This window comes from Rousettus aegyptiacus, unplaced genomic scaffold (genome assembly GCF_014176215.1).
Source record: "Rousettus aegyptiacus isolate mRouAeg1 unplaced genomic scaffold, mRouAeg1.p scaffold_m13_p_7, whole genome shotgun sequence".
NCBI lineage: Eukaryota > Metazoa > Chordata > Mammalia > Chiroptera > Pteropodidae > Rousettus > Rousettus aegyptiacus.
Genome location: NW_023416310.1, coordinates 56607280 through 56723261, shown reverse-complemented (window position 1 = coordinate 56723261; position 115982 = coordinate 56607280). Strand labels below are relative to the sequence as shown.

Below are 115982 nucleotides of genomic sequence, written 5' to 3'. Positions count from 1 at the left end.
AAGCTACTGCACACAGGACGTGATAGTCAGCTCTGAGCAGTTGTCCCTAACCTTTCAGACAATAGCATTGACTGTCAACATCTTAAGAGAGTGTGAAGACCATTTGTGCAAAAGACAGAAACAGAGAACACAGGCTTAGCACGATGCCATATGCTCAATGAACATTAATAATTGACTCCTAAGTGCCAAGCATTTCCTTAGGGCTGGGTACAAAAGAAATAGTTCCTGTTTGTCTTTTTGGAACTTAAGAGTCTAATTAGAAAGACAGACATTAATCATAGAATCACAGAAAAAAAATGGAATATTTTAGTGTGATAAGTGCTTTCAATTAGAGATATACATGATACTGAGTAGGTATGTGAGGTCAGAGAAGTAAAGAGCAAGAATTAAAAGGGAAAGAGAGAGCATCCCTAGCAGAGGAAGCAGATGGCACAAAAGCCTTGTGTCGTCCTGTGGTACATCTGAACAACAAGGTCAGTGAGCCTAGGATCGAGGACAAGAAGAAACTTCCTGAGAGGTGAGGCTAGAGAGGCTCAGGATTAGTCTTTATCCTACGAGCGAAAGTAGTGTCTTCAGCAGGGGATCACAGTGTGGGGAAGAAGTGTTTTTGTTAGATTTGTGTTTTAAAAGATTATTCTGGCTAAAGTATAAATGAATTAAAGGGAGGGGACAGGGGAATATGGCAATACTTGCTAGGAGACCACTGTAATAAGAAACTGACAATAGTTTAGACCAAAACGATAGTGGCAGAGGGCCTGTGCAGAAGTCACATTGATCTTGGAGAATGATGTCAGGCAACCATAAACTTAATCAGATGGTGACTCCAGTTGAAGCTATTTTCCCAGATGTAGTACAGCAGAGCCCCTGGCACTCGGCATGCAGCTAAGGCCTTTTTTTCCAGACCAATTTATAAAGATCACTGGAAGTAGTTTGCCTCTACCTGGCATGGCCAGCAGTATATCTTCACAGTGTCACTTCAGAACAATGTCAGTTCTCCCATTCTTTACTGTAATATAGTCCAAAGGTCCCCAACCCCCAGGGCACGGACCAGTACCAGTCCATCACCTGTTAGGAACTGGGCTGCACAGCAGGAGGTGAGCGGTGGGCCAGTGAGCAAAGCTTCATCACTATTTGCAGGGGCTCCCCAGCATTAGCATCCCCACCTCAGCTCCACCTCAGATCATCAATTAGATTCTCATAGGAGCACCGGTCCCTGATGCCAAAAAGGTTGGGGACCGCTACTATAGTCCACAGACATCTTGATCATCTTGACAGATCCCAAAGCATCAGTCTACCACATTGATTACATTCTGATTGGATCCAATGAGCCGAAAGTACCAAGTACTTTAGATGCCTTAATAAGACAAGCAAACAAGAGGGTAAAATTTAACCCTCTGCCCCCCAAAATTCAGGGGTTTTCCACCTCAGAGAGGGTTTTGGGTTAGCGTGGTGGTGGGGGGGTCATCAATGGTCTAGAGTGCGTCAAAATATCCCCTTCTACATTGAAAGACAACTGTACCTAACAAACACCCCACCACCACCATTACCCTGCTACCACCTGCTCAGGCAGGTTTAAAAAAATTTAAAAGACACAATATTTGGTAGGGTTTTTTGATTACTGAAGACAACATATACCACATTTGAGTGTGCTGCTTTGACCGACCTACAAACTCACAGCTGTAAAGCTGCTAGATTCAAGGTGAGACCAGGACAAGAGTATGTTCAGCAGTAAGTTTAGGCTGCTCTACTACTTAGGCCTTATACTCCAGGAGATCCAATTATATTTTGAAGTGTCCACGTCCAACAGGAATGCTGTATAGAGTCCATGGCCAGGACCAATAAGAGAATCATATTGCAGGATTTTAGAGCAAGTCTATGCCCTTTTCTTCTGCAGATACCTATTCTCCTTTTGAGAAACAGCTTCTGGCTAGCTACTGGTCCACGGTAGGGACGGAACACCTAACCATGGGACATCAGGTGACCATGCAGCCTGAACCTCCCCTCATAAACTAGCAGCTTCTGACCCAAATAGCCATAATGTTGGGCACATGCAGCTACAATCTACAAAGTGGAACTAGTACACGAGACCAAGCTCAGGCAGGTCCAAAGGGCACAAGTTACGTGAGCAGGCGGCTCATGTTCATTTGACACCAGTTCCTGTTGCATTGTCTACTGGGGGGTTCCTTAAGACCAGTGGACCAAGGAAGACAAAACACAAGCCTGCTTTAGAGATGGATTTGTACGATATGCTGGTACAACCTGCAAGTGGACAGTCGCAGCACTTCATCCCTACTCAAAGTGATGTTGAAGGACAGTTAGTGAAGGAAAATCCTCTAGTGGGCATAACTTTAACCAGTGTATTTTGTTGTTAACTATATTTGAAGTGCGAGATGGCCAGAAGTACAAATCTAGACTAATTCATGGGCAGTTGCCAATGGTTTGACTGACGGTCAGGGATTCAGAAGAAACAGGATTACAAGACCAGTGAAAAGGAAGTCTGGGAAAGAGGTATATGGATGGACTCCTTGAATGAGTATATACTATGAAATATTTGTATTCCGTGTGAATGCCCACCAAAAGGCATCCATTGCAGAGGACTCTTAATAACTAGGAATACACCAGTGACATGCTCTGTAGATGTCAGCCAGCAGCCTTTCTCTAGCCTCCAGTGCTTGCTCAGTCAGTTTGTGAGCCATGGTTGCAGGGATGGAGGCTATGCATGGGCTCAACGGCATGGACTTCCGTTTTCCCTGACCTCGGTAGTGCTTCTGCTGGCATCTATCTAATGTGCCAACAGCAAATATTAACACTGAGTCTCCAATATGGCACCATTCCTTGTGGGGAATGGCAACCTACGTGGTGCCAGGCTGATTACCATCTGCTATTATAGAGGGTGCAGAGAACTGTCCTCAGAGGAATAGACATATATTCTGGATATGGATTTGCCTTCCCTGCCCATAATCTTCCCTGACCAACACTAGCATCTATGGACTCTGAATGCCTTATCACCACCAAGGCATTACACACAGTATTGCATCTGATCAAGGAACTCTTCACAGCAAAGCAAGTGCAGCAGTAGGCTCAGGTCCATAGATTTAACCGGTCTTACCACACATACCACCATCTGAAAGCAGCTAGCCTAATAGAATGGTGGAATGAATTACTAAAAACTCTAGCAGTACCACTTGATATTGTTTTACAGGATGCAGTTTACTTTGAATAACAGACCATTGTATGATACTCTTGCCCCCATAACCTATATTGGAGTGACTGCTCTATCACACCTCATAATCTTGCAGAATCTTTGTTTCCTGTGCCAGCAACTTAAAGCTCTGCTAGTTTATAGCTCTTAGTTCCCAAGGGAGGAATGCTTCCACCAGAAGACACAATGGTTCCATTGAGTTGGAAGATGAGACTACCACCTGGACATTTTTGGGCTCCTCATACCACTGACCCAACGGGCAAAAAAAAAAAAAAAAAAGCAAAGTGGGAAAGTGTAATCTACCTGTGTGACTATTGTGTGACTACACCTGATTACCAAGGGGAAATTGGGTACTCCTACACAATGCAGGCAAGATGGCGTACATCCAATAGTAAAGATTAATGGAAAACTACAGCAACTAAAAGGTGGAAGCACGATAATTAAGGATTCAGGCCCTTAGAGACTGAACATTTGGGGCCCTTTACCAGGTAAAGCACCCCGAGCTGATGTTTGAGCTTCGGGCAGAGCAAACATGGAAGGGATAGTGAAAGAATACGTATGTTACAGTGTTGTGACCAATTACAGAAATGAGGGCTGTGACTTTATTTTTCCATTTGCTTGTTGTACGTACATAATTTTTGTATGCTAACCATTTTTTCTCTTACCATTTTTATGTAAAATTGTTGGAAATTAACTTTGTAACTTAGTCTTTATGTAACAAAACATTTAGTGGGGCTGTGGCTGGATTTGAGGTGTAACCAAAAGAGCCATCAGCGGAAAAATGTTTCTTGGAACTGCACATCTCATTTTGGACGCTTGAAAACTGGTTCACTTATAAAAAGGGTAGCTGTTTCTGTTAGGCAGAAATAGAGTTTTGTTGTTTGGAAGTTCAGTGTGTACAAATGAGTGCCTATGGAAGCTGAGTCATCAAAGGGTAGACTGTGCCAATTACCAATTCAGGGCCTCTCAGCTCCAAATTCACCCCTTTTTGCATGCTCTGTGAAGGTGAATTTGGGCCTTTAGACTTTTCCTTGCCAGCTGCCATTGAAACTTTGTCAGAGGGTGCTGGAGACATGGTGCAGGAAGAAAGGGCTCTGCCTTCCAGTTCTAGTGTGCTCACTTGAACGTAACACGTGCAGCTTTCTCCTGCACCATGCTGCCGCAGTGTTCGCAGATTCCCCTGTGCCTGGCTCCTGCAGTGCACAGCAGGCAGCAGCACCCAGAACCCAGCAGCTTCACTGGGCACTCCCCTCCTCTCCGAGCAGTTTAGTATCAAAGTGAGATGCTGTCCCGTAGATAGCTTTTCCTAACACACTAGAGAGCTTATCTCTGACAGATTCCAGGGGGGAAGATTTTTAGCAAGGTGTTAATCTCAGCCTTGGACACTATGTCAGCCGTAGGAGTAGTAGCTATTCCTTTTATCTGCTATTCCTACATTCTTTAAAATTTTCTTATTACTAGCCAATCTCTGGTTACGCCAATCCCATCATAGTTAATAATTCTTGAAGTTATATTTTTCTTAATCGAATTATTGTACGGTTTCTCTCTCCTGATTAGACTTGGATTAACCCGACACTAGCTTAGACTAGACAGTTGCAGAGAATGAAAAGTGGGAAAATTCAAGAAACAGAAAGTAAAATTGACAGGACTTGGTAACAGATTAGACGAGGGAAGTGAGAGTGGGGGAAAGATAAATGTTCAGCTTATGTAACTGGATGAATGGTGGAACCTACACAGAAACCATTGGAAAGGGGCCATGTGTGAGGGGAAAACTCACCAGCTTGGTTTTGAACAATGTTGAGTTTGAGTTGACTTTGAAGACACTCAAAATATATCACGTAGGCAGCTGGCTCTAAATTCTCAAATTCAGAGAAGTCTGGGATTAAGATTGGAGCTACCTCCCTTAAAGTGATAAGTGAAGTTACAGGCATAGTTGAAATGGCCCAGAGAAAAAGTAAATAGTGACAAAGAGGGCCTAGCTTGAGGAATGCCAACTTTTAATAGCTGGATAAAGGAAGATGAGCCTGCAAAGGAAATATTGAAACTGTGAGAGAAGTAGAGAGAAATAAGGACAGTACTGTGTCCCAGAAGTAAAGGGTGGCAGCCAGAGGTGCACGGCTCCACCTCCCTTTAAGAGAATTTGCTGTAGTTGACTGCCTGCCGTGAGCTGTTGTATCTTCAGCTCTCCCACATCTTCAGATCAACCACAGTGCTCAGGCCAAGGTCACACTTCTCCAGGCTGCTCCTAATCAATGACTGAGCTTGACAAAAGCCATTTCTGTTTGATTCTTCTGACAGGCAATCTTTGCTCTGGGCTCCCCACCAGACTGGCTGAGACCCTCAGAATTGCATGCGACAGTCAGATACTCTTCCTATCATCCTTCCTTCCCTCCCCCTTCACACGGCCCTGCACTAGAAGCTGAAACCTCCCACCTCCAGACTTCTTAGTAAGTACCACTGTTATTTATTACCTTTAATCAGATTATTTTGTTAGAGACAAATACATCCTAACTGACATACCAAGCAGACAGGAAGACACAAGCACGGTATCTACCAGATAACAGATTGTAAACAGTTTGTGAGGCTGGTTTAAAAACAGAAAAATATTTAATTCAATTCCAAGAAAACATTAGGAAATGAAGAGAACCACAGGAAAACTATCTACCTATGATGGAAGAAGGATGTTACTGGTTTCATATTCTTATTCCTGAGGCTCTGATGCTCACAAGAAATTATCTTGTCTTTTGGATACTCCCAGCTGCTCAGAAATGAAATACACACATCTGTAAAAGAATTCTGGGCCTCTGCTAAAGCTACAGGGGAGCTAGACAGGAAGGAAAAAGGAACATCAATCTACAATAAACTGATCAAAGAACAGCTGAGTGACCGCACAGAGCCATCCTAGGGTGGGCCCTCTTATGCTCTGCTGTGAACCCAAACCCATAAAAACTAGGCTGGTCCAAGAGATGTGCTAGTCAGCCTATGTTAAGTTACAGCTTCAGTATTCTTATTTATATCTTCAGCCAAAGCCTTGCCAAGCAAAGCCCTAGACTCCTCCTTCAAGCCCCCTGCTGGTTGGTTTCATCATTATCTCGCCTCTTCCAAATCTGTAAGAAATTAATACAATAGATATTTAGGAGATGGGAATCTACAAATATTTATCAAATATCTATTCTAACCTAGGTAATGGACAGCATGTTGCTCCATTTATATTATTTACTAAGTCCCCTGAAACTAATCTTTCAGGAAATTCCCTTTCATTCAATTTTCACTTCTCCACCCATCTCCATCTTTCTTACTTCCCATTCTAAACTCTCTTTCTAAAAAAACCCTTATTGTCAAGCCTATGACCTTCAACAAAGTTGCTAAGTAAAGAGTTATCTCCAAGATGAGAAGGGTCTCCCTTTTTTTTCACAAAGCTATGGCTTTTTCTTAGTCTCAGTCTTCCTTCTTTGCCAGGTACAAGGGCAGCTATAAAGAGAACACAGAGACACTCTGGTCCGCCAGCTCTCAATCAAATAGAGAAGACAGTTAAAATAATACTATTATTGGCACTCCGATAAGGATGTGTAGAAAATGGTACAGGATCACGAAGAGTGCTAACTTTGCCTAGAAAACTGAGAAAAGTTTCAGAGCCGACTCCTAGCTGGTGTCCTGATAATTCCAGGTTCTTCCTCCTTAAACGAGATCACATATCTCTGCAAAACTAACCTGGTCATACACATAACCTCCTTGCTCACTCATAAATCGTCCATACTTCCCTACTCGTCTCTTCTCTGAAAATCGCTCCTGCACTTTCAAGGCCAGAAAATCTCACTCCTCAGTGTATCTTAACAGGCACCCAGCCTAACCAAGGCTCTGACTCAATCCCACTTCCTGCCTCCACACACACCATTGCTCTCACTGACCCCATAACCCATCTACTTGGTACTGACCAGGTCTGTGGTCAACCCACCTGAATGTACGCTTCCGACAGCGTGATCATCTGGGGAAGGATGTCAGTCACCTGGAGGTCTTGTAATTCATACCACTTGCCCGTCCCCTGAAAAAAAGTATGAAGGGCTGGGTTAGTCTGCTCCCTAAAACCAAAAGGGTAATACAAGGAAGGGATTACAGTCAGAAGTAAGGAAATCAGAAGAGCCACTAGACTGTCACTCAACAAGAGTCATAAGTAAGAGGGTGCATGACGTCTGCTAGGCATCACTCAATTCCAAGAGTTTTTGGGGCGTTGATACTGGCAAACACAATTCCTTCTGAGGGTTCCTGTAAGTAAAATAGAGTCCAACCACTCTCTATCTTTTAAAATTTAGGCAGACAATAAAGAGAAAAAAGAAAAAATCCTCTCCTCACCTAAGAGATCTCCTGGCTGCTCAGAACCGACAGACTGTATACAATCACCTCAGAGGCACAGTGTTAACTATTAGACTAAAAGTGGACATTCCTACTCCCCCACCCTAGAGAATACAACGACATTCAGTCAAGAAAAAGTGTCCTTAGTGGACACTGTCCTTCGTACTACTCACTCTCTTTGGCCTACAAATCCAGTCCAGCAAAATCTACCTCACTTCATGTTTCCATAAACAAGAGGAAAAGAGGTTTCTGGATTACGGTAGAGGCACTTCCAGAACCTCACCTGCCTCATCCATCCAAACTTCTAAAGAATGCCAAAGACAGACACTACAGAACATACACAGTCCAGATACTCTAATAGTTCAGAATATAGGAAACATAACAAAAGCTCAGGATCACATAATCAAGTCCCTGTTCCCAGTTCAAGGACTGATTTAGAACATGGTGAAACCAAATCTCTGGGTTCAAATCCCAATTCTACTGACTTCAGTAGATAAATTACTCAAATTCGGCCTAAGTTTCCTCATTTGTAAAATGATGGTACTAACACCTATGTTGAAGTTGTGTTTTAAGGATATGGATGAGACGAACACACATTAAACACTTGGTGTACTTTCCAGTGCACAGTACAGTGTTGGGTAAACAGAAGCTAGTTATTAAACCCAAAGTCCCAGATGACTAATCAAATTAGAACAATCTATGCTAAGAAACTGTGCAATACCAAATATACCTTAAGTACATGTTTCATCCTTTTCTAGCTTGAGACAAATTCACAAATTTTTTAGCTAAAAGGGAACTTCCAGACCAATACTCTGTAAACTTTAACTTCATATCAGAAGGTCTATTAAATGCAGCTTCCGATTCGGAGATCTGGGTGGAACATTTCTAATAATGTTCTCATGATGTCAGTGCTGCTGGTCTGAGGATGCCACTTTCAGTGTAAGGCTCCAGTCTAGGACAGTGGAATCTCCTGGGGAACTTTAAAACATTAGTGATATTTCTTTCCCATCCCCAGATAATCTAATGCGGTCTCTTAACCCTGACTGACATTTTAGGCCAGATGATTCTGTTATGCGGGCTGCCTATGCATTATTGTAGGATATTTATCAGCATCCCTGGCCTCTACCACAGTTGAAAACCACCAGGCACAAATTAAATGGTTCTAATGTAACCAGCCTCGGGCGGTGTCCAGATATCAGGATTTTAAAATCTCCCCAGGCTCCAATGTGCAGCCAAAATTGAGAACCACTACCTTAAAATAACCACTTGATAGCTCTATTACTTGCAGAATCCCAAAGTCAAGGTAAAGAAAAAGCAAACTGAAGAGAGCTGCCCTTTGAAATGTCAAATAAACAACACTTGTTTTTGCCAGTCTGTGCCACGGGATGTCAGCACCACTCACATGATGAAGCACATGGATCCTGTAAGAGCCCTCGGAGGGCTTGCCGTCATGTACGATGTTGGCGATCAGGTCGTAGGTAGTGTGCTTATGCACCGCTTGTACTTCCTCAGACAAGTACTCTCTCAGATCCACATTTCTGGTGATGATGAAAATAAATCCAGAAGATCAGACAAAGGCTGCCAAGTTAGGGAAACTGTCCTACACAAATGGACCACAAAGCTATTGTACCCTATTTTAAGACTTTGGATCAAGGTAGGCCTGCAGACCCAAGGAAGTCTATGTTTGTGGAAATTCATGTAATCTGACATAAAAATGAGTCAAACTAGAAAGACTGGATCTATGGGGAAAGCACATTTTAAAAGTATGTCTAGCAGTCAAAAGTGCAAGGCCTCATCATTTAAACTTGAACTAGAATCAGGGCTCAGCCACTTCAGAGCTGTGTGTGAGTTTAAGCAGGTTACTCAGCCTAAGGCTCTTCTATGCTATGAGAGTAAGAGTGACCATCTCTAAGAAGGTGAGGAGTGAGATAACAGGTGGAACTGCCACACCCTCTGCCAGGCCTGGGAATCAGCCGCAGCAGTGGTGCTCAGGCAACACCCGGTCTCCAGCCTTAGACTGTGGAAGGCCTGACCACGTGACTGTGTACACTGCCACTGTGTATAATCACAGTAACAACTTCAATATGGTGAACCAGGCAGGTCATTCCAATTTATTTTTTTCTTCAATTTTCTAGAGCCTCGCTTCTTTTTTGATTGTATTTCTTTTAGCCAAGTAGAATAGTTACAAGTAACAGAAACCAACCCAAGGTAGCTTAAGTACAAAAGAGGAATTTATTCAAGGTTTTCAGACTAGGTAATGCAGCTGGAACCAGGCACAAGAAAAGAAACAGGACCTAAGATAGCTACTTGCTCTCTTCCTTGCTTTTGACATCAGCTTTATTCTTCTCCCTCCTTTTGTACACCGGCTTTCCCTTTTTTATGTGACCCACGCTAGCTACCCCACAGCTTCCACATTTTTCAGTTCTAGTTGTCAAAAGAAATTACTGACTAGGCTCCTTCAATTGGGACTTAGAAACATCAAATTTATTTTAAATTTCTGAACATTCACTTCCAAACAGAAAGGCATTCTTGCTGTACCTAAAATAAAATCTCTTTTTGTGTTTTATTTGTTGAACTCTATCCATCAGTTGAAGTATTAAATGTTTACCGGTCACTGGAGAAGAAAGTGCTATAATAAATGCTGTGAAGATCATGCAAAGATGGTTATTAAGAACTTTCAAACAGTTTAAGAGAAAAATAAGCTGACAATTACTGTGACTATTAAGAGAATATGTTAACTATATAATTTTAGGAAAAATACATCCTTTTGTAGCCTACAAATAGTTATAAAAATTTAAATAACATTAGGTGGAATAAGAGACTATCATATTTCTAATTTCTGTAAACTGTCTGATGTGCTACCACTCATAACATGACACATAATAATGTCATCCCTGGAAGGATTCACAAGAAATGCTAACAGAGGATACATCCACTGGTCACTTCTAGATATTTATCTCCCTTTGAATTTTAGACTGAATATATTACCTCTCTAAAAATACAAATGTTTTCAATGTAAACCCTGTAACAAATAATCCAATTATAAAATGGGATAAGTTATGAATAGTCATTTCACCGAAGAGGACAAAAATATGCCAAAAAGCACATAAAAAGATGTTCAATATCTTTAGGATAAGAGAAATATAAACAAATATGTAACTTTTTTCTAATTATATTACGTAGCTTTCTATGAGTTATAACAGCTATTCTATTTCTATAAAATGACAGTGTGCCATATAGACTGCAGTACATATTCACTGTTAAAGATGATTGAGATATGAGCCTTAAGAAATCTATGTGAGCTCTAAATAACCGAACTGCCTGCTGGCTGCTAAGAGCTGGCTTTCCATGTTCTCATCTCCTCTGCTTCAACAACAGCTACTGGGACCTGTTTAAATGAGTTCCTTGAGAAATCTTCAGGAGTCTTTACACTCAAGATCTTTTGCCGAACCAAAACTATTTAAGTGACAAAAGGGAATGAATATACATTACATCATTTTGTTTCAGATAACAGCGGGAATAAATATACATTACATCATTTTGTTTCAGATAACAGCCAAGGGAGCAAACCATAGTCATCTCCCAATCAGAACAGTCTAATTTAGAGAACAATTAGCCGGAACTGAAACTTTAAACCTGTGCTCCAAAAACCGTATCTCCAAATGAACAAAAGGCATCTAATGACTGCAAGTCTGATAAATCTCTGGTAAAAACAAGATGTGTTATGAATAAAATACAGGAGAAGAATTAGGTATGAAAAGGGTCCTTTTCAAAAATGAGGACTTTGCTACTCTAAAATCAATTATTCTAAAAATAATTACAGTACATACAGTAAAGTGCAGCTTTCCAGAATTAGTCACACAATTTGATGTTCTCTAAAAGGCTGACTAGTCATGAAGTACAAGACGACCCTTGAACAATGGGGAGGTTAGGCATGCTGATCCCCTGCACAACTAAAAATCCACGTAAAATTTTTTGACTCCCCAAAAACTTAAACATAATCATCCCTTGGTATCTACGGGGGACTGGTTCCCTCCTGCAGACACCAAAATCCGGGGATGCCAAGTCCTTTATATAAAATGGCCTAGAACAATGCATGCAGTAAACCCTCTGCATCCTTGGATTTTCAACCATGGAGTGAAAATACTATTTTCAATCCAAGGTTCATTAACTCCCAGATGCAAAACTCTGGGATGCAGACAGCAGATTGTATATTTGTTAAAAAAAAAAAAAAAAAAAAAAAAATCCATGCGTAAGTAGACCTGCGCAGTTCAAATCCATGTTGTTTAAAGAGCACCTGTAATCTTTTTCTCAACTTCTCCAAGGTAAGCTTTCTGAATATTGTCCAGGCCCAATATAAAAGAAACCAATGGGGTAAGCAAATTTCTGTGGTGACTGAGCAGGAACTACTACCCATACACAATCCTCTGTCCTCTGTTGCTGCCCTGGAGACCAAAGTACCCTTTCCTACTAGGAACAGACTGGAAACTGCGGCAATTCACAACAGTCCAGATCTAAAATAAAACTCTGATATGCAGACTTTCAAAGAAATCTCCTCTGTGGTCCCACTAAAGGTAACAGAAAGCTGGCCTCCATGTCCCCAATTTAATTCTACTTGTCACACAAACAAGATGATAGTGAAGAATAGAAAGAAAAGTGTGGGGAAAGAGAAAAAGAAATTCTGTATTTCTAACTACAGAAGTTTTCTATTCTTACCCCTCGCTGTTCTCAGATTCTTGGTAATCATGAAATCATAAATCACAAAATGTTATATCTGAAAGAACCCCTAGCGCTTATCTAGCTCAAGCCTCTCATTTTATCCATGAGACAATACGTCCATAAGGTATGCAAATAACCTGGCCAAGGTCACACAGCCAGGACAGCCCAAAACTCAAACCTCTTTAAGTTTAGTTACTACCCTCTTAAACACTACACAGAGTTAAGAACTGTAACTGTTTCCAAAGGAGAAAACTGGCAGTCCTGGTATAGTTTGGGCAACCAGGTAATGGAAGAGGATAGAGGGAGAAAGAAAAGAGATCAGCATTGGTCCACTACAGCTTCCAAACTACTCTGTAAAGTTTCAAAAAAAAACCTACTGAGCTAAACACCATGTTAATCCTATCATATATCCATTCAAATCCTAAGAAACTGTCTTAGGGCTCTGCTCTTACGTTAGCTAAAGGCCAACACACAGAGACCCACACTTCTTCTTGCCAACCGTGCCACCAGGTTTCTCCATGTTCTGAGATGGCTTCTACAGAGTGTGAAAAAGATACTCTAAAGAGTGTCTCTTTAGAACTTAAAGCCAACTGCCTACCCTGAAAAGGGTCTTGCAGGAACTTTCTGAATTAGAAGGTGGCAAAGTAAAAGCACCTGGTACAACACCTCCCACTTTCCCTTAAAATACTAATAAATGTCCATTAAAGAAAAACAACTGTATGGTAAACATAAAATAAGACCATACATCAAAATTCATAACTTTCTCACTTTTAGGAAGAAATTGGACATATTCCAGACTTTACCCTCTGGAGAAAAAATAAGACAGAAGGACTCCATGATGAGAAAATAAATCAGTGGCATCATCCCCACTGTTTATTCCTAACTACAGTGTGCAAGAAGATGTGAGGACCAGCAAATAGACAGACTCTAACTGCTCAGGATTATCTTCAAAGCCAGACAGAATCCCACCTGTCCTATCCTACTTTTTAATCAACCATTTTTCCCTACTACCTGTCCTACCCTATCTTTATCAATTGTTTTTCCCTACATTAAAAGACTACAATTCCCAAGAGAAAAGGTAAAAGAAGGATTGCCTCCTTGAGGACCCTGATATATTTGTAGCCTTCCAATAGAAACCCTTATGTATTATAGATAGGCTCTGTTCCTTGCAATCTCCAACTAAGTAGTCCAAAATTAATAGTGGTATAAAATATAAAAAGAAATTCAGGCTCACTCCCAAGAGGAAGATAGGGAGGAAGGAAGAGTAATACTCACGTAATAGGGAAGTTGACAATAGTTGGATTCTTCTCCACAAAAAAATTGTTCTTAGTGAATCTCTTAATACAGAATATTAAATATGGAGGCAGCTTGGTAAGCTGGAAGCGCTTCAGAAAGTTCTCCTTATAAGTCTTATATTCCTAGAAATACAAAATGATCAAATTAGTGCTGGAGTATTGGAGCAAGGGCATGAGTTTTTGTTTTTGTTTTTTTAATATAATTTTGACTTACACTTAGAACTCACAAGACACCTAATCCCAGAAACCACATACAAGGCAGGAACAGTACTTTGGCTAAGGCTAAAATCCTCAACTGTGGGCTGTGTTTCAATCAGCACATGATCATACTATTGAACTCTAACCACAGTAATGTGGTGTCCATTTCTACAAAGAAAACGAAACTGTCAAGTGAAAAAGAGGATTTGTTAAAAGCTGTAGAATTAAAACCAAGAAAGTCTCACTCAATTCCAAATAAGGAAGAATTTCTGACCATTAGATGTGTGCACCCACGGAACAGGTACTTTTGAAGCAGTGAGAAACCCTCATCATTGAGTGTATTCCAGCAGAGGCATCAAAGCACAGCTCACATTCCTTCCTCTTCAAAGGTCCCAAGAATTGTGGGTCAAGTGCAAGATATCAAGCAACTTTACTGAGGACTCACTCAGCATGTTCGAGGAGATGGAGTGATAGAGGACCCAGGACATCCTCCCAAGCCCAAAAGGTTTAAACTAGTGCACATAAATTTATTTTTCCTTAACACAATACAATTTAGTACAGCAAAAGTGAAAAACTAATCATAACCAGAGAATAAACGCCAATGAGAACATCTCTCTCTGGAGTAGCTGAGTTCTGGAGGTAACAAGAGATCTCTTTAGGGACTCTCAAGTTTCCCAGGAAAATATTTTAATTTAAAACTAAGATACCAAAAAAAAAAATTTACGATACACATACTCCAAAACCACCTGAATGATGACTTTCTAAAATATCAAGAGTTTCACTTCCAGGATTACAGCATGAGGCGCTCCAAAGAACCGCTCACCAATAAAACTGGTAAAAATTATTTTAAAAAACCACCACCATCACCACCACCATTTAAATTCTCTTGAAATAGTCCTAAATGCATAAAGCAAAGAAACATTTACTAAAGAAAATGTTTTTAATTTTTTTTTCTAAAATGTAGTAAATCTAATTCAATAAGAAATATGAGAGTCTTTGGTATCTGAACCAAGGCCTGTCCCTTCCTCTCTCTCCTAACTCAGTGAGAGGGAAATTCTCTGCAGACTGGTATAGCTGACATACAGGGCTCCCTTCCCTTGGCTCCCAGAGGATTACCTTCCCAAAAGAGGCAGGATGTCAGCATTTTTCATTCCGTACCTGGCTACCTGTTGCTGAGACTAAGTTTCCAATGTGTGCCCAAAATACATGAAGCAAAGGGAGGTTCAAGAAGGCGGCAGCATAGGAGGACGCCGAACAAGCCTCCTTGCATCAATGAATTCAAATATACATGTATATTGAGAACAATTACTTCTGGAGACAACCAAGGACTGAATGAACAGCTCCTGAACAAACAAGAGAAAAGAGACCTAAGAGGGACAGCTGAAAAACCATGGGAGTCCTTCAGAATCTGTGGGAACTCTCTAGGCTGGAGGAGCTGGTGAGCACCACTGTTTATGGCCCCTACACTTCGATGGGGTGGCTGAGAGCTCTCTGGGTACTTTGACCAACCTGCAAGATTATGCAATGTGTTCTCAACTATATTGCCCAGAGCCTTTTGCCTCCGAACAAAGGGAGCAACCAGGAATAACAAGGCCTCGTGCACCTGACATCCCTACTGGAAGCTGCTCCAGCCCAGCAGGCTAGTGTCCCAGGAACTATAAGTGCCTGCCCCAAATCTATCCAGCACATAAAGCCTACAGACTGAGGTCACTTCTTCACAATACCACCTGGGAGATATAGCTATTTTGTCTAATTCATATAAACAAACATAAATAGTCAAACAAAAGAATCTCTCTCAAATGAAGGAACAAGAAAAATCTTCTGAAAAAGACCCTAAGTAAACAAAAATAATTTGCCTCATAATGAGTTCAAAAAAATGGGCATAGGATGCTCACCAAAGTTGAGAATGGAATAGAGAAACTTAGGAAGAAAATATAATAGAATCAAGTAGACATGAAGAACAACTGAAATTAAAAAAAACAAAAACAAACAAAAAAAACACTTTAGAAAGAGTCAACAGATAAGGTAACACAGAAGAACAGATGAGCTACCTGGAAAACAGGCTAGTGGAAATCAACCAAACAGAACAGCAAAAAATAAGAATAATAATAATTTTTAAAAACACGATAATTTACAAGGGATCTCTGGGATAACATCAAGCACTCAAACATTTGCATTGCAAGGAAGAAACAGGGAAAGGAAACAGACATCCAAGTCCAGGAAGCACAAAAAGTTCCAAATAAGATGAAACCAAAGAGACCCACACCAAGACATACTGTATTCAAAACAGTAAAAGTTAAAGATAAAAAGACAATCTTGAAGGAAGCAAGGAGAAAACAACAAATTATAGACAAAAGAAACCCAATAAGGCTATCAGTTGATTTCTCAGCAGCAACTTTACAGGACAGAAGGGAGTGTAGGACATCTTTAAGTGTTGAAAAGAAAGGAACCTAGAATAATTTACCCAGCAAGGTTATCATTCGGAATTGAAGGAGAGTCTCCCAGACAAGCAAAAACTAAAAAATTCATCACCACTAAACCAGTTTTACCGAAAATATTAAAGGGTCTCCTTTAAGTAGATAAAGAAAGCCCATTACTGGAAATAAGAAAATATGAGAAAGGAAAAGAACTCACAGGTAAAGCCAAATATTTAATAAATACACTAAATTTGACATTTACAAAGCTATTGCAAAGGTCAAAAGAAAAAATATCAAACTTGAACTATAAGTAGTTAAGAGATACACTATACAAAAAGGTGTAAAACATGACATCAATAACAAAGCATGGAGGGAGAAGTAAAAATGTAGTCTTTATAGAATATATTATAACTCAAATGCCTGTCAGCTTAAAATAGACTGCTACAGATATAGAATGATATATATCCACCTCGTGGTAACAACAAACCAAAAACCTCCGAAAGATATACAAAGAATAAAGAGAAAAGAACAAAGGTAAAATTCTAAGGAAACCCAGCAAACCACAAGAAATCAAGAGAAGAAAGGAACAGAAGGGAACTGAAAAAATAACCAAAAAAAAAAAAAAATCAACAAAAATGGCAATTAGTATATACTTAACATGTAAATGGGTTAAATATTCCAATAAAAAGACACAGCGTGGCTGAATGGATTAAAAATCATGACCCATCTATATAGTGCTTACTAGAGACTCACCCTAAATCAAGATATAGAGATTGAAAATAGAGTGATGGAAAAAGATAGTCCATTCAAATAGAAACAAAAAGAAAGCTAGGGTAGCAATACTCACATCAGGCAAAATAAACTTTAAAAACAAAAAATGTAAAAAAAAGACAAGAATACTACATAACTATAAAGGGCCAATCCAAGAGGATATATAAATTGCAAACATCTACACATCCAGCCATAGGAGCACCTAAATATTTAAAGTAATTATTAATGGACGTAAAGGAAGAAATGTACAGTAATACGATAATACTAAGGAAGTTTAATACCATACTCACACCAAGGGATAAATCATCCAGACAGAAAATTAATATGGAAATAATGGCCTTAAATGTCACATTAGACCAGATCGACTTAATAGACATTTATAGAACATTCATCCAAAAACTACAGAATACACATTTTTTCCCTAAGTGCACATGGAACATTTTCCAGGACAGATCACATATTAGGCCACAAAACAAGCTTCAGTAAATTCAAGAAGATTGAAATCATATCAAGCATCCTTTCCAACCAGAGGGTATGAAGCTAGAAATCAACTACAGAAAGACAAATGGAAAAAATATAAATACGTGGAGACTAAACAACACGTTACTAAACCACCAATGGCACAAAGAAGTCAAACAGAAAATCAAAAACTATTTTGAAACAAATGAAAACACAACTTTTCAAAATTTATGAGATATAGCAAAAACAGTTCTCAGAAGGAAGTTCATAGCTATACAGGTGTATCTCATGAAACAAGAAAAATCACAAATAAACAATCTAACTCTATATCTAAAGGAACTAGAAAAAGGGCAAACAAACCCAAAGTAAACAGAAGGAAGGAAATAAGTTCAGGGCAGAAATAAACAAAATAGAACTTTAAAAAGCAGAAAAGATCAATGACACTAAGAGCTGGTTCTTTGAAAAGCAAACAAAAATTACAAACCTTTAGCCAAACTCAAGAAAAAAAAGAGCGCCCAAATAAAATCATAAATGAAAGAAAAGTTACAACCATCACGGAAATACAAGAATCATTAAAGAATACTACAACTATTATACACCAACAAATTCAAGAATCTAGAAGAAACGAATTGAAGCAGTAATCAAAAAATTCCCAACGAATAAAAGTCCAGGACCAGACTGCTTCACAGATGAATTCTACCAAACTTTCAAAGAAGAATACTTATCCTTACACTATTTCAAAAAAATTAAAGAGAAACACTTCCAAAAATCCTTCTATAAAGCCAGCATTATCCTGATACCAAAACCAGACAAAAATATTACAAAAAAAGAAAATTCCAGGCCAATTTCCCTGATGAACATAGACACAAAGACTCTCAACATGATATCAGCAAAATGAATTTGACAATACAGTAAAAGGATTACATACCATGACCAAGTGAGATTCATCCCAGAGAGGCAAAGACAGCCCAACATCCACAAATCAATCAATGATCCACATCACGTTCACAAAATAAAAGATTAAAAAATTACACGGTCATCTCAACAGGTGCACAAAATTCAACCTCCTTTAATGGTTAAATACTCTCGACAAAGTGGGTATAGAAGGAATATCTCAATGTAATAAAGTATATGACAAACTCACCACTAATGTACTCAATTAGTGAAAAGTTGAAAGTTTTTCCTTTAATATCAGGAAAAAGATAAGATGACCATTATCACTTCTATTCAACATAAAATTGGAAGTGCTAGCCACAGCAATTAGACAAGAAAAAGCATCCAAATCAGAAAGAAAGAAAAGTGTCATTACTTGCAGGTGACATGATACTATATAAAACCCTAAAGACTCCATCAAAAAACTATCAGAAAACTATTAGAATAAATAAATTCAGTAAAGTTGCAAGATATAGAATCAATATACAAAAATTTGTTGAGTTTCTATACACTGACAGCAATTAGGAGAAATTATGAAAATAATCCCATTTACAACTACATCAAAAAGCATAAACTAGGAATAAACTTTACCAAAGAAGTGAAAGACCTGTACTCTGAAAACTATAAGACACTGAAGAAAGAAAATGAAGAAGATACAAATAGATGGAAAGATATACCTTGGCGCATGTATTGGAAGGGTAAATACTGTTAAAATGCCTTTATTACCTAAAAATAGTATATACAAATTCAATGCAATTCCCTATTAAAATACCAATGGCATTCATCTCAGAATTGGAACTAATCCTAAAATTTATATGGAACCACAAGACCACAAATAGTGGAAGGAGTTTTCAAAAAAAACAAAGTAAGAGGTATCACACTCCCTGATAAACTATTCTATCCTGATAAACTATACTATAAAGCTACATGATCAAAAAACGATGGTACTGGCATAAAAAGTTATATAGATCAATGGAAAAGAGCACCCAGAAATAAATCTTCGCTTCTATGGTCAATTAATCTATGACAAACGAGGCAAGGATAGATAATGGGGTTAAGACAATCTCTTCAGTAAGTGCTGATAGAAAAACTGACAGATAAAGGCAAAAAAATGAAATTAGACAACTTTCTTACACCATACACACAAACCAAAAAAAACTCAAAATGGCTTAAACACTTAAATGTTAAGACCTGGAACTACAGGTGAATATGTGTGTCTCTTTCTTACCCCCTTCTTATGTCATATTCATGACTCCAGCAGCATGTACCATGTGAGTCCTGCCCGTGTGTCACCATGTTTGCACCTGCATGACTCCACAACTTCGTGCCCATGATTCCCCGCCGCACAAGTCCATCCCCTACATTTGTATGTGGGTGACTCCAACAGTTTGTGCCTTTGCTGGTGAGTAAACTGTGAATACAACTCAGCAAATACCGACTGGACCCACTGAGGCACAGTGGCCAGAGCAAGGCCACAGCCTGAGGGACATGGACAGGATCATATGCTCCCAAGACCACGAGATCCAGTACCAAGACATGAAATTGAGGCAAGCAGCTCAGGAGCTGGGATGGCAGAACTCCTGGCCATCGAGGCCGCCCAGAGCTCAGAGCTGGGTGAAGCCTGGACACCTGAGGATCAGTTCAAGGACCAGCAGTTATGGCTGGAGGCCCACGAGAAAGAGCTGACAAAGACAGTGCTCGGGAGTGTGGTGACCTCAGCGGCGTCCTGGGAAACAGACCAACCCCTGCAGTGACCACGTGGCCCGCAGGCGTGGAGCCCCAGGAAAGACCCCGAAGCAGAAGGACACAGAGGCCGGGGATATCAAGAAGCCACAGAAATGCGAGAACTGCGACCACTAGGCGCTCACGCTACACCACCAGGCGACACACACTGGGAAGAAACTATTTTGTCTGCCCAAAGTGCAGCCGAGCCTTCGGCCAGCGCGTGCGCACAAATAGCCACACACCTATGCTAAGCGCGGTAAGGCCTTCTGCCCGGGCTCAGAGCTCATGCTGCACCGGCACACACACACCTGGGTGTGCCCGTACATGTGCCCCGAGTACAACAAGGCCTTCCACAACCATGCCTACCTGATCCAGCACCACATCATGCACAGTGGGGAACAGTCCTACAAATGCAGCAGCAGCGGCATGGCCTTCAGCTTCTCCTCCACCCTCATTTGGCACCAGATGGTTGACAAAATGCCCGACAAACAATGTGGCCCGTGCGGGGGCACCCGTGTCCGGCTGACACATCTGACCTGATACCTGAGGTCATACTGGGAGGAGTCGTCTTTTAATCCCTCTGCTGCCCCAAAAGGGAACCAGGGCTCAGAGAAGCTCCAAGGTCACCCTTGCCCAAAGTCACACAGGGAGAAAGTTACTGGCTGGGGACTGCACCCCACATCCGCTGGACTACCCACCATCACCTCCCTGATCTAAAATTATAAATGTGACCCACCAAAGTAGACCCAAAGAAGTATCTGAGAGGCTCCCGCTGGCCTTGTAATAATTGATTTTATGATTGAGCAGGCATTTGTTCAATAAATTAAATTGGATTAAAAAAAAAAAAAGACCTGGAACCACAAAACAACAAGAAGAAAACACAATAAACTCTCTGACATCACTCTTAGCAACACTTATTTGGATATATCTCCTCAGGCAAGGGAAACAAAAGAAAAAAATAAATAGGAGTATACCAAATTAAAAAGTTTTTATATAGTGAAGGAAACCATCGACAAAACAAAAGACAACCTACTGAATGGGAGAAAATATTTGCCAATGATATATTTGATAAGGGGTTAATATCCAAAATATATAAGGAACTCATATAACTTACCACCAAAAAAGATAAATAATCCAACTAAAAAATGGGCAGACGACCTGAACAGACATTTCCCCAAAGAGGACATACAGATAGCCAAAAGACACGTGAAAAGATGCTCAACATCACTAATCATCAGAGAAATGAAAATTAAAACCACAATGAGAAATCACCTCATCCCTGTCAGAATGGCTACTATCAATAAATCGAAAAATAATAAGTGCTGGTGATGATGTAGTAAAAAGGGAACCCTTGTACACTGTTGGTGGAATTGTAAATTAGTGTAGCCACTATGGAAAACAGAATGGAGATTCCTCAAAAAATTAAAAATTGAGTTGCCAATTCCACTTCTTGGTATTAATCTGAGGAAAAGAAAAACATTAATTCAAAAACATATATGCGGCTCTATGTTCACTGCAGCATTACTAGTAATAGCTGAGAAATGGAAGTAAACTACATGTCCATCAATAGATGATGCGGTGTGTACACACACACACACACACACACACACACGCACGCACACACACAGGAATATTATTCAGCAATAAGAAAATGAAATCTTGCCATTTGCGACAACATGGATGGACCTAGAGGATATTATACTAAGTGATATGTGTGGCATCTAAAAACAAAACAAAGCAAAAATGAATAAACAAAAAAAAACCAGAAACAGACAAATACAGAGAACATGCTGACAGTTGCCGAAGGGGAAATAATATAGGAATGACACTGAAAAAAAAAAAATACATGAAACAAAAACTGACAGAAACAAGAAGAAAGCAGAAAGTTCAACAATAATGGCTGGAGACTTTAATATCTCACTTTTAACAGTGGATGGAACAACTAGGCAGAAGATCAACAAAGAAAGGAAATTACAATATTATTACAACATTATAATCAACAAGATCCAACAGTAACACTCTACCAGCAACAGCTAAATGTACATTCTTCCCAAGTACATGTGGAACACTTTCCAGGACAGACCATATGCTAGCCCATAAAACAAACCTCAATAAATTTAGAAGAGAAATAATGAAGTACATTCTCTATGAAATTAGAAACCAAAAACAGAAAGAAAATTGGGAAACCAACAAATCTGAGGAAATTAAATAACCAATGAATCAAAGAAGAAATCGAGAGAAATTACAAAATAATTTGAGATTAATTAAACAAAGCATACGTATAAAAACTTACGGGATGCAGTTAAAGCAGTAGTTAAGAGGGAAATTTAAAGCTCTAAATGCCTATACTGAAAAAGATCTTAAATCAATAACATTCTACCTAAAACAGAAAAAATAGCAAACTAAACCTAAGGCAAGCAGAAAATAGAAACAAAAAATATTAGAGCAGGAATTAATGAAATAGAGAATAGAAAAACAATATTTAAGAGATCAATGAAACCAAAAGCCAGTCCTTTAAAGAGACAAACCTTTAGCTAGACTGACCAAAGAAAAAAAGAAAATACTCAACAAGTAAATGAAAAGATGCTTAATATCATTAGTCATCAGGGAACTACAAATGAAAATCATAATGAGATATCACTTCACTCCTACTAGGAAACCTATAATCCATAAAACAAATAATAACAAGTAATGGTGAAGATGTAAAGAAACTGGAACACACACACTGCTGGTGGAAATATAAAATAGTGCAAGCACTTTGGAAAAGTCTGGCAGCTCCTCAAATAGCTAAATGTAAGAGTTACCATATGACTCAGCAACTCTACTCCTTAATGTCCACACAAGAGAAGTGAAAACACAGCCATACAAAACTCACAGACTAATGTTTACAGCAGCATTATTCATAATAGCCAAAAGCTGGAAACATTCCCCAAATGCTCATCAACTGATGAACAGATAAAATATGATGTATTCAAACAATGAGATATTATGCTACAAAAAGGAATGAAGCACTGATATATGCTACGACACAGATGAAACTTCAAAAACATAACACTAAGTGAAAGAAGTCAGTCACAACAAGACTACATAGTATATGATTCCATTTATATGAAATATCTGGAACAGGCAAATCTATAGAGACAGAAAGTAGATTAGTAGTTCCCTAGGGTTGGGGGAGCTAATGGAATTGGTATGATAACTAAAGGGTAATAAAAAATGTTGATGATGAAAATGTTCTAAAACTGACTGTGGTGATGGTTGCACCTGTCTATGAATACAGTAAAAACTACTGAATTGTAAACTTTAAATTGGTTAATTGTATATGATATGTGAATCATCTCTCACTAAAGCTGTTACTTTTTAAAAATCAAGTACCCCTGCCACATGATGAGTAAGCTGAGAGCATTAAGCTGAGAGATATAAAAGTTTTCCATCTCTAGTATATACCATGGCCATACCTTCTTACAGGTAAATTTCTTATCATCTAAAGGTATAAGCACTGCTGGAAAAAAAAATGTCTGTGTTTTTATGAAGTAACTCATCTCTGTGTGGCTGAGATAAAATACTGTATTAAATGAAAAAAAAAAGTCAAGTAAATGCCAAGAGACTTCACTGCCCACATTTGTATCTATACACAAATAGACATTAGGAAGTACAATTTTTAATTATCTCAGACTAGTGAAGGATAGACACATTTTAACACCTAAATGATGTCACAGTTTAACTTACAATGGTTTCTCAGGAATTCATGAAAAAACATGGGATGGTAGCAAGAATTTCACCATGGACATCAGTACCATATTCACAGAACAAGAAGCAATTTGGTTTTAGCTAAACAACACATTGTAACAACACTATTAATCACTTTTATTGATTTCAAAGTTTTGTTTGCATATAACTTTATACTTGCTTAAAAGTTGTAGGTATAGGAGTTTATATAGGTTTACATTTATATTAATTTAAGTAATACTATAGTGAGAATAAATTTAAATCCAATAGTGAGAGTCCATGGGAATCTTAGTATCATTAAGTTTGAACAAAGAGTGGTGATAGGAATCAAATGGCACAGTTGAAAAGTCAGATGAGTTTAGATCCCCAGGTCTGTCACTTCAAACCAGAAAAATAAAGAAACTGAGCTACATAAGTCCTAAGGTCTCTCTTTCACCTTTCAAAAATAAAAGGAGTCTACGAAACAGGTTATTTATTCTAGGTATCATTCTTACCTATCTCTGTGCTTGTGTGTGTGCACACATGTGTGTGTAATATAGGTAGCTGCAACTGTACTTATTTTTGCTTATTACGCTTGCTAACAGTTCCTGACAACTAACTTAGATGTTAGATGGAAAGAGTAATGGGGGTTAGGAAAGGTGTGTTTTAGAGACTTCTTTGGGTAGCTGCCTAGCTCATAATTCTCCCTTCTCAAGGCGAGCTCCCTATTCACAGAGTCCTTATGCAGAGAGGACACCTGATCCAAGCAGATCTTTCAACTCCCTCCTGGGAACCTGGAGCAGAGTGGCAGAAGCTGGAGAGTGGAACAGCTGAGATCAGGTTAATGGCAGCCTTAAAAGGGGCAGTCAACAGAATACCACTTCTGGGAACCCCTCTCTCTAGTTCCCATCCTTCCCAAGTCCTGCTCAGTTCAAGTCTAAGATCCTAAGAGTTGCTTTCCAATACAGTTCCTCTTTTACTTTAGTCTTTTGTTGGTATTTAATATCTGAAAACAAGAGCCCTGGTTAATAAAAAGAACAGAAAAGGTTTGGAATGAGGAGTCAAGGTTAAAAAAAAAATTCTTCCAGTAAAGAATCAAAAAGGATAATCTGTCTAGGATGTAGAAGGGACTTAAACCAAGAAACAGTTAACTCAGCAGATAAAAGGAAACATTTAACTTGATACAGTAAAAATAATTTCACTTTATTTAAATATTAGTTGGTTTTTCCACTTTAATACTGATATTACATTTTTTAAAAGAGGCGAGTTTTCCCAACTTTTGTGAGTTTCCACTATTCTAAATATCCCTTCTTCCTCCATCTAACCAGAGGCAGAAGGTTTAAAGGATCATGTAAGAGGTGCAAGAGAGGCCGCTGTAATTCAAGCTAAGAGTTGAGGTTGATCAGCTAGAAAAAGCATGGAGTCTGGGAGGCTCACTAAAGACAATACATTTTATAATAAATTCATTACATACATGTGGCAATTTCCAAGTATAAAAAGAAAATGAAAAAGTCAAGGGAGAGAAATATTAGCAGAGCAGGTATACAAATGGGCTACCTTTTCAGTGATGCCATTGAACTTGGCCAGGATATTGAAGAGCGGCACCTGGGGAATGATGAGCTGCTCCTTCTCATCCTTGTAGAGTGGGGCAGTAGGAAGGTCCAGTGTCAGGTACATAAAGGTGGATTCCACCATTGTCTCCTGGTACTCATCATTATGGAGCAGCTGCTCTTTTTCCTCCGCTGGCTAAAAATGAGTGAAAAGAAAAAGGAGGGTTGGGGAAAGGAGTGTGAGCAGCAAGAAACCACCACAGATAGAAACAATGTTTTTACTTACATCTGCTTTCTTTCATATTGAAGTGGAGTCAACAGATTGGGCAGTAGTGCCACCTGATTAGATTAGTACCAAGGACAGATGAGCTTCCATCTTCGGAGAGATTTTACTTAAATACCAAGCTATTTTAAAAGCTTTTAAGGGGCTTCTGGTCAAAATGGCAGAGTCGATAAATGCTGTGCTGACTTCTTCTCACAACCACATCAAAATTACAACTAAACTACATAGAGAACAGCCATCATTGAGAGTTGCCTGAAGTCTAGCTGAACAGAAGTCCTACAACTGGGGACATATAAAAGAAGCCCCCTTGAGAACAACATGGATGGGCCTAGAAGGAATAAGTCAGACAGAAAAGGACAAATGCCATATGATTTCATTTACATGTGGAATCTAAAGAACAAAATAAACAAAACAGGAACAAACTCATACAGAGAACATTTTGATGGTTGACAGATGGGAGGGGGATTGGGGAAGGCGGGTAAAAAGGGGAAAGGGATTAAGAAGTACAAATTGGTAGTTACAAAATAGTCATGGGGAAGTAAAGTACAACATAGGGAGTAGTCAAGAACATTGTAACGACTATGTATGGTACCAGATTTATTGGAGTAATCACTTCGTAATATATATAAGTGTGTAATCACCACGTGGTACACCTGAAACTAATATAATACTGTATTCCAACTGTAATTGAAACATTTTTTTAACTGTTTGATAAATAAATAAAAGCTTTTAGATGATCTAGAAAGCCTATCTGAACTTGTGCAAAAAACACACCAGCACCACCCAGTGGCCAGGCCACTTAAACCGGCAAATCCTACCCAACTACTAACTCCCCAACTTAAGCACACACTGATGTACTAGGAACCTGAGGGAACTACCACTTGGCAGTTGTTTTGTAGACCCTATTCCTGGGGCAAGAGGACTTTCTAAGCATCTCTTTGTCAACCCTACGTCCCCCTAGGCAATATAAATCAGTCTGAAACTCAGATTCAACCCACTTACCAGATCAGGATGAGGCAGCTTTTTAGTGAAGATCCTCATGGACCCCTGGAAAACATCAGTCACAATAGCTGTACAAACAGAAATCAGAATGTTCTGTCAGGCTGGAAAGCATTTCCAAAATATAGTCCTAACTTTTGAACTTCTGTAATAAACCAGCAGCTTCCAGCATAAGACCCAAAACTGTCACTAAACACAGTTTGTAATGTATACTATATGTATAAATAATTTTATGCCCATCTTCTCCAAAAAAGGCCCTTTGACCCTCTAGCATAAGGCCTGGCCCTTAAGAGAAAAGAGAAAATTTAAGTGCATTTGAAATAAATGATTTACAGAGCCTTAAGATTTATGAATGACAAAAAATTCACAAGCAAAATCCTTGAACAACATGGGTTTAAACTGCATGGGTCCATTATATGCAGATGTTTTTAAATAAACATGTAAACATATTTTATGATTGTCTTAATAATATTTTCTTTTCTCTAGCTTCTTTCATGGTAAGAATACAAAATATAATACACATAACATACAAACTATGTGTTAATCAACTGTATATATTATTGGCAAGGCTTGCAGTTAACAGCAGGCAATTAGTAGTTGAGGGAGACAAAATTACAGATTTTCAACTCCCCATGTTGGTTCAAGGGTCAACTACACATCAAAGGACCCTCCCATGACCACATGCTGCTTGCAAAGGGAGACAATGTTTATCATGCATTGGACATAAAAGGAAAATGGCAAGAAAGAAGCAGAATAGAACCAAAGAACTGAGACAAAAAGTACAAGAGGGTTCTAGAAACCCCACAGAACACAAGTCAGAGAACTCAGAGGGTGTGCACAGGCTGAAAACACATGGTTGAAGTGCAGGACCACCTAGTAGAAAGGGCACCAGGCCATACTTTCACATTAAGAAAACATCGAGCACATCAGAACACAGAAAGAAGACAGGAAGAAAACTGCATTAGGTCTCCAAAATTATTCACCTAGCTCAGCAGTCTCTGAACTAATGGACATTCATGAAAAATGTCTAACTACTGCTAAGCCAACATGGATGCTAAGGGACATAGGGACTTAAGGTCTGAGAATCTGTGTGGGAAGCCAGCCTCACTTCTCCAAGTACAGGCTGGGGCAAGAAACTAGCTTTTTAGTATGTATTAACAGTCAACTTGTAAGTCAGGCAAGCCATCTACTGAGTCCTCTTCATATTAACTCTTACACGGCCAGAAGATTAGAAGTCTATAACATGCTGCCCAATCCTGGCGTTTGAAACTAGGTCAGGGTTTCTAAAGCACAGTTAAATCCATTTCTACTTATTAAAAATGCCACTGGCTATAACCATAGACTGATAAAGAAAAATGAAGAGGAGCCTATTCAGGAATAAAATTTAGCCCATGTATCCACAGGTATCACCATAACACAAAAAGACACACTGTAAATTAGAAAAAGATGGGAAATACAAACTGTTCTTAAAAGAAAGCAAACAAAAAAGAGCTCCCTTTCACAAAATGATATGACTTACTCTTCTTTTTCTTCTTTGTGCCCCCCAGAGCTGAATGCAGAGCATTCAGAAACCAGGACAGAAAATCGACTCCATCCCCTGGAAAAGAAGGGGGGGACGTGTTGAAGCTGGGAGGCAGTATGATAAACCAAACCACACACTGGCTGGCTTGACTCCATGTTTGTGATTGCCTCCTTCCTCCAGGGCCATGCCATCCCATCCCCTAGGTATCTCCCCTATCCAGCCTTTAAATGCTGGCGCTCCTCAAGGTCAAGCGCTCCACTCTCTCCTGAGGTTCTCTGATCTGACCAGGACCTTCAATTATCATCTCTCCAAACCTGTATCTCATCAACCAATAAAAGCCATTATTAAACTTCCCCTCTAAGTCACTCAGCCAGAGTGTTTTTAAACATAACTCTGAAGTCATATCTCTGCTTAAAAGCCTTCATTGACCCCCCATTGTTGTCCTCTCTACCTGGAATGCCCCCAACCTGTTTTCCCCTCTACCTAAAGCTCCCTGCTCCATGCTCCCTCCCATAGCATACTTTGCTTCCTCTATCACAGCACTTAACACCCTATAATCACCTTTTTACATAACTATCTTCTCCACTAGTATGGGGGCTCCTGGAAGAGAAAATTTGTGATTCTTATCCCTGCAGCTCTAAAGCCTGCACAACCATGAATAAATGGCCAATAAACTGATAGAGATGCTAGAGGATAAGACATCCAGGTACAGAGAGCTATAAAGTGTCCACTTCACTCATGTAGTAATAACTAACTGGGTTTGGAAAGATAAAAACATCAAAATAGTTCATCAGAATAGTCTGCTACATGACAAAATAAGTAGCAAAGGTGGCAGGTGCTTAATAAGGGTTGATGTCTTTCCTAGTTTCCTGGTTTTCACCTGAACCACACAGATTAGTTTACCAAGTAAGACAGACGTTGTAGCCACCTGAAATCTCTTGAGAATCTGAGCAGCACAGGCTGATGAAAAAAGAATGAGGAACCTAACCCCACTATCCTTTGGACGGACACTCTGGTTACTCTAAGGCTCAGCATAAAGTGGAAGTAAATTTGTTCATCGAACTAGTTTTATTTCACTGAAGTCAAAAAACATAAATGACTTGCTCCTTACCTTGCTTGGTGATCTGAAAAGTCTTCTTGCTGCAAAGGACAACAGCCTGAAGCATCTCATGAGGAGAGACATGCGCCTTGAAATTTCGAGGGTTCCAGAGCTTTCTCATCAGCTCTCCAAAACGCTGGACCAACAAGAACATGATATCCCCTGGAGGACGCTTGATGTTCTTATAATTATCTTCTTCGAGAAAGTAGTTCCGAAGAGGAGGAACATTAGACAGAGCCTAGAAGTCAAACATTCCGATTAATCTAAAGCCCCTCTGCAGGACCTCTGGGAACCAAGCTCTTCCAACTAAAGTTCTAATAGAACTGTGCCTGTGACGGCCTTAAAGAGTCAGAAGTAAACACTCATATTTAGAGTTCATGTTACAACAACATCCCTCCTACAGAGTCTCATACAAAGTCCAGTTCTGCAGACACTTTGTTGACTTGGATGTGACAAAGGAGTTTTGAAAAAAGGTATTCAAATCCCTATTGACCGACTAGCTTATTTAATAATTTTCTTTGTTTACTCTAATTAAGCCTGTGACTATGTTTGGATTCATAAGGAACTGAAGGCTATAAACCCAAATGCTCTTTATCATCCATTTGGCATAGGCAGAAGATAACTATCCAGACAGCACAGTTTGCCCCTCTCTCAACTACACATTAAAATATGAAAATCATCTTAATAAAATTTGGTGTTTCCCCAAATGTGGTATTGAGAGAGTAATAATAAAACCACACAACTGTATATAAAAACGAAAGTACTCTTTTATGATGGAAAATGATCAAAAGGTTTAGAAAATAAGTTTTAGCTCATTAAGCAAAAAGATACAGACCAGCCATGTTAGTTCAGGAGGGACTACACGCTCATTAGTATGGGCTACAAAACTTGGGGGGAGGAGAGAGGACCACAGAACAGATTCTAAATAAATGTATTCTTCCCCCAAGTCCCTCCTGACAGGTTCATGAGTCTTCGCCAGTGCTGGGCTTCCTAGGAGCAAAACTTCCTTTGGTAAAGTAATCTATTTAAGGGCTTCTGCTAAATACAATAAATCCAGGTGTCTCTAAGGAAAACAACTCAGGATGCAGAAAGCACCATAACCTTAGAAGTGATGAGGAAAGCCCCTACAAGCTTAGCTTAGCCAAAGAAACAAGAACTTCCCGCTTAAGAGAGTAATTACTAAAAAAAAAAAAAAAAAAAAAAAAAGACAGAAAAAAAAGAGAGACAGAGAGAGTTGCTCTCAAAAGAAGCTGAGTATGGATGAAGTTTACCGTAATTCTCAGTTACCCATGTTCTGGCTTAAGCAACAATACAAGTTAACAATAGATGTCCTCAAAGAGAAATTATCCAGTCTCCAGGTCTATTCAATCCTATTTTAGTGGAACTCCATCACAGAGGATTTGTTCATCTACTTTATAAAGAAAACTTCCTATGAAAACTAAAGCCCATCACAAAACCAAGACTAACCAACCTGACCATGTTCAAATCCTATCTGTCCATCTGTAACAGTCTTCACAAAGCCCTGAGAGACTGTAAGAGGGACAGTCTGCAGTATCTCTTCCCCTAACAACCTGACCTTTCCAGGTACTAGACATAACACCAATGGCAAACACCAAAACTAGCAGATTTACTTTTATAATGTTATACAGAGTTCTTTGTGCAAAAATACCATCAACAAAGTTTAAAAGTCAATTTCCTTACTAGTAGGAAATATCTGCAACATACACAATACAAAAAGGCTAACATTTCTTAACGCTCAGTAAAATGAATCAGTAAAAAAGTGAGCACATAAAGCTCAACAACTCATGAAAAAAATATAACTAATCAACCACAGAAGTAAATTTAAAAAGGTAGCTTAAAATGGAGATACCTATCAAAATGGAAAAAAATTTTTCCAGTGGTTACAGTGACAGTGAAAAATAATGAACACTCTTTATCTGGTGGGTTTATAACTTGCTATAAAATCCCCTACAGCCTAGAATCTAGGTCCTGGATGGATTAATACATGTGAAGGCTAAATAAATTATAACTCATCAACAAAATGGATTAACATGTAATCATTAAGGATGCTGCACAAAAATAGCTATTAATTTCACATTGTAACATATAAAAATACAAAGATACTATGTACTTTACAGATTAAAAACATATGAGTATTTTTAAAATCCAGGAAGGAAATATTACAAAATGTAACTGTCACAAAAGTGCAAGTCTGTAAATAGAAGGATACTCACTATAACACTGGTAATAGAAAAAAAAAAATATGAGACAAGCCAAATTTTACCTATCAATTAGAGAACAGTCAAACAAATCATGACATTGCCACATGACAATATTATTCATGTGTGTAAATGTATTTAGAAAAAGTTCTGAAAGTCTATATCCTGTTAATTGCCCCAGGATAGAGATTAAGAAAGAAATTAAGCTTTCGATTTATACTTTCCACATTTTATTCTCCTCTACGATAAGTGTTTAAGTTTATAATTTTTTAATCAATTTTTTTTTTTTTGGTGAAGCAAGATTACTGTTAATTTTCATATACTTACCAACATTTTCTAATTTGTCTAAAATGTGCATGTTACTCATATAATTTTTTTAAATAAGAAAACTTAACTGCAAATAGGACAACTTTGGATTTCTACCTTTCTCACTTTGGAGCTTAAGCACAGGGGCAACACCAAGACATCTGAAAGCAAGCACAATGAATGTTTGCACCATAAAAATATGTTATCACCTAGCATGTATGTTTCCTATTGGATGTAGCCAGGCCACACACACATACCCTATCCCTCATTCCCTGACAGCTCCAGAAGCTATAAAATGTGTTATCATTCGGCAGTAACATCTTGAGCAAAGATATGAATGTTATGCGTGGTGCAGAACAAATATCCAAGCAGAGTCCTCAGTAAGACTAGGGGTCTGGGGACATTTGACTGCACTCTACCAGAAGGCAGTCATTTCTTGGCTCACCCTTATAGTGTTCTGGGTTACCCCTCTCCCTCACTGTTCCCATCTTGATCCTACCTGAAGGACAGCATTGGCATAGTCGTTGGCCTTTATGTTATTCAGGCCCACAATACCTGGCAGGTAAGTGGTGCCATCATATGCCCGGGATAATTTGGCTTGCTTGTCCAAGTTTGCAATCTGCTGCTTTGTGAAAGTGGGCTTCAACACATACTGCAAAGCAAAAGAAAATTCTAAGTTGTTTTAGGGCTATCTACAGAGTGCACAAGATGTATTTGGAACAGCAAGTTCTGCCAAAAACAAAAAGCACTTTGGTCATTATTAATGTCTCACACACCCAAAAAGCTCCCAACAATCGGTATAAAGACTGAATAACATGGAATAGGCCCTCTCCACATTACTAATATAGAAGGAGTTCTCTGTGTTTAACCCAAAATTAGTGAATCCCAGGTTTTCCCTCAAACCTCAGGTCCAGCCAATCCCATGATAAATGACTGCCAGAAATTGCAGAACATTCATGTCTCTGCAGGCAGCAAGGGTCCAAGTCTTATATGGGACCTCGCACCAGGCCAGTACATGAAGGCATACCAGGAGCGGAGAGCCTCCACCCTCATGTGCAGGACTGAGACCTCATGACTCCTTGTGGTTGGAGGGACAGGATCAAAACCTTCCCAGTCCTAAAGCTACATGGGTCATGTCAAAGGTGGAACAGAGGTCGCCACTAACTCTCTTTGAAACCTTGAACTTATTTGTTTCTCCCTTTGTAAATACTGTCCACAAACACTTTAACTTCAACTATTAAGGTGTCTATAAAAGTTATAAAAACAGAGCATTCAGCACAATAAACATGTAGTTACTTGCTGAAAAGGAAATAATCAAAAGTTCCATCACTAATCAAAGCCCAGAGAGCAAGGACTTCCCATGCTCTCTGCTAAAGTACAGTGACTCCTGGCACAGGTCACAAACCAGAGCCCAGGGATGGGACATGTTAGTCATTCTGGCCACATCATGTCAAAAGTAGCTAGGGGATGAAATGCAGCTTGATATCCACAGTCCTAAGCCAGGCCCAATTCACATCCCTACTCCAAGTGTGGAAGGATAATTTATTTCATAAAATGCTTTCACCCCAATTACTAAGTAGCCATATTTTCTCAACCCTCAACATTAAAAGCATAAATGATGGCTACATTGCAAACCATAAGCCATAATATGAATCCTGACCTACTTACTTGGTTTCCCTGGTTCCTCTCAAAGACCAAGGGACTAAGCTTCTTCCCTAGGTGGGGCATATCCCAGGATCCCTGGGATGGCTATCGGGAGAACTGGTTTCAAACCAGCACCCTGGGACACAAACCGTGATATCCTCCAGGGAGGAATCGATGATCTCATAGTTGTCCGGAAGGCAGTAAAACTTGAGAGTGTGGAGGTTGAGGAAGACATGGTGGCTAAACTGGACACTGTGAATGTAGGCATGAGACTTCAAACCCCGGCCTGTAGGGAAGGACAGAAGGCTGTAGAGAAGAGCAGATTCCAGAAAGGCACAGATCAAGTTTGATTTTCCTTTCATTATTTTGTACTATGCCATCCATGAAACGAATCTCTCATATGAACCTTTCTCATCACAAAAGTCAGCAAAAAAGAATAGCACAATACCTACTTTATTTCCTAGATGGCACAAGACATTGGTTGGGGAAATTAATTTCATATGCATAAATATGAAATACATGTGTGTACATGTAAATATACATATGAGCTAATTTCATATTTCACCAGAAATATCTATGTATTACATATAATACATGCACATGTGACAGATATGCACATGCACATACATACATATCCTGTGATAGTCCCTCATCACTCAGTCCTGATTTTCCAATCGCTTGCATGCGGGACAATCCTGCGCCTAACATTCCTTTGATCACTGTTGCCATTCCTTTCTAAAACCTCTCTCCCTTAACCAATTCAAACCCTATATGTCCTGCCAGTTCAAGTCCCATCTCCACCTCCTCCATGAACTCAACAAAACACTCCAGCTAACAATGATCTTTGCATACTTCAACTCCTATTGTCCTTATTTATAAGCAGTGCCAAACAGTCTAGCAGTAATCTGCACAGTCTTACAGAGTTTGTTGACTGTTTTATGTGTTAATCTTGACTATTCATAAGATCCTTGGAAGAGCAAGGAATGTAGTTTACATCTCTTTTGAATCTTCCACGATACTGTATACATATCATTTGTTTGGTCTGAATGAATTAATAAACTTCCAGAAAAATCTGAAAAAGTCCTTAGAGCAAAAGGATTCTCAGAAAAAGATGTAAGTATAGAAAACATGAGATTCAAAAACCCAATATCTTTGAGATCTCCTACACAGTCTTTCACAGGACAAATTCTTTCTCCCTTTCATATGTATTCAGGTTCTGACCAATTAGAAAACCTATTGATTTGCTAAGAGTATTATAATTTGCTGGGAACAAAGACAGGGATTAGACATGACTCCTGAGAGCAGCTTAGTTTCTTAAAAAATATATATATGTATCTCCAGAGCAGACCTGTGGCTAGCACTGGAAACTTAGCAAGTGTATAATACAAACATTTATTTACCCTGAAAGTACTTGCCGCACACCAGACAGGCATATGCATTGATGTGGGAAAGGGAGATGGAACACAGTTTCTCAAAGTCAAAGTCCAGCACACTCCTAAGAGAACCAAAATAAAACAAAAGCAATGAACAAGGATGAAATTCTAGGAAAGCACCCAAGTGAACCAGTGTTGGCTCCATGTTCCACGATGTCACATAGCATCCTGCAGAGAATGGTTCAATAACCACGTATAAACCATGGGTAACTTAACTAATCCTCACCTAGACAATTCATATGGCGCCTTCACTGCCAAGTCTAAAAGCAGTGTCAAGGTATCCCCACCAGACACACAATGTCACTGATTCTTTTCTTTTTAGTATTTACACCCAGCTGAGACTATTCCATTGCAATCACTTTCTCTAGAGGGAAAGCCACAATAGGAGCAAAGTAACAGGACCCCAATAGCATTCCAAGTTAAAAGACTAGGGGTTGAAAGACGTAAAAAGGTGAATAAATCCTTTTATAAAAGAAAAACTTATTTCTGTCTATAAAAACCAATGTGAAGCCTGAAGGATTTTAGGGAAATACCCACAAATAGATCTGTTCGAAAACATAGTAATGGTATATGAGTACTGGGAAGGTAAAAGAAAAAAAACTTTACCTCCATTGAATCCAAAAGTGACAAAAAAATTTTTCTCAAATATTAACTCTAATTAATTGGTAACGACCCTGGTAAAGCTTCACAATCCATTAAGGGAACCACTACCCACACGTGACTATTGGCATTGAAATTTAAAATAATTAAAATTAAATAAAATTTAAAACTTAGTTCCTCAAGCCACATTTCAAATGCTCAACAGCCACAAGTGGCTTGTGCCTCTAGAGTGTAAACTGAAAAACATCCTAAGACATCATCTGGGATTAGAAAAATGAAAAAGAGTACCAAGACATATTTTTGGGGTTTCTCTACTAAATTTCAGGCATCTAGAATTGTACCTAGCAGCACATAGTAGGTGCTCAATAAATATTGCTATTGACACTATGTATCCCGTTGTTTCATCACATGAATTCAAAATGAGCTACAACATGCCCTCTGACATTTTAAATTGAAGCACAAAGATTAGTAAACACAGCAAGAAGCACATATTTGAAAATGTTGTTCAAAGAACTTAGAGCTTCCTGAATAGATTCCGCTGTTCTTTCACTGCCCTCAGCATCCCTGTGCTACTGACCTGTTAATGGTATCCAGGTATGGGCAGTGCCGACTCCTCCGGTCCTCGGAATCCACACGACCATTCTTTGCTGAAAGGTAAATCACCAGAGGCTGTGAAAATGGGCAACCCACACTCAGGGTCAACTACCAATACAAAGAAACACAGAAATGGGAAACATTAATTAGGGTAACCACTGATACAAGTGGCCTGGCAACACCCAAAAAAAAAGCCCACTAGTGGAACAAGTCACAAACTGAGATTATATATGAATTACAAATGATTTGTTTGTAGATAACATAAAGAACTCTAGTGAAACAATTAAAAAAAAAAAGTAATCCAACAGAAAATGAGGAATAGTCACAAACATACAAAAAGATACTTAACCTCATCAACAATCAAGAAAATGTTAATCTTGTACAACAATATACATTAACACCCACCAGAGTAAAATATAAAATCAGAAAATTCCACATGTTGGCAAATATGTGGAGCAATGAGAAATGGTCATGTACTGGTGGTGGAAGTGAGAACTGTTACAACCTCTTGGAAAACAGTACAACAAAATCAGAGCTGAAAATATGCAGATCCTTTGACACAGCAATCTATTTGTATACCCTAGAGAAGTTTTTGCACACATATGCCAGGAGTACTTTACTCAAAAATGTTTACAGCATCAATATTTAAAAGAGCCCAAGCTGGAAACAACCCAAATGTCTAGGACAAATAAAGAAACATATTTTGGCATATCATTAATGGAACACTAAGCAGCCATGAACATCTACCTGGATGAGCATCAAAAATACGGCCATCAGGGGTAGGGGGGTGGCAAATGGGAAGACTACATATAGTATGATTCCATTTACATCAAATACAAAATAAAACAGGGTACCACTTTAGGGATACATATGAGATAAAACTATAAATAAAAGCAGAATTAGGAAAATATTCAGAATAGTGATTACCTAAGCAAGGAAGCAAGGTAGATACAACTGGAAAGGGGCCTATGGCAGCTTCTAAGGTACTGGTTATGTACTATTTCTTAAGCTGAACAGTGTTAGGAAACGATTCTCCATTGGTCTCTCATGCGTCTGCACATATTGTGACCAGAGACACTAACTGCATCCAGACTGTCTTGTCAAGAATGTCTGTAAACTGAACAACCTCGTAAGTTAGAGATAGTATCTCCCTACAGAGCAAAGGAGAGGCAAGCTCACAGCCCATTATAAAAGATTCGGATTAAGTTCAGAGTATCTTTTCTGTAGGGCTACCCACTGGGTCCAATGGGTTCCCTTCATATTGCACTATGTGAACTGACTTGGGGAAATGACTTGGGAAACTAATACTAATGCTACTTTCTAGCTACTGTTACTGCTATAATAAACTGTCAAGCCCAACAGCCCCATGTCTTCCTTCAGCATCCATGAAATTGCAGCAAGCTAACTGGGTAACTTGCAAGTAGAGTAAAATCTCAAACCCTTCACAATTCTTGACAAGTGGCAGATTTAAGGATGTACACCCACACTCTTTACTCTGTATTTCTGCATTATATTCAGTCCATCTTAGTACCTGTGATCTGATTCATGATAAAAATAAAAGGAAAAAAGACAAGACAGTAAGAGCAACTAGGATCCTAGTGTGTCCCAGAGAAAACAATTTCCATACCACTATGCAAAATATCTAAGAAATAATTTCTCTTCCAAAGAAAAGGAAAAACTGAGTCTGACAGTGTTTAAGTAAATTGGAGAATACCCTGAAATTATTAACTCAATTATGCAAAAAAATATTTATCAAGCACTTTCTATGAGTAAGGTGCTATTCTGGAACCTATGTGTAATGCAAAAAAATAAATCAAACACAGGACAAGAAATTTAAAAGTTAAGAGTATAATCATATACAGATGACAAGGACGAGGCAGAAGTACAAAGTCTTGGAGAATAAGGAACACTTCTCCCCCAAATCCTGCCCCTAACATGTAGCCTAGTTATATGTTCACCTTCTTATTCAATAGGGACCTACTAATTCACCAAAAAGAAAGTATATAGGATCATGTTCAATTCAGGAGTTCCAAGAAACAAAAGATAAAATTGAGGTAAACAGGAAAAGCTTCAGAAGTGGTGAAACCTATTTAATAATTGAAAAGATATCAACAAGTTGGAAATTAGGAGTCGAATGAGTGCAGCAGAGAGAGGCAAAATGTGCAGTCATTGGGAGAAAAGGACAGACCTCGCTAGCAGTTGCTCGGATTCTTAAAGGTCATGGGTTCCAGGTCTAAGACCACCAACTTACAGAAGGACGAGCACGTGAAACTCGCTTTCCCAAACCACAGTGACTCAGTCTCACAGGCAGGATTAGAATCCTTATCTCCTGGCTGCTACAGCAGGGGATAACGGGGTAAGATGGTGCAAGTGCCCAGGAAGTTCAGGCTCTCAACGCTCGTCTAATTCCGGAAATTATAGCAAGGCTCAATCCTCAGGTGTCTTGTAAAAATTGAAGGAAATCATAGCACAACGCCGGGCCCGCGTTAGGCATTCAGTGAAGAAAAGCTGCTGCCATGAATGCTGTTAGAAATCTTTTAACTATGGTTACTATCAAGGCTAGTACTATCCTCATTAAGACGCAATCGAGTCGGGTCGCGGACACCGGTGAAGTGTGGATTTCTTTCCCACTCCGAGAAGGGAAAACTACAAAAAGAAAAACGAGAACGCTCGAGTAGAGCCCGCACCTACCCCGGAGCCCCCGCCTACCCCGGCCCCCGCGCACCTCGCACCTCCCGCTCAGGCTCGGAGTCTTCGTCCGCCTCGCGCTCCCGCTTCACCCGCACCGCCGGCAGGAAAGAAACAGCGGCCTCGCGCGCGCTCGCCGGCTCGACCTCTCGCTTCACGCGCACTGGGCTGCCCCGGGAGCTCGGCGCCTCGGTCTCCCGCTCCCGATCTCGCTCCCGCTTGACGCGAGCCGAGTTGACCCGTGACTCGGACTCGCGCTTCCCACGGGTAGAAGCACGAGACTCCCGCTTGGACCGACCGGACATCGCCACTACCAGCCGGATCGTCCAGCGGAGGAGCTAGAAACGCTGAAGCTCGCGGCAAGCAGCCAATCAGAAATGGGCTGTTACGGAGCCCAAAGCTCTCTACGAGTCGTCGACGAGGACAAATTACGCCGCAGGAAACCGGGAAGTACTATGTTTCTTGTGGCCTCTGCGATTGCGTGCGCACCTGAGGACGATCTGCGGGCCTACGGCCTACATACCCGAAATTTCCTTTTTAAAGAGGCAGGAACCTTTTACTGACTGCGGAATTTCTGGATAAAAGCAGCTGTCATGGGCCCCCAGGTATCTTCAAGATACTTTGTGCCCCCCCCGGGGGGGGGGGGCGTCTCCGCAGCCTCCGTGCTACGGAAACCGACTCTCCTGCACAAGAGAACTAGGCGACATCCCCAAATCATCACCTTCCTGCAACAACCTGGAGTCTCTAATTCCACGTTTAGCAGATTGTTCTTGTTTTCACAGGAAAACCCAAACGTTGAACAAAGGGGATTTATAATGATGCTAATAAAACCGAGGCTTCAGGGTCTGTGACTTTCGCGACACCTCTTACGACCCAGGACTACTATGTACGGTTTTGCTGAGGTGTTTAAAAATAAACCGCATGTTTAAAGTGTCAATACTGCCGAATGGATGTATATACACTGGGACTATCACCAGGATCAAGATAATGAACCTACCAACCAGGCCCAAAAGTGCCTGCTTTGTCATTACTGGTTAGTTTGCGTGTTCTAAAGTTTTATATACAGGGACGCACATAGAGTGTCCTTTTTGGCACAGCCGTTTTCCCTCGGCGTTCTTAAGGTTCGTCCATGCCGTATGAACAGCGCGTCCCTTTGGACTGCTCCTCAATATTCCATTCTTTGTGCACCACAGTTTGTCCCTATTCTAATCACGAACTCCTAATTTTGTCTATTTTTTTAAGGCGGACTCGAAAATGGCGCATGCTCAGAACCCCTAAAAGCCCTGGGTCCTCCCGCGGAGGCAGTTAAGACATCAGGGCCGGTGATGGCAGAGCTCGGGCACTGGGCAGGCAGTGCGGGGAGCTATGCAGCCGAGGCACGGCTGTGTGCTCTGCCAGAGCACTCGCCTCCTCACAACTCCTAAGGTAAGGGCTCTCCGAGTCTCCCTTTACAAATGAGGAAACTGCGGGTTCAGTAGTCACGCGACTGATGATGGAGTTTCACAGCACCCTCCCTATTCCCAGAGAAAGGACAGGAATGCTTCACGTCGAACGCTGAGTGGTGTCGTGGGTGCCCGAATTGTCTGACGTATCAGCAGTAAGCCTAAATTCTCGTTTCTTCTCCATTATGTCACAAAGAAAAGCCCCGCCCGGGGCGTGGAAGTCACGCACGCCCCACCCCTTACCCGCCCCGGGAACTCAGCGCGCTGAGCCGCTCGGCCCCGCGGCCTTTTCGGGGCGGAAGGTCAGGCCTCTAGGCCGGAAGGCGAGCGGGGGGCGGTACCGAGCTCTCTGGGCTGGTGGGCGGCTGTTGAGGCCGTTGGGGCGGAAGCGGATCCGCGCCCAGGGCTCCAGATGGAAGCGGCCCCCAATCTCGGGCCAGGGCTCTGCTGCAAGCCTGGCGGGCGGCTGGACATGAGCCACGGCTTCGTGCACCACATCCGACGGAACCAACTCGCCCGGTACCGCCCTGCCCCCGCTGTCCCCCAACCCCTCGCCTAGTCCGGCCTGGTTGTCCCTGATTACCGCTCGGCTCCCCGCAGGGACGACTACGACAAGAAGGTGAAGCAGGCAGCTAAGGAAAAGGGGAGGAGGCGGCACACGCCCGCGCCAACGAGGCCCCGCAAGCCCGATCGGCAAGTGTATCTGCCGCGACGCCGAGGTGAGGCCGCCCGCCCCGCCTGCCTTCAAGCCCGCGTCCCGGGCCCTGTGCCTCAACGCAGTCCCCTTCTCTATACGGGAAAAAAACCACTTTCTATTCCCTAAGGTTTAGTTCATCTTGTCCCTCTCTGGATCTTCCACCTCGACGCTTCCTAGTCTCCGCTCAGTGATTCTTTCTAGAGAACATGGAGGGCTCGTGGCCCCCAGTTAAACATCACTATTACAGAACATACCTGGGAGTCGGCAAGAAGTTGTCTGCCGATTTGCCCCATCATACTGTATATTCGTATTGCCACTACCTAACAGAAGAGGCCTGGCAGAGCTATAGGCGACAGGAACATAATGTAGAATGAAGCCCAAACTCAAAGCCCTTTTTCCCCAATTTTTTCCCTGAGGCCTAGAGATCATAATATTTAACATGTGATGCTAGATTTGTTGATCATTACATAAAGTGCTTTTAGGTCATTTGTATATTGTACTGTTTTCATAGGACTCTATAAGATAGGAACTGCTATGGTTTCTGTTTCAGTGAGTAAAAACAGTCGCAGAGAGATTAAGTAACTTGCCCCAAATCTCAGAGCTAGTAAACGACAGAGACTGGATTTGAACCCAGGCAGAGCTTTATCTATCTTTCCACTATCTTCCAACCCTATTAACTAGACAAATGTGCATTGTATACCTACTGTGTGACAAGACTGCTGGCCCTGGAGCAGGGATACAAAGGTAAATAAAACTCCTGACTGGCAGCACATTTCACACAGATATACACACACATGCACATGCGTGCACACGTATAAAAAGATTGGGGATTTTTATCTCTTTGAGCAGGGGCTCCAGCAGCCTTCTCCTTTTCCCTCTTACTCTGGTTCATCCTTCCAGATGGCTCTATCCACCCAAGCAACCCAGACTGTGAGGAGTCCGGTGAAAGCAGCAGTAGTGGTGGCTCCGAGCCAGAGCCTTCTGGCCATCAGCTCTTCTGCTTAGAATATGAGGCAGACAGCGGAGAAGTCACATCAGTTATCGTGTATCAGGTACGCCTGGTGGAAACAGCTACAGCCTGAAGGTCCTGGGACATGGTAGAAATCACTGCCAGACCCTGAGCCACTATTTTCATCAGGGTCAGTGGGAAGTATCTGCTCCACATGAGAGCATAGACTGCTAGGCAATGCTTTTGAGCACAACTCCACTCTTGTCACACAGTGATTCTCAGCGGGCAGCAGGGAGGTATCATGGCCTTCAGTTGAAAATCACTATGACAGGGGATACTTGGGAAATGACAGACATTGGCAAGAATTGTGAGTCAGAGTTCTTTAAGAGTGTTGTCTAGGGACAGGGCAGGTCGCCTTTCCAGAAGAGGCCAGGCCCTGAGCTTCCTGACTCTTCCTCCACGTAGGACGATGATCCAGGAAGGGTGAGTGAGGAGGTGTCAGCACACACGCCTCTGGATCCACCCATGCGAGAGGCCCTCAAGTTGCGCGTCCAGGAGGAGATTGCAAAGCGCCAGAGCCAACACTGACCAGGCTGAAAGCATTCCCTCCTGGCTGGATTCACTGCCCCGGGAGTTCACCCCTAGTTTGGGGATGCCAGGACCAGTCTGGGCTGATCTTGAGACACACACATTTACATCCCAGGGTTGCCACATCCACAGGAAAAAAGTATTACAGAGACTGCCTGGCCACTTCCTTTGTAGCCATTCTTTCTTGTATATTGGCCCATTTTACCAGTCTAATATTTTGGAATTTTGAAGAATTTTTTTTTTTGGCTGGCTTGATATTCTGAAAGCAGAGACTCCAGAGAAATCCAAGGTCTTCAATGAAGTCTTGTGCCAATGTGCTGCTTTCTCACTGAGTTCATATGCCCTGGGACACCAGGCCACTGCTGCTCCAATCAGCTATGTGAGCCATGTTTGTTATTTTCATTCATTTTTTCCAAGATCTTTTTTTCAGCACTTTTTCTTTGGTTTTTTCTGGTTTTTGTTTTTGTTTTTGTATCAGTCTAATCAGATCCATCCCACTCCCTACCTCCCAGTGTGACTTTGCACCTCCAGCTGCTCAGGACTCTTGAGGTATGGGGTTCTGGGGATCTGCCTTTCTAACAAGCTCTCCCAGTAATTCTGATACCAATAAAGTGGGAGATCTTCATTTTTAAGGCTGACTTGCAAGCATGTCTCCCCCTTCCATGGCTTTTTCAAGTTTCTGTCATGCCCTACTAATTTGCACTGTTTAGATAAGGAGACCTAGGAAGATGATGCAGAACCAAATTGTAAGGATTTCTTGCAGCAAAACCTGTTTTGGTTAGGACTATGGAATTCCAGCTTTCAACTTCATCCCTAAAGGGGAATTATCAAATCAAGCTTGAAATTACCTCTCCAAATATGATTTAACAGTCCTGAACGAACATACAAAGAGAAATTCAACATTAGCAATAACTGCCAGTTTTAACCCTAGTTGCAAAGAAAAAAAAAGGTTCAAAACAATGCCCCAGGAGTAACGAAAGCCTCTCATCTGCTCTTTCCCTGCCCCATGCTTTCTTTTCTACCTCCCAAGAGTATTTAAACTTTAGAATAAAATCCCAAGAATATCACTGCTTTCACCCAGGTGAGCACTTTTCCTAATACAGGATTAGGCTAAGGCTTGAGAAATCCACAAGGTATCCTGTGTACTGTAGTTCCAAGCCACTTCATTCTTCCAGCACATAGGCCTAACCTCAGTGACTTGAAATTTGGAGTTTATTTGAGCCTGTGAGCACTGAGACTTCTTGAAACAAAAGTCCCCTGCCCCAGGGGTTTCTCCATATCAGGGTCTCAAGATCAGTCTGGGGTCTGTCTCAGCAGCTTTTCTCTTAAAGGATACCTGAGGGCACTCTTAAACTACATCATTAAAATGCCACAAGCCACAACAAGTGACAGTGGAATGCAGGGAGAGTGAGCGAGGTAGACAAGTTTAGAAGGGCCTGATTGTGAAGGCAGCCAGGGACCAGAGGGCTCCTGACCCACAGAGCTGGCCCAAGGTTAAATGCCTTCAACATGCCAAACCTGGGCTCAGTTCTACTTTTAAAGGAGAAAGTCTGCCCTTTATTTAGGTGGGCTCAAAGTGCCTTTTGACTTAAAATGTTAACTACCCTCCAGAGCCTCCTGGATCTAGGAGGCTGTGCCATCCCAATCTCCCTGAAGCTCAGAGGGACCAGTCATTTTAGTCTTCCAGCTCTTCAACTCATCTTCTGACTTGGATATAGGATTTCACTGGAATTCTTAGGCTTCCCAGTCTGGAAATACTTTTGGGGGCCATCTTCTCACAGCTGGATGGCCTCCTTCCTGGATTTACTGCAGATTTTAGAAACAAGACCAGAAGAGGAAGTTGGGGGCATAGCACCTGAAATTTTAGCCTCCATTCCGGTTTTGTGAAAAGGGAAACATGTACCTATTGTCTTGATGTTTGTCATGTAATCTTCATACACTCAGGTAAGAAACTTATGGGAACTCCTTGCACGTAAACTTTTTCTTGAGGTACTTTATCAGGTGCATATATTCTCCACCCAAGAAAGCATTCTAAGTTTTAGCTAATTTATGCAGTACAACTACATAAAGCCTGGTATTTAAATGAGAAGTTGTCCTTCAGAGAAGGCCTATTGGTGGTGAGGCTGCTGTGGTTCCAGAAATGCCTGAAATGTTTCTCTGGTGATGGCCCTCAGCCAGTTGACCACCTTTTGGCTCAGGCTCATTGCTATTGCCACTCCTCATCTGGGGTCCAAAATGGTACTATCCAGTTTATCCACCAGACTTGCCTCCACATCTCTCAGCTGTTTTCAAAAATCAGTGCTTTGCCATCAAAGACCATGTCCAGAGCATTTCCCACAGGCTCTAGAGATGTCCCAAAGAGGACTGTCCCGTGCTGTGTGGTGCAGTGGCAAGTGTTGGACTAGCTGGAGCTTTCCATCAGGCTGCTTCAGATTCAACACTCATTTGACTATTCTTGGCTGTCTAAAAAAAAATCTGGTAGCTGGATAGGCATATCTCATGCTCATCCAAAATTAAGTGTTCTTCACTCATTGAGGGTAAGCCTTGGGTTTTAAGGTTTTGTGTTTCCTGGGCCACAATGGGTGATGTTACAAATAGAAAGAAACTGGGTTTGCTGGGGCTTTGGACTGTGCAAGAATAAACATGAAAGCTTGAGTTCCAGCCAATTGGCAAGCATGGAAATTTTTGACGAACTAAAAGCAAAAAGAAAAAAGAATATAAAGCCTTTTGTATTGAGAGTAGGAGCCTATGGAGCCTGGCCATCCAGTAGAAAGGACCAGCATGAGCAATACCAAAGCTTCTACCAATGGATGAGCCTCTGAAAGGGACATTCCATCTCCATAGTTCACCCTGAGGGGCACTGCCTACTAAAGATTAGCCTGTGGAGCTGGAAGAAACCCTTTGGGGTAGTGTATATCCAACCTGCTGTGCATTTGGTGCGATCTGTGGATAGTCAGGCAGTGGATCCCCAGTTGGTTCACAAATGTTAAATGAGGCCTTTACATATAGAAAAGGAAATAAGAACAGATTGTCTTCTTACCTCAGAGCCTTTTGGGAGATTCATCATGGAATGTTGACAGTTACTTGAAACATTTATTTTAAGCTCCCTCCTTGAATTTCTGTCCTGTCCCTAAGGAATAGATAGCCAAGAAGCCATAGGCATCCACCCCAAATTTCCCCAGTAATTGGAGTGTTGCTAGAAGTGAAAATCTGAGTGAATGGCTCCTCTGCCTTCTCAGAGCCACCAGAATGACAGATCTGTTGCACTGGCTATGTTGTGGTAAATGTATAAAAAGCCATACATTCTTCTGTTTTCTCATTTCAATGTTTCTTCTGTGTGGATGAATAAAGTGAAGTATGCTAATTATTTGAATATCCTGGAAGGAGGATACTTTTCAAAGACAGTATTCTTTTTAAGCAATAAACTTACTATTTTTACAGCACTGTTTTTGCCAAGAGTTATGAATCACTTGTGTACATAAGGGAAGTGAAGATTAAATGCCTGCCCCAAAGTCATCCAGCACCACAGAACCAGCACTTGAAACCTCATCTCTTGCTTTGCCTGACTATTTTAGGAACTGTCCCAGTGGGAGCATAACATCTAGACTTATGCAGCTTTAGAGCTGGAAGGGACTTTTAAAGACATCTGGTCCTACTTGTCTGATACACAGTTCTCTACCAACTACTCATGAAGAACCCTTCTGTCACAGGGAGCTATATCTTGGGGTAATTCTGTTTTAGGGACTACTCAGATTGTCATATTAAGCCAAAACCTGCCTCCTTGTCACATCTCTGGAGCACCTATCTACCCACTTTATGTTAAAACAGCCAGTTTAGAACCAGAGTAGTCCTCTCAGGCCTACCCATGATAAAGGTTGGACATGAATGCAAACCCGGATCAAATGAGTTAAGAATTACAATACTAATGAGGCAGGATTTGCTGAGGGTTCACAGCAAAATTCGGCAGTTGAGAAAAGGTAGCCCAGTCCAATGGGAGGACACCTGTGCAGGAAGATGGTGCCTTTCGGAATTAGAAAGAGGGACCCATTTGTCCTAGGGCACAGAGCATGGCCCATTCAGCCAAATGTACAGTGATTGCTCTGCACAGCCATACTTCTTGGCCTTGCTTTAACTTGTCCTGATATGATCTGGAGAAGGGCTCTCCAACAGTTTTCCTCTTTCTGCTTTTTACCTGCTGCTGGATTCAAAAATATTTCTTGCCAAGCCATTGTCCAGCTTATCTGCTCCATCTCCCCAACAAGACTGGGCCCTGTTTTACCTTTGCCTCACCAATGCTGTGGAACTTCAGCTCCCTACCTCTAGGCAGCCTGGGCCCCTTCAGGTATGCTGGTGCCAAAAGCCCCCAACGGATGTTGGGCTGTCTTTTAAAGTGCCAGGCACTCCTCTGATAGGTGCAAGGAAGTATTCCATCCTTTTAATCAGGAAAGGAACTAGGAGGGTACTCGACCTGTAAGTTTGGGTGAAGCTGGTGGGTAATTCATTCACACACTATCCTGTTTCCTTTTCCCAAATTCGCGGTCTCTCGACTCCCTCTGGCCTACCAACATCTGGCCACGTGTGTCTCCTTAGAATGGATATCCACTGGTCTCTGAGGCATTGTTTAAGTGTTGAGCAGTCAGAAAACATGTTTTGGACAATTACTTCTGGACAGCACTCTGTACCTGTATCCTTGAAAGTGTATCCATGAAAGCATCCTCCAGAGTTTGCTGAGTCGAGGTTAGCATAAGCCAAGTCCGGGGCGCTTGAATTTAAGGAACAGCCAAGGCTTCCTAAGGACCCATCTCGCCTTGGACAGAGGCAGGCACACGCTGCCACGTTGAGAGAGAGAACTCGAAGAGATAACCCGAAGTCTCACTGTCGGCCCGACCAGGTGCAGAAGGTGTCAGCGGTGGAAGGAGTCTTCCTCCAGCCACGTGCACGACGATAATCAGTGTTGGAAGACCGTGCAGCCCCCGAGCTTCCCGTCTCCCGAAGCTTCCACCGCAGAAACTGGGGCAAAGGAACTAACTACTAGACATCTCAGAGTCAGAACCACCACCAGAGTCTCACGCCTCGGCCCTCGCGCCTAAGTCCCCGAAGCTGGGGCACCACCTCCGCTGCACCGGGACGCCGCGCGGGACCCCGGGACTTGTAGTCCTAGACAGGGCGCGGGCGCTGGGATTTAGGCGCCGCGGACTCCAGGTCCCAGCGGGCTGCGCGCCGCAGCCTGGGGCGCGGGGCGGGGCTGCCGGCCTTTTAAACCTACAGGGCCGCTCGGAGGGCTGCAGCCGGGACGGCGCCACGCGGGGGCCTTTTAGTATTCGGCGGCGGCGGCGGCGGCAGTGGCGGCGGCGGCGGCGGCGGCGGGGCGCTCCTGGGCGGTGCGTACTGGACCCCTTTCTTTCCCTGAAGAGGCTTGTATCATGGACCCAGGGGCTTGCCGGCTGCGGGCTCCAGGCACCCACGCAGGAGGGGGCCGGGCTGAACTACCCGCAAGAGCTCGCCCTTCACTGGGGCGCGGTAGTCGCGTGCCTGTCTGTGTGCAGCCGCCCCAACACCGGGCCCCGACTCTCTCCTCTACCCCCAGCCTTCTTTGGTGTGGCCCCTCCATCGACCTAACTGCGGCATGACTGCTAGCCCAGCTCCCTCAGGCAAGGGAGGTGACTTTCTGTCCAGACCTTATGACCCTTCCATGAGTTCCTGAGCAGGCCCGCGGCATTTGGGTGGGACACAGAGCCCCGGGGTGAATGCCAGAGGGTGGCCGGCCACGTTCTGGTGTGGGCTCAGGCCAAGGTGTGGGTGCTCCGAGCCCTGGTGGGAGCTTGCAATCAGGCGGTGACCACCTTCCTTTACCCGCCTCCCCCTCCCCCACCCCTGAACAACCCGGCTTTGGCCACTCACTGGACCCTAGACTTTGACCTGTCTCTCCCAACCAGGCCGGGGCAGTTGATGATTTTGGCGAAGTATCTTAAGGTAGCTGGACCGCCCCCTCTTCCCCACATACCTCTGTTGTCCCCCCACACCACCACCACCCTGGCTCCCCTTCCTCATGACCGCCTGGATCCTCCTTCCTGTCAGCCTGGCAGCATTCGCCATCACTGGCCTATGGACTGTGTGAGTAAAGAGAGAGGGGTAAGACAACTAGGGAGCAAAATGGGCCCAGGCTGAGGAAGAACAGGACCCAGCTAGGACCCAACAGGAACTTGATGGCACACGCAAAGTCTCTTGTCCTGTTGCAGGCCCCAGGGTGATACCAGGGTCACTCTGGCTGTCTCCAAAGGCTGGCCTGGTGCCTGGGCACACAGCCCCTTAGGACAAGCTGGCACCACTGCTGTCCAACAGGTCAGCCCTGACAGACATACTTCAAGCCACAGCAACTTCCAGAGGTCTCCTAGTTTAGGGCCATTGCTGTGGGTTCTGGCATAGCGTCAGGCCTCAGGGCCACCCCAAGTTGAATCCCTAGCAAAGATAGTAAAGCTGAATGGGGCCAGAATCAAGGGAGAAGAGAAGAATCAGTTAGAGGCTTGGCTGGGAAGGTCATGGGTGTGGAGTGACAGTTCTGCTCCCACAGGTATGCCATGGCCGTGATGAACCACCACGTGTGCCCCGTGGAGAACTGGTATGGCGCACTCTGCAGACAGCTTCACTCTAAAGCTCCCTTCATCTCTGTTCCCTCTTGGGCCGGGGCTGCTGCAAGACAGACGGAGACCCTGGGCCTCACTGCTCTTCTCTGACATAAGCACGCCTGCCTCTCCCCAGGCATGGCTTTGTGCCCACTTACCTGCTTACACCATTCCTTTGCCCCTTTGGCTTCTGTCTCAGGCAGGCTCTAGGAAGTGGTCTCTTCTGCCCCTGATAAGGGAGGTCTGGGAGAGTGGTCTCTGAGAGGCCTGAGGTACAGGCCAAAGGGGTTAGGGGAACCCCTTTCTCCTAGTCTACACTCTGTCCTGCCCACCAGGTCCTACAACGATTCCTGCTCTCCTGACCCTCCTGGGCAAGGGGGCTCCAAGACCTGCTGCACCCTGGATGATGTCCCCCTCATCAGGTAAGGCCTGGAAACGAGGCAGATCAGAGATACCCAAGGCCCTGATAAACTCCCAGCCAAGCTCCTCAAGTAAAGGTCTGTCGCAAAGGGTCTCACAAGAATAATAATTATATTGGGATCACTTAATAACAGTACTAGTTGCCAATTAGTATGTGCCGGGCACTGCACTGAACATGCATAACTTCATTCAATCCTCCCAGCATTGAGGAAGCTATTGTTTTCACCATTTTATAGGCAAGGAAACTAAGACTGAGTTATGTCATTCATTCAGGTTACACAGCTATTAAGTGGAGACACCTGGATTTAAGCTCAGGCCCTCTGATCGCCCAGCCCAGGTTCTGGCCCAAAGAAAGCTAGACCGGCTACAGACCTTGACAGTCGCAGGGAGTCCAAGGAGTCTCAGAGTCTGCCAAGCAATCCTGGGCACTCCCTAACCTGTCACACGCATGAGCTCTGCTTTAGTGCTAGGGGGAAGGTGGGGGAGGGGCACCAGCCTAGGGCCAGTTGTTTGTGAGAGACACTGGCCCTTCTCATAAATCAGTGGCTTAAATCAGGCACAAATAATGCAAGAAAGCAAGTGGGCCAGAGTAGGGGCCCTCTGGTGCTCCTGACCTCTCTCATTCTGTCCTTGTCCCCCTCCCCTCAGCAAGTGCGGCACATATCCCCCAGAGAGTTGCCTCTTCAGCCTCATTGGCAATGTGGGTGCTTTCATGGGTGAGTTGTATGCTTAGCCTCCCTAGCTAGTCCAGTCCAGCCCACCCCTCTAGAAAGCCCAGGAAGCTCTTATCACAGCCCACCCTACGAAAGGCAAGAGGGGCCACTTCTCTCTCTGTTCCTTGAAAGCCAAAGGCTGATTCCCATACAGCCACCCTGCTGGCCAAAGCCTAATGAAACCATTCACTACCCACCTATCTATTTCCCTCTGGCCCTCAGTGTCTGGGGGCGGTGGGAGCTGGCATGTTCCTGGACTGGGCTGGGCCAAAGGAAGGCACCAGTGCTGGCCCCACCAATGCTCTCCTCCCCTCAGTGGCTCTGATCTGCCTCCTGCTCTACGGGCAGCTCATGGAGCAGAGTCGTCATTCCTGGATTAACACCACAACATTCATCACAGGCTGCACTAATGCTGCAGGCCTTGTGGTGGTCGGAAATTTCCAGGTATGCCCACCTACCCATCTCTTGAACTTCCCCTAACAAGGCCTGGCTCTCCTAAGACTTGACCCAAGCTGCAGGGGCACTCCCTCAAGGTTGTGGGTGGAGGAAGGAGGGCCTGGGATTGAAAGGGGGGTAAAGAAAAGAGAAAGAACAGAGAGGAAGTATGAAGTTGGGGTGGAGGGGTAGGGCTGCTTCACTGATCAGCCCTTCTCTCTGGGCCCAGGTGGATCATGCTAAGTCTCTGCACTACATCGGAGCTTGTGTGGCCTTACCTGCCGGGCTGCTGTTTGTCTGCCTATACTGTGTCCTCTCCTACCATGGTGCCACCGCCCCCCAGGACCTGGCTATGGCCTACCTGCGGATTGTGCTGGCAGCCATCGCCTTTGTCACCCTGATCCTCAGTATCCTTCCAGGATAGGACAGCCAGGAATTCATCCTCTAGCCTAACCCTTCTCTCACCCAAGATGGGGAAGGGTGGGGGTCACTTTCTAGATAACACTGCCCAGTGCGACCTGCTCCCATTTGCCAGAGGTGAGGCCTGGTCCTTTGCCCCAGCTTAGTTCTGTATCTGAGAAGGCAAAAGGGGTGTCGCCAGGCTCCCACCCATCCTACTTGAACATTTCCTTAGCCGTATTCCAGGTGGGATCTTCTTCATCCATGAGAGTCCTCAGCTGCAGCACGGGGCAGCCCTGTGCGAATGGGTGTTTGTCATCGACCTCCTCATTTTCTATGGCACCTTCTGCTATGAGTTTGGGGCAGTCTCCTCAGAGACACTGGTGGCTGCACTGCAGCCTGCCCCTGGCAGGGCTTGCAAGTCCTCCGGGAGCAGTAGCACCTCCACTCACCTCAACTGTGCCCCTGAGAGCATTGCCATGATCTGAGGTCTGGGAAAGGTGGTTGGCCCGGCCTCCACTGCTCCCCACCCCATGTCTCCTTTGCATTTATTTTGTACCAAAAATTTTTTTGAAAGATGTTCTGTTGGGATATTGGCTTCCTCGCTCCTGGAGCAGTGGCCATCCCACACCCACCTGTGCCATGGAGGAACAGGCCTTGGCAGCTGCCTGAGCTGCACATGCCCTGCTCCCCACTCTGCAGTGTTATTAATGTTTAGAGGTCACGTAGCCAGCCCTTCAGGTGCCTTTTATTCCCCAGTGCCATGGCCAGGCCACTGGGGTTTCCTGCTGCAGGAATTAGGGGCTGGGAACAGCAAGAGGGATAGATGGGGTGAGCACTCCTTAGTCTGTGGAAGGCCCACTTTTGGGCTTACTGAACTGCACTGGGATTCTTCACTCTGCCTCTTACGTTCTTTAGGGCGAATAACACAGCAGACCCACATGGGTATTTTAGTACTTTTTTATATATACATATATATCTATTAAAAGATTTCTAATTTGCATATTTGTAGTATGTTCTGAAGAGTCACAGAAGGCCTGATTCAGGCCACCTTTCCCTAGGAAGCCCCTGCCCCTAAGGACAGTCCTGAGTGCCCACTCTGTTCTTTGAGAGCAGGAATGCCAGGAACAAAGGATGCCAGTTGCTAGCCAAATACACCTCAAGGGCTTGAAGCTCTTTCTGGGCCTTTAACAAACTGATCTGATCATTTCACACTTCCTTCCCCTACTCAGTCTGGTTTGAATTTTGAGTCTTTAGTATAAGGGGGATGAGGAGGGCATGTAGAAAGCAACTTTAAAATATTAGAAGCAAAAGAAAAGCTCCTGGGGTGTCAAAGTTGACTAAAAATTACAGGGGGAGAGGGATGCAGTCTAGTTTTCTTTACCATCTTTGACTAGCTACTGAGTGCCAGACTATGACATGTTTTGCTTTCCAATCATGAACACATAGTCTCTGGCTGGTTTAGTGGCCAGGTTCTTGACCTGGGCTCTACTGCCCTCAGGCCAGCATGCCTGGCGGAGGAATACACAGCCTGGCACCCTGTGGTCTAGGCCCACCTTCTCCAATAGCAGTAGGGCCCTAGTGGAGAGATCCCCTGCCCAGGCCTGTGAGCAATGCAGCCTCAGGGTGGGTAAAGAAATCTTTAATGAGGATTCGAGGTGCAAGAGGAAGATGTGGAAGACCAGCACTCAGCCCCAGCTGCTTCATGTGTACATGGCTCCATGCAGGTTCTCAAGTCGGTGCTTCTGCTGCTGCTTGCGAGCCTGAAGGAAAGGCAGAGGCCATACCTGAAGGCCTATGGGTGAAGGGATGGGGCAGCTATCATGGAGTTGGTTCTTATTATTTTTAGGCTCCTGGCATCTGTGTTGCCACAGATCTTGCCCCTCACCAAAGTGACTGAGAAGGCAGCCAGAGCCAGAGACCTGAGGCCTGAGGCCTACACAGGCCTGATGAAGTGGGAGAAGAGGGCATCAAGAATGGCCTGAGGGAGCCCCATTATCATGCCCTCTACTTGCCGCCAGCCCCTACCTTATCTCTTCTGTGTTCCTCATAAGTGTCATCATCAGTGGGCAGCTCATGGCGGCACAGGGGACAGGAATTTGTCTGGGAAAAGCAGGGCAATGTTCCAGCCTAGGCCTGATCTTCATAAACTAATATCCATCCCCTGCTCCCAATTCTCACCCAAACCCTTCTCCCTTCTCTGATCCCCCAAAAGTTCATAAAAAGAAAGGGGCTTGAGAACTGGGCAGGGTGATAGCTAGGGGGAAAAAAAAAAAAGCAGTACCTTGCTTAGCCAGGGCAGAATGCAGCTGGAATGGAAGAGGTGATGGCAAGGCATCTCAATGGCAGTCTCCTCCTCTTCAAATTCCAAAAGACACACGGGGCACTTGACCTCTTTAGAAGGGAGTGTTTAGTAGGAGAGCTACTACAGGCTCCACCTCCCAGCTCCCACTCTAAAAGACACTCTTAACCCCAGCTTAGACTGGAAAACTGAAGGGCCAGTAAACAATCTGGCTTGGGAGAGGGGTGGGTCTGGCAGACCTGCCCCAAAAAAAGAAGAAAAAAATTAGTGTTCTCACCAGCCTGAGAGCCTGTGATAATTGTCCTGGGGAGGTTCTCAACCACGGTCTTGGCAGCAGGTGGAGGCAGGTGGTGATCCCAATCTACTACCAACCCCAAGTCTTCGAAGTCCATCCTATTGAAAAGTGACCTGAGAATAAAGATGCAAGGTCAGAGCCAGAGAAAGCCATACTTTCTCTTTACCCCTACAATTCACTCAGCATTAACATGTAAATACCCTGCCCAGCTAGTAGTAGTAATAGCTACCTCTTTAGCAGAATGAGAAATGGTTTACAGCTGTTACCAGACAACCCCAAGCACTTAGGCTGTTTATTCCCATTTTACACTTGAAATATCAGGCTCAGATAAGTTACTCAGGCCACGCAGAAATGATCTACTAAAGCCAGATTCATGTGTGTCCGCATGCTTGGTGTTCCTAAAAAATGTACCTGCTTACATCCAAACGGCCCCTACCTGGTCCCCATAATCCGCCTTCTCCTGTACCTCCTAGAGCCCACTGCCCTCTCGCCCCTTACTTCCCCTACTCTATCTCCAGTCTTTCTCCGAATCCTCTTGCCCCGGAAGCCCACAGACGATCCAAATTATCGACCTCTCCTCGATTCTAGCCTCCAGACCAACTTCAGATCATTCATCCCTCCTTCCCAGAATTTTGCTGCCCGATAGTCCGCCTTCCCAGCCAGCCCTAGCCCCAAAGCCTGCTGCTTGGCCCCATCTCTCAGCCCCGCGAACCCACCTCGCGAGCTCCAGCAGCATGTTGGTTCGGGCCTCCTGCTCGCGGTCCAACGGCTCACAGTCGTGTTCATCAAAATAGGACGCCATGGCAGCCGGGCTGTCTGACACAGCAGCCCTCGGACCCCCTGGACTGCGGCCTCGCAGCGCTAGCCAATAAGTTGGCGAGTTGAGACTAGCTGACCAATCAGCATCCGAAGGGCAAACAGCGGCTTGTTAGACGCACAGAAAGCGGAAGTATTAATTCTGTCACCTCTCATTGGCTCGAATAAGTCAGGTGACCAAAGGCTAAAGCCAATGGCAGGGGCCGGGTTTGGGCTGATAGCTTGTTTTGGAGTCCCAGCCGAGGGTAAGTATATGGGATTGGTGTGTGGGTTATGTCCCTCAGAGAGGGAAGCACTGGCCTGGAAGCTCAGGAATCTTAGAGTCTGGGGGAAGGGCTTGGTTTCAGGGCGCTTCTCGCTGCTATGCCACGGGCCCACAAGTCCTTCTGCACTTGCGGGTACTTCTGAACCAGCTCTAGTTGCTTCAGGAATTGGCGCATGATTTCTCCTCGACTCCCACAAAACAAAAATTGCCTGTTCAATTTATTATGAGTTAGGCACAAAAGTAAAGGGTGGGGCAAACCTTCCTAACCCAGGGAGAGAGATCCTTGCTGGAGAATCTGGGGCCTTACCATTTGTGACTTTTCAAGCCTATTGCTCGACTTCACTCCTGCCTCTTGTAGACGTGGTGGCTTTAATTAAATAGTTTGCAAGCCTGGCTACCCATGAATCTCTCCTGGAAAGAGGAGAAGAGGGGTTCCAGCTGTAAGGAAAAAAAGTGTGATACTTAACCCTCAAATATTCTAATTTAACTGACCTAGGCCTGGGTGTAGTATTTTTATTGTAAGTTCTACATGTGATTCTAATGGGAGGCAGGGTTGTGAACCACATGATTTGGATGATAGCTACCATTTATTTGACATCTAGAACCTTACATTGATGGATATTTTACACACAGTATATATAATCCTCACAGTTGTCCTGGGAGCTAAGTGGCATTATCCCTTTTTACACATGTAAAACCCAAGTCCAGGAAGTGGTTTTTCCAAATTCACATAATCTCTGTGGAGGCCACAAGGTCAAGTGCTCTCCTCCATCTTTCCCAGGAAAGGAAGATGGTAATGAGTCCAGTAGAAGTAACAAGCTTTGTGAGGGGTAAAGGTCCACAGGACTCTTGGGTTTGTTCTGGTTTGTCTCTACCTAACAAGGAGCTGCAACTGTTACACATAACCCTGAATTCCTCTTCCCACCCACACTTCTGCTTGAGATGCAGTTAAGTAGCCCAGGCACAGGCTGCCCTACTTCTATGGGTTTGGTAGGGCCTTTTCTCCTTTTTCCATGGCCATTTCCAGTGATCATTCCTGTGGCCCTGAAGGCACTGCCTACTTGGCCCTGTGCAGCCCTGGAGCTTCAAAAAGCCCAAATTCTTTCCTAAAGGGCAAACTCTAGCCATCTTGTATGACTGCATTACAGCATGCTAGAAGCCCTTCCCATTTTCACTGCCACCTGTCTCATCTATGATCTAGTGTGGGCAGAGGAATTGGGGAAGAAGTGTTCGGAGGAGAAAAAGTCTATCTGAAAGTGAGAGCCTCATGATGTAAAAACTTCTGAAGTGCTTTCCTCTTGGCCATCCCATCCAGAGTCCCATTGGTCCTCTGAGAATCGCCTAAGACATCAGAAAAATAATAGATTTTATTCTTAGGGAATCAGCGCTCAGAGGGTACTGGTTGAAGAGTCTGGTTTAGGGGCTATTGTGTCTTCACAACTGCACTCCAGAAGGCTCTGTCTGTGTAGGGTTGGATCAAGTAAGGAAGGGAGGAAGGGGCCACTTCTCAAGGGTGGAATCCCACCCCTCTTCTCATCTCCTCCCCACAGAGCACTGCCTTTTCCTGCCAAACCATATTGCCCATTGTCTGCAGTAGATACTTTGGCACTTGACTGAATTCTACTTAAAACCACAAAGCCCACCACCAGCCCCAAGGATTCCTTAGAAAGCCTAAACAGCCTCAGGGGTGGAGGCAGAGCAGAATGAACCAACCTAGAGACTTACGCTGGTGCTCGCATGCTCTTGCGCATCCCCCCCCCCCACTCTCTCACACTCTCTCTCTCTCTCCATCTCTCTCTCTCTCTCCATCTCTCTCTCTCTCTCTCTCTCTCTCTCTCTCACACACACACACACACACACACACACACACACACACAAAACCAGCTTTTAACCAAACAGTGGCTTTTAACCAAACAGCAGCTTTTACTGAGCTCCAGGTGGGACTGGCCTAGCATGGCCAATGCAGCAGGCTGCCCTCCAAGGCCAGTCTGTGGCATAATAGGAACTGCTATGATGCACATATCAGGGCTGCCCATTGGTGCTCACTGGGGTGGCTCAGATAGGAGCAAACACTAGGGTTCTCTGGAAACCAGAACCAGCCAGTGTGGCCATTTGGCCTCCCCTCCAGGCCCAGCTGTGTCAATCCCCAGGCCCTGAGGCAGCACCTGCATCCTGGGCCTGTGAAGCACTGCTGCCCTCACTTCTCTGTGGGAGAAATATGATCAGCAGCACAATCAGGATGATGAGCAGGCCAAAGCCCACCGCCAGCCCCAAGTAGATCCGGCAACGGATGTTCTCCCAGCGCTTCTTCTGGGCCAAGGTCTTGGTTGTCTTGGTGAAGGCTGAGCTCTGTGGATACCCCCAGACATAGGACGGGAGTTAGTGGTACCCCCAGAACCCCAGAGCCAGGTCCTCCCAAACCCGCCCCATCAAGGCATAGTCTCTTTCTGAATCCTTTCCATCTTGTCTGTTCCTTTTCTCCACACAGCCTGCCCAGGACCCTCCCAGCCTGACTACTGGCCTGACATTGGTGTCGCCCTTGCCTTTCAGCTCACCCCCACTTAACAATGCCAGCTGTCAACCTTTAGGAAGGTCTGCAGCTTCAAAGCAAGGGCTTCACACTTCACAAAGCCTACCTGTTGCATATCTAGGCTAAGGGTGCCTCAAGAAACCCACAGGCCCCGCCCCCCCAAAGGCTGAGACTCTGAACATAGCCTGAGAGCTCCCTCTGAAGGCTTCTCCTAGCCTCTTTCTCCCCACTCCCTATTTCCCCAGGCCTCGCACCATGTCCAGGAGTTGGTCTGAACGCTGCTCCAGCTCTGCCAGTTTCCCATCGCGCTCCAGGACCTTGTCAAAGTTGTTGAGCATGATTTCCGTCACCTCATCCGCCTGCCGCTGGCACCGCTCCAACTCTTTCCCTGCCTAGGCACCAAGCCCAAGGTCAAGGCTGAATGAGGCCCACACCTGGCTTTCATCCAGGCCTGAGACCTAGAGGTCTCCTTGTCTCCATCGTGTGTGTGTGTGTGTGTGTGTGTGTGTGTAGTATAGTGTAGCGTATGGGTGGGGGAAACAGCATCTTTCATGTAAGGATATGATATGTGTGGAGTAAAGGGCCAGCCCCCTGGGTGTGTATGGCTCACCTTTGGTCTCACAGGCTCCATCCCATCAAGGCAGGTCAGCTTCCTCTAAGGTGCCCCAGGATGGGACCTTCCGAGGACCCCATCCTCCCACAAAGCAGATACTTTGCTCACCTGCTCCAGGATGGCCTTTAACCAATGTCTACCTGCCCTATAGTTTCCTACAGCAAAGACTAGGGAACCAAGCTACTTGGCTAGAGTCCAGACAGGGAGGAGATCCACCCCCACAGAGCTAGAAAAGTAATCTTGTACCACCACATGTCATAGCCTCTGCCTAACCCAGAGACACACACAAAGACACAAACTGAGAAGATCAGATCTCCTTCCTTGGGCCTCTGACTGGTCAGGCCAGTTCAGCCTCCTGGACTGACCTCCTCCTGCATTAACGTTTGAAATTGATTCCCTGTCTGCCTGGAACCTCGGCCTTCCCTGCCTCCGACCTCCAGCCTTTCAGCTAGCCAGGATCTTCACTGGGGTCCATCTCACAAAGATGAGTCTTTGGGCTCCCAGCCAGGGCAGCAGCCTCACCCAACAGAGGAACCCAGCTCATTTCAAAGGACTGGGAAGGGAGGTGCAGGGTCCAAGCTGGTGGAGGATAAGAGGACACAAAGGAGAAAAAAGGCATGAGTCATAAGAAAAAAAAAAAGAACTGAGCTTTGGACCCATGCATCTAAGAAAGACCTGGGGCAGGAGAACCTGGGGAAAGTTGGAAGTCCAGGAGCACGTCCAAGGACAAATCAGGGAGATGAATTCAAGGATTAATGAACCACAGCAAGAACAACTCCCTCCTCCCAGCCTAGTCCCCCAAGGGCCACCCCTCTTCTCTCATCTCCTCCCCACAGAGCACTGCCCTTTCCTGCCAAACCATATTGCCCATTGTCTGCAGTAGATACTTTGGCACTTGACTGAATTCCACTTAAAACCACCGAAAGGGAAGAGAGCTGGTGGTTACAGAGGACTCAAAGAAGAATCCTCATTCAGGATCTTTGCAGCTGCCTTGGACACAACCTCCCAGCATTCCCCAGCACATGAATCCTATCTTCCCAACTGAGCCACAAGTTCCCAGAGGGAGGGTAGAGCCCAGTGCCCTTCCTTTGTCTGCCACCATCCCAGGGGCCCAGGAAGCCAGCACAGTGCTGACCATTGCAAGGATTCAGTGAGTGGGTCAGTTGCATTACAGGCTATCCAAAAGCAACTCTTATTCTCAAGAGCTGTTATCCCAGTGTGTTTATCTAGCCCAGCAGGAGTTTCAAGGGGCAGCATCTGAAACCTAAGTAGGTCAATATTTGCCTATGAGCTAGAAAAGCAACCTGCTTCAAGAGGGGGCAGGCAAACCACAAGCCATGGAGAGGAGTGTGTTCATAGGTGAGGGAAATAAGGAGGAAGAACAAAGAGCAGGGAAGCTGTACTCTTCTCTACCTGTTCCTGAGTCAACCATCATCACCACTATTATGACGACTAAATTATTCAACAAGGATCCATTATTTGGAGCTTCTTATGTTCAAACAGTCCAAAGCAAAAACTTGGGAATGGACAAAGATTTGAAAAAGAATCACTTCTAGAGATTGTGGGACATTGGGTATTATTTTTTCTACTCTGAATGCTACAGCTGTTGTTATCCTGTTCTCCAACATGGGGTGACATTGGGTCACATTCTCCAAGAGAGCTGGCTGTGCCTCCCACAGCAATTTTTAGCCTTCTTCCCCCACTGGAAGCCAAGCCTGTCCAGAGCCAAGATGGGCCCAGGCCTAAAAGAATATATTCGTTCCAAGAAACACAGAAGTCACAGGCTCAAGTTTCTGGCTCTCCTTGGCTACACTTAACCAGAAGAAAAAAAAGACACTGCAGGCACAGGCCATCACTGCCACAGTGAGAACTATGAAGTGTAAAAGGAGGTAGCGAACAGAGGGCAAGGCCACGCTGCCTGCTGCCACATTGAACTCAGCCTAGTGCCTGGCTCACGGTGGCCGTGTGGAAAGTATTTTCTGAATGAATTGTGCCTGTTCTTGAGAAGATCATTATAGACTTGGGAAAGAAATATATGCGATACAATTAGAGAAAAGAGTTATATTGGAAATTACAAATAGTGAGTGTTGGAGCTGTCTGCAGAGGAGTAATTCCTGAGAACTGTCATACACAGTGGGGAATGAGCCCTTGAAGGATAGGGTGGAGCTGGGCATTCCAGACACAGAGAGACAGAGACACACTTGGGACAGAGATGGACTGGGCAAAGGGTAAAAGTGGAGGGGAAGGGTGGGCAGTGAAACTCAAGAAGAGGAAGCTCATTTGGAGGGAGAGACAGAACAAGAGCCAGCGTGAATTTCTGAGCCAAGGGCAACACCAGAGAGGTACTTCGAGATAATTTGTCTGTTGGTGGTATAGACTGGCATGGATGGAAATGAAAAAACTGAGGGCAGAGTGGCCAGCCAGAAGGGGCTGAGAAGTGCCACAGCAGGGGTTTGAGGAGATGTCCACCAGGCTGAGAGCAGAGAGTATAGAGAGAATGGGTGGTTGAGAGAGGCACTTCCAAGCCCTGCAAGGGGCCCACAGGGCTTGCAGTTGCAAAGCAGTGGCATAGTTGGCAAACAGAGGGTGGTAGTTACACAAGAAATGTTCTTGACAGTTACCCCCTGTCCACAATATTCCTCCTTTGATGCGCAAATGTCCCCTTAGGGTTTCCTAGGCCAAGTACCCTTTTTTCCTCTGAAAACTAAGCTCTCAAAAACCTCCCTGTCCTAACTCTCCTCTCTCCCCTCCCTCTTGGTTAGTGCCTAAGAAACCCTATTCCGCTGTCATTGATGTGGTCCGATGGACCTGGGCGGAGATCGGATGTATTAACTCCTTCCTAGGGCAGCACTCACCTGAGCTCAGAGACTAGGAGCAGGGCTTTGCATTGCAGCCCTGGGTTTCTTCAAATCCTGCTTCTGCCACTCACCAGCTGAGTGACTGAAGACTGAGGATATAAACTTTCTGATCCACCACTTCCTCATCTGTAAAGCAGTGACAATAATATCTACAGTAATGTTAACTAAGACATACAACATATTATAAAGGACTAGCACAATACTTGACACAGAATAGGTGCTCGATAAATAACTGCTATTATTATTGATCTAACCTGTTTCCCTAGTTTTTTTAGCACTCAGATCCCAAGAACTACACAATGTGTGTGGTCAATAAAACCTCTTAGATATTTTTACGAAATACACAGCCAAGCAAGCTCTTCTTGTGGCAAACTTGTGCCCTTGTTTCTAACCTAAATATAGAACTTTAATAGGCCTTCAAGAACCTGCATCTAGTTTATTTCCATTAGGCTGCTGAGGTTTTACATCTTGACAGCAATAACATCCACTATTCAATGGGCGCATAGTCTGAGCTAAACTAGCTGTCTGTTCCCTTAATCTCATTTAATCCTCACAATAATCCTTTGAGGACAGTACTATTTTCCCAGTTTTATAAGAAACTTAGGCTCAGAGGAGTTAAATCACCCATGCAATGTCACAGAGCCAGTGAGAAGAAGACCCAGGAGCTGAATCAACATAGACTCCAAGGATCACATTCTTAACCCCTCTGCTAATCTGAATGCAGACAAAAGAAGGTCAAATGTTTTAGCTGGCTGACTAAAGACTCATCAGACCTTTTGATGCTGCCAACTCAACTTGTGTGCATATGAAGGAGGCCAAAACCCAGATTCTTTGGATAGAGGACCAGCTACAAGATGAATAAATTCAAGTCATTACTCATTCAATTCCCATCTTTCCCATCACTATTTTGCTCCTACTCTATCCCCAATGCCCATGACCATGTCTGGCACAAAGGAAAGGCCCAAGAAATATTTGTTGATTTAGTGAATAAGAAGAGAACGGAAAGGAAGGACCAGGTAGGGAAGGGGGTTGGAAAGAAAGGAAAAGAGCTGGGGCAGAGAAAGGGGCAGGAGTTAAAGGATGAGGCTAAGAGATGGGTAGGGGAGAGAGACGGATGAGGCCCTGATCCACTAAGTGTCTCAAATGAACCTGTGAGAATCGCAGAGTTTTCCAGTACCCCCAATAAATTGTCCTGGCTTCAGTCTTCATTTCAGGAGTTTCTTCTCCCAAGTGCTAAGGACCAGCTGGGAGCCCACCCCTAGCCCTGCCTGATCTCTTGTCCTGTGTACTGGGAAGTGGGCTCTGGGCTGTCCCAGTCTCAGAGCCTCCCTCAGTTTCCTGGCAAAGCCTTAGAGCTCAGCACTACCTTCCTGCTCAGCTTCCTCTGACTGACTCCAGTTTCCTGGAGATGAGGCCATCCAGGCATCTCGACCCCTAGCCAGGCCCTTCCATCACACCTCTCTGTCAGCTTCTCCACAGCAAAATCTTAAAACACCAAGCCTGCTTCCTGCCAGGCCAACCTTCTCAGAGGGAGGGTGGGCACCACCTGTTCCTAACACCTTTGCCTTGAAGGTGGTAAGTAGAGGCAGAGGCCAGAGTCTGTAGCAGGAGTGCTGGATGACTCAGTTCAGGAATGTTAACCGAGGCAGTGGTTAGGAGGGAGTCAGGCCTATGCCACACTCTGATCACGTCAGTGGAACTTCTAGGGTAAACATCTTCCTTTCTTTCCTCTCCAACAGCCTGCCGTGAGTGAGGTCAGCCTCCACCACCCCATCTGTTCAGGTTTCCAACTCCCCCGCCAGCTGTGGCTCCTTAAAGCCCCAGGAAGGGCTGAAGGGATCATCATCACAGTACCTACCACTCCTCAGGTGCAGTCTCTGAGTGCCAGGCAGGTCTCTGCCACTGTACTTCCTTCAACTTCCTACAGACCCAGCAAGGGAGGTTATTCTGACTCCGCTTCATAGATACAGAAAAGGAGGCTTAGGAAGGTTAAATGACTTGCCCCCGGGGTCACAGAGCCAGTAAGTGGCCACCACCAGGATCTCAGCCTGACTGAGGCTGGAGCTCCTAACCACTTGGCTCAAGGAGATGAAAGCGAATCATGCTCACTGAGCGCGAGGCAGCCAGGACCAGACTCACACACACCGCACTTTCCTTCCCAGGCTGCGTGGGTCGAGCCCCGGCCTTGCTCCTGGAGCAATCGTCACCAGACGGGGCACCGGCGTGTGTCCTGGAGGGTGCCCCCACCCTTGGACTTCGGACTCCTGTCTCGCACCCCTCTTGCTCGCCCTCTGCCCGCAGCCCGGCCGCCCCGCCCCGCCCAGGCCCTCACCATCGTTGCTGCTGCCTGGCCCGCTCCGCTCCTCTGCCAGAAGAGCGGCAGGGCCCAGAGCCTGGGAGGAAGCAGAGGGGCGGAGCGGGGGCGGGGTGGGGGCACTCTCTCTGAGCAGCGACTGGGGCCAAGTTCAAATCGAAAGCAGACAGCAACAGCGACTGGGGTCCTTAGGGCGCCTCCTCCTGGGCCGCTAGCTACCAGCTTCGGATGGTGACTCACTAGCCTTGTGAATTGGGGCTATCACTACTGAGCAGCCTGGCACCAGGTCTGCATGCCGGCCACACCTGGGGACCCAATCTGTGAAATGGGCACAGTGGAGTAGGCTCTGGAGTGGACTCAGAGAGGCCTTTCTGGGACTGTGTCCAAGATCAGGTAAATCAGCCTTACATAAGGAGGCATAATTCACTCATTCGACAAGCAACCGAATGAGTGTGTTGTCCAGCACAGCACTAGGCACGAAAGACACCTTGAACAGCTGGGTGGAGTCTCTGCCATCTTTGGGAGTGCATCTCACCCATAAGCAAAAACCAACTCCCCTAAAGTTTATTCACACTGAACATTGTGAATGCTCTACCTGCTCTGAATTGTATATTTTAAAACGGTCGATTGTATATTATGTGAACTTCACCTCAATTAAGAAAGAAAACAAAAGAGTCATGGAAAAGGTGCCAGCTCTAACTTTTCTGTATTTCCCTCTTTCCCAGAAGGGCAAGGGCAGCCCTGCCCTGATATGACCCTGCTCCTCAATCAGAGGATGGATGAGGCTGGTGTGTCTACTGCCCCTCCAGAGCCTTTCTGGGCTGAATCTGCCCATCTTCATCCTCTCCTCTCATTGCTGCAGAGAAGTCACCTGTTCTCCACCTCAACCCATACCACCCCCAACATCTCAAATGTGGCTCCTCTTGAGGAAGTGGGTTGAGGGTTCCCTTCCCTTGGGTTGAGCCCCTGTGAGCACAGACCCCCACCCACACCATGCAAGGTCTAGGGCCTCTGGAAGAAGTTTCACCCAGTTCCTTCGTCCTAGAGTCCAGGAGTGGACTGAGGAGAGAGAGGATAGACATAGTTGTGGCAGACTGCCCAGAGTCTCTTCTGTGCTTTCCTCCTCCCTCCTCAGTTTTTAGAGCATGATTCCAGCACCTGACTTTCTAGTACTAGTCCCAAATATTGTCTCCCAACGCTGCCCCCTCAGCACTCCATTCCCAAAACAGGGTGTTTTCAATTCTGGAAAGCTATGAAGTAAATAGGGAGAGATGGCAAGAACCCTTCCCCCAAAACAGGGCAGACTGGGCACTGGAAAGAGTGACAATGACAGTGGAACCTGGTGGGGAGGAGGGAGGCTCAGAGACAGAGAGTCCCATTGTACATAGAGAGGAAAGAGGGCCATGGGCCCTGTCCTGTGACACTGACTGCTCAGCCACAGGACATGGGGCAGAGATGCTTGCCCCTTTAGGACAGCTCAGACCCTGAGGCCCTGCTAAATCCTTGAAGGGCAGAAGCAGAGAAAAAACAAATAGAACTTGCAGAAGGACGAGAAGGAAGAGAAGGAAAAGCAGTCCTGTTCCTCTAACCCCCTCACGGTAGACGACAACAGGGTCACAGAGGAGAAATGACAATGATGGGAGAGGCTGGAGGCCCTTAACCAGAATTCTGAATGTTCAGTGCAGGTAGGCTCCATGTCTCAGCTAATGCTTCCAGCAGAAAAGTAATAAAGGGACATGGCAAGACCCAAAGGGTACATTTAGAAGTCTTGCATACCATCCTAAAATGCCATGAAGGTTTTGAATTTTCCATATGCCAAGACTCCCAGAATTTGTTTTTTTCTTGAGACCTGTGACAATGAATGAAAAAAGGGAGAATAAAGAGAGACAGGATGGTTATGTCTTTCTTCTCAGAACATCTGCTCTCCACCCCTCCAACAACTTGGGCTGCAAATGGGAGAATCTCAGCCAGGGGGTGTCCTCAGGGAGAATAGGGCCAAAGGCCAAATGCAAAGGGAGAAAGCACCTCACAAACTTAGGGATACTAAAGAGTCTTTATTGCCTACCAGTCACCATCAGTGTCCCAGAAACATGCTGGGCCCTTTGGGTCTCTCTAATGAACTTTGAGGACCCGTGAAATGTAGCCATAATCCAGCTCTCTCCTTCTAGGGAACCAAGGTACTCCCTGGGGCAGACAATGTGGCAGAGGGCCTCAGAGTCAGGGGCTAGAGGATCAAGCAGCATTCCCTGTGGGGAAGGACACAAGAGAGAGAGCTCCTCTTGGCACCCACCATGGAGGGCTGCCCTGAAGAGGAGGGCAGGGCGGGAGGGACTCCCTAAGTTACTTAGGGGATGGCACCAGTGGCAAAGAGCACAATGAAGAGGATGATGATAAAAACAATCACGCAGATGAGGACAATCATCTTCACGTTCTTCCACCAGAACTTCCGAGCCACCTTTTGCGAAGTCGTCTTGAAGTGCTCGGACTGTAGGGATAAGGTAGAGAGTGACTCAGCACTGGAACAAGAGTACAAACAGAGGCCTACACGCCATATATCTAAATACTTAAGTGATACATTGAGGTAACAGGCTGTTCAATAAAAAATGTCCTGTGCTCCTACCTTGACAAATATACCTTCATAACCATCTAGTGGGCCAGGTTTAAATTTAGAATTCTTGGGCTCCCCTTGGCCCCCTGCTGGCCCCTTCTCGTCTTACCCCTGTACTACCATGTACATTGAGGGGCCTTTTACACATGCTCACACCCAGGAGTGCAACACTGGCAGCACAATATGCCCTTGAAAAGGCAGACACTGGGGCCAAGGGAGACAGGCTCCAGAAGGGTATGTCTCCTGGTTCCATGATTCCTTGCCCTATGGGGACTGCTAAAGCTGGAGGAGGTGAGGGGAAGTGCTCTTCCTTTCCAAACTGGAGTTGCAGAAACTAAGTTACACTGGGCCATGCTTCCAGGTTAGGCTGTGGAAAGAAGCACTAAGACCCAGGGAAACAGAGGAGCTATGCCCAAGATTACATGCAGGATTCAGAAAACCACAGCCAGTGTCTCCCCGTGGACAGGGAAACTTAAGCTCCAGCCTTTATTGAACTTTAGAGTCACTCCCTCTCTGAGCAGCTGGATTCTGCCCCTGGCTGGACAGAGAGAAGAATGAGGTTTGGCAAGATATGTAGAAGATACTATTCTAGCCTTCAGCTAGCAGAGGATCCCATCAAAGAATTTCACTGCTCTTCCCAGCAATTTTTTAACCTGATTCAGCAATTCCCTAGCAGTTTTCTGGCCCCTGTATAAATAACTCCTGAAACAGGTCAAAGACCCTAGGACAATTTTCCAGAGCCAGTATTTTGCCCTGGGAAGATTGGGTTCAAATAATTGTCAAGGGGATCCTTCAAAAGGGAAAATCAGTTTCTAAGAGAGAAGCCTAAGAATGCCTGGGTTCTCTGTACCATCTTTTTGTCTCAGAAAATGGCTCCATGGGTCAACGCTCACCTCCCAACTCCTGTCACTGGACCCATTACTGGACCCCAGTATCAGTCAGTGGGGTAGAATAGAATCATAAGTGGGGACTCCGCTCATACTAATTCCCAAAACAGGTGAAGAGGCGGTCTTCCCTTCTGTTCATTTTGCTCCAACACCACCAACCCCCAGATCCCCAAGATCCTTCCTCCCTTTCTTCCTCTTGCCCCCAGGGGGCTCCCCAACTCACTGTGGCTTCCAGATCCTCTGTCTTGTTGCGGAGATGGTCCAGGTTTTCTCCTCGGGCCAGGATCCGCTCCACATTCTGGGTCATAATATTCTTGACTCCCTCCACCTCGCTCTGCAGGTTCCGCACTCGATCATTTCCTCCACCTCCACTGGCCTCCTCCTGGGCAGTAATGCAGGGGTTAATTAAGCCAAATAGTGAAGGAAATGAAACTCAGCATTGGAGGCCAGAGGAGGGGAAGGTCTAAGATGGACTTTAGCTTTTTGTAATGCTTGAACTGTTTACAAAGAGAATGTTTTCGTGTACTACTCATGTAATAAAAAATAAATGCATCCTTAAGCCCCTGGTGCTGGACTGGATCAAACATTTTTTCAGGTCCTCAGGGCCCCTGACAAGGAAAAGGAACACCACTAAAACCCTGCCCACTGCTTCCTTGCTCCTCAAAGAGCATTAGAGAAGGCAGCTGAGCTAGCTTCTCACAACGTAGAACCATTTCCCAGTTCCCAGATCCAACAGGGTCCTCATTAAATATGTCTGTGCTGGCCAGTAGAGCACCTTCACCTGGCTCAACCCTCTCTCTCCCCAAGACACAGCTGGAGAGCTACTTCTGCCCTGGCCTCCTTAGCAGCCTAATTGCTGTGACCCAGAGCACCAGCAGCCAGGCTCCAAGTCCTTCACAAGGCCCCATGAGAGAGAGCCGTTGGGCCACAAACTTCTGCTTTCCTCCCACCATTTAGCACCATGTGCAGGCACCAAACCATAGCCACTTAAGCAGATATTAAGTAAAACCAGCAGCCTGGGCTTTGGGGGAAGTGGAGGGCAAGTACCCCCTTCCAGCTTAAGCCTCATCCCGGAGGCTATAAACGATAAGGTTTTTGAACAAGGAGGGAAAAATGTTATTAAGCTCCTCCCTTCCCTAACCCACTAGATCTCCGGAAATGGGCCCGGGTCCTCAGGGCCCCTGACAAGGAAAAGAAACACCGCTAAAACTAAATTATCACAAGGTTGATAATTTAGTTGGGTCCAAACTAAATTATCACGAGGAACCAACTTCTGGTTCTTTTACAAACCCTTAGGTCTTCCTCACATTTATAGAAAGGGGGCCAATTCCTTGAACTGGGTAGAGAGACAAATTCTTTCGGTTTTTGCATAGGAATAAAGTGAAAGGTGGTGGGGGGAGCTCCATCCGCTGGGCTAGAATCTACACTGAACAGCAGAGGCGCTGCCCAGGAATGTCGCAACACCCAGCTGGTCTAGGGAAGAGGACTGGAGGAGGAGATGAAGGGCCACTGGGCAGCTCCATGACTAGAATTCGGATCCCCCAACCCCACCGAAGCCCTGCTCCAGGACAGCAAAGAGGTCAAGGGAGGAAGGGAGTAGAGAAGGAGCAGGAACACCAGCTCTGGCAGCTTGGAGCTATTTGCAGCCAGTTGTCGAAGAGAGGCCACTGGCGGCGCTGGCCCAGCCCTCTGTCTTGCCACCAACTCCCCTTTCCTGATCCACAGCCCCCTCTGGCTCGCCTTTAAATTAGCCCCTTCCTAGTTCCCCGCTCTCTCACCATGTCTCAGAAGCTCAGGCCTGTCAGCAGCAGAACTCGCCTAGTCTGTTTCCTCCCAGGGCGGCCCGCGGTTCACTTCCTGCTTGCTCCAACTTTCAGCCCGCCCCCGCCCACCTCGGAATCCCAAGCCGATCCAGCCACACCTCACGCAGGTTTCCCCAGGTAGGCGGGCACCCTCAGCTGCCCTCCCAGTCTCCTCCCAAACAAGGGCTTAGGCTTAAAGCAATAGGGCTCGCTGACATCCAAAGTCTTCTAACTCCTTAGAAACCAGAAAAGAAAGAGAAAGCAGCCCTCCCAGGTGTCCTGAGGCTGGACCCTCTGATATAGAAAGGGCACTGGCTCCTATTTTTTATGTCCTGAATATCTGACCCCATTTACTAGAGACTGAGATCAACCGTAAGCAGCCTGCCAGGCCTAGTTCACATGGAAGCAGAAAAGAGGCATGAACATGTGTTGCTGGCCGACCCTGGCTCCCATGTACCAGGGTGGGCAGAAAAGTTTGGAATGCTGTGTGGGAAAGCTCTGGGTGACTCACTGTGTGAACCTTTTCACCTCTCTGGCTCTTGCAGGTGCTAACGAGTCCTCAGAGAGTGGTGGTAAGTAAAAGAGCACAGGCACTGTGCCTAGCACAGTGCTTGGAATGAAGGACTGTCCGCTGCGTGAATCAGAGTTCAAAACTTGCATTTCCCTTCAGTGGCCACCACTAGGCTAGGTGAGCCCAGCCACAAAAGGTTAGAGGCCTTATGAACCAGAGAGGGGGGCCTGGGTTAAAGATCTCTCCACCAACCTGGCTCCAGGCTACAGAAAATCCACTCTTTCCAGATGGTGTTTATCAAGGCAGAAGAGTAATAACAGGGACACGTAGAAGGAGAAAAACATTTTGTCCCATCCCAGAAGTAACAGTTCCAAAGGGAAATGTCAGCTTCTCTAACAAATACTTTTTAAAGGGCCTAATAAATTTTGGAACTCTATAGCATCTAGAGACATTTTATTCTATTTATGATGAAATATTATCCCCAAGTAGATAAGATTGTTATATTTTGCAGGTCTGAATTTTTGTATACAGTACCACCCCGCCTTCACAGAGAATGTGGCTGCCCTACTCTCCACCATCCTTAGAAAGGCTACAGTGTGGTCAGGTGGAGGTGGATCAGAAATCTTGATCTACATTCGTGCTGTTTAATACACTGCACATGTGGCTGTTGAACACTTATAATGTGGCTAGTCTGAATTGAGATGTGATGTAAGAATAAAATGCACACTGTGTTTCAAAGACTTACTACGAAAAAAAGGACATAAATGTCCCATTAGTAACTTTGTTTATTGATGACATGTCGATGAATGTTTTGGATATATTGAGTTAAATTAAAAAATTGATAAAATTAATTTCACCTGTTTCCTTTCTCTTAATTTGGCTAGTAGAAAATTTTAAATTACAAATGTGATTCAAATTACATTTCTATTAGACAAGCTTATCTAAACCTTAATTTTTTTAAATTTTATTTTATTCTTAGTTTTAAATATACAGTACATTTGTTAGACATTTATATAGTTTATAAAACGATCCTCCTAATTGCTCTTTCTCTCCTATGGTTCTCCACCTAGCCATTACATTACTGCCACTGCGTTCCCTATGCCATGTTCCCCATCCCTGTGACCATCTATCAACTACTAATTTGTACTTCTTTAGCCCTTCACTCCTTTCTCTCAGCCCCCCAACCCCTCTCCCCTCCATATCTTAATATTTATGTGACTCTGGATAAACTTCCGTTACATTGCTCAGTCTTAGTTACCTCATTTTCTGTGCCTAGCATTTAGAAAATCCTCAGCAAATGGTGGCTATGGTGGTTACTATTATTAAGAGTTCTAGATGCTAAGTGAGGTCATGGATAGGGGAAAGTGAGAGGTGCCAAGAAACAAAAGGCCAGAGGAAGATGTCTGAGGAGAGCAGGTAGCAATAGAGGCATGTCCCCCAGGATGGGAGTCAAGGTTACGATAGTTGAAGGGTTACTGGGGTCTGGTGCACCTCTGACAGACTAAGACATACCTCGGTGTCCTATGGAAACTGACCCTTGGCCTAGACCCAGCAACCATCAGAAAGATTCCAAAGTGCCCACAGTTGGGCCTGTGATCTGTTTACCCTCATCTTCACCATGCAGAATACCTGTGGGCTTGGCCTTACTTGTGCAAACATTACAATGTTATCTTTTGTGAGAGAACCACCTGATTAACACCCTCACAAAGTGAGATGTTCAGTAAGGCACCAAACCATAGGCTATGAGCAGAAATGGTACCATGAGGAGAATGCAAGACAAAAAACAAGCCAAGGAATATTTATCCCAGGAGAAATAGAGTGTCAGTGACTTTGTAAGTGGCAGGACTTGCAGTCAAAGAAGCAAGGATGGTGTGATGAACATTGTTCTCAGTCCCTGTGTAATCAGATTTGGGAGTCAGCTATATCACTGTCTATCCATGTAGTCTTGGGCAGGCTACTTCCCTCTGGGAGCTTTGGAAAATGGAAATAAGAATGAAAGCTGCTTTACAGGGTTGTTATTGGTATTAAATGACACGGGTATAATTTCTATATTTATGCTAAAGCACTCTACAAGTGAAAAAGGAAATGAATAGAGAAAATGGAATAAATAGGGGAAAAGAAATATTAACAGCCTGCAAAGTGACTGTACAAACTTTGGGGTACACTGGAATATATTCCGGTCTTCTTATTTGTGACCCAAGTGGGCCATTTACTCCTGTACTTCTTAGGGAAAAGACTAGAAAACAAGGAAAAGGGACATTCAGGAAGCTTAATTGGAATTGCTCCCTGGAGGATCATAGAGCTCTCACCACTGCCAAGGCCTCTTTTGTCTCGAAACTTTGTAAACTGTTTTACATACTGGCCACCCCATCAATGACACAGTCACCCTCATCTCTTCCAATGCTTTCTCTTCCTTTCTGACAGTGCCCTTAGAACCCAAATGTCCTGCCCTTGGCCATCTTCTGACTCTGCACTTTCCTGGAGTAGCAATTCTCTATGAGGTTGATTTTGCCCTCCAGGGGACACATGACAATGTTAGAGACATTTTTGATGACCACAGCTGTTGAGGGTGAAGGGACGGTGTGTGCTACTGGCAAACAGTAACTAGAGGCCAAGAATACTGAACTTCCTACAATGGAAAGGACAACCCCACTGCCAAAAAGAATTATAGACTTAACTGTCAATAGTGCCAAGGTTGAGAAACCCTGGTCTTCCTAGGGAAGTGTAATACCTTTACAGTTTTAACAGCCATTGATGTGTCCCCAAATCTGTATCTCTAGCCCTGACCTCTTGATTATCATTGCTGCCTCTCCAATGCCCTGGACAGTCTATAGACACTCCCAACAGCCAATCCAATCCCTTTATCTTTTCCCCATGTTCCTCCTCCTGGGTAGTAAGTACTCTCATTCTACCAGTTTCCCAAGTGAGAAATTCCTAAGTCATCCTACAAATTCCTAAGTCATCCTACATATGCTTCCTACATAAGATATCACTAAGTCTTGAATCCTTGGTTGTGTCTCTCATGCCTAGCCCCTCCTTTCTAAACCAGCTCCTACTTTATTGGAGCATGAACTCTTCTCTGGACAATTTCCCCAACCTCCAAAGTGACCTTTCTTTTCTCATCCATTCCACTTTTTATCTTCCCAAAACACAGATTTGAGTACATTCCACCCTGCCCCCAGGGTAAAACCCAAACCCCGAAGCTTGGCATTCTAAGACACTACTCAACATGCTTTTCCAAGTTTATCTCCCTTAACACTCACCTTTCAGATCCTAGTCATACCAAATTACATACACTCTTCCCCAAACACACCATCCCCTTTTATATCTTTGCTCAAGTGGACCTTTCTCATGATGAGTGAATATCCTAGTTCACTCATCACTGCCTGTGGTCTATTCATATTTAAGACATTGCTTCCATGAATCCTTCCAGATTTCTTCACTAAAGTTAACTTCTTCCTTTCGATCTCCATCACATTTTATCTTTTAGAGGATCTATAATATTTTCTGCCATTAACTGCATACACATTTGACTCCTCCAAGACTCTAAATTTTGTGAAAGCAGGGTCTGTGTCTTTACTTTGGTACCCTTTGTAGAGAATAGCATATACCCTGCACATGGTAGGCACTCATTAAATGTCTGGGATATTGAATCGAGAGACCTGAAAGAGGGCTTATTTCTCTGCAGCGCAGACAGAGGGCGAGATAATTTTTATTAGAAAAGACCCATGAAGAAATTTCTTTCCTAAATTTTGAACTACTTTATGGATAAATGAATGCTAAATGTCATGAGTCTTTATATATTCATCCTGAAAGGGTAAACTAGAGATCAACCCCTTGAACAAAAACAGGTTAAAATCATGGGATGAAAGGTGTTCATGTATTAGCTGTATTTCTCTCACCCAGAATGTTCTCAGTTTACCCGAGACTATTAAGAACTTTTGATATCTTTCTCTTTCAAAATTGTGCTCACCATTCAAAGCCCAGCTCAGTTTTTGAAAAAACTTTTCCAATTTCTCCAGTCATAATTCATCTTTGCCACTTCGAAATTCACTTAATATTTTCTACATTCTATTATTATTCTATTATTTCTATATTCTCATAGTATTGCTTCCTTACCCTTAAACTTCTATTGGACAGAGGCCATAACTTAATTTGTTTCTTCCTCCGTAACTTGTCCAGTTCTTGGCACATAACAGACCATAAATGCTGAACTTAATGGAGCCATCTAATTTTGAATGATCCTAGAAGAGCTAGCTCAAACTTCCAACTCACACTGAATTCATTTGTACTGGGGTTTGGCTGTGGATTAGGAGATCCATCCCCTAAATAGATCTATGGATTCCAAAGTGATTTGGCTTGCCTTGCCTGTTGGTATTTTCTAGAAGTGGGCCAGACTCTCAACAGCAGGAACACCATTAGCCCAGTGATTCCACTTGCCAAACTCATCTGTCCCCAATAATCCTTACTTTTACATCTACCCTTGGCATTCTTTTTAGGATAATGGTTCTCAGCACATGGTCCATGAACAACTTCAAGTCAAGGACAAAACTACTTCTATAATAATACTGAGATATTACTTGCCTTTTTAACTATGTTGACACTTACACTGATGATGCAAAAGCAATGGTGGGTAAAACTGTTGGCAACTCAGCAGAATGAGACAGTGACACCAATTGTAGTAGTTGTCATTGCATTCCTTCCTGCTGTGCACTTGCGATTTTTAAAAGTGCCATTTTCGATGAAGAACATTTTTAGTGAAGCAGTACAAATTATTAATTTTATTAACTCAACACTAGAATACACATCTTTTTACTATTTTGTGTGAAGAAATGAAAAATGTGTATACAGCACTTCTGCCTACCCACATATGTTGGTTTTCTCACAGTTGTTCTAAGAAAAAGAATTTGTGCAATTAAACTGCAAGCTGAACCAACCTTTATTTTTAAAGTAACAGACTGTTTGGGAGGGAGTGGTACAGTTCCCATACACCTCTCCACACTCTTCCCATTTTTATTAACATCTTACATTTATTATAATTAGTGAACTAATATTGATATATTAACAAATTTCATAGTTTACATATTTACACATAAGGTTCACTCTGTTGTATAGTCTCTGGGCTTTGACAAATATATAATGTCACGTATGTACCATGACACCATAATGTTATCATACGGAATAGTTTCACTTTTCTAAAAATCCCATGCTCCACCTATTCATCCTCCCTCTCCTCGACCCCTGACAACCACTGATCTTTTTACTATTGTCATAATTCTGCCTTTTCCAAGACATCACACATTTTGGATCATACAATATGTAGCCTTTTCAGATTGGTTTCTTGCACTTAGCATTATATATTTAGGATTTCTCCATGTCTTTTAGTGGATAGCTGTTTTGTGAAAGGGCCACATATGCAAAGCAGCCCCCAAATTCCAAGGGGGCCGATAAGCCAAAGAATGAGGCAAACAGGTCCAGCTTGTTGGTTTAGAGTTTAATAGGGTACTAACATTACATACAGGAAGCAGTTTCAGGTGGCAACAAGATGAATGGATACAAGATTAATGGATTCCCACACCTCCCCCAATTCTAAAAGCAGTGAGAATATATAGATGACCAAAGGGATCAAGGAGCCTTTAGGGAAACATCTAGGGCACCTGTCTCCAGAAAGAGAATTAATGGGAGTCTTGTGATCAGCCCCAAGCTCTATATATGTATTTGAGAGCTCACTTGGGGGAAGGGAAAGTTGTCATGGGTCCGGGTTCAGCCAGATGTCAAGATGGCAGATTAGCTTTAAGATGGAGTCACTTATGTTTTCATAACTTCACTTAATCATTCAATTTTCCATTGTATGGATGTATCACAGTTTGTTTATTTACCTACTGAAAGACATCTTGGTTGCTTCCAAGTTTGGACAATTATGATAATGCTACTATATATTTGCATAGGCATAAATTTTCAGCTCATTTGGGTAAATACCAATGAGCATAATTGCTGGATCATGTGGTAAGTGTATGTCTAGCTTTGTAAGGAACTGATAAACTTCCAAAGTGTCTACCATTTTGCTTTCCCAACAGCATTGAAGGAGCATTTCCTTTGCTCTACATTCTTATTAGCATTTGTTGTCAGCGCTTTGGAGTTCAACCATTCTAACAGGTAGCTAGCTCATTGTTTTAATTTGCAATTCCCTAATAAAATAAGATGTCGGGCATCTTCGGGTTTTTTTTCCTTTTAATAAATGAAGCACCATTTTACTTGAAAGGACATTAGATGACAAACTGTGGTTATTCAAACTGGCACATTTGGCAGGTATTTCCCCAAAAGAGAAAAGAAGTGAGCCTGTTCAAGAAATAATAGACAGTATTTGTGTTGCCAATGATAAAATTTAAGTTGTCAAGTGAAAATTAGAATTTTGGAAAACTTGTATCTGCCACTGTGAGCTTGGCAGCTTCCCAACATTTAAGAGACTGAGTTTGGAAGAGTTGCATAACTCAATGAAACAATGTTTTCCAAATGACCCGTGCATGACTTTACAATATCATGCATGAGTAAAATGTCCATTCTGAAGTGCAAGATATACAAATGATTTTAATGTAATAAAGTTCATTGATATGGTTTCAGATTCCACATCTAACTTGAAAGTTTAGGTATGGTATCAAAGAAAAATATACACAGTTACCTAAAAGGCCATTAAAATGCTTCTCCCTTTCTGACTATATATCTGTGAGGCCAGATTTCCTTCTTATATTTTTATGGGAACACCACTTTTCAACAGATCCATGGAAGCAGGTATGAGAATCCAGCTGTCTTCAAACAAGCCAGACAGTAATAAGATTTACAATACATACCTCTCTTCATGCATTTTTTTTGAAAATATACTTTCACTCATAAAAATCTTATTTAACAATGGATTGACTACTTTTTAGTGAACGTATGCGTCTTTTAAACATTTCTCAACATGGTAAATACGGAAAAATGTAGCCAACATAAATAAAAGCTCTTTAAGGTTCTCAGTAAGATATAGCAGTGCAAAGGAGTCCTGAAATTAAAAAATGAGAACCGCTGTTCTAGGATGCCTTCCTCTTATCCTGCTAGCCAATCTCAGTGCAGAGAATTAAGATAATACAGTCCTGTTCAAAACTCGCCTCCCTAAAAATCTTCCACTCTGCTCACTGCCCCTATTCGGCATCCCCTCTTCAGTCATGTTCCGGTTTCCCCTGCTGCTTTCAAGGCCCTGGTTCTTGACAGGTACTGGGAGAGAGAATAAAGGAACTCGCACTCTCTCTAGGCTTGGCAGCCCTTCCAGGTGAGTTCTCAACTCTGTGGTCAAACTCTCCAATAGAGTCTGACGTTAGCGCCCGCATAAGCACACTGCAGACACTACAACCTGGAGAGGTCTAATGGGGCAGGGAGGGAAGGCGTGGGAACTCCGAGTCTTGAGAGCAAGGTTGAGAGCGGAGGGGGCTCGGGAGTCCTCAATATCTAGATGGTTCTTGCGGCAGAAGGAGGTAGGATCCAGAGGACATCCTCAGCAGCTCAGACTAAGCCTCCCCACACCCCTTTGCGCCCGCACCTACCCATCCCAAGGGCCCTCGTTACGTCCTCTGCCGCCAAGCATGGAGCCTGGCGCCGCCGGCTAGGGCCCTTCACGACAGTTCTGACGCTTTTCGGCCGGCCGCTCCCCATGCTGATGTGTCCGGGAGGCGGGGCTTCAGGGATCGGCCCCTCGTGACGGTCCCATCCCCAACAGTGCGGTGTGGTTGACTTACCTCCTCAGAGCCATGGAGACGTCTGCCAAGTCCGCGCGGGTCCCTCCTGGCTCAGGTAGGCGCAGAGCCCCACCTGCGATGGAGAGAGTGAGGGGGCGCTGGTCTCAGAGGGGCGGGGGTGGGAGGTCTGCCCTGTGGTATCTCGGGAAGGAGGCCTCCATTGGGAAAGGGCTTGTACAGAGAGGTCGCATTCTATGGCTTTGGGATGATGGTGACAGTGGATTAGCGACTAGGGGGCTGTAGTCTGATAAAGGTTCTGGGGCATTGGAGGATCCTGGAGAAGGGGCTGCTCTGCATGGATGTTTCTGGTAGCCAGTTCAGTGGGAGAACCCAGGTAGAAGCCCTAGGGCCGTTGTGGCTGGGATTTCTGTGATTTGGGGAGGAGCCTGTTTTAAAGGACCATCACATCACACACGCACACACACTTTGTCCATTTATTGGTTGCAGATAAAGTAGAGAAAGACAAGGCTGGACAGACTTCAGAGCCCAGTCAGGCCAGCCGCATGGGGAAACTGTTGGGTTTTGAGTGGACAGATGTGTCCAGCTGGGGGAGGTTGGTGACCCTGCTGAATCGACCAACGGATCCTGCAAGCCTGGCAGTCTTCCGTTTTCTCTTTGGTAAGTCCACTTTTTGACAGGGGCCGGTGTGGTTCGAGTGGGAGATTGACAACTCTTTTGTCTGTTTCTCAGTTACTTTACTTTACTTACTTAGTGGACTGTACTTACTTAGTGGACTTACCGCCCTGTTTCTCAGAGCTGAAGATATTTATATCCTGGAGTTTAGAATCAAACACAGCTTTATCTCCTCCGATTAGGGTTTGGAGACCAGGATGCTTTGATCTGATGCTGTAGGAAATACAGAGGCAGAGGAACAAGGACCCATATGCCGTGAAGTTGCCCAGTAACTATGCTAAACACTAGACTTCAGAGAAATGGCAGGGGTGATAGGGTCGACATTTTGGCTGACTCCCTAATCTAGAGCTTCCTCACTCATAGGCCAAGCATGTTTGCTTGGAATGGATTACATACGTGCTGAGATATTAATCCCCTTAGCCCAGGGGTTCTCACCTGGGGGCATTTTTGTTTTCCCAGGGGGGACATTTGGCAATGCCAATTGACATTTTAATTTGTCATAGCTGGGGGTAAGGGGACTAGGTGGCTTCTGGCAGCTATTTAGGAGCAAGAAATACTCACTGACCTGTTATGCACAGCACAGTCCCTCCTAGCAAATAAATAACCAGCTCCAAATGTAAATAGTCCTGAGGTTGCAAAACCCTGCCTTTATGGGAGCTGGCTTCCAGACCCAAGTAGACCCTTTTGTTTACCCCAGTGTATTGACCAAATACTGCTATTTTCTGGGTGTGCCAGGAAGTGGAAAGGGTTGAGAAGCACCACCCTAGAGGACTTTCTGTAGCTTAGTAGGACAGACCTTTATAAATGTAACTATCAAAATCTTAACAGTTTTTATAACATTTTATATACTTCTTTCTTTTAATTCTCTCAGTAACCCTGTAAAATATTATGAGCCCCTTTTTACCAATGGGGAATTGGCTCAGTGAGATGCAGTGGCTGATAACACAATTGTCATAATGCCTAGCACAGAGTAGGCACTCAGTTATTACTGTTGAATGAATGAATAAATGGCACAGCCAGGGTTAGGAAAGAAGTCTGACCCTGGAGCTGGGTGCACTGGACTATATTCAATTATATTTCACTGCTTCCTTTGCTGAGGCATAACAGCCCCCTCCCCTATTGCTTTCTCAGGGCTGCTGATGGTGCTGGACATTCCCCAGGAGCGGGGGCTCAGCTCCTTGGACCGAAGATACCTGGATGGGCTAGACGTGTGCCGCTTCCCTTTGCTGGATGCCCTGCAGCCCCTGCCTCTTGACTGGATGTATCTTGTCTATACCATCATGTTTCTGGGTGAGGCAAACTTTGGGAGAGATGGGAGTGTTGATTGGTCTACCTACAACACAGAAATACAAAGCATGCTGGTGAATGAGCAAGGTCTTGGGTTTCTTAATTCACTTCTGCTGTGACTCATAATTTCATCCTCTGACCCATGTGTCATCTGAGCTGTGACCTCATAACTTTTTTAAAATATTAAAAATAATATTTAATTTTTATTTAGTTTTACCTGAATATGTCTAATGACTTTAATCTCACCCACAGCCTCTCCCAGGGGAGCTGGGCCCAGGGGAGGTGACTCTCTGATTTTTTAATCCTCTCCCCCACAAATCTCAGGGGCACTGGGTATGATGCTGGGCCTGTGCTACCGGATAAGCTGTGTGTTATTCCTGCTGCCATACTGGTATGTGTTTCTCCTGGACAAGACATCGTGGAACAACCACTCCTATCTGTATGGTTTGTTGGCCTTTCAGCTGACATTCATGGATGCAAACCGCTACTGGTATGAATCTAGGGGAGAAAAGGGGAGGTGTCAGTTGGGTCAGGATGGTTACTAGAGATAGGGGCCCACTGAAGTCCTAGAATTTGCCCCAGGAAGCATATTTTCAACCATGATTTGCAAAGTGTGGTTACAAGGTTACACTTTGATTTGGATAAATTTCAGAAGAAGGGTCAGGAGAGGTTGGGGTACTTCGGATAACAAAAAGCAAAATGGTTCCGTTCCTACCCCTTAATTCTTTCCATATCTCCCCAGGTACCTTGATAGATCCACTTCCTGTAATCCTCTTAGAAGAAGAGAAGACTAAAGCCAGACATAGCTGTTTTCACATACTTCAAGGGTGGTCATGCGAAGAGGGAGCAGACTTTCTCTGCACGAACCCAGTGAGGCAGAGTTAGAGCCAAGAGTAGAAGTTGCTGTGAGGCAGAGTCATATCATAAGGAGAGGGCCCACCAGGGCTGCTCAGCAGTGCTGTCCTGGGAGGAGGTAATCCTCCCCCAACTCTGGCTTAGGTGACAGTCTTTCAGGGGAAATGAAGGACTTTGGAGACAAGGTGGCAAGGCAGATGACCTTTTAGGATTCTTCCCATTAAGTGAAAAACAAATATAAGATCTCAGTAAGATAGGTATAGGGAACAAATCTTAAATATCGAATTCGTCATTGATTTATTAGTCATTGTTTCATTCGTTAATACACACAAACAAATACCCATTATGTAAATTTTTAACCATTCAGAATAGCCAGCTCTGATCATATAGAATTAAGAGGCAATTTTGACGGAACATTCCTGAAAAGTTTCATTTTTATGATTTTTTATACAACTTGAAAAAATATCTGTCACTTACCGAGGGCTTTCCACGTGCCAGGCACTATACCACTTTTGATTTTTCCTCATTACAACCCCATGAAGTCCATAGTGCTGTTTCCATTTTATAAATGAAGACACTAAGGCTTAGAAAAGTAAAGGATTTGCCTAAGGTCACATAGCAGATAAGAGGCACAAGTGAGAATCCAGGTTTCTTTAACTGCAAACTTCAGTGCTCTTGACCACAGTGTAAACTGCCCTTGTCCCAACTCTTGGCTCATTCGTTGTCTTAAAAACCTGCTTTGCTTCTGTCTCCTCAAAATACATAGTAGCCTGGGTTTATCAGTTCTTTCCCAAGGTAGGCTGTTATTAGGTACCCTCTGACACTAGATCCTGGCATCTGTGAAATGTCAGTTTGTTTTGGATGTTGAAAATAATTTTTTTGTCTATGGCCATGCTACCCTGAACAAGCCCGATCCCCTCTGATCTCGGAAGCTAAGCAGGGTAGGGCCTGGTTAGTACTTGGATGAGAGACCACCTAGGTGCTATAGGCATAAAAAATATAAAGGGATTATAAGCTGACAAGGTCCTTGCAATCTTTGAGGTCAACCAAGGGTTGCCTTGCCTAAAAATCAAACAAATAAAAAAATTTTTTTTAAATGCATTATATATATATATTTACATGCACCTTAAGTTTTTCAAACATTCCCTCAGATTCATTCTTTTTCAAATTCATATTCCAGCATTAGAGTCTTTTTCCTGATTTATTCCATTAGGACAAACTAATTTGCTAACTAATGGTAAACACTGAACTTTTTGTTGTTATACCTCACTAGTTAAATTTCTGAGTTAAAATAATCACTTACAATTTGCTCATATGATTCCAAAGGGCCTCAGAATAGTCCAGAGGACCAGAGAGGATATCAGAGATGCCCTGGGATAGATAATTAAAAAGAAAGATAGAAATGTGGCTGAAATAAAAAGTTTTCCTCGATCCTTACCTCTCTCGGTGTAGGTCAGTGGATGGCCTGCTGAATGCCCGGAAACGGAATGCCCATGTGCCCCTTTGGAATTATACTGTGCTGCGTGGCCAGGTACAGGATTTTAGGAAAGAGGGAGGAGTTCTTTGACAACCATTGTCAGCATACCCATCGTACTGCCAGACTGTACTCTACTTTGGCTCCCTGGAGCTTCTCTTTTTTTTCCCTTTCGCTGGAATGCTAGGCTGGCTTTTCCTTTTTTTCCAGTCCCCTAATCTCTGGGCTCTCTCACCTTGTCATGAAAAGATTAGAGCTTTATCCCTGCCAGATTAGAATTCTCATGAGAGAGAGAGTAACCGCTATGCTTCATGACATTCTTTGGGGCCTAATACTGTGCCTGGCATTGGTAGGATGTCAATAAATAACTTGTTGGATGAATGAATATCTGAGATGAGTGAATAGAAGAATGGATCCAATCTTCTTTGGTCCCTGAACTGAGATGAGAACTTATTTTATTTTTGACTGTAGAAAACAAGGTTCTTTTTATGTTGTTTGAATGTTTTATATTTTATGATTGCAGATATTTATTGTGTACTTCATTGCGGGTGTGAAAAAGCTGGATGCAGACTGGATGGAAGGCTATTCCATGGAGAACCTGTCCCGGCACTGGCTCTTCAGTCCTTTCAAGTGAGTGGCAGTCAGGGCAGAGGTCTCACTGAGGCACAGGTACAGAGTGGGTGACTCACCTCTCTCAGGTCTGCAATAATGACTGCTGTTCTTACTTTGCGTGAATTTGCAACATGCTTTCCTCTGTTCATTCATCTCCCTATTCAGCAGAACGCAGAATCAGTTATATCAAAAGACCTAGGCCTAGCTGCCTCCATGAAACTTATGGATGGGAATGAACGGAAAGGAAATTAAAAAAGGAGAGGAAAAAACCAGAACTAGGTGACTTGGTGAATAAGGGCCCCCAGCAGTTGCTGTGGGTGGTGTCTGTCTTGGGGTTGCCACCCCAGCTTCTCATTAGTTTCCTCAGCCAGTGTACTGAGAAGGTGGACAGGTCAGTGTCCCTGACATGATGAAACCAGTGTTACCAGCTCTTTGCAAGGCAGAAATTCACTTCTCTGATTTCTCTCTTCCTTCCATTTCTTTTTTTCTTTAGTTTTACTTTGTTCTTTTTCCTCTTCTTTGTTATTTCCCAGTTTCTATAGTTTGACTTCGTTATTATGTTAGTCAAGCACTCACCTTTTAAAGTTTCTTCTCTTTTATAATCTCCATGAGTAACCTGCCCACTGCCACACACACAATTCTCAGTCACATTTACCCTAGGAGACTTGCCCTTGCTTATTAGACAGGGTATGTTGAAAATAATTGGACAGCCAAAGTGTGTGGAAATGTAAAGGGGTTGGAAAACTACTGTGGGATGTCTTTGTGCAGAGTTCTACCTACCTGCTGGGGTAGATCCTTTGGCAATGACACGGTAGCAGAGTTATATTTGCTGTTAATGTGCTGTGAAAGCTGGGTTCCCCAGTGGGCTGGTGCCTGACCTTTGTTGCTGGTGTCCACAGGCTAGTATTGTCTGAGGAGATGACTAGTCTACTAGTCGTGCACTGGTGTGGACTGCTGCTTGACCTGTCAGCTGGTTTCCTGCTCTTCTTCGATGCCTCAAGACCCGTTGGCCTCTTCTTTGTATCCTACTTTCACTGCATGAATTCCCAGCTTTTCAGCATTGGTCAGTACTTATAGTCTAGTAGGAAATAGGAAACCACAGGTTTTCAGGGAAGGACTAGCCAGAGGCATTGTTTGGGAGTAGGAGATAGTGATGGGAACAGGAGCCGATGTAGTCACTGTGAAATGGAAGTAAACAGGAGGAAACGATTGGGGCTTCAGGGCTCAGCCAGTATGTTGTATAGTAAGGAATCTCTGGGAAGTAAGTATCCCTTGTTAAGAACTTCTTTCATCATAAGTGGAATACCTGGGAGAGGCTTCCTAAGGGGCAGGGGGTTCAGGGGATTACCCACATTCCCCACAACCTAACTCCCGAAATTCTTATTTTCTCCCTGCTTTTTCAGGTATGTTCGCATATGTCATGCTGGCCAGCAGCCCTCTCTTCTGCTGCCCTGAGTGGCCTCGGAAGCTGGTATCTCACTGTCCCAAAAGGCTGCAAGAACTGTTGCCCCTCAAGACTACCCTTCAGCCTAGTGCTTCCTGCATGTATAAGAGGAGCAGGGCTAAAGGTGGTCAGAAGCCAGGGCTACGCCATCGGCTAGGTGCTGCCTTCACCCTTCTCTACCTTTTGGAGCAGCTCTTCCTGCCCTATTCCCATTTCCTCACCCAGGTATGTATAGGCTGGAATTTAGCTTGGAAAGTGGCAGAGGTGACAGCAGGAGGGAAAGAACAGGGCTGCTTTTGTAGCCCTTTCTCAGTGGAGGATGGGATTGGCGTGAGAATCACTGAGCCTTTTCCTTCTGCCCGGCCACCTTAGGGCTATAACAGTTGGACGAATGGGCTATACGGCTATTCCTGGGACATGATGGTACACTCTCGCTCCCACCAGCACGTGAAGATCACCTACCGTGACGGCCGCACTGGCGAGCTGGGCTACCTGAACCCTGGGGTGAGATGTCTGATGCTAACAATTTTCTGTTCTTCAGAGCACTCCCTTGAGCATTGGGGTCTGATTTGGTCCTAAACACAATTATAAAATAAAGTTGGGTCACTCTGCCCACTTCCTTAGGAGCCAGGTCGAACCTTCTTTCATATGGGTTGAAATAGGGCAATGTCATTCATTTCTATAAAAATCTAGCCCAGCAATGAAAAATTCTTCCCCAAAGACAAGTTGTTTTATTTCCTGGTCAAAACGTGCAGTAGGCAGGGATCTCTTTGTGCTATTGGCAGTGCATGACTCACCCAGGATGTTGATAACAATGAGGTGGGACTAATATGGGGATTTGGGACAGGTATTCACACAGAGTCGGCGATGGAAGGATCATGCAGACATGCTGAAGCAATATGCCATTTGCCTGAGCCGCCTGCTTCCCAAGTACAATGTCACTGAGCCCCAGATCTACTTTGATATTTGGGTCTCCATGAATGACCGCTTCCAGCAGAGGTGGGCAAGGGGAGCAGAGAAGGGGGAAACATGAAGTCCAGCTCCTTTTGCCAAGATGAATAGCTCTTGCTCCCCAGTGTTGTCTTGCTTGAAAGGCTGTCTGTCCTCTGGTGCATGTCTCTGTTGACCTGGTTGTGGGCATAGCTGATTGCTTCCAGCAGGGGGCACCATCATCCAGAAGAAAAGGTAATGACTTGTTCTAGAAACTCTTAACACAATTCTCAGGTGGCCACTAATTTCATTCTTCACAGTGCTCCAGAATCTCTTTCCCCTCTCTTTCTGCCCCAGACTGGTAAATACCATGCTGACATAGGCCATTTCTTCTATCTGGGAACCCTGTTCCCTCTCAGAATGGTGATAAAAAACAGAACTGGAGATGCTGGTGGGTAGGTGGCCTCCTTAAAACATGGTTTTCTTTCCTAAGGATTTTTGACCCTCGTGTGGACATTGTGCAGGCTGCCTGGTCCCCCTTCCAGCGTACACCTTGGCTACAGCCACTGTTGATGAACCTGTCTCCCTGGAGGACCAAGTTACAGGAAATCAAGAGCAGCCTGGACAACCACACTGAGGCGGTCTTCATTGCCGATTTCCCTGGTATGTAGAAAAGCAAGAAGAGGCCTTGCCATCTTTCCTCCTGGCTTTCTTGGCCAAGGGCATTGCATGTGGTGGAGGGGGAAGAGGACAATCCTGGTGGGAAGAATGTTTTTGAAACTTGGGGGGTGGTGGCAGTGAAGGAGTGCTGTCTCTATTCTGGTGGAGAGTAGGTTCACTCTACCATGGTATGGGTTGGGGGAATTCATTGTGCTTGTCAGGGCTGCACCTGGAAAATTTTGTGAGTGAAGACCTGGGCAACACGAGTATCCAGCTGCTGCAGGGGGAGGTGATTGTGGAGTTGGTGGCAGAACAGAAGAACTGGACTCTTCGGGAGGGAGAAAAAATGCAGGTATTTTGCTTGAATTAACAATGGCAGAAAAGTTTGGACGAGTGGAGTTTATTACAGATTCAAAATGCTTTACTGTAGCAGTAATGCAATGGGGGCTCAGAAAGCAAGGGCCTCTGGGTCTATGAATAGCCTCATCCAGAATTTTAGAGGTCAACTTCTTTGGACTCCAAAACACAAGAGGAAAGATGCCCGAGTAGTGGGGGAGTGGGTAGTGTAAGTAGCCCATAGGCTGGCTAGGGAAAATTTAAAGAGTGAAATATATCCACTTCTTCCCCTTGTCAGTTGCCTGCTGGTGAGTACCATAAGGTGTACACGATATCGCCCAGTCCTTCCTGCTACATGTACATTTATGTCAACACTACAGAGCTTGCACTGGAGCAAGACCTGGCATATCTGCAAGAATTAAAAGAGAAAGTGGAGAATGGAAGTGGTGAGTATGTAAAGATTTGGGCTTTGGTAGTCCCTGTTTACAAGAAATCAGGGTCGTAAATGAGGATCTAGCCATTAAAGAATGAACTTGAAGCCTCCTAGGTGAAAGAGGAGTTATAAGAATTATCTTTCTTGGTGATTCCTCTTTTTGCTGTTCTGGGCAGAAATGGGGCCTCTACCACCAGAGCTGCAACCTCTGCTGGAAGGGGAAGTAAAAGGGGGCCCTGAGCCAACTCCTCTGGTTCAGACCTTTCTTAAACGCCAGCAAAGGCTCCAGGAGATTGAACGCCGGCGAAACACCCCTTTCCATGAGCGATTCTTCCACTTCTTGGTGCGAAAGCTCTATATCTTTCGTCGCAGGTAAGTTTTACACACAACAGTACTTGTCATGCTATTAGATCTTTGCAAACTGGGTAACTTTTCTCTAGTGAGGGTAACAGCAGGGACTTTTTCTCAGGAAAGGACAGTGTAGGGCTAATTATCTTTTTTCTTCTCCATTTTCTTCTGATTTAATGGAAAAGTAAATGACCTATGTCTGTCTTGCTCTGCTTAAGCTTATCTCCATCCTCTGTGGGTTAGTCTTACCGTACCCTGAAATCTTCTACCAGCTTGTATAAGGAGTGGGTTGTCCTTCCAGCTGGAATGGGGGGCTGGGGTGGGGGGGGGGGAGGTGGGACTCTCTGTGGGGAATTCTCATTTTGCCCTGGTGAAAGGAAGTAGGACCAGGTGCCCCGACATTTTGCCCTGGTGAAAGGAGGTAGGACCAGGTGCCCCCAAAGGGCTTTGGCAGGAATTCCTATGTTGAAAGTTTGGACTGGATGGCCTTTTTCCTCTTTTTCAGCTTTCTGATGACTTGTATATCACTTCGAAATCTGGCATTAGGCCGCCCTTCGCTGGAGCAGCTGGCCCAAGAGGTGGCTTATGCAAACTTGCGACCCTTTGAGCCAGTTGGAGAGTCCAGTCCTTCAAACACAGATTCTTCAGATCCTAATCCTCCTGAATCAAATTCCAACTCTGTCCACTCAGAGTTCTGAGGGGGCCAGATTGTTGGGTACAGATGTGGGAGCAGCCAAGTCAAAGGATCATTACCTATGCAGTGGAAATTTGAAAAAATTATATATTTCTTCCTTGTCCATAGCTTTTGAATCAGAGATGACAACTTAGAGGAGCCAAGGAAGTAGAGCAAGAATAAGATTTATCAATCCAAGGTTAAGGGGCTAGGAGGGTTTGTTTAAAAGCAATGTGAAAAACCTCCTAGGATAAAGGGGGAAAAGTTAATATTTAAAGCAACTGGCTCTTTGGGAAAAGATTTAATATATCATGATGGAAATCAGAGTGCTTGCTATATGCAAGGCGCTGGGTAAAACACTGCACCATTACTTAGTTGTTAATGGTCATTAGTCCTATGTATTTATGTATGGTTGGAGAAACTAACGCTGAGAGGTAATTTGCTCAGACAGAAACATAATAAGGAATGAATTGATGGTTTGAACCTCAAGTCTGACTTAAGGTCCTACACCCTGTCTCTTGTAATTTTCAAAATCACCAACTTGTCTTAATTATAGCTAGGAAGGTGGCCAGTTTCTAAATGTACAGAGAAATTTTCACTGTAATTCTTGTTCCTTGTTTCTATCTATACAGCAAGATTTTCACTAGTAGTTATGATAGAATAGCACAAAGTTAAGTAGGAAATTTAGATAATGGGTAGTATTTCTTTAAAAATAAGCTTAGTATTTAGCATTATTCTAGCCTTTAGTGATGTGGGTGATGTAAAGTAAGAATTAACCAAACTTGGTGAGGGATTAGGGAATGTTTACAATCACTTTGGATATAGAAAGTTGATCAAGGAACCTCCTCAATTCTGTGAAAATTCAAAGGCCTGGCACTGGACAAGGAAGTGAGAATGCAGAGTAAAATAAAAAATGTCCCCTGCTATGTGAGCTGCAGGTATAGCAGACTAGCAGTAAATTGGCAGTCCTAGTAACTCTGATAAAGGATTGCATTTCTATTTAAGTCCCATCGATTCTTCCTATTTCTTAACTCTTATTAATTTCATCTTTACTGTGTTTTTAGTCTAGTTAGGGAGACTAGAACAGAGCTACCATGTAGTTGTGCAGGTTGGGCCTGAACAAGGGCACCCTACTGAGGCCAAGCAGGGTAAGCCTGATTCATACAAAGCATTATGTGGGTTGGTTAGTAGTGCCTGTACCAGGGAGCATTTAGGCAGAATGGTGTGGGGGAAACCCTGGTTTTCAATCGCTTTGCACACTATACAACACAATGTCCTCTGCCAGTAGCTCCAGCTATCTCCTAGTCCCCTAACCATAATCCCCTTCCCCCTTTGGTAAGAAAAGCAGCTCTTCACTTTGGGAGGGGGCTCTTCTTGCAATAGTACTTTTAATATAGGCAAAGATGGTGCTTTTCCCAAACACTGTTAAGACCTACTGACACTCATTTTCCCAGTGAAAATGTTGGGGTGGTAGAGAATAATGGCAGTCCATTTTAATAATCTTAAGAAAAGCTGTTCAATGGGGTAAACCTAGATTATTCAGATTTCAAGTCTGGTCCTGTGCAATTGCAGCTGTTCTGGGAATGCATTTGTTACGTTTTTTTATTCCTTTTCATTCTGTGCCCAGCATTTGGACTTTTTGTACTTTGTAGAGAAGTATGGCATTCTCTTCCATAACACTCACCCCTTGCTGTTTCATGTCTTTGCACCTACTTCTCTTCCTGGGCTAGTGCTTCAGCTTTGTCTTTAAATTCTTTTCCCCTAAGCTGGACAGAGGACATCTGTCCGCAAAACCCAGGGGCAGGGATCTTCCTAGCATTGAACCTAACCTCAACGCAGTTATTTCTCTGGTGCTGCTGGTGTGCCCCGTCAGCCTGTAAACACCCACCCTCCCATCCTCAATCCCCTTATACTTGTCTTTAAGCAACACATTGACATCTAAACTGAAACATTCTGGAGCTTTTCAGTGTCATGGAAAGTTGAATTTCAATAATCTGAGCAAATTAGAAGAGCTCCATTAACTCTGCCTACCACAATGTATTTCCAAATTTGTAAGCCTCCAGGCAAACATGCAGGTTTTAAAGGCTGAAACCCCACGTGATTTCATACATGCTGGTATAAACATGTACCAATTGGCTTGTCTATATAGTTCCTGTGGTCACAAAAGGATGATTCGAGCTTTGTGGCTGATAAAGACTTTTTGTATAAGCTGCCTTTGGAAACTTGTCTTTTGTTCCTGTACCTCATAGATTGGAAGCTGGCTCCTGTTTAAAAACACTTCAAACTAATGTATACTGAATATATAACCTGCAGCCTTTCACACCTATTTATATAAACATTAGCACTTGAGGTATGTTCAACTTTTTCACATTAGTCAAGGAGCATGGGTTTAAATTTTTCAAAACTGAACATAACCACTCCATGTTATACAGGTATCCCCCTTAGCTTTCCAAATGTTCACTTTAATCCACATCATCTTTTTACAAGACCTGTTAGTACGTGTTTCTGGTAACCTAATTGATGACCCAATGGACTATGAAAAAAGCTGTTACAGTAACTTCACTTTACGCCATTTTGGCTTACAACAGCTTTTGGTAGAGGAAGCCTGTACTCTATTAAGTGGTTTTTATGCCTTTAGACCATTTAAAACATGACTGGCAGTACAAGAGTGGCTGCTGCCATGAGACAAATTTTGGTCAACAAAGCCAAGATACTGACAAACCAAAACAAAATCTTAAACTTTCTTAGCACTAGGGATAGGACTTACAAGCCTATTAAATGCCTGTAGTCAGGGTTGAAGATCTGAAGTGATTTCTCTGAACCATGGGTAGAATTATCATTCAGAGTTAAAAGATATCTCTTCTCAGATCATATTCCCATCAAGACTTTTTAAAGAATAACAGACACAGTTAAGGTAGAACCTAGCATTTTATTTAGATCTTCATTAAACTGTTGGAATTGAGAACCAGACATACGTAATAAACCTTCAAAAATAGATCCTGAAAGGCACTTTCTGCTTAGGGCAAGCAGTCATGGAATAAGCATGTAAACAAGCTGGCTTCTCTGTACCACACCAGCCAGGTCTGCTTTCTCCATGGCTAGCTGCACCAGCTCTGCCCTCCCTTGTTAACACCAGCCAGACCCCCGTAGGTCTAACCCAAGGTTTTTCTGTAGGACACCTTGGCCTACCTGGGAACGCTGGAAACATGTTAAAGGAATCATGGTGAAGAAAAAAAAAATCTTTTAAAAGCTGCCATCTGAGGTGATGGCTTCTCTGTACTTACGCCATACCCCAGAATACAATAAATAAGCAATTAGAAAATGTTCAAGTATGAAGGGATTTTCCTCCTCCCCGCCAAAAGCACTGCTGTCTGAAGGAAGCTGGTTTCTCTGTAGCTACACCAGCTGTTCAGAAAGCTCATTGGACCTGGTTTTGAAAATAAAACAAAGTTAAAACCCTGGGAGGAGTTATTGTGCAGTGTGGAGTACTTAGTCTTTCTTATAAAGAAAAAAAAAGTTATCTGATACCAAAGTGTGCAACCTACAGACCCTCAGGTACTGCCCTGTGACTTCTCTGTATGACATCACAAGGGTGCCAAGTGCCTGTCTAGAGCTAGGAGTTGGTGGTTTGGCTAGTGCTGAAACCATGCATAGGATTGGGTGACTGAATAAAAACCTTATTACGTACGTCTTCCAAAAAGACAGCTGGGTAAATGGAGTGATTTGATTTGGTGCTGTTTAAGAGATGGCAATTAAGAGCATAAGCACCAGGGAGATAGATGGTTTAAAGGTAACTGCCTTTTTAAAAAAATGTCAGGCTAGAGCTCCAACTGGAACTTGCGTTACATGCAAGAATGATTGAATAGGGAACACTCCCTGACGAAGAGCTACATAATTAGAAATAGATCAAGTTATAGGGAAGATAAGAGAAAGCTTCACATTCATAATAGAGCTCGAGACATTACAAATTCATGCTGACAGGGCTGTGGCATTGCCAGACAGAGGCTATAATGGAACTACAAGTACTTTACGTGCACATCACAAGGACATTTTCAGCATCTGGTGGGAAAGTCAATGCAATTAGAATTTTAGGGGGTTGGGTGATAGGGCACAAAGGTTCAATTTCAAAGCATTATTTACTACAGTGTTGTTGGTTTGTTTCTAGGCAGTTACATGGATCACCTATGCTCACTAAATTCATTATAATGGTGAACAAAACACCTAGGGACAGAATAGCAAGCCGAACTTACAGTCCCCAACACAAGCTAAAATTCATGTCATTGACTAGAGTGACTGCAACTGATCAGGAGCTGAAAGAGGACAGGAAAATTTAGGAAGAAGGGCCCTTTCCCTCAGAGCTTGAAGGCTTCTCTGTAGCCTACGCCAACAAGTCTGGGGGAAAAAGGCTAACACTTTCAATATTTAAGCTTTTTGGGCACTTCCCATGGGAAGCTGTCCCTACCAAAGTGGCCATAGGCTGCAGTCCTCTGATAAATTGGCTTCTTCAGATCCAGATCCCTGGAATATACAAGTCCGTAACTTAATATGTAGCATTCAATTAAAATAAAGCAAAACAATCAGCAAGACTCATTTTCAAGACTTCTGGCAAATGAGTTCAGTTCTCTGGGGTATGCTAGGAAAAAAGTTTGTGGCGAAAGTGTTTGTTACTTCCCTGGTGTCCAAACTCCTTGCACAGTCCTTATTAGTAACTACAGTTGTTTTTCCGTCCCTGGCTCAACAAATGTGAAAACTTGTCATTATTCTGAGAAATTTCAAGTGTCAAAAGCTCATTTGAGATCATAGAATACTTACCAAGGTCCCATTGCCCACTCTACACCATGGTTATTTTCTTTATAACAGCCTCGAACATCCCATTTATCTGTACTAATTCCTTTTAAATAAACATTCTCCCATAAGATGAGCAAAAAGCCCATTATCAAACATGGAAGACTTTCTAGGGTGGTTAAGTCTAAGCCACAGAGTACTATGCTTTTAGATTTTTCTTAATTTAAGCTTTTACTTAAGATAATTTAAAAGATAACACCAACACATTTTAGGAATTACAATGTTCCCCCACTTGAGTCTTCCTTCACACTCTTTTACCTACTCTGATTTGAATATATCTCAAATATATACACACCCCACACCCTTAATGTTTTTTCACTAGCAATAGGCTTTACCATCTTTACCTGACAATGACCCCAGGGCGGAGGTCAAAATTCTTCTTCACAATCTCTAATAGCTCTCTCTCACTCTTCTGAGAGGTACCATAATGGAAAATGGAGATAGACAATGGATGAGAAACTCCAATAGCATAAGAGACCTAAAAGGATTCAAACATAAGAATTAGACTTGGAAAGACCTACATAACACTTGTATAATACAGTGGTATTGATAAATTAAAAAAGACAAGTAGTTAACTACTAAATACCCTCTACCTCCCGCTAACATGCCTTTCAATCAGTCATTTTATAGAAGAGTATATACCTGAACAAGAACCCTTCTGCATAGACCTCCTTTAACAAGGGATTTTGCCACCCATCGAGCAGCATAAGCAGCTGAACGGTCCACCTTGGTATAGTCTTTTCCTGAAAAGGCACCTCCTCCATGAGCTCCCCAACCGCCATAAGTGTCCACAATGATTTTCCGGCCAGTCAAACCAGCATCACCCTGAAATTACAGCATTTAGTCACTTTCTGCCTCATCCTTTTCAGCAAGTGGTTCTAGATCAAGTTTGTTGTTAAATGCCTATCCTGCATGATTCAGCAAATATCCTCGGACAATTCAGATGTAGGCTTCAAGAAATCTAGAAAAAGAGGTGGTAGTAGCCAAATTTTTGCATGTAACCATCGCTGAAAAATCCAAAAAAGTAAACTGAACTGACATTATAAGGCCTTACCTGAGGCCCGCCAATAACAAATCTGCCACTTGGCTGTAGATGATAGATTGTATCCTCATCGAGGTATTTTGCAGGTACAACTGCTTTGATGACTTTCTCCTTTAGGGCATCCCTCATCTCATCAAGACAAACTTCTTCATTATGCTGAACAGATATAACAATTGTGTGGACTCTGATGGGAAGCACAGCGCCTCGATCCTGCATATACTGCACAGTCACCTTGAAAGCAACATAGATAATGAGATCATCTACTAAGACAGCTCTAGGTCTTCTACCCTAAATTAATACAAAGGACAAACACTATTCTTTTTTCAGTTAGCTTTAATCAGTTTTATTAATGCTCTGGACCAATGTAACACGTGTAATCTAGCTTTATGATCATCACTTACTTGAGTTTTAGAATCTGGGCGTAACCAAGGCAAAGTACCATTGCGGCGTAGTTCAGCCAGTTTGGCATTGAGCTTGTGTGCTAAGACAATGGTTAAAGGCATACATTCCTCAGTTTCATCAGTGGCATAACCAAACATCAAACCCTAAAAAAAGAAAAATCACCAATGTGATCAATCCAAGCCTTAGAACTAAATGTTAGAAAATGCAAATAACGTCTACCAAAATACCTGGTCTCCTGCACCAATGTCTTCCTCATTCCGGTCAAGATGAACCCCTTGAGCAATATCTGGTGACTGTTGCTCCAAGGCTACCAGTACATTACAAGTCTTGTAGTCAAACCCTATAACAGAACAATGTATTTTTAAAAATAAATAAATAAATAAATAAATAAAAGCTACAGCAGTACCTTTTTACAATTACTAGAATGCTAAACAGTCCACTCTTGCACAACAAATCTGACACTTGGCTACAGATGTTAGATTGTATCCTCAACAAGAAATTTTTCAGATACAATGGCTTTTAACTCTGTGGCTCCCACTTACACACTTAGCCCTCTGTATTCCCAAGGTTTTGCATCACTGATTCAATCAATAGCAGGCTGGAAAAAAGAATTTTCAATCCACAAATGTGGAGGGCCAGCCAACTGTATACATTATCCCACTCCATTTTATGTAAGAATTTTGAGACTCCTTGGATTTTGGTATGCTGGATAGGTCCTGGAACCAAGGTATGACTGAGTTTTTGGGGAGTCAAAAGTTACATGTGGATTTTCATCTAATATACCTAAACCTTAATACTTTTAGAGAATGGAATAGGGCAGAAACAAAAGAATAACAAAACTATACAACTGGAATTAAGATTAGCAGGAACCTCCTGGAAAACAGAGCTAGAGAAGGCTTAAAAAATTCTAGAAAAATTAGAAGTGTAGAAAAGCCAACTCATTAAAACGCACCTTTGGAAGAATCATCATATCCAATGTGTTTAATGGTTTCACGAACCACTTTCTGGTAGTCAATAGCAGCTCTGGATGTAATTTCCCCAGCAAGAAGGATCATTCCAGTTTTAGCAACAGTTTCTAATAAAAAGAGGTTTACAATCAAATGTCATTTCTATAAAGTAATTTTCATGATGCTACGTTTTCATCAGTTGATAAGCAGTGTTCTGAACCTACCACAGGCCACTTTGGCATCAGGGTCTTGTTGAAGGTGAGCATCAAGGACAGCATCACTGATCTGGTCACAAATCTTATCTGGAAAAAAATAATTCCTGGCTCAATATCTTTATTGTTAATGTAAGTATGTCATGCTCCCTTCCTTTTAACCACAGCTATAAAAATCTTTGGTAAAGCTTTTTTTTAAAATTATAGTAAAACCTACATAACAATATTTACCAATTAAAACATTTTCAAGTATATAATTCAGTTATATTCCAAGTACGGAGATCTTACTGCCATGCCTAGCTACCGTATAATTAAAGCACTACTTTGCCAGAAGCCATTTGCCTGAAGAATAAATGCTGGATGTAGTGTTGCGTGTTACTTGAAAACCTGACATCATCATCTTAATATAGCTGCACCACAAGCACACCAATTCGATAGGCTAACAGAACACCCGGTATTTAATTAAAATACAATTAAACTTGTTATGGCATATACACTTTATACCTGACACTTCAATCCCAACTCTAAAAGTATTCCAGACATTTTGAAAAATTTAAGTTCCCAGGCAAAACTATTTCCATCATGAAATAGAACAGCCACATCACTGAGATTAATCAAGTGAAAGCAAAAACAAAATGGTTCACCTTCAATTCGAAAAGCAAAGCTAGAAAACGCTTATCTTTAGAGTATTGCTGTTCAAACAATTGTATTTATTTTATCCCTAAAGTTGCATTATAAATCTAACCAACCAGTTTTTTGTTATCTTATCAATTTCTCCCTGATCCTGAGGAACACCAATTAGGGCAAAGAGAAATTACGTCAATTCAAGAGTTAAACAATAAAAGCAAGGACAATTTATGAACAAAACGAATAAATGGTGAATCATATTTGTTATGAGTAGTCTTAAGAACAAGACTGGGAAATACCCAAACGTATTCTGAATCCTTGTCAATGTTCTCTCCACTAATTAAAACTGGGAGAGAGAGGAACAGAAATACCCCCTATATATCACTTTCCTGCATTTTTTATAACCACGCAAAACAATTAAAGCAAAAAATTATTGCAGTCGAGCCAGAAGTTCAAGACAACCTACAAACTGTTATATATGACTGTGACTTAAGTGATTAAGTTAATAAAGGGTAGGTCAACAATGGGGGGAAAAAACCCAAAAGCCCACATCATACCAGAACACCTGATCTTCACTGATTAAGTCTTGGGGGTTGTCCCTTCCTATACCATTAAGTTGCTTGTGGAATTTCATCAAAGGCACAGTAGACTCGAGAAATGGATCCTTAAGCCATCGGACTAGCTAATTACATCTTTGTGGTGGTCAACCTAAGGGCAGAAGCAGTCCAGCAAAATAACGATCTTTGCCAGGTGATGTTTCCAGGATGCGACTGAAAGTTCCTAGAAACAGCTTCATTCGTTCACATGTAAACTGATTCCCATAATGGCGGACCAGTGGACAAAGCCCGGAGAAGGAAACGTTAGGTAAAACCCTGCCTCTAACGGTAAGCACCAAAGACTAAAATGCAATGGCCGCTTACGCTTAACTCATGCTTCCCATCCTTTTTCACCCACGGCCCAAATAAGGCATGTCTTCTCCAACGCGCGCTATATTTAGTTGGAGGTTGTCACTTCGAAGGCGAGGCAATATACTGCCTAAGGGCATGTCCATATCCTTTGAGTAGTAATGACTTAAGCCAAGGAATTCATGGGAGAAAAGGCGTCACGAAGAACGGGCTCCCCACTTGGTAAACCCGAGCGCTCCCGCTGCCGGACGGCTCCGGCGGCCCAGACGCCACATGCTGCAGACACGTGGTTGCGGCTGCAATGCGGGGCGCGCGCTCCCGAGGGCCGGGCGCGAGCGCTCGAAGCGGGTCGCCCACTCGAGGTTTTTCGGACGCCAGGGCGGAGAGGAGAAAATAGTGCCCTCCCCGGGTAGAGTACGAGATGCCGCAACCCCCGCCCTTCTCATTTTCTGGAATCTTCCGCAAGCCGAGGCGCGCGGCCGGATGGGAGGGGAGGAAAGGAGAGGAAGGGGGAGGGGAGCAGCGGCCACGCGCTGGGCACCCGCGGCGCCACGAGGAGGGCGCGCAGCCGCCGCTATTCCCACTGCCCAGCAAGCCAGGGTAACGAGAGTGGGCACCGCCGCCAGCGGGTCCAGGGCAAGCCCAACTCTGCCTACGCCCCGCCCCTCGCTTCGCGCCAGGATTCACCTCACCTGGGTGGCCTTCCCCCACAGACTCTGAGGTGAAGAGAAACGTGCCCTCCTCGATGAACGCCTCATGGAAGCCGTTGAGCTGCCCGTTCATGTTGGTGTTGGTGACAGTAGCGGTATAAGTGGCGTTGAAGAGAAAAGAGCGGTGAGGCGACGGCTGCGAAATGCGAAAGCAAAAGACAGCGTTCCACTATGCTCCGGCGGGCGGCGCGGAATGAACGGGGCCGCGGGTGGCGAAGCCCAGTATTTATACACAGCGCCAGCGCGCGCCCGCTTCTGGCCCCGCCCCTCAGCCCCGCGCGCCTATGCGCCACTCGCGCGGGGTGGGAAGGGGCGGTTCGCCGAGAGGGAGCTCGGGCTAAACCACTTAGCGAGGCAGGGGGAGGGAGTGGAAGTAACGCGCCCCTCCAGCGAATACTTAACTATAGTTAAAGCATTCATAACAAGTGGTAAGTGGAAACGCGAGTGTACGGGGTCGTTGTACCCTTCCGTGTTCGACGTGGAAGGAAAAGCGATAAGGGCTTAATGCGGCTGTTGCCCTGTGCTGTGACCTGGCACCGCCCTTTCGACCGTTGACCGGGCTATCTGGCGGCGAAGTCGCGTCCCCCAGCGGTGGCCGCGGGAATCGTAAAGGTTTTGTTCTCCGGCTCTTATGCGTGGGTCTTTCCGGTCGCCCCGCCTTTGGATGCCCGAGTGACGGGGCCAGTGGCTGTCAGCCACGTGAAAGTGGCCATCTTGGCTGGTCAGCGAACGATTCTTCGCACCGCAGTATTCATCCCCACCGCGCTTCTGGCGGATGGAAATCCTGAGGCGGGCCGCCTAGCTGCTAGTAATTTCTTGGTTAAAGCTTCCTTGATGAAAATGGCCGAAAAGCAGAATAATGAGAGTTTTGGCATAGATTTAAACAATTGCCGTCCTCCTACCATCCCCAGCCCTAAAGTTTCTAAAGGACCTTTCACTTTGTTGACCCTTCAGCTCCAGCCATTTTTCTTTTCAAGAAAGGAGGCCTTTCACAAGGCTGACCTTGCACTTGCTGACTTTTCCTGTCTGAAAGGGTAAAAAAGAAATCGTTTAGAGTGACATTTCAATCTTCTGTTCAAGAGACAGTCGAATATTTTTCTCATGGAAAAGCCCTAGAGCCTTTGTCTAAGATTAAGCAGATCTCTTGACAAGGTGAAACGGTTCGTTTCATGAAGCTTTCACTTTAAAATGTCCACATGCATTTGTGCCAGTTTTGCCCATTAAAGGAATTCTAGGGGAGGCGGAAAGAACAAAACTTGAGCCAACAAGGAGTAGGAAGGGAATCAGAAACCGAGTTCATGGAGCCCCGGTTTGGAAGCCTACACATGGAAAGGAGGGCGATGTCACTCCCTGTCGTAGGGGCTGCAGCCTCAGCGCACGGCTGGCAAGGGCTGCTGTGGTGGTGGCCCTAAGCGCATTAACATCGGCTTTAATGATGTTATTAGAGAGGCCTGCTCCTAGGATAGGATGGATGCACTGGGGACGTGAATGAGACCTCAGTGGGAGCCTCCTGCTGCTTATCCTCAGAGAATTAGGTAAATTCTGAAAAATCCTCTCAATGACCAACAGGAGGAAAGGTAGGAGTTTGCGGGCTGGGAAACAATGGAAGCATTTGGGCTGTACCAGGGGGTTTGACGAGGATGGTAAAGAAAGGGTTTATCTCTACACTTCATGACCATAGCCATGGTCACTCAAAGCAGGAGATATAAAAAAGAGACAACATCGATGTTAATTTTATTTGTTGGCTTTTATTTTTCAAACTAACTTCATGGAAAACTAATAATTTTTTAAGTGTTATTTCGTTTTTTTTTTTTTTAAAGCAGAATGCCAATTTATTAACTCACAATGAGTAATAAAATTGCCTACAAATTCCATGTGTAGGCTGGTTGGTGCATTATCTCCTAGCAGAAAAATCTATATGGGAAGCCAGAATATAATTACGAGGTTATTTGATTAATATGGAGTCAGAACAAGGGGATTGGTTGAATTCAATGATTAGCTCATTAACCCCTGATACTCTTATGTTACCAACTCCACTGTGGGGCTGGTCTTGCCAAGGAGATTAGAATCAGCTGTTCATACTTGCTTATCGACTTCTCTTTCTTGCTCATAGCATGTGTAATAATATCCTGGTTGAGAGTCGGGGTTTCGGAGTCCAGCCTCTACCATTTATTAAGAGTGATGAGCAAACAACATTTCTACATGTCAGTGTCCTGAGTCTGTAAAAATTGGGATTGAAGGTAATCATGCAAGTAAAGTCTTTAACATAATATCTAGCACATAATAGGGTTGCTTTTTTTTCATATTAGCTGTAATTAAACCTTCAGTGGCTTCCAATTGCTGTTAAGATAAGAACTAAAATTGCTACAAGCTCTGAAAGGCCCAAGTGTGATTTGCCTGCTGCTTCTTCAATCTTGTGCCACTTTCTTTTCTGTCTTCTACTTTGGATTTCTTTTAATTAGTAACAGTCAAATTTATTAATTGATTAGCATCAAAACAAAACCGGACACATTTTCATTGATTTTATTTTATTTTTTTACATTGTCCCTTCCTCTCAAATATTTATGAGCACCTCCTGTTAGGCAGACCCACAGACTGGTGATGACAGACCTGGTCTCTGCTCACATGGAGGTCTAAATGAGGGGCAATGGCTGGCTAACTCCTCATTCTTCCTACCCTAGCTCAGCTGCCACTTCTTGGATGAAGCCTTCACCAACACAGATTTCTCACAGGGTCCTGTGTTTTTCTATATGGCACTAAGTGCTCTTTGAAATTACAGTTTTGGCAATTAGTGAATGTCTTAACTCCCATCAAATTTGTAAGCTCCATAACAATAAGAAGGTGGTTTGTTTTGCTCAAACTTTGTTGCTGAGTGCCTGACACAGAAGGTGCCTGAGAATGTTTGAGGAAAGGGAAAGAGAGAGAAAATAAGAAAGGAGACAAGAGGAAAGAATAATAAATATAAGGGATGGCAGAAGGAAGTGAGGAAATGAGAAACCCTGGAGATCATGTAAAATAAATGAAAAGAGCTACTGCTTTGTTTTAGTCACAAGCATAATTAATAAAATTAAGAGCTCTTTAACAGGGAAGCTCATCACCATCCTGTTCTCAAAGGAATGAGATTTCTGATTCCATACATTAGTTCCTTTAGAGTAAAATAAACCAGGAGAAGTTACTAGTTTATTTCATATTTAACATTAATGAGATTTGTGAAATGTTGAAATGTTGTTTGTGAATGTGAAATATTGTAAAGCACATAGGAAAAATTTAATCACTCCAGATTTCTCAACCCAAAGAACATTAATGTAGCAATAGTCCCTCTTTCATGGGATTGGATAAACTAGTGTTTGTGACTCAGACAGCAAATATGACAACTTCAGGTCTTATTAGCCATCAAGGAGAGAGGTCTAGTAAGAGCATTTGCACTGCAAGAAGCTGTTGATTTGGCAGGAGAAAAGACAAAGATGACAGTAGGTATATCAAAGAGTGATGGTAAAGGTCTGGAGATGCTCAGAAGAAAGCTCCTAAGCTGCGAGTCTTAAGAGTACTTTCCTTCTATGTGATAACAGGCCAAGAAAGGAGAAATCTATCCAGATGGCTTTAAAATCAGCCAGTCTTTTAGGGTCTCAGAAGCAACTCAGATCGCCTCAAAGCTAGCTAGCTCTAGTGGGATCTGAAACAAGTACTATGTGAATCCCTTCAATTTTAGGCTTTTTGTAATTTGTTTTTGTTTCTGTTAATGATAACAATATAATTTATTGTGACAGGCACTGTTCTAATATTTATACCTCAGTAATTCCAATGAGGTAGGATTTTCCTTCCTGTTTTACAAATAAAGAAACTAAGATGTAATTCACTAAGTCACAAATCAGATTAGTAGTGGAGCAGGAACTTGGGCCTGGGTCCGAGCTCTAGGTACAGCTCCTTGTTACATGTCAAACAGCAATACTTCACATTTTCTGAGGCAATTAATTCTACGAACACATTATATATATGATAAAAGTGTTATCTTTCTGGACTATGGACATATTCGTGGGAAGCAGTGGGTCCTCAGAGTTTAATGTGCATGTGAATCACCTGGGGATCTCATTAAAATGAATTTTAGAAAGATTCTGTATTTCTAGCAATCTCAGATGGGATTTATCCTGCTGGACTATGGATTACACTTTGAGTAGCAAGGATGTTGACTAGCAGTCTGCCAACTAGGATAGGGCACTGCGACTACATGAAGCTCTGCAAGGTCATTGATATTTTTAATTAAATCTATTTCCAGATCCCATCTTTCGTATGAACTATTTTCTAAAACTGACCTGCCTGAGATAGAAGAAGAGGTTCTTATCTCCCAATTACCTTGTCACAGTGTCCCTTCTCTTAAGTGATTAAAGAAAGAAAGCCCTCTTACCCAGCTGAATCTCACTCTGGGATGCTAAACAAAGGAACACACTGAAATATTGGTGTAAGTATTGAGAAAATGAATGATTCTGATAACTAACAAATCTTTTTTTTGCAAGTTAAATCTTGTCTAATCTTTTTTTTTCCTACACAATTGAATGACTTCATGACGTTAGCTGAAAGATCATTAAACATAATTTTGGATAGATCACTATGTGGTTTTTATATTTGTTTGTTTTTTGTCATTTAACTCAGAAGGAATTAAAAATATTTAGTAAAAGTGCTCTAACAAAACTCTTTCCATAACTAGTTATTTATATGAACAAGGTGCATCTATAAAAATTAAAACTAGGATTAGAATCAATAATGAACTCTTTCTAAAGATAAGTAATATTCCTCCATGGATCGTAAACTAATGGGGGGGGGGGACCATTCACTTCATAGCACACACACGTAGCTGATATATTTTTCTTTTTTGATTGATAATTGTAAAAAATATATTTGTTATTTTGATCAATTCTGTACTGATTATTATATTGATAAGTCAAACCAAAGGACATTTTTCTTACTCTTAGAGACTTATAATAAACATTTTCTAGTATATTTTAATTATGCATATTTTGATACAGAATAGGTAATAAGGTGATTAATAAAAGACATTCAAGATATAATAGATTACATTAGTATAAAATTATATTGGAGAAATAGATTGGAGTTCATATAGTAAAAGAAATAATACAATTTTTATCACTGTCAAAGAATTTGTTCATGTATTTTTATTTTTCATCTATTTTTTAAATGAGCGATGGTGGGTATTCTCTATGTATTTAGATTTCATTGATGTGTTTAGGAGTGATGGTTTATTAAATTTTAAATGCCAACATTTACAATATGCTGGAAGTTACAACCTTTTAACTATACTTATGATGAAAAACTTTAAATGTCCACTTAAAAATATGCTGGTAGCATGTAATTAAAATATATATATTTGGAGTTAAAAGCTGCAAAACTTTGAAGATGACTTACCGAGACCAGTTAAGAAGAGAAGGTACTCCAAGAATTCAACCTCGATTGTTTAGAAATGAATTTCTCTGAGTTTGAGTGAAAGTGATTATAAAAGAGGCAGCCTAGGATAGTCCAGGCAGGAACTTCGTGTTAAGCAAGTCCAGGTAGTATGTGGAAATATTATCAAAAGTGTGATCACTCTCTGGTATAAAATAGTTTGTAGATGCTATTAATCAGATATTTTGCAGTTTCTACAACCTCGGCAGTATTGACATTTTGTGCTGGATAATTCTTTGTTATGGGTAGCTGTTCTGTGTGTGCATTGTAGGATGTGTAGCAATATCCCTGGCCTCTACCCACTAGATGCCAGTAGCACCCTAACCCCAACACCCCAAATTGTGACAACAAAAAATATACTCCTTGATTAAGAACCACTTAGCTATTAGAAACATTGCAGGGTTATTATTGTTAATGCCGGGATTCATAAGTTGAGGTCCAAATTGCCTGTAACCTGTATGGAAGGCAGCTTTGTTTTCATTCCCTTTAAGGATTGGAATGAAGTTGTAAGTTCCTAAAAGTCTTACTTGATGAAGCTCACGGCCCTGCAGAGTATAAGGCTCCTGTCTGTGGACTACTACAGCTTGAGTCTCTGACTTTGATAGAGCGACATGGAGCGACATGGGTGAGGCTTGATGGTGAAGCAGATTTGAGGCTGGCCACTGCTCTCACTGCCCGGAGACAAAGCTATAGGCAGTGTGGAGATGGCCTCCCTACCTGAGAACCAAGAATACCAGCTGACCATTATATCACACATAGTCGATCTAATTGATCAAATCCAGGAACACAGGAAGTGTTTGTGGCCATGATTGTGTGTCTGTGTGGTGTTTCACCTTTATTTTAGGGACAAAACATACTGGTGAATGTCACTGCCTGCTCATCTTGTAGGTCATCCTGGACTTGGATGGGAAATGGCCCTTGCTAGACAAGCACAAGCTCAATAAAATTGCTCAAGACCTGCAAATTCACTACCTGTGGTCCAGAGCCACAGGAAAATGCCAGCTCCCTTTGGCTCAGTGGTTCATAAGCTTTTTTGGGGTTTGAAGAAAGCTATGGATCTCTCCCTAGAAACATGCACCACATACACTCATACACACATAATTCTATGTATAATTTCTGAAGTTTCAACCATATACTACAAGTTAAGAATCCTGTCTAGTATCTCTCATAAATTTAACTTCACATTCTCTAGTATTCTGCAGTCCCACCTCTAGAATTCATTCTAAAGAAATAACAGCATTTGATATGTAAATGTGTTGTGTGTATTTATATCAGCATTGTTTATAATAGCAAAAATATAGAAACAGCTTAAATTGATACTAATGGGAAATTGAAGCATTATTAATTTGATTGATTCATAATGGACTACTATGCAGCTATTAGAGAATGAGGTAGAACTATCTGTTCAGAACTGACTGAAAATAGGTCTGTGATATTCTGCTGTTTAAAAAATGTGCAACAATGTAGAGTATCATCTTATTTTGTAAAAATTATATATATATATACATATATATGTATGTGTGTGTGTGTGTGTGTGTGTGTATTTGGATTCATAGAATAAATTCTGGGAGTCTAAACACCAAACTTTACAGTGAATACCTCTTACATTTTTTCAGTATTCACTCCAGTGTTACTTGAAATAGTAAAAATTTGCAAGAATTATTTCTGTAAGTTAAAAAAGCAAAAAAGATTACCAGCAACAACGGAAGTGAGTTATTTCTAAGGTATGGACTGCGGTGGATGAACAGGCTTCAGTCTAGTCAGCTCCCCCAGGTAGATTTGGCATTTCTATGGCACATCTCCCATGAGAAGCTCCCAAATCCAAACGACCTGCTTCTGAGGTGCTAGACCCACTGCAGGGTCCTTTGTGAAAAGGACAGCCTCTTTATGTTCCATTGTGTTGATTCTTCTGAAGTCACTTGTCCCTAGGGAGACCACTGAATTTTAACACTTTTATACACACAAACTTTACAAAATAAACTGTCAAAAATAGATCTCTGTCTCTCTGTCTCTCTGTCTTTCTGTATCTCTCTCTCTCTCTCTCTCTCTCTCTCTCTCACACACACACACACACAGACACACACACACACACACGTACCCTGGATATTGCCCACAGTCCAGCCAAAATTACAGTGCTCTGAGATACCCTATTTCAGAGTACCTATCTCAGAGATACTGCTGTAAGCATTACTTTGGATTGAGAATTTCACTTAGAGATTAGATGACATTCGTTGTGTCTGGACTCTGGCTGGGCCTTGAGAACTACCTCTCGCAAACTATCTTGTGGGTAGTCTTTGTAGATATGGCTTGATAAGTGCAGACTCTGCCCTCTCCTTGGACTACTACTATGCCAGGCCCACTTCTGCTACTAGTGATACTGCCAGGCTCTGGTCTGACCCTCTTCCATTAGACTCCTGCCATATGTTCATCCTAAAGTTCCTTCAGACACACTTGGGAACACATGAGTGTGGGGAGTGGGTGTTGAAGACTCTTGTGTAGCACTTCATTTTTCTTGTCTAAACAACCAAATCACCAAAGACACTTTTTAATAGTAAGTGGATCCCTGTAGATTTTTTTCTTGGGAACTGAAAAATAAATACAGATATCCCTTTTTTTTTTCCACAGTAATTTCTTTAAACTTATTTCATACACATTTATAAAAGTAGTAAAACACATTAAAGAAAGTTTGGAGGAATAAGAATTTAAATCCAGAAATAAATCCTTATATCTATGGTCAATTATTTTTTCAACAAATCATACGAGGACAACTGAATAGCCATATGAAAAGAATGAAATTAGGCCCTTACCTCATACCATATTAACTCAAAATGGATCAAAGATCTAAACACAAGAGAGAAAATCACACAACTTCTGGAATAAAAACATAGGAGTAAATCTTCATGATCTTGGATGAGACAATAGTTTTATAGATATGACACCAAAAGCAATTGGGCAAAGTGAAAATAGATGAATTGGACTTCACCAAAATTAAAAATTCTTCTGCATTAAAGGAAACTCAACAAAGTGAAAGGACAACCCACAGGATGGGAGAAGATGTTTACAAATCATATACCTGACAAGGGTCTAGTATCCAATATATATAAAGAACTCTTACAAGTCAACAATAAAAAGACAAGAAATCTAATTTTAAAATGGATGAAGAATTTGAATAGATATCTTTCCAAAGAAAATATATGAATGTCTAATAAGCACATGAAAAGCTTCTCAACATCATTAGTCATTAAAGAAATGCAAATCAAAACCACAGTGAAATACCACTTCACACCCGCTAGCATGGCTATAATAAAAAAGATGGACAATAACAAGCATTGACAAGGATGTGGAGAAATTGGAACATTTGTACATTGCTGGTGGGAATGTAAAATGGTGCAGCTGCTCTGGAAAACAGTTTTGTAGATTCTAGGAAAGTTAAACATAGAGTTGCCATGTGACCCAGTAATTCCACTCCTAGGTACATACCCAAGAGAGTTGAAATATATATTCACACAAAATCTTGTACTCAAATGTTCATAGCAATGTTTTCACAACAGCCCAAAGGTGGAAACAAACCAAATATCTATTGATGGATGAATGGATAAACAAATGTAGCATATTCATACAATGGACTATTATTTGGCCATGGAAAAGAATGAAGTACTAAATTATACTATGACATGGACAAACCTCAAAAACTTTATGCCACGTGAAAGAAGTCAGTCACAAAAGATCACATATATGATTCCATTTTTATGAAATGCCCAAAATAGGCAAATCTACAGAGACAGATTAACGGTGGCCAGAGCCTAAGAGGAAAAGGGAGTAGAAAGTAATTGCTAATGGGTAAGGAGTTTCTTTTGGAGATGATGAAGTAAGGAGCAGTCAGTGTGTTGGCCAAGCACCAGTGGGCAGAAAGCTCCAGGAGTAGGCTTTTACTTGAATTTCCAGAGGCCACTCAATCTTCTTTGTTTGCTTGGGAATCATACTTGGGCAAAGGTGAAATTCATGGAGTTCTATCAATATATTAAGTTCCCTGGGAAACTAGACAATAATTAGTTCAAATACCCAAACTCATAAACTAATCATCAAACAGGCAGAGGATATGAGCAGTCTATAAGAAACAAAGAGCTAAAAGACATGTGAAAAATCATCAGCCTCACTCATAGTTAAAGAAATGCATCACAAAACGAAAATTCATTTTTCATCTATCAAATGGACAAACAAAAGTTTGGTAATGCCCAGTGCTCACAAGATTATGGGGAAATAGACACCCTCATAAACTGTTCCGAGGAATATAAACAGATTCATCTCTCTTGAGAACAATTTAGCAATGTCTGTCAACATTTTGAATGTTTGTTCTCATTGACTCAGCAATTCTACCACTAGGAATTTGCCCAAAGGATATACTGGCAAAATGATGCCAAAATCATGTGCAAATGTGATTACCGAAACATTGTAATAATGAAAACCTGGAATGTACTTAGCCATAAATCAGCAGGGGACCAGGTAAATAGATCTATGTAATGGAAAAGTATGAAATCATTAAAACATGGGGTAGAACTATATATGTGGACCTGGAAAAATCTTCTAAATGTTTTGTTAAAACCAATGTGCACAGCAGTGTAATCTCTTTTTGTTAAATTAAAAAATACATAGGTATATGGAGACTTTTTTAAGGAATGATACATAAGAGGTGGTAAGTTTTGGAGAATAGCACTGGAGTTTGAGGGAGGAAAAGATAATTTGCTTTTTATTTGATACTTTTCTATAATATTTGATTTTTTTACCATGTAAATATAAGATTTAAAAAATATGTATTTTAAAGCAGACAAAGAATGTGGAGGAACGAAGAGAGAAAAGAGAGATCCCTTAGATGGGAGATTATGGTTTGTCCTCTCAGAATAATCCTGTTTTAGCTGCGTTAATAAAAGCACTGTGACTGGATCATTTGGGTTTTAGGAAGACCACCAGTGCAGCAGCCTGGAGAATGGAAGGGAGATATGAGACTAGAGTCAGGACAGCTGGTCCTAAGGTTTTTGCAACAGAGTGGGCCTCAAATTCAGGTGGTAAGGGTGGGGTGGAGAGACTGCCCCTGAGAGGAGAGTTATTAAAAAGGGGAAACTGACAGGCTTGATGCTTGATTGGATGAGGAAGATGAGGCCCAGGCGTCTGCCTAGGGAAGCTGAGTATATGGCAATGCTGCCCAAGGAAACACAGGGAAGGAGAGGGTTAGAGAGACCAGAAGAGGGTGGGGAAGAAAATAATGAATTTAATTTTTGAACATGTTGAGTTGAGTAGCATGTTGAATGTGATCATGTTGAATAGACATATAGGTATGGAGCTCAGAGAATTCTGAATTGGAGATGGAACACATCAGATTAGGTCAAATAATCAAAACTGATCATAAGGAAATTGTGTAGACCCCCCCCCCCCAAAAAAAGGCCCATTTCAAAGTGGGTCTCTAGAGATCGCCTAACCTGTAACTGTTGGGTAGAGGAAGACAAACCTGGAGTGAGGCTGAGGAGTGATCAGAAGCATGAGAGGAAAAAGTGAGAGGGTGCGGGGGAGGGAAGTCTAGGCTCACAGACTATTGTTCTCTGCTCCTGGCTAGACACTGTGGCTGATTTTCAAAGCTATTCCCTCACCAATGCCAATTGCTCTGCTTTTGCCACGTCTGCCCGGTAAATCCCAACCCTGAGTTTTCTGTTTATGCTCCTGAAAAAGACCACCCAACCAATGAGAATGGCCCCACTTCAAGTTCATGGTTTATAACCTCCTCCAGGCTCTTCGGTACCACCCATCAATTTATTTTTCTTTATCTCTGATTGGCTCTGGCTCTCACTCCTGTTATTCTAAATTATCACCATGTTCACTTCTCACATCTCACTTTCACTCTCATCGGGACAAATGAGGCCCCCTTTCTATAAATGAATCTAAAACTTCTTTCCCAAATATTCAGCCTTGGAGGACGAGGTTCAGCTCCTGTTTAGCTCTAGAATGCTCCTGGGAGGCCTCGTTAACCCTGTTCTACCCCCGACCCTTGGTTACTTGCTCCTTAGTCCGTCTTGCTGTATCACACATTATATGTTTCTCTATAACGGAGTTTACCATGCTGAACTAAAGTTATCTCACTGTCTCCTCCTTTATCTTGATCCTATGCATGATATTTCCCCCCTTAACTTCTTATTGATATGTAACATCCAAGCAAAAAAGAATGCACATATTGTAAATGCGTAGCTTACGAAATTTTCACAAACTGAACATATGCATATAATCAGCACCCAGATTAAAAAACCAAGCATTACAGCACCCAGAACCCTCCTTGTGCTCTCTTATACTATCTCTCTCCCCAGGGGAACCTCTATCCAGTCTTTCAACAGCATAGGTTAGTTTCAGCTGTTTTTGTAAATTTTAAAAAATAGGTCAAAAATAGTATATAGTCTTGTGTCTGGCGTTTTTGATCAATATCACATTTGTCATGTTACATGCAGTGCCATATTGTTACGTGCAGTCCCAACAGTCTTTTTCCATTGCCATATAATATTTCATTGTGTGAATAGACCACAGTTTATCGATCCATTCAAGTATGATGATAGTAACCCTATTTGAGACTATTGCAAATAGCAGGCACTATGTTTTATTCATCTTTGTATCTCTAGCATTTCACACTATGCCTAGCATAATTGTTTGTATGTAAACAGGTAACAGAATTCAAGGAATACTTTTCCACCATATTCTTGGATGGTCAGATAATACCTGAAATAGTAGATTGAATCCTGAGTACCATGTTCAAAATGTTTTAAAAGGGCCCTTGATAACTTGAGTTGTCTACAGAAGGCAGCCATGATGGTGTATCTGGAAGCCATACAGTATTAGGTATGCTGGAAGGCACTGAGACATTTATAATGGAAACAAAAACAAAGGGGATTAGACATAGACCACATTACTTTTGAAGACAGCACTGGGCCAATGACTAAATAGGCAGCTTTCCGCTCAACAATAATCTTGATACTGGATTATATTTAGAGAGCACTTAGCATACACCAGGCCCTGGTATGTGCTTTGGGCTTTGTATCTATCAGTTCAATAGGAGAATGACTTTTTTAATGATGAAACATGAAATGAGCTGCCTGGTGAAACTTTGATCGCTCCACAGCTACAGAAACTGGTGATCCTGGGCCCTGAGAAATTATATTTTAGGTCCATGGTTTATCTGAAAAGCCCTCCTCTAACTTGGCTTCCTTCCCTTTTCCCCTCCTCATAGAACTGCCTTCTTTCCTGAGCGTGAACTCCTGAAGTGTCTCCCTGGGTCCCACCACAGCAAGCAAATTATGAAGTGTTTCTGTCGAGAGCTTCCTTCCACTCCATACCCACCTGTCCTGGCCGGGACCCTGTCCTCTCCACCCCAGGATGTCTGTCCAGCTTTTCTCTCTCCTTCTAATGACACAAAACTTTCACCTGCATAGATGATGACTCTGGCTGGGGCAGTGACCACATCAGGCCTGACCCTTTGGGTAGCCAAGAATTATCCTAAAGTTTATTTGTTTTTTCATTTCTTCGAGACAAAAGTATGAGGTAGGATCAATGAAATTTAGAAAGTGCCTGGGCAGAGCGGGTGGTCGGGGGAGAGGACCTGGAGAAAATCCTTCTCTAGATGTATCTATCCAATTTAGGCTTTAGAAAGAAGAAAAGCCCAGACAAATCAGGGTTGCTAAATGCAAAAGGCGTTTGTTAGGAGAAGCAAAATGCTGTCATTCTCACAGGATAGGCTGTTCTGCTGGCCCTGAGCCAACATGCTTTATCTCCCCATTGACTCCTGAGGCCAAGGCCTGGCAGCTGCAGAATCACCAAAAAGACAGTGGCCTGAGTTAGACCAGCAGGTGTTGTAAAGTGTTGGCCCTGTGTCCCCTTTTTGCCCTCCCTATCACTTTCTCTGCTCCATTCCCTGCTCCAGAACCCTGTTCTCTCTTCATTCTTATTTCTTGTGAGTCATTCATTCATTCCTTCATTCATTTATATTTTTTTAGAAGAGGGCTAGAGGGAGTCCAAGATTTAGGAAACTGGACAACAAATGAGCAGATTGCAGAAGCCTCACTCTGTCCCACTCCAGCAGCCATGATTCATGTCTTCTATTTCTTCTCTGTGCTGGACAAAGCCAAACATACACTAACAGTGTTAGCACAATAATTTTAGCAGTCCTGACCTTTCTCTCTGAGCCCTGGAGTCGCCCTGACTCCCAAGCGGTGACTTGCTTGTGCTTAAAGAAGATTAGCACTTGCTGGAGTCTGCAAGGCCCTATACTCAGGATGATGGGAATCAAAATAGAGATTACCTTATTTGACTTAAAATTTTCCACTTGAAAGATAGAATCCCCTAGGGAAATACACTGAGGCTTATACATATACAAGTTGAAATTGGATTTTAAAATTAGTTTGCCAGCTGTTTGCTAGGTCATGCCTTAGGTTCTTGTCCTTGATTGATGTTGGGTCCATTTGGGAAACGAGGCCAAGAGGGGACAGAGGGACTGCCAAGGCTGCAGGATCCTGGATGCCTAGGGACTTTCCCAGGATCCCTAGCAGTTGTTGCTATGGGCCTTTAGAAACCCGCTGAACCCAGCACCAAGGTCTGCATCTCACTCAAAGAAACTGACAGAGCTCAGACCGCCTCCCCAAGACTGCACCTCATCCCTGCACTGCCTCTTGTAGGCCAAAGTCCAAAAAAAAAAAAAAAAAACAAACAAAAAAAAAAACAAAAACTGGTCTCAAGTGGAAGAGTTTTTCACAATTTTTGTGACTCAATATTTACTTTAGCTCCTGTACCACCTTCAAGTGATCCATACATGCCCAAAACTCTCACCCCCCTCCTCTATTCCTGCTTGGTGGCTCTTAGTCTCTCAGGTCTCAGCCAGAAAGTCACTTGCTCAGGGAAGCATGATAGGCCAGAGTGTGGTGCTTAAGAACACAAATGTGCCAGAGTTTGAATCTTGGCTCAGCTCTTTCTAGCTGTGTGACCTCAGGCTAGTCACTTAACTCCTTCATGCCTTAGTTTCCTCATCTGTAAAATGGGGATAGTGATAGCACCTATCTCATTAGGGTTATTGTGAAGATTCAGTGAGTGAACATATGGTGTACAGAATACATTAAGTGCTTAGAACTTGGCCTGGCATGCAATAAGTGCTTGCTCTTAATACTCTCTACAGTACGTCTCCCGAGGCTCAGTTGCCTGCTGCTGCCTTGAGCTTCCCTAGTTTCTTGTACTTATGTGTAGCACCTGTCCTCCTCCTCTTTATTGCTTAATTATCTGTCTTCATGAGAGCAGGAACAATGGCTGTCTTGCTCTATACTGTCTAAACCTTATAGCCTAAATTGTAGTCAGCCTATGAGATACTCAAGAAATGTTGCTGACTATAATAAGTGAAATATTAAAAAGAAGAAATGCTGAAAGTCAAATGTAATCCAGAAGACAAAAAAACCTGGGGCTTGGGTCATTTTTCTTCATCTGTATTTCCTCCATATACTTGGGCTTTTCATTTTGTTTGTCTGGCTTTTTTTTTTTAAATTTTTTAGGCAAGGCAACCCCTGGTTGACCTCACAGATTACAAGGTCCTTGTCAGCTTACAATCCCTTATTTTTTTATTTTTTACCCCTACAGCACCTGGTCTTCCTAGGTGGTCTCCCATCCAAGTATTAACCAGGCCCGACCCTGCTTAGCTTCCAAGATCTGATGTGTCTGACTGTTAAACAAAGAGAGTTGATGAATTTCAAGTTCTGGGATTATGAGGATAAGGCTTTGTTGTCATGTCTTTTGCAGGAGATTTCCACCCCACCTAGTTTTTCAAAATCTAATTAAATATTAAATGCATACAAAAGAATAGATTATATGAGCAAAATATTTTTAAAAATGGACACTCAACTACCTACAACCCTGCTTAAGATATAGGTTATAACCTACACCATTGGATCCCCCTTGTGCATCTGTCCCCATCTCAGCCTCCTCCTAATTTTGTTGAGTATTCCTTTGCTTTTCTAAAAATACCCACCCCTCAATGATATGCTGGTTTTGCATGCTTTTGAACTTTATATAAAATAAATCATACTGTATATATTTTTGCTTTGCTTTTCTCACCATTCATGATGTTTGTGGCATTTGTCTATGTAACTGTATAATATTCTACAATGTGAATACTCTGCCATTTTCTTCTCAAGTCTCTCAATGGATGTGTGGGTTTGCAGTTTTTTGCTATTGCTGGCAGTGCTGCTATGAATATTCTTGCATGTGACTATTGGAGCCCACACTCAAGATTTTCTCAGGTTTTTTTTTTTTTCCTGAATCCTAAGGTTTATTCATTTTCAACTTGTCCAGATAATGTTAAATTGAATCTTCTGTCCTTGATATGTTCATCTTTTGGTTCTATCAGATCTATCAGAAACGGGCTTTGAACTTGCTCTGCCATGACCCCCACTTCTAGGTGCAATAAGGTGATTGAGTGTCTTAGAAAATATCACCTTGTGGCTTGGGTGGATTCCCTCTGGCTCACAAGCACCACTTAGAGACCCACAGACAGAAGCAAACTCTGCTGACCCAAATCCCAATAAAAAACAGAGATCTGGAAATGGCATTCTGACTATCTCATTTCTTTTCAGGATAATAAAAATTTAAATATTTCTTCAATTAAATGAAAGTGAAATTGACATTAAAAATGTCAATTTCCTTGTTATAACTTGCCTTTGAACCCACCGTTTTAAAATTCCAGTGTGTCTGGATTGTGGTAGGCTGTCAACAAATATCGACTTTATTTTTGGGCATTTGTCACCTTAGTCAGTAGGATTATTTAGGGAACTGTCTGCCAAAGCCAAAAATGTAAATCCTTTCCCCTGTTTTCTCTCTTCAATGGTTTTATGCTGCCCTTATAATAATAATTTAAAAGAAAGATGTAACCTGATGAATCCCTAAGACCTGTTATGACTTTCTCCACAAAACTTTTTTTTCACCTACGGCACCTGATATTCCTAGGTGAAATCCCATCTAAGTAGTAACCAGGCCCAACCCTGCTTAGCTTCCAAGATCAGATGAGATTGGGCATGTTCAGGGTGTCATGGCCATAGATGCCATGAAACTCTTTTACATGTTTGGTCACTGTCAGCTCAATCGGGTGTCTTGGCCCAGCTTCTCCGTCTAGTAAGAAGCTCCAAGTTCTTTGGTCGCTCATAGCCTTTTGAGAAGGCACATTGATCCTTCAAGAAAATGATCCTCTGGGGCAGATCATAAGCTAAATCTGTGGTTAAAAGCAGTAAGTTATAGAAATCAGCCAGTATTGTGTATAAATCCAGTCACATAGCCTGGGTGAGGTCTCAGTCACTGCAATTCACTCCAGAGTGAATACATTCTTTTTCTCTCATCACATGGCAGCCACAAACTCTTGCCAATTTGTCATTTATAATGTTTCTCCTGCCTATTCCATCATTGTGTCTGGGCCTTTTTCACCTCAGCCTGAACCACAAGGTACAGAAATCATCTTCCTGCTTGAGTTTCTCCTCATTCTAACCGTTGCTGGACAAATCTTTAAAAAATAAAAACCGAACAACAAGAAGAACGAAAATCCATACATAATAATTATTTTCCCTGTAATGCCCCACTTTTGGCCCCCAAACCCATTGGCTTCCACAGAATAAAATCCAGAACGTTCAGTTCCAAAGTATGCAAAGCTCTCCCCAAACCCCTATGACCTCTATGGCCATCTCTGCAGAAGCCTGCACAAACATACCCTATTTTCAGCACAGTTTTAGAGCCTCTGCCCAGCATTATCATCTACTCTCCCTCTAAACATACCTCTTTTCCAGCATGGTCCACATGCCAAGTTCTTCAGATCCAGCCAGGCTGTGTTGGCCTCCACAGCTTTGCTTGGGGCTTCTCTTAGCCCAGAAACCACCACTCTGCTCCTGTCTCTCAGGTCCCACCCATCCTTCAAGTCTCCACCTCCTCCAAACCTACCCCTGACTCCCTTAGCCTTCGACCATCATCCCCTCCTCTAGACTTTTGTCCTGACCCACAAAATATAGTTTATTCTGTATAGACAGTCCAGCTGGATTGTAAGACCCCAGAGGGCAGAATCATTACGTTTATGTAGGTCAGTACGTTTTATATTCTGTACCAACATGTTGGCATAACCAGTGGGTTAATATTGAGTAAGCTCAAATATTTTTTAAAAACACATGTGCGTGAGCAAAAACACACACACACACACACACACACACACACACACACACACACACACATTTGGTAACTAGTGTATGACAAGCAGTTGTGAAGATCCGGGGTCTTTAGGAGAGACCTCATCTTATTTGAGACCTGCTAGGCCATGGCAGTCACCTCATAGTAATCTTGTTTTGAAGGGTAGATAAACTTCATTTAAAGTGAAAACAAATATTCTAAGAAGGATTTTTCTTTGATAGGAAGTAGAACCATCTGTCCTAATCCATGTTATATTGCAAATATTTACGTTTTTTTAAAAGAGTGAAAAAATAATGTCTTTTTTATGTAGTCTCTTCATGGCTTCATCCTGCCCATTTTTGCAAAACCTATTTTCACCTTGGGACTCTTTTGCTTAACACTGTGAAGTGATTTTCTGTTTCCTAATGCATGGAACATAAATGCTATCAAGCCTGGCTCTGAGGCCTCAGCTGTCTGGCCTCTTCCTACCTTCCTGAAGTCATGACCCTGCCCACAGTCAGCCTCCACCCCACCCCTGACCCCTGAGTGCACAGCTATCCATGCCCCTCACTTGCCCCCAGACTCACATGGAGGCTCAGCTCTTTCTTTCGGCCTCTGGCAAATATTACAATACACAGCCAGCTTGAAGCTTCGTTGAAACCACACAATTTGGCAATCATAATCTCTCTTGAAAGATTTTCTGTGGGTTACATTTAGCTCCCTAGCTAAAGGGTAAAGTCCTTCAGAGCAAGGACTGGTTTTATTCACCACTGAAAGCACTGCTATGTTTGGACTGCAGCCAGCCTAGAGTTGCAAAAACCTCTTCAATGCTGAGGTAATCAGGACACCTGGCCATCCTTCTGCCTTGTCCCCTCACTGTCTTCCTCCAAGACCTAAGCCATCCCCTTCTCAAATCAGGGCAGCCCTCAGTGCCATCACTTATCTTAATTAGGTAAGAATAATCAGAATTGACAGGTTTAAAGAAGCCTTTGGGGAGCTATATTCTGATTTCATTTATAAGGGGCTTACACTGTTAATCTCATGTAAGTCAGGAAGGCAAATGTCACCCACATTCTACAAATCTGATAAAAACACTACGGGAAATGAGTGCTTTGTTTAAGATCACACACGTAGGCTGTGTCAGGACTGGCACTTAATGTCAAGACTAATCTTTTAAGTCCAACGATATCCTTCCTTTTTTCTGCACAGGTTGCTTCTTGGTATCCAATGGTGATAACAAAGCTATTTTTATTTACCTATAATGAAAAAGTATTTTCATATTTATGTTTAAATTTATTCTAGTAAAAAATAATCATTGCTACTCTGATGGGTACAAAACACTGAAAATGTTTTTGTGTTATCTATCTTCCTGATTTGGAGATAGATTTTAGGATTAAAATATTAATGCCCACCTAATGTGTTTATGTTTGTCACAGGAAAATCCAGTTAACTTTTGTGAAATTCAGTAAAAATTCATGTGTATTTTATTTTTTATTTATTTCTCAATTTAATATTATATGAGTTTTAGATATACAGTATCATGGTTAGACATTTGTATAACTTATGAAGTGATCCCCTAAGAAGTCTAATAACCCCGTGACACCATACGTAGTTATTATATTATTGGCTATATTCCCTATGCTGTACTTTACATCCCCATGACTATTTGTAACTGCCAATTTGTACTTCTTAATCCTTTCACCTTTTTCACCCAGCCCTCAACCCCTGCCCATCTGGCAACCGTCAGTTTGTTCTCTGTATCTATGAGTTTATTTCTGTTTTGTTTGTTTTTTAGATTCCACATATAAGTGAAATCATATGGTATTTGTTTTTCTCTGTCAGATTTATTTCATCTACCATAATACCCTCTAGGTCCATTCATGTCGCAAATGGTAAGATTTCATTCTTTTTTATGGCCAAATAATATTCCATTGTATATATGTACCACTTCTTTATCCAGTTGTCTTTCATTGAACACTTAGGTTGCTTCTGTATCTTGGCTATTGTAAATAATGCCGCAATGAATATAGGGGTACATATACCTTTTCAAATAAGTGTTCTGGATTTCTTTGGATAAAAACCCAGAAATGGAATTGCTGGGTCATATGATAGTTCTATTTTTTATTTTTTGAGGAATCTCCATACTATTTTACATAGTGGCTGCACCAGTTGACAATCCCACCAACAGTGCCCAAGTGTTCCCTTTCCCTTGCATCTTCTCCAAAACTTATTGTTTATTTATTAATTTTATTTTGTTAGTTTCAGATATATAATACATTGGGTATACGTTTATAGTTTATGAAGTGAATTACTTTGTCATCCATCTGGCTGTAGTCCATAGGTCCTCAACCTTTTTGGCACCAGGAATTGGTGCTCCTATGAGAATCTAATACCTG

General features: G+C 43.1%; 8 protein-coding genes, 2 long non-coding RNA genes and 1 pseudogene across 16 annotated transcripts; 5 read left to right on the top strand and 6 right to left on the bottom strand.

Annotated features, from left to right (window-relative positions):
- Positions 1–5786: 5786 nt before the first annotated feature.
- Positions 5787–39131, bottom strand: USP39 (ubiquitin specific peptidase 39). Its single transcript, XM_016136723.2, has 13 exons — positions 38752–39131; positions 36010–36079; positions 34800–34894; positions 33549–33685; positions 32255–32407; positions 29243–29468; positions 28129–28206; positions 26613–26680; positions 25335–25523; positions 13547–13689; positions 8955–9090; positions 7158–7244; positions 5787–6309 (listed from the first exon to the last, which is right to left on the bottom strand). The coding sequence occupies exons 1-13, from the start codon at positions 39017–39019 to the stop codon at positions 6262–6264; spliced, it is 1698 nt and encodes a 565-aa protein (XP_015992209.1). The 5' UTR covers positions 39020–39131; the 3' UTR covers positions 5787–6261.
- Positions 39132–39233: 102 nt separating this feature from the next.
- LOC118604980 lies at positions 39234–40311 on the top strand. The gene is made up of 3 exons (XR_004951819.1): positions 39234–39747; positions 39957–40139; positions 40239–40311. It is a non-coding gene; the product is annotated as an uncharacterized LOC118604980 (long non-coding RNA).
- A 136-nt stretch (positions 40312–40447) lies between these two features.
- CUNH2orf68 (chromosome unknown C2orf68 homolog) lies at positions 40448–45833 on the top strand. Its single transcript, XM_016136737.2, has 4 exons — positions 40448–40675; positions 40757–40875; positions 41754–41905; positions 42268–45833. Exons 1-4 carry the CDS (start codon positions 40569–40571, stop codon positions 42388–42390), a joined length of 501 nt encoding a protein of 166 aa, XP_015992223.2. The 5' UTR covers positions 40448–40568; the 3' UTR covers positions 42391–45833.
- Positions 45834–47674: 1841 nt separating this feature from the next.
- TMEM150A (transmembrane protein 150A) lies at positions 47675–51983 on the top strand. Of its 2 annotated transcripts, XM_016136759.2 has the most exons (8): positions 47675–47771; positions 48327–48504; positions 48962–49009; positions 49349–49435; positions 50082–50149; positions 50463–50590; positions 50811–50988; positions 51227–51983. In XM_016136759.2, exons 2-8 carry the CDS (start codon positions 48440–48442, stop codon positions 51466–51468), a joined length of 816 nt encoding a protein of 271 aa, XP_015992245.1. In that variant the 5' UTR covers positions 47675–47771; positions 48327–48439; the 3' UTR covers positions 51469–51983. The 2 variants fall into 2 exon arrangements, with proteins under 2 accessions (XP_015992245.1, XP_015992236.1); XM_016136750.2 differs by lacking the exon at positions 47675–47771 and having other exon boundaries at positions 47835–48504.
- A 623-nt stretch (positions 51984–52606) lies between these two features.
- RNF181 (ring finger protein 181) lies at positions 52607–54564 on the bottom strand. Its single transcript, XM_016136772.2, is given in 7 exon segments — positions 52607–52743; positions 53009–53083; positions 53265–53374; positions 53560–53690; positions 54294–54479; positions 54481–54495; positions 54497–54564. Coding segments are annotated over 7 exon segments (630 nt in total). The 5' UTR covers positions 54550–54564; the 3' UTR covers positions 52607–52683.
- Positions 54565–56557: 1993 nt separating this feature from the next.
- Positions 56558–64908, bottom strand: VAMP5 (vesicle associated membrane protein 5). 4 transcript variants are annotated; one of them, XM_016136794.2, is made up of 4 exons: positions 62992–64743; positions 57799–60785; positions 57443–57580; positions 56558–57007 (listed from the first exon to the last, which is right to left on the bottom strand). In XM_016136794.2, the coding sequence occupies exons 2-4, from the start codon at positions 57817–57819 to the stop codon at positions 56798–56800; spliced, it is 369 nt and encodes a 122-aa protein (XP_015992280.1). In that variant the 5' UTR covers positions 57820–60785; positions 62992–64743; the 3' UTR covers positions 56558–56797. The 4 variants fall into 4 exon arrangements, with proteins under 4 accessions (XP_015992280.1, XP_015992272.2, XP_015992286.1 ...); XM_016136786.2 differs by lacking the exons at positions 57799–60785; positions 62992–64743 and adding an exon at positions 64750–64908; XM_016136800.2 differs by lacking the exon at positions 57799–60785.
- A 99-nt stretch (positions 64909–65007) lies between these two features.
- On the bottom strand, positions 65008–68402 carry VAMP8 (vesicle associated membrane protein 8). The gene is made up of 3 exons (XM_016136807.2): positions 68247–68402; positions 66692–66850; positions 65008–65458 (listed from the first exon to the last, which is right to left on the bottom strand). The coding sequence occupies exons 1-3, from the start codon at positions 68247–68249 to the stop codon at positions 65318–65320; spliced, it is 303 nt and encodes a 100-aa protein (XP_015992293.1). The 5' UTR covers positions 68250–68402; the 3' UTR covers positions 65008–65317.
- Positions 68403–76467: 8065 nt separating this feature from the next.
- On the top strand, positions 76468–88962 carry GGCX (gamma-glutamyl carboxylase). Its single transcript, XM_016136812.2, has 15 exons — positions 76468–76605; positions 76998–77168; positions 78315–78473; positions 78795–78960; positions 80778–80856; positions 81323–81429; positions 82311–82474; positions 82815–83080; positions 83228–83359; positions 83703–83854; positions 84279–84448; positions 84667–84797; positions 85080–85227; positions 85391–85586; positions 86068–88962. Exons 1-15 carry the CDS (start codon positions 76563–76565, stop codon positions 86258–86260), a joined length of 2277 nt encoding a protein of 758 aa, XP_015992298.2. The 5' UTR covers positions 76468–76562; the 3' UTR covers positions 86261–88962.
- A 182-nt stretch (positions 88963–89144) lies between these two features.
- MAT2A (methionine adenosyltransferase 2A) lies at positions 89145–96136 on the bottom strand. The gene is made up of 9 exons (XM_016136815.2): positions 95908–96136; positions 93696–93773; positions 93477–93599; positions 92752–92864; positions 92524–92667; positions 92135–92353; positions 91723–91905; positions 91425–91558; positions 89145–90753 (listed from the first exon to the last, which is right to left on the bottom strand). The coding sequence occupies exons 1-9, from the start codon at positions 95996–95998 to the stop codon at positions 90651–90653; spliced, it is 1188 nt and encodes a 395-aa protein (XP_015992301.1). The 5' UTR covers positions 95999–96136; the 3' UTR covers positions 89145–90650.
- A 227-nt stretch (positions 96137–96363) lies between these two features.
- Positions 96364–109329, top strand: LOC118605442. 3 transcript variants are annotated; one of them, XR_004952156.1, is made up of 4 exons: positions 96364–97502; positions 98039–98165; positions 100199–100381; positions 108641–109329. It is a non-coding gene; the product is annotated as an uncharacterized LOC118605442 (long non-coding RNA). The 3 variants fall into 3 exon arrangements; XR_004952157.1 differs by lacking the exon at positions 108641–109329 and adding an exon at positions 102268–102888; XR_004952155.1 differs by lacking the exon at positions 108641–109329 and having other exon boundaries at positions 100199–101026.
- Positions 109330–112364: 3035 nt separating this feature from the next.
- On the bottom strand, positions 112365–112483 carry LOC118606066 (annotated as a pseudogene).
- Between the last annotated feature and the right edge of the window lie 3499 nt (positions 112484–115982).

Coding starts and splice junctions, on each gene's coding strand:
- MAT2A (XM_016136815.2), bottom strand. CDS start 95,998: ATGAACGGGCAGCTCAACGGCTTCCATGAGGCGTTCATCGAGGAGGGC. Junction 92,865..93,476: donor ATATGATGATTCTTCCAAAG/GTGCGTTTTAAT, acceptor GTTCTGTTATAG/GGTTTGACTACAAGACTTGT. Junction 91,906..92,134: donor TTGTTATTGGCGGGCCTCAG/GTAAGGCCTTAT, acceptor CTGTAATTTCAG/GGTGATGCTGGTTTGACTGG.
- VAMP8 (XM_016136807.2), bottom strand. Junction 65,459..66,691: donor CAGAGGATCTGGAAGCCACA/GTGAGTTGGGGA, acceptor TTATCCCTACAG/TCCGAGCACTTCAAGACGAC.
- TMEM150A (XM_016136759.2), top strand. CDS start 48,440: ATGACCGCCTGGATCCTCCTTCCTGTCAGCCTGGCAGCATTCGCCATC. Junction 49,010..49,348: donor GTGTGCCCCGTGGAGAACTG/GTATGGCGCACT, acceptor CCTGCCCACCAG/GTCCTACAACGATTCCTGCT. Junction 49,436..50,081: donor GATGATGTCCCCCTCATCAG/GTAAGGCCTGGA, acceptor CCCTCCCCTCAG/CAAGTGCGGCACATATCCCC.
- USP39 (XM_016136723.2), bottom strand. CDS start 39,019: ATGTCCGGTCGGTCCAAGCGGGAGTCTCGTGCTTCTACCCGTGGGAAG. Junction 36,080..38,751: donor GCCTGAGCGGGAGGTGCGAG/GTGCGCGGGGGC, acceptor TTTACCTTTCAG/CAAAGAATGGTCGTGTGGAT. Junction 28,207..29,242: donor TTTTCAGATCACCAAGCAAG/GTAAGGAGCAAG, acceptor CTTCTTTTCCAG/GGGATGGAGTCGATTTTCTG.
- VAMP5 (XM_016136786.2), bottom strand. CDS start 64,785: ATGGAAAATTCAAAACCTTCATGGCATTTTAGGATG. Junction 57,581..64,749: donor CTTCATGGCATTTTAGGATG/GTATGCAAGACT, acceptor CTTGGTGCCTAG/GCAGGGAAAGAGTTGGAGCG. Junction 57,008..57,442: donor CAGACCAACTCCTGGACATG/GTGCGAGGCCTG, acceptor GGGTATCCACAG/AGCTCAGCCTTCACCAAGAC.
- GGCX (XM_016136812.2), top strand. CDS start 76,563: ATGGAGACGTCTGCCAAGTCCGCGCGGGTCCCTCCTGGCTCAG. Junction 83,081..83,227: donor ATTCCCATTTCCTCACCCAG/GTATGTATAGGC, acceptor CGGCCACCTTAG/GGCTATAACAGTTGGACGAA. Junction 83,360..83,702: donor TGGGCTACCTGAACCCTGGG/GTGAGATGTCTG, acceptor GATTTGGGACAG/GTATTCACACAGAGTCGGCG.
- CUNH2orf68 (XM_016136737.2), top strand. CDS start 40,569: ATGGAAGCGGCCCCCAATCTCGGGCCAGGGCTCTGCTGCAAGCCTGGC. Junction 40,676..40,756: donor CGACGGAACCAACTCGCCCG/GTACCGCCCTGC, acceptor GGCTCCCCGCAG/GGACGACTACGACAAGAAGG. Junction 40,876..41,753: donor GTATCTGCCGCGACGCCGAG/GTGAGGCCGCCC, acceptor TCATCCTTCCAG/ATGGCTCTATCCACCCAAGC.